At 48.0% G+C, this 107,733-nt stretch overlaps 5 protein-coding genes across 5 annotated transcripts; all 5 read right to left on the reverse strand.

Moving 5' to 3' along the window:
- Positions 1-288: 288 nt before the first annotated feature.
- EPHB2 (EPH receptor B2) lies at positions 289-20,722 on the reverse strand. Its single transcript, XM_083375431.1, has 15 exons — positions 20,663-20,722; positions 17,937-18,621; positions 11,729-11,884; positions 11,137-11,472; positions 8,027-8,151; positions 6,569-6,731; positions 5,862-5,970; positions 5,281-5,348; positions 4,810-4,932; positions 4,176-4,423; positions 3,771-3,986; positions 2,744-2,893; positions 2,056-2,249; positions 1,391-1,546; positions 289-814 (listed from the first exon to the last, which is right to left on the reverse strand). Exons 1-15 carry the CDS (start codon positions 20,717-20,719, stop codon positions 706-708), a joined length of 2,895 nt encoding a protein of 964 aa, XP_083231557.1. The 5' UTR covers positions 20,720-20,722; the 3' UTR covers positions 289-705.
- A 10,859-nt stretch (positions 20,723-31,581) lies between these two features.
- Positions 31,582-34,201, reverse strand: C1QB (complement C1q B chain). The gene is made up of 3 exons (XM_083375445.1): positions 34,033-34,201; positions 33,202-33,374; positions 31,582-32,384 (listed from the first exon to the last, which is right to left on the reverse strand). Exons 2-3 carry the CDS (start codon positions 33,371-33,373, stop codon positions 31,591-31,593), a joined length of 966 nt encoding a protein of 321 aa, XP_083231571.1. The 5' UTR covers position 33,374; positions 34,033-34,201; the 3' UTR covers positions 31,582-31,590.
- A 1,474-nt stretch (positions 34,202-35,675) lies between these two features.
- C1QC (complement C1q C chain) lies at positions 35,676-37,981 on the reverse strand. Its single transcript, XM_083375450.1, has 3 exons — positions 37,804-37,981; positions 37,038-37,216; positions 35,676-36,377 (listed from the first exon to the last, which is right to left on the reverse strand). Exons 2-3 carry the CDS (start codon positions 37,213-37,215, stop codon positions 35,821-35,823), a joined length of 735 nt encoding a protein of 244 aa, XP_083231576.1. The 5' UTR covers position 37,216; positions 37,804-37,981; the 3' UTR covers positions 35,676-35,820.
- A 2,173-nt stretch (positions 37,982-40,154) lies between these two features.
- C1QA (complement C1q A chain) lies at positions 40,155-42,240 on the reverse strand. Its single transcript, XM_083375449.1, has 3 exons — positions 42,101-42,240; positions 41,392-41,561; positions 40,155-40,866 (listed from the first exon to the last, which is right to left on the reverse strand). Exons 2-3 carry the CDS (start codon positions 41,552-41,554, stop codon positions 40,295-40,297), a joined length of 735 nt encoding a protein of 244 aa, XP_083231575.1. The 5' UTR covers positions 41,555-41,561; positions 42,101-42,240; the 3' UTR covers positions 40,155-40,294.
- Positions 42,241-56,696: 14,456 nt separating this feature from the next.
- EPHA8 (EPH receptor A8) lies at positions 56,697-70,797 on the reverse strand (the record flags this gene model as incomplete). The annotated part of the gene is made up of 15 exons (XM_083375432.1): positions 70,137-70,797; positions 67,388-67,543; positions 66,321-66,656; positions 63,429-63,553; positions 62,519-62,681; positions 61,986-62,082; positions 61,592-61,659; positions 60,954-61,079; positions 60,603-60,788; positions 60,030-60,091; positions 59,275-59,484; positions 58,840-58,989; positions 58,350-58,540; positions 57,946-58,101; positions 56,697-56,811 (listed from the first exon to the last, which is right to left on the reverse strand). Exons 1-15 carry the CDS (start codon positions 70,780-70,782, stop codon positions 56,697-56,699), a joined length of 2,787 nt encoding a protein of 928 aa, XP_083231558.1. The 5' UTR covers positions 70,783-70,797.
- Positions 70,798-107,733: the final 36,936 nt, after the last annotated feature.

The raw sequence follows: 107,733 nt of genomic DNA on the forward strand, positions 1-107,733 counted from the left end.
ACAACACACGACAAGGGAGGAAGGCCTTGTGAACATCTTGAGTGTGTGTCGGAGCTGCAGCTCGGGGTGCAAAGAGGAGCCGTTGCAGGTTGTGCCAATCCCAATTGTCAAGCTCCCACCTGAACCGTAGGAAGCTCCTTTGGACCTGGGGATAAAGGTTGGAGAAGACATCAAATTTTTTTTTTAAAAAAACGCTTCTGTCCTTCAAAAGGGAAGTGGGTTTCAAAAGACCCGTCCATGAGTAACGTCTCTCGTTGTTGAGAACAACAACCTCCTGTCTCTCGCCCTTCTTCAGTCCAGCCCAAAGATCACCGTCCACCAAAACCTGGATGAGATGAAGCCTCCACAGCTGCGCTCTGAGATGTTCGGAGACTTCCGGTGTGGATATCGATGCTGGAACGTCTTGTTTGAAGAATGGACGAGGTCGGGATGGGTGGGGTGTGGGTGAGGAGGCCGAGAAGGGCCGCTTGCCATCCCTTCCCCGACTTTAGCCCTTGAGGAGAAGGTTCACGCCGACGACGTGGGGTTTGGACGTGTCCTCCTAAATAAGAAATCCAGGGTTGCGCTGGTCTGCTCAGAGTCCGTGGCCACGTGGCGCTCCATGTCTGTCGCGTTTGAGGAGCCCAAGGCCCCCTCGGGGAAGCCTGGACACACACTAGGACCACACGGGAGCGGGACCCTGTGGCCGTGTACAAGAAGCATGTCTCAAACTTCCACGGACTGGATCTGGCTCATCTGCGTGCGCATCACCTGGACGCTGTTCAGGATCTTTTTTTGGTGACCGGCCAGTGTCACTCCGACTCGCAAGATGTCTCTGAGGCCGGGAAGAGAGCAGAGGGAGGAAGATTAGGGAGAGATTGTATTGTGTTGTATATGTTGTATTGCATATTGTATATTTTCTATTGTATTGTATTGTATTCGTGTATTGTATTGTATTCTATTCGTGTATTGTATTGTGTTCCTGTATTGTGTTGTGTTCTTGTATTCTATTGTATTCTATTCTATTCTTGTATTGTCTTGTATTCTGTTCTATGCTATGCTATTCTATTGTATGATTGTATTGTATTATATTTTACTGTACTATTTATTTTGTTTTTTTTATTTATTTTATTTTACAGGTAGTCTTTGACTTACCAGCACACCTAAGCCAAAAATTTCCGTCGCTAAGTGAGACATGGATTAGGTGAGTTTTACCCCATTTTTACAACCTCCCTTGCCACAGTCATTAAGCTAATTTGTTCTTAACATTAGTCAGCTGGCTGTCAAGTGACTCCGGCCTCCTCCGTTGAAATTTGCTCATCAAATTCTTGCAAGTCGAGGACTACCTGTATTTTATTTTTATACTCGTAAAATATAACCGATTTCCCAATTTCATGTTTCGCGCCCTTACTCCATTGTCATCTGGGAAACTAAGTCGAAGCTGGAGAAGCCGTTGCTGGCAAAATTCTCTTTGTACTGGCCCATCTTAATGGCCTCCAGCCACTCGTCCACTGTGTTGAAACTGGAATAATCTGGAATTGTCCGGTCCAGCAAGGGCAGATTAATCCTGCAAGATCAATGAAATTAAATTCATGTCAATTTCAGTTTACCACCAGCCTGTCGGATACAGGTTGCCTTCGACATAATGACCACAAATGAGCCCAAAATTTCCGTTGCTAAGCGAGGCACTAGCTAAGTGCGTTCCGCCCCGTTTGGCTACCTTTCCTGCCGCAGTTATTAAGCGAATCCGTGTGGTTGTAAAGTCAGCCGCCTGGTTATTACGCGAACCTGGCTTTCCCCATGGACTTGGCTTTGTTGGGAGGTCGCGAAAAGGGATCGCGTGATGCTGCGAGCATCATAACTATGAAACCAGTTTGCCAAGTGGCCGAATTTGGATCGCGTGACCAGGGGGATGCTGCGATGGTTATCAGCGTGAAAAACGGTCCCTTTTTTTCAGCCCACTTGTAACTTTGAACGCTCACTAAATGAACAGTTGTAAGTCGAGGACTACCTCCAATGAATGAAGACGACCCAAAGTCTTCTTCCGGGTCAAAGTTCAAGACTTTGCTTTCTTACCCTGAGGAAAGGGGTGCCATGGCTTTCAGGCTGTTGGGGTTTCGGATCATCTTGTCTAGGGTGTTGACAATCTGTCCAAACTTCGGCCGGTGGTTGCGGTCCTTCTGCCAGCAGTCCAGCATGAGCTGATGGAGAGCGCTGGGACAATCCATGGGCGGTGGTAATCGGTAATCTTGCTCAATGGCATTGATTACCTGCAAATGAACGTTCCATCAGAGCAGAGTTCCCCTCTCAGGGTTGGCAGCCTGGAGCAGGGGGAGGGGGGAAAGACGGGATGGTTTGGGGGGGGTGAATGCATGCATGCACATGAACACTCGTTGCTCACGCAAGTGTGGCTACGAACGCCTGCGACGCTCATGCGAGTGGGACCGCAAACACAGCCTTCACTTGAGGAGTGCAGTGGATCGCTTAACGACCGCCGCAGAAAAGATTGTAAAATCAGCTTGTAAAATCCATGACCATTATAACCTGTGGGCTGGGCCCTTTACAGTCATAGGTCAAGGAATATCAGTATTTCCAAAAGACAAGGAGCTCACAAGGGTTCCTTCTCCCCTATTCCATAAGCATCCCATAATTTCTGGAAAAAACCCTCATTGTCTTCTCCCCATGTTACAGGCGTTGACATCACCAGAGGTCCTACCCATCTATCCCCAAAGGCTTCCTCAGATGTTTCAAAGCTGTGACTTACGTCCTGGTTGGTCATATCCCAATAAGGTCTCTCCCCATAGGACGTTACTTCCCACATGACGATCCCATAACTCCACACATCGCTGGCAGAAGTGAATTTTCGATACTGGATGGCTTCGGGCGCCGTCCAACGGATTGGGATCTTACCACCCTGTGAAGAGAAGAAGAATTGGGTGCGAGAAGGATTGGGTGTACCACAGGAGACATCTCCAACACTTGTCTTCAGTTACAGTTAGATGATGCTGGGGGGGAGGAACGTGCATGAGAGTTTATATAGACACAACAGTACTGAACCTAGTGTGAGAACCAAGGTTATTGAAATAAGAGATGATAAGAAATCACTGGCTGGAGAGTTGGAAGGGAAGCCCACCTTCCAGCTGATTGGGGAATGTGATTTACGACTGTTAATTGGAGGATTGTGCTTTGATACTATGTGCTCAGGGGAGGGGAATTCAGATTTTGGCTTCGACTATGTAAGTGCCGATGCTCTGCTACCCAAATAAAGACTCTTTAAGGTAAACAATGCCTGGAAGTTCTTTGAAGAGTTCCATCTGTCAGAACCATTTCAATCCATCCATCCATCCATCCATCCATCAATGAGAATAGAGTTTGAAGGTCTTCCAGTCCAACCTGCTCAAGCAGAAGGCCCTAGGCCATTTTAATCAATCAATCAATCAATCAATCAATCAATCAATTAGAACAGAGCTGGAAGGGACCTTGGAGGCCTTCCAGTCTGCCCCCTTCCTTCAGGCAAGTAGGAGCTTCTTCCATCAGTGGAGGCCTCCTTCCATAACCTGGTCCATTTCACTCCTCCTGGACTACAATTCCCATTGTGGTCTGGAAATGGCCATTCAGTTCACCTAGAGAGGACCAGATCAATAGAAGTGGCCAGTCTGCACCCTGAGGACCTCGTGTCAGCTCCTCGGAAGAGGCAGAAAATGTTAGGTAGCAAATCCTGGCTTGTCCCTTGACTTATCTCAATAACCTTTCGAAGCCTTGGCCAGCCAGCCCTCCTTCCACCCTCTTACCAGAGCACTGGTGTAAGTGGGGTCCGAGGTGTCATCTTCCAAGAATCGGGAGAGGCCAAAGTCCGAAACTTTGCAGACCAGGTTGCTGTTGACCAAAATGTTACGGGCTGCCAAGTCACGGTGGACGTAGTTCATGTCAGCAAGATACTTCATGCCAGCCGCGATGCCCCGGAGCATGCCCACCAGCTGGATGACCGTAAACTGCCCATCGTTTTGCTGAAGGGAAGAACAGGAGGGGAGGAAAGGTGTGTGAGATCCAGGGCAGGTGAGGGAATAGAGCTGGAAGGGGCCTTGGAGGTCCTCTAGTCCAACCCCCTGCTCAAGCAGGAGACCCGGGACCTAAGGGGGCGGGGGTCCTGTGAGGGAGGAAGAAACTGCTGCTCCTCACTTGGGGGGGTGTCTTACCCGAAGGAAGGAATCCAATGACCCGTTCTCCATGAATTCGGTGACTATCATGACCGGGGGGCTCTTTGTCACCACCCCCTCCAGGTGGATCACGTTGGGGTGGTCAAACTGACCCATAATGCTGGCTTCGCTCAGGAAATCCCGTCGCTGTTTCTCGGTGTACCCCGATTTCAGGGTCTTGATGGCTACGAAGCTCTCCCGTTTGCCCTGCAGCTTCAGGTGGCCACTGCAGACCTCGCCAAATTCTCCTGGTGGAGGAGGGGCAGTGAAAATCAAGAGCAGAAAAAGACATTTATTCGTGCACGCCCCCCCCCTGCCCAAAATCTCACATTTCTACCTTTCAGGGTTGAAATGTGGGGCTCGTGGTGGTGATCTCTGACTTTGGGGGTTTTCTTGGAAATGTTTCATGGCCCAAACTAGGTAACATCATCGTTGCTAGCACTGATGATGTTCCCTAGTTGGGTCATGAAACGTCTGAAAGAAAACCACCAGGCTCAGACAGCATCAAGGACCCCACAGTCCTCCTCCTCCTCCTCCTCCTCCTCCAACTCCTCCAACTCCTCCTCCTCGCCAAACTCAGTGCCAAACACACAAATCGTAAGAAGCGCCCAAGAGTCTCTGGGGTTGGTCTCACCTGCCCCGATCACCTGTTCGATTTTCACGCAGGAGATGTCAATCTCCTTGGCAAACTCCCTCACGGCCTCGTTGGGGTCCTCGTAGGTGAAGGGGTCGATGTAGATTTTCATCCCCGGAGTAACTGCTCAAAGGAGAAGAAGCGGACATCTGTCGTTTGCTCTCCCCCCCCACCATGATAAGCCCTAGTTTAAGGAGGGGGGAGTTGTTTCGCTTCCCCAGCAACCCACCCTGCGAGGTAGGCTAGGATAAGCGTCAGTCAACGGAGCTTAACCGTCTCTCGTCATCCCATTGTAAAATGGTCACTAAACAAATCGTTGTTAAGTTGAGGACTACGTCTCAGGACTTCTCTGGGACATATTGGTGTTTTGTCAGTGGCTGTGCAGGTTATTGCCCCAATGGCACATTTTGGGGGTGCATGCTGCTCTTCCCTCCTGCCCCCCCCAACCTTGCCCCCCCCATTCATACATACTGTGGCCGCTGGTGTAGTGTTGCAGCTTGTCAGTGTATTCCGAATCGTTGCGCTCAAATCCACGTCTTCTGGAAGGAGAGCACCGTGCTGAACGGTAGGCAGATGGACTAGGGGGGCAAGGGTGGGCTTCAGCCATGTGTCCCCCCCACCCGCCCAGCCTTTATTCTCCTCCTCCTCCCACAACCAAGACCCCTCCCTTTAAGCCCCTCCTCGCCCTGCGGAAGCCAAACTCGCCCCTGTATAAATCAGGCATGGAGTTGCCCGTAAAGCAAAGGCGAGGTATGCGCAGAGGTACATAGAAAGTGGCAGGTACATAGAATCCGAGGGCTGGAAGGGACCTCGGAGGTCATCTAGTCCAACCCCCTGCTCAAGCAGGAGACCCTATTCCATTTCCAGCAAACGGTTGTCCAATCTCTTCTTAAAAACTCTTGTAGAAAGGGGAAAATCCAACCCACAAACGGAACTCAGGAAATGTGGGATATTCTAACCATATCCTGAGATGAGGCAGAAAAACGGAAGCCTCTTTGAAACATTTCTTTCTGCTTTCTTCAGCAAATCCCTTGTTCTATATTCCTGCCTACCTGTTGCAAACCAGGATGATGACCACCAGGGCGATGAGGAAGACCAGTCCTGCCGCCGAGGAACCGATAATCAAAGGCAGCTTCTCCTGGATGCTGGTTTGGTACTCGGCTGGAGAGACATGAAAAAAAAGGGAAAACAAACTAAGCAAAGCATCAGCAGAGAGGATCACAGAAAGGGAAGATCAGGAGGGATCCGAGAGGTCATTCAGTCCAACCCTGTGCTCGGTGCAGTATTTTTAAATAAGATCACGAAATCCTTGAGGGAAAGGGTCAGGGAGGTCATCCAGTCCAACCCCGTGCTCGGTGCATGATTTTTAAGTGAGATCATGAAATCAGCAGTGGAAAGATTGGAAGGGACCTCAGAGGTCATCCAGTCCAGCCCTCTGCCCGGTGCAGAAACCCACAGGTACAGCATTCTGACGGCCATCCAACCTTGGTTTAAACAGGTCCAGCGAAACAAGCATGGAACACTTCCTTCCCTTAGCAAAAGCCTCCCTGGTGTCCGACCAAAACTGATGTCTTTTCATTTCAAAGAAGCATGAAAGGGACTCTCAAGGTCATCTAGTCCAGCCCCCGGGCAGCAGAGAAACCCACCATTATTGCTCCCCAACAATCCAGAAAACTGATATATAGGTTGTCCTTGACTTACGGACACAATTGAGCTCTGTCCATTGATTGGGGAGGGGGCAGGACCCCCTGCCACTCACCTTCCGTCATCGTCTGGAAGTACATTTTCCCACTGTAGCGTCCGTAACCGGCCACTGTGCGAGCTCGCACCTGGAAGACGTAAATCGTCCCAGCCTTGAGGTTTGGGACGGTCACTGTATTGGTGAGGCTCTTGACCGCCGTGGCATTAAACTCGCTCAGATCCTATGAATAACAACCACGGTTATTCCAGTTAAAAAGGAGAAGAACAGAGAAGGGGTCATTGTTACGGCCAAAAAATGTCCGCTGGGTTTGCCTAGCTTTCCCCCCAGATGGATGATGCAGCATTGGGCAGAAAAACCAAACCTTGGAGTCAGGAGGGGTCCCGTGAGGTCATCCAGCCCAACCCCACAGAAACTCCAAGAATCGGCCACGACTGAACAGAAGAGGAGAAGTAGCATGACCAAGACATGTGTTCTGTTTTTCTAAAATTTATAAATATTTAGGTTCTGAAAAGAAATGGTTTCACGAAAGCGCGAGATCAGTGCCAAAGACGTTTTGCAACTGCACCACAATCCCTAGCAATCTTCCAGCCAATATTTTTAAAATGACGGGCTTGCTAAGAGGATGAACACAGCCTGGGTGCGTGTTTGTGAGTATTTGCAAAAAGAAAAAAAAAATAGAAAAGCAGCGGAAAAGAGGAAGCATTTGTCCCTTTGCCAGGGGGAAAGCCGAACAGGGGAGAAGAGATCCGCTGATTTCTGCAAAACAGCGGGATAAATTATGCAGCATCAGCTGCCCCCCAAAACCCCTCCTCGCATTGGTTTCCTCCTGGCAATTGAAAATAGGTCACCGAGCGAATTATGCAGCTTTTGTAATCTCAAACGGGGAGGGTGCGCGGTGCCTCCATTTAAACACGATTTTAATTAGCCTTTTTTAAAAAAAACACGTACTCGTGTCCAAAATATCCACTTTTTTCTTGCAATGGAGTAATCTTCCTTACCCACCCCCCGGAAAAACATATTTGTGTTTCAATCCATCCATACTGAAGGAAAAGCTGTCTCAAAAAAGTGTACGGATGCCCTCCAAGCATTAAAAAAGGGGGCCTGGCATTGATGACGCAGTAACCATGTTAAAAACAAACGGCGGGCAAGACTTTACAGTCCGTGCGTGATTATCTCAAGAGAAAAGCTATGTCCGTACGTCCCAACGGTGCTTTTCCCCCAAAAGACACTGGACATTCTTGCGGGTTTCCCCCCCCCCTCGAAAACATTTCACTTCTCATCCAAAAAACTTCTTCGGTTCTGAAGAATTTCTGAAGAAGCTTCTTGGAGGAGAAGTGAAATGTTTTCGAGGGGGGGGAAAAAAAACACACAACCCAAACCAGGAAAGTTCTTTTTTGCGAAAAGCGTCTTTGGGACGAGCACGGCCTGGATTAGGGGTCTTCAAACCTGGCCCTTTTATGACTGGCTGAGGAATTCTGGGAGTTGAAGTCCACAGCCCAACCTTCTCCTTGATACCTTCTCATAGTACTGGAGCTCATAATCCAGGATGACCCCGTTGGGCTGGTCCGGTTGAGACCAAGAGAGAGTGATGCTGTCCACCATCCGGCTAACTTGATGCATGATGGATATCGCCGAAGGAGCTGCAAGAGAGACAAAGAGAGAGAGAGAGAGAGAGAGAGAGAGAAAGAGAGAGAAAGAGAAAGAGAGAGAAAGAGAAAGAGAAAGAGAGAAAGAGAGAGAGAGAAAGAGAGAGAAAGAAAGAGAGAGAAAGAGAAAGAGAGAAAGAGAGAGAAAGAGAGAAAGAGAGAGAAAGAGAAAGAGAGAAAGAGAGAGAAAGAGAAAGAGAGAGAGAAAGAGAGAGAGAGAGAAAGAGAGAGAAAGAGAAAGAAAGAGAGAAAGAGAGAGAAAGAAAGAGAGAGAAAGAGAGAGGAGAGAGAGAGAGAGATGATGATGATGATGATGCTTAGATTAGACTGTCCTCTCTCTTACGTCACTTTTTTTCCAGTGCTTTTAGGAGAGTCTCCTGCTTGAGCAGGGGGTTGGACTAGAGGACCTCCGAGGCCCCTTCCAACTCGGTTATTCTGCATTCTGACGGGACTGACCCTCTCGTATCCACAAAGAATAAAGTGTTTTCCTGCCCTTTCCGGCTGCTGGTTCCTTTTTTTTTCCCCTTGCAAACCCAGATTTATTTATTTTTTTTCCCTTTCCTTCCGTTTGCTCTGCACAGTTTCTGTTTTCACCGCCTTAATGAGGAGCATCAAGGCTGCCGAGCTGGGGAGGGAATCGCCTGGGGATGATGCGGCCCCTCTAATTATGGGAGAATTAGCAAAGCCGACAGTTACTGTTTAGGACTAATGAATAGATACATCACACCCAGGATAAGAGTTTGCAACTCCGAGGATAATAAAGCTGGCCAGGCTAGGAGCACGTGGGAAAAATGACAAACTGCGAGCAGAGATTTTTTTTATTTTTTTTCACAGCTTGCGCCTCCCCCCCCATGCACAAAAGCGCACACTTCCCCCTCCTTCTCCCTGCAAAGGCGACAATGTTCACAGCTGCTACAATAAACGCACAACCGTTGGGATTAATTGCAACAGGCAAGATGGGTGCAAGGAGGAGCCAGTCGGTGAGCCAAGTGCCCCCCACCCAGGCCAGGCAGCCCCCACCCCCACCCCTAGCAGTCTGGGGTCCCTTGGAAAGACACACACAGGTACAAAACATACATACAATAATAGGATTCGGAGGGACCTCGGAGGTCTTCTAGTCCAACCCCCTGATCAGGCAGGAGACCCTGGACCATTCCAATCAGTCAATCAGACTGGAGCCGAAAGGGACCTTGGAGGTCTTCTAGTCCAGCCCCCTCCTCAAGCGAGAAGCCTTATCCCACTCCAGACAAAGAGTAGTCCAATTTCTTCTTCAAGTTGAAACCCACAATTTCTGGAGGCAAAGCCGTTCCATGGATTAACTAATTGATCTGGGATGACAGAATTACCAAATAACAGACGTCTCACTTAACGACTGCAGCGAAAAAGGTTACAAAATCGGGCCCAGCCACGCGAGACCTTCCTTAACCACCGCACTGCTTAACGGGACGTTTCCTCTTCCCGATGGCGGTCGTAAGTGGGGGGGACTTTCTGCAATGCCACTGGACCTTACCCAGGATCGCCATGTGCACCCCAGTTCTACAGTCCAGTCCCAAGTTCAAACAAGAAACTCCCAGGCTGCCTGCCCCCTCCCTTCCCACACCCCCGGGCAACACCCCCCACCCACCCCCATTTTTCCCACGCCAGCGTCCTTCCCAAGCTCCCCCTCCCCTTTCCACATTGCTATCCTGACCTCCGATCTCGGCGCTTCTGCTGGACGCTAATTGAAAAATAGCAAAATTCCCCACTCAGCGGAGGCCAGGGGTAACCTGACGCTGGAGGAAGAGAACTTCTGAATGGAGGCTGGAAGCGGGGGGGGGGGAGACCCCTTCCCCAAAACACAGCTGCCCTCCCCCCCCTGGCTTCCTTCATCTCATTCCTAACCCTTCCCCTGGGACCCCCTTGTTTGGGTGCCGACCCCAGTGGGGAGGATTAAGGGGATCCAAGAAGCCTCAGCTCCTTTGATGAATCCACAGGGGCTTTTGGGGGGGGCGCAGAGGGGGAGACTGGCTGTGCAGAATTGGCAGCTGACACCAGACGGGCGAGGAGGAGGGGCTGGTCTGGATGGATTGAACTTGGCAGGCTTTCAAGAAACTGGAGATGCTGGCGGTAAGGGGGGGGGCTAGCTGGCAATGAGTCCGGGGGTCATCCTCCTCCTCCTCCTCCTCGCCCCATAACCGTCCAGCCCACCTCCCCTCCTCATTTCTCACTCCCCCCCAAAAAAAGACAGGCAGAAAGAGAGAAAGTGGGGTCTTTTTCAGAGCTGAAGGCTGCAGCTGTGAGGAAGAGCGATAACAATTAATCCAAATTTGTTCTGCGGATCAAAAGAGCTCCGTTTTTTTGCAAAGGGGCTTTTTGGGGAGGGGGCTTCTCCCCTGGATCTTTCCTTCCTCAGACCTCCCCTGCCCCTCTCCATAAGCCCCTTTTCTCACCCCACCCTACCCCCAGCACTGATGTCAATCACAGGTTGTTTTACTAGCAAGGGAAGGCGGGGATGGGTTTGAAAAATCCAGGCGTTCAGAGTTGCGTTAAATTTCTCATCCTTTGATGGCAAAGAGACTGACAATAGCAGAGGCTCTTGCCCTTAACAAGCCAAGGATAAGCCATGTTCTGACCTCTTTGGCAAAACAGGGCTGCTCTACAGTGGGGGATCGTACAAAAGATCAGACAGCCCTTTGTCCTGCTTTGGACAAGGGGTTGGACTAGAAGACCTCCAAGGTCCCTTCCCACTCTGTAATTCTATGATCCTAAGGTCCAACTCTCAGGATCCCGCTGTTTGCACCATTCACTCAAGCTATTGACAGGAAGCCGTTAAGAACGAGGCAGAAAAATGGAAGCCCTTAAGAACGAGGCAGAAAAACAGAAGCCCATAAGAATGAGGCAGAAAAACAGAAGCCCTTAGGAACGAGGCAGAAAACCGGAAGATCAGAAAGAAAAAAAACCTTTTAGAAACCGCAGGGAAGAGAGCGTTAAAATTCTTACCTGCTTGGTTCGTGGTGATGTTGACGGAGGCAAACTGTGGCGAGAACGGGCTCTGATCCGTCACCCCGTTCACCGCCTGGACCTCGAAGGTGTATTGCGTGTGCGCCAAGAGATCGCTGATGTACACCCGTGGCTCGGTCAGGCCCAGCTGGCGCGGCGTGAACTGGACGTTGTCCCCGCAGCGGGTGCAGGCTCTGCGCCCCGAGCCGCAGCTTTTGCAGATGATGTTGTAAACCACATCCTCGCGGCCCCCCGAATCCCGAGGAGGGGTCCATTCCAGCATCAGGGAGGTTTCGTTCACGCTGGAAATGACGGCCTGGGGGGCTGAAGGAATGGCTGCCAGGTAAATAAAAAGGAAAGAGGAAGGCAGAAGTGAAATTACGTGACGGTTACGGCTTGCTGGCCTCAGGGCAGCAATCTGGAGATGGAGAGGGTTGGGCTAGATGACCTCTGAGTTCCCATCCAACTCAGTGAGGAAATGACTGTCTGGGGGGTTTGAAGGAAGGGCTGCCAGGTCATAAAAAGGAAAGAGGAAGGAAGAAGAACTTTCCGTTCACCCCCTCCTCTCTGCCTCCTTGTCGGGCGGACGTACTGGTGCACGGCATCTCCAGCGGGTCAGAATCGGCCCGGTAATAGCTGTTCCGGCAGACGCAGTTGGTGGCTCCTTCGGACGTGGTCCGGCTGTTGATTGGACAGTGGATGCAGCTCTCATCCCCCTGGTTGGCTTTGAACGTCCCGGAAGGGCAGCCTGGATAGGAAAGAGAGAGAAAATGGGTGGGTGGGTGATTGTAAAAAGAGGGGAGGGGGCAGATTCAGGGCGCCAGCTCCTCTGCCCAATTCATCTAACTGCGTTTCTCAACCTTGGATTAATTCAACATTTCTGTAAAGAATACCGGTAGCCATCATCTTGGGGAATTCTGGGAGCTGGAGTCCCTGGATGCTGGCTGGGGAATTCTGGGGGTTGGAGTCCACACGTCTTAACGTTGCCAAGGCTGAGGAAGAGCCTTGTGGGAGGGTGGCCGTATTTAGTTCCTTCCAGGCGCTCCCCATCGCCAGGCGCCTGATCTTTTGCAAAAGGGTCTGGGGTCCTCCTACCGCAATTCCAGGATGTTTGGCTGTTGGGGTCCTGCAAAAAGCCCCTTCTCTTCCCTCCCTCTGCGTTGCAGACCCCTGCCCCCACCCCTCTACTCACCAGGAGGAAGTCTAGCCGCTCCTTGACCCCCCCTCCCTTTCCTCATCCCACCCCCACCCCAAAAACCTCTCCCCAGCCTGGTGACTCGTATCGGGAGACATTGCAAAAACCTCCAAAGGGAGACATCAAAGCAGGGCTATTGTGGAAAAATGGCATCTCTCCAAGTTACTCAGAGAAGCTCTGGTGGCTGCGAGGTCGAAACCCAGATAATCTTATCTGCGGCCTTAAAAAAGAACAAAAGGAAGACAGCGGACCGGATAGCCGCCTCTTTCATCCCGTTGCAAAGGTAGAAAGTCCAGATTCAGGAAGGGGGAAGAAGGCTAAGAGAGTTTTCTCGGTCTGCTGCGGTTTCTTTCTCCTCCTTCTCCTCTCTGCAACCCCCTCCCCACCTCCCTTCTTGCCCTGATGAGGTTCCCTAGTTGGGTCATGAAACGTCTGCAAGGAAACAGCCAAGATCAGAGAGCAGCGGGGATGCCTTTTGCCCCACATTACAACCTTTCTCCCCACCGCTGTCAAGTGAATCACTGCAGTTGTTAAGCCGGGAACACGGTCGTTAAGTGAATCCGGCTTCCTCCATTGAGACTTTGCGTGTCGGAAGCTGGCGAAAGGGGAATCACGTAAGCCCTCGGGACGCTGCGAAAGGTCATCGACGTCAGTCAGCTGTCAAGCATCTGAATGCAAATCACGTGACTGCGGAGATGCCGCCCTGGTCGTTAAGTGTGAAAACTGGTCCTGCGCCCATTTTTTCCGTGCCGTTGTAACTTCGGAAGGTCAGTAAATGAACTGTCTTAAGTGGAGGACCAGCTCTAAATTAGATTTGTGTTCCGATTCTGTTGTGGTTGTTGAGTGGTGGGCCAGCGAGGAAGCCTGAGTCAAGGCAGCCTGGATTTCCCCCCCCCCAAGAAAAAATTGAGACGGCGGCACGTCGCTAAAAGGGACGGGAACATGCGAAAAGCTCCGGGAGAAGGGAGAGTTTGCCGAGGGACCCCTTGACCTCCCTTCCCGGCCTGCCCGAACTGCGGTTGGCATTTTGATCCAGAAATTAAATTAAAACCGTGACGGAGGCCGTTGATTAAAAGAGAACGCGAGACTAATTAGAGGCTCTGCCACCGGGCTTGTCAAAAATCGGCTGCGCTAATTAGCTGCTTGTTAATGTCACTTCCCGGCGCTTTGTGGAAATAGGAGCCACTTTTGTTGGGAAAATTAACCCGGGAGGGGTGGGGGGAGGGGGGGGAGAAGGGGGGCGGGGGCGGTTGGAAAAGAGGCTTTGATTTTTTATATGGGTGCAAGCCCCCCAGACCCACCTCTTTTTGAAGCAAGTTTTATAGGTGGTCCTCCACTTACGACCGTCATTGAACTAGGAATTTCAGTCACTAAGCAAGACAGTTAAGCGAGCCTTTCCTGATTTCCTCAAGAAGACTCTTGAGAAGGCAAGATTGACTGAACAGAAGCTGTGAATGCTCCAACACTGGGGGTTTTTAAGAAGAGAATGGACAGCCATTTGTCTGAAATGGTCTAGGGTTTCCTGCCTGAGCGGGGGGTTGGACTAGATGACCTCCAAGGTCCCTTCCAACTCTGTTATTATTATTATCATTATTATTATTATTATTACCATGTGACTAAATTATCCAACGCGGGGATTCACTTAACAACCGTGGCAAGGAAGGTCGTCCAACGGCTCAAAAGTCTCTTAAACAACCGTCTTGCTTAACGACCAGAATGTTGGGCTCCATTGGGCTCGTACGTCGAGGATTACCTGTACCGTCAACTTGGCAAGTCTTTAGGGGGAGGGGGGAAGGCCAATCCCTTCTCAGCTAGCTTTCTACCAGCAGGGAGAAGGCGCCTCTCTTTTTTTCCCCCCCAGGCTTGCTAGAACTCCCGACGCCTGGCGCTTTCGACATGTAATGAAAAAGCAGAATTAGATTCGGGGGAGAAATCCTCTCTGTCTCGCTTAATGCAGCCCAGCTTGCCAATTTAAAATTTATTTTATGTTATTTCCTTTTGGATCTGTCTTAATCCTCGCGAGGGGAGGGGGCCGAGGACCCCCGCTGAAACTGAACACCGGGGGGGGGGATTTGGATGGCTCCAGAAATCCCTGCCCTTCTCCAGCCCAGCTGCTCAGCTGGGGAGGGCAGGTTTCCAGAGCCAGAGTTGGGATGGGGCTCAGCATCAACCGGTCTAGAGAAAAGAGGGATGATAGGGGACAGGGTAGCAGTCTTCCAGTATCTGAGGGGCTGCCCCAAAGAAGAGGGGGTCCCCCTATTCTCCAAAGCACCTGAAGGCAGGACAAGAAGCAACGGATGGAGACTAACCAAGGAGAGAAGCAACCTGGAATTAAGGAGAAACTTCCTGACACCGAGAACAATCAACCAGTGGAACAGCTGGCCACCAGAAGTTGTGGGTGCTCCATCATTGGAGGCTTTAAAGAAGAGACTGGGCAATCACTTGTCTGAAATGGTCTACGGCTTCCTGCTTGAGCAGGGGGTTGGACTAGAAGACCTCCGAGGTCCCTTCCATCGATGGATTGAGTGAATGATTGATTGAAATGGTCTAGAGAGTCTCCTGCTCCAAGACTTCCGAGGTCTCTTCCCAGCTCTTCTTCTGATTGATTGATCGATCGATCGATCCTTGGCCACGGGAACTGCAGCCAGCCAGCCAGCCAGCCAGCCTGCCACGCCAGCCGGGCACGGCTTCCAGCTGCCGAAAGCGGTTTCCATGGCAACGGGCTCGGAGCCCAACTGGGGCTTTGCAAGGAAAGCCACCGGCGCTGCATGGTTGCAAAAAAAAAAAAAAAATCCAGACAAAAGCCAAAATCTCGCCATCAGCCAGGAGCTTTGCAAAGCTTTTCATCTCCCCTCCCCCACACAGGGGAGGAGGGGAGGGGGGGGGTCCTCTCTGGGACCATGGGAGCAACCTGCTCATCCCTGGCCTAGCCAATCAGGGTTGAGGGTCTGGCTTTGGAGGCCCATAAACGCCGATTGCTTTGTGTGCGCCGGGCGGATGGGATGCATGCAGGACTCTGGGGCCACGTCGCTAAAATTCGGGGAGCGTGCAACGGTTACCGAAGTCTCCAGCACCCGTTTTTTTGACCTTCACTTGGTGGAAAGGAAACCCTATACCCGTATATCCTAGGACAGACTTCCGAAAAAACGAGATAGCAACAAACATCACCCCCAAAACAGTGGGGAAAAGAGGGATGTAGTTTGAGCCCCTCGAAAGGAGAAACGTAGCTTGACGCCCCGAGGAAGAAAAACTTGAAGTCCTTGGAGAAGATACCCAGATGTCGGGATGTGTCCACATCTCCAAAGATCAGAACTGGACAAGTCACGGTCTTCCCTGAGACCCTCAAACGTTGGGCTTTGGAGGAGCAGGAGAGGAACATCGATGGCTTTGGAGTTCTCCAACTTTGGGTCTTGGAGAAAACTCTTTCTTTCTTTCTTTCTTTCTTTCTTTCTTTCTTTCTTTCTTTCTTTCTTTCTTTCTTTTCTTTTCTTTTCTTTTTCTTCTTTCTTTCCATTCCCCCTCCCCTCTCTTCCCTAACTCCAGTTCTCGGAATATTTATTTATCAGTTGTGAGTCATTCCTTGGATTTACTTTGTGGATTTTTGTGGTTGCCGTAACCGCCTTCCAACGACTGCCTGGCTGATGCCTCACCTTCTTGTCATTTTTTCACTGGCTTTGGAGATTAAAGCTGGGAGGAGACAACCCACTAACCCCTTTTTCGGCTCCGCAGAATACCCTGAACTCAGAACTAACCCAAATACAGGGAGTCCCCCAACTTACAACAGTTCGTTTACTGGAAAAGTTACACCACCAGTGAAAATAGCGACCTAGGACCATTTTTCCACACTTACGACGGTCGCAGTAGCCCCCGGGGTCAAGCAATCCCCTTTTGAAACCTTCTGACCAGCCAGGCCGATAGGGGAAAGTCATCACCATGTGACTAATTTAACGGTAGCGATTCACTTAACAACGGTGGCAAGAAAAATTGTAAAAAAAATATATATCTCTCTCTGTACTTTGCATTTCAATCTTGGTCTTCCTCTTTTTCTCTTTCTCTCTCTCTCTCTCATTCTCTCCCCCTTTTTCTCTCTTTCTCCCTCCCTCCCTCTCTCTCTCCCTTTCTCTACCTCACGTTTTCTTTCTCTCTTTCTCCCTCCCTCCCTCCCTCCCTCCCTCTCTCTCTCTCTCTCTCCCCCTTTCTCTCTCTTCCTCCCTCCCTCTCTCTTCGAGCAGGCAACCTGGTTCCCTCGTGGTTCCTTCGGAAAGGGGGTGCGGCATCCCCCTCCCACACTTTGTGCCAACAAAGGGGTGGGTGGGAAAAGGGCGGAATTATCTTTTGCAAAAGAAGGTGCCGGACCTCGCAGCCAGCTGCCCATCCCACGCCTTCCCTCTTGCAGATTGGCACCCTGGCCGGCTGCTTCCAGGAGGGTGCCGGTAACAGAAGCCGATCTGTGCCGCTTGGCAAGAAGGGCGAGGGAGGGGGCCGTTGTGCCAAGGACACAAAAGCCCCCACAGCTGTCTGTTTGCAAACAAGGCTGCTCAGCCAAAAAGAGGCGTCTGAAAGCAATAATTGTCTTTAATTAAAGGAGCTGGATCGCAACCGTCAGGGACCGCAAGGCGCCTGCGCCAGCATCACATTCAGCCGCCTGGTGGGGGGGGGTTGGCAGAAGGAGGGAGGGAGGGAGGGTGGCATCCTTCACACCACGCGTGTGCACACACAGAGACACACACACAGAGACACACACAGAGGGAACGCCTCCTCTCCCTTGGGATTTGCAAGCAGCGTTGCGTACAAATTCCGTCTCACTTCAGCTTCCGTCTTCATCTTGGGGCTAAAACTCTGACCGCTGCACCCCGCTGCCTCTTCTGGCTTCTGATCCAGAGAAGCGATGGACAGTGTGGTGTAGTGGCCAGAGTTTGGCAAACAGATTAGGAAGGTCCTGGTTCAGCTCCATCAGACTCAATTGATTTTGGCTCTATCTATCATCTATCTATCTATCTATCTATTTACCTACCTACATATACCATATATATATAAAATCTATCTACAAATATAATCTCTATCACTATCAACTAATTACCTACCTATCCATCTACCTATGTACTTACTTATCTATCATCTTTCTCTCTCATCTCTCTCTCCTACCTATATCTATCTATCTATCTATCTGTCTATCTATCTATCTATCTATCTATCCATCCATCCATCCATCCATCCATCCATCTGTCTATCTCTGGACAGCAAGCCTCAGGGTTGTTATAGGGGGGGAAAATGAGTGCTTGCCCTGAATTGCTACACTTCAACCTTCAACCTACTGTATATATTTATATACAGCAGTTCAATGCTAGCCCTGCCCTGCTTTTTTCCTCTGCCCTCCCCGTCTGCCTTTCCTTGCGTGCCGTGCCATCCAAGACGACAAAGCCGAGAGCAAGAATGGGCGAGCTTGCCGTGTCTTCCAGGAGCGAGGTACGAGAAGAGAGACCCAAAGCCCGTGTAAACGATACACGGAAAAGTGTGACACCCAATTTCAGCATAGCACAAATTGTAGAAAACAGGCATTAAAAAGAAACGTTCGGAGAATCTTTCCTGGGAAAGATTCACGTACCCCTGCAGACGGTGCCATTCTCCACCGATTCGTAGCCAGATTTGCACATGCAGCGCCCAATGGGCACCAGCCACTCGCCGTCCCCGTTGCAGTACAGCTTGATCGGCACGTCCACCTCTTCGGCATTGGGGATGCAGGTGCCTCTGGCCGCCACCAGAGACGTACTCTCTGCTCCGGACAGCGTCTCTTGGAAGATGGCGCCGTTCTGGATGATGCGCAGGCACTTGCGGTAAAAGACGCGCACGGCGATGAGGGACATGCAACCGCCGTAATCTTGGAAGGCCAAATAAAATCCGTTTTTGGAGACGGGTCCGAAGCTGCGGACCTCGGTGTTGATCTTCATCACCCGCCCGCCCAGGTCCACCTGCGAGAAGCTCTCGTCGGCCGCGATGGTGTCCACCTTGGTCCAGGGGTTTTCCATCCAGGTGGGGAAGCTCTTGGTGGCAGCGTCAAAGTCCGACTCGTAATAATAGAGGTTGAAGGTCTCCTTGCAAGATCCCGGCACGTTGGGGATGCTGCTACAGTCTCGGACGGAGAACTTCATCTCCACGTGGATCCGATGGGCGCCCCTTCGTCGGATGTATTTGGTCCGTAGCCAGTTGTTCTGGCTGGATTCGAAGACGTTGCACACTTGGTACGTCCGGATGGTGTTCATGTTCTCGTCGTAGCCGCTCACTTCTTCCCACTGCAGAGGAGAGAGAGAAGACACCCCTGGGAGATCTCCGGCAAGACTACAAAGCACATGCACCCCTCCCTGGCACAAGCCCAAGTCTATTTCTATCTGTCTCATTTATCATCCATCCATCTATCTACTGTATCTATCTATTGAAGACGTTTTGCATAAAAACAATCCCTTCTTTTTCCCAGCGCTATTTTCACTTCAAATGTTCACTAAATGAAGTGTCGTAAGTCGAGGACTACCTGTAAACCTGTTCCATTTTTGTTTCCTTCCCTAGATAAAAAAAAATGTCCAAAAAAATTCAGGGGAAAAACTAAAAGCCTCCCCAGAAGCAACCCGGAACTAAGGAGGAATTTCCTCACAGTGAGGACAATTAAACGGTGGAACGGCTTGCCACCAGAAGTTGTGGGTGCTCCATCCCTGGAGGCCTTTAAGAAGAGACTGGGCAGCCATTTGCCTGGAATGGTATAGGGTTTCCTGACTGAGCAGGGGGTTGGACTAGAAGACCTCCCGAGGCCCCTTCCAAGTCTACTATTCTGTTATTTTGTTATTGTGTATGAAAGTGTCTCCAGCTTGAGCAGGGGGCTGGACTAGAAGACCTCCAAGGCCCCTCCCAACTCTGTTCTTCTGTTATTCAATTTCCATTTGATATCGCCAGCGTTTTAAAACCATTCGGGGGGGGGGGTTATTCTGATCCTGCTGCTTGCATTGCGCCTGGCCTTGTGTTCAAAATAGTGGAATCCAGAGTATTTTATTCATAGGGATTAAACTGCTGGGAAGAGATTCTCCCTGATCCGGTGGGTCATCTCGGGGACAAAGAAATTGGTAGAAAATCACCCTGGAGTCATAAACAGGGATTAATGATCCCTCCGCTTCAAAGAAGCCAGCAGCTTTCTGCAGAGAGCAAACCTTGTCCTAAATTCACACCGCTGTGTTTTTCTGTGCTAATATCCCAAACCGTCAGGAATAAAAAAAAGTGATTTTTTCCCCCTCACCCTGATTTCCCTTGCACCCTTCTCTCGCAGAGACCCCCGCCTCCGTTAAGCGCCGTATTTTAAAAAAATCTGCTGCGAAGTTAATTAATCAACTAATTGCATTCATTAGCGCTGTCAGCCTTATCGGAATTATTCCAGGAGTTTATGGTGTTCCAAGAGAAAATTGCCAAGAGGTGTTTTTTTTTTTCCGTGATGCAATTTAAAAAACGAGCAGGGAACGGTGATTGCTGTCTTTTTCTCTCCCCCCCTCCCCCCCCCCCGGTATATTTTCGGGGAGGGCTCTGAAATTGGTTTGGGGAGAGGGTTGTTTAAGGCACACAAAATTACATGGATTCGTATGCGGTGTGTTTCTCCTCTGTCTGTCGGTTGCCTGCTGCTTGATGGCACAGCCCAGGTGTGCAGAGATCCCAGGTTGAGTGCGGAGGGAAGGAGAGAGGGAGAAAAAGAAGGAGGGAGGGAGGGAGGGAGGGAGGAAGAACAGAGGGAGGGGAAGAGGAAGGGAGGGGAAGGACTGGACAAGAGGGAACGAGGGAGGGAGAAAAGGGAAGGGAGGGAGGGAGGGAAAGGGGAAGGATTGGATGGGAGGGAAGGAAAGGGAGGAAAGAGAAAGAAAGAAAGAAAGAAAGAAAGAAAGAAAGAAAGAAAGAAAGAAAAAGAAAGAAAGAAAGAAAGAAAGAAAGAAAGAAAGAAAGAAAGTAAGAAAGAAAGAAAGAAAAAGAAAGAAAGAGAAAGAAAGAAAAAAGTAAGTAAGAAAGAAAGAAAGAAAGAAAGAAAGAAGGAAGGAAGGAAGGAAGGAAGGAAGGAAGGAAGGAAGGAAGGAAGGAAGGAAGGAGAATAGAATTTACCACTCAAATCAATTGTTGAACATCTCTGCTGTTTTGCTTGGCCGTCTCCCAAACCTGCATATCTGGAAAGCGAACCCACAAACGGAGGGGTCCCGAAACGTTTCTCCTCCCAACAACCTGGAGAGAGACCCCCACGCCAACCCCCAAGGCCCCTCCCTTAGGTGCTGCTGGCTTTCGAGCCCCCGTGTCACCCAAACCCAAACTCACCCCTGAAACCGGGTGCACCGTCCAGCCGAGCTCGGCCGTGGCCGTGGTAGAGTCCATCAAGGTTTCTGCAGGCGAAGAGAAGGCAAACAAACCTGGTTAATCCCATCGTTTCCCCCCCACACTTTCGCTCTTTAGCTAAAACGCTCCTGCTTTGCAAATTTCTGAAACGGGGAGAAAAATATTGCAAGCTCTCAAAGTCAGCAGACAGGCGGTCCTTGGGGTATGACTACAAGACCCGTGTCGCTATGTGAGGAGATTTGCTAAACCAGCTTTGCCCTGTTTTTTTTTTTTTTACAACTTTCCTTGCCCCATCGCTGCAGTTCGTCACATGGACTCTGCTTGCCAGGAGGTCGCAAAAGGGGACGCTGCGGCTGTCGTAAAGACGAGTCAGTTGCCCACGGTCTGAATTTTGATCACCTGACCACGGGGGGGGGGGGAAGGAGGGGAGATGCTGCAACGGTCGTAAGTTTGGAACAATGATCAATAAGTCACTCTCTGCAGTTCACCAAACGAACTCTTGTGCCAGCACCGAAACAGCTCACACGCACACTTTCCAAGTTTCCAGTTAAGGAGATGCTTTTCAAATCCACATTTGACCTACATTTTTTGCCGGTCTCTTTCATTTCTTTTTTCTTAAATTTTTAAAAAAAACCTAAATATAATTCCAAGCAGGTATGTAACCCGACATCTATCCAAAATGCTATTTTCTGCCATCTCTGCTTGCAAAGGTTCCCCCCCTCCCGCCAGATCGCCAGGAGCAAGTGGGTTTCCAATGTGCAAGGAGATTTTTTTTTTCTTTAAATAAACAAATCCGCAAATCGGAACGGCTCATTCCAGCTCATCGCTCCCAAAGTGAAACCTGTTCTGGCATCTTTCGCACCAGGGGCAGCTCTCCCAAGGGGGAAGCGGGATTGGTGTTAACAACTAACTTCACAACCGCAGCTCAGTTGTGGCCATACCTTGAGGACTAGCGGTACTCATCCTTCTGTAAAAATATGAGTTTATCAACAGACAAATATAGAGTAGAATAGAGTTGGAAGGGACCTTGGAGGTCGTCTAGTCCAACCCCCTGTTCAAGCAGAAGAATGTAGACTATCTCAGACAAGCAGCTGTCCTTCTGGAAAAAGATGACTTTATCAAACAGACTTTCTCAGTAATCAGGGTCTCGGCTCCGGGGTGGGACCGTGGAGGGGGGGGTGTCTGTCCCAATCTGACACTTGCTTTGGCAACTGGATCATATTCCTGGGTGGCTGGATTTTTAATTTTTTAGGGTGGGGGGTAGTTTGGGAAGAATGTTCTGCATTATGGTATATAGAAGCATCCTCCATTGATAGGCGCTTTGTATCTGATCGGATGTCTTTGAAGATGAATTTAGTCACTTCTCTTTTTTTAAAAAAAATGTAAATAAAATAAAAAATAAAATAAAATAACTAATGGGGTCTCCAGCAAATGGAAGAGCTGGCAAACGTTCAGGGGAGAAAATTGCCATTGTCTCCCGTGGCTTGGATGACTTTCTTTTTTCTCAAGTTTTGGCAGATAAATACTCTTCTCTGCTGATGTGTTTTTAAATATTTTTGGATGGAGGCAGACCTGCCTCCAGGCGCCTCGCTTTTTTCGATTCTCTGTAGCTCCAGATCTATCTGCTTCCCCCCCCCCAAAAAAAACTCTTTCCTAGAGCTGATAAAAAGATATTTGGCTGCCAGACAGATCTTCCACCAGCCCTAAAATACAAGTGCTCAGAGATCCTTCACGTTTCTTCCACCGGTTTGGACAACTAAGAAATTTGCTGAGGAACCCAGAATACCCCACCATTGTCAAATCTGGCCTTCTTATAAACTGTACAGGTAGTTCTTGACTTACGACAATTCATTTAGCGACCGTCCAAAGTCGCAACGGCAGTGAAAAATGTGACTTAGGACTGTTTTTCACAGTTACGACCTTTGCAGCATCCCCCTGATCAGGTGATCAAAATTCAGGCATCCGATTCGTATTTACGACGGCCGCAGTGTCTCCCGGGGATCACGGGATCCGCTTTTGCGACCTTCTGACCGGCAAAGTCAATGGGGATTCACTTAACGATCGTGGGAAGAAAGGTTGTTAAATGGGGCAAAGCTCCCACTTAAATGTTTTGCTTGGCAACAGAAGTGACGGACTCAATTGCAGTCGTAAGTCAAGGACTACCTATCAGAATGATTTTCCTGTAACCAGACTTTTAATTATTGTTAATATTATCGTGCGGCGATTTACACACACACACAGACACACACCACACAGACCTGTTTTCGTCCACAAGTTTTCGTCCGTGGGAACGTTCTGGATAACTAGAAATCTCAGATAATCTCAGCATCCAAGTCTTGCAGCCCACGGAAATATATCTGTGGCGAAACATCTTTGAGATTCTTAGAAAGAAATAAACAAACTTCTATTCAGGAGAAGCTGCTGGAGATATTTCCGTTTGTTTGCAAACAAAAGTTGCCGGCTGCTTATTTTATTTTTAGACTCTAACAGGGTTTCCCCCCCCCCACTCTTTTTAAGATTGCAGGTGGTCCAGATTCAATCCTCACCATCTGCAAGCAGGGCTGTGAAAACTTATACGGGAAAAACCTTGATTTATTAATTGAGCTATTTGTTATGGCGGCTTGTGTGCAGCTCCCATCTGGGCCTTCCTGTGTAAGCTCAGTTCCAGAGCTGTAACCGGAGCGAAAAACCCCCCTCATAACCACAACTACTTAATCGTAATTCATTCCATCGCGCTGAGGAAACGTAGGAGAAGCACTCGTAACTCCGAGTTGATGTAGCTTTCAGGAAATCTTCAAGGCTAATCCCATGTAGAGCTATTGCAGTAGCCCAGCTGAGTGGTGACCCCAGCAGGGTCTGCAAATTCAATATTTCCCCCCACCCACCGAACTCGGTAGTCTGGAAAAGGGTTGCAAGAACGGAAAACCGAATGAGCTATCAAGTGGTCATCTGCACGCTGCCCATAACGCTCCAGTTTGTTTGTAATCTCACGTTAGCGCAGATGGGGTGTTATGCCAAAACAAGGTTTGAATCAAGGTTAGCTAAAATCGCTCCATAAAAGAATGCATAAAAAAAATCCAGGACACATGACTCCTGTAGAATTGAAGTTCCTGCATTGTTCATAAATTATCTGCAAAGTTGTGGCTGTCGCAGTGTCCCCGCGCGGATCCTGGTTTCCGATGCTCCCTGCTGCTTCCCCAGAAGGAACGTCAATGGAGAAGACAGCAGGAAGCCAGCTGTGTTGCCCGCCAATGGTGATTCTGTTTAGCTGTCTAGGTGACTAAATATTGAGTTATTGTTGAAGCTCATTTGCCACTAAAATTATTTTTCAATTTAAGATGATGATAGATAGATAATAGAGATATAATAGGATAATAGATGATAAATATAGATAAATGATAGATTAGATAGATAGATAGATAGATAGATAGATAGATAGATAGATAGATAGACAGACAGACAGATGGAGATAGATAGATAGATAGATAGATAGATAGATAGATAGATAGATAGATAGATAGATAGATAGATGATAGACAGACACATATAGATATAGATAGATATATGATATAGACAGATATAGATAAGATAGATTAGACAGACACATAGACATAGATAGATGATAGATTAGAGATAGACAGATAGACAGATAGACAGATAGAGACAGATAGATAGATAGATAGATAGATAGATAGATAGATAGATAGATCCCGGAAAGATCTTCTTGATGAACCTCAACTGCGTCAGAAATCTCAGCTATCGGACGTCGCCCAGGACAAAACGGTGACCACTGTTCCATTTGCTGCTTCTTGGGGCAAATTCTGACTGGCGTATTTAATGATTGCTTTTCCGAATTCTCCCCTGGCATCCAATGAGTGGGTTCTGCTAAGCCACCAGAATCTAACCAGGTTTAATGTGCTGTGCAAATTGCAGCCAGGAGAGCTTTACTCGACGGAACGGAAAACTTGGCAGCGTGGAAAACAAAAGGTTTTGAGGAAGGATTTGTTCCAAGGAAAGCGTTCTCCCTGATGCAATTTCCTACCGTCTATCTGATCGCAGGATCCGAAAAGCATTTGTTTTTTGAAGTCGTAAGAAGACCCCCTCGGAAGGCCCTAGAGACAGCCAAGAGAACAATGGATCATTGAATAAACCTGCAAAGGGTTCACCCTTGAGACACAAAGGACCAGGCTCAAAATATTTTAGACACGTGACTTGAAGACCTATCTCCTGATGATGGTGATGGTGGAGAAGAAGACAATAGCCAGAAGATTGAAGCAACTCTAAGGGGAGATAGAGGCACCATTGGAAGACCTGAAGGACCAAGTTAAGAACAGATCATCTGGAGAAGGTCCATCTTATGGGGTCACTTGGAGTCCGAAATAATTGGATGGCATTTTATCAACCAATCACCCCAAATATATTTCTCCAAGGCTACTTCCCACGGGGCTTGCTTTAGAGAGGACTTCTGCAGGATTGGACAGTCCAGGTTTTCCTACTTGGATACAGAAGAATTTAAAGATTAAGATTCAATAGGAGCTAGAACTTTTATTTTCCGGACTAATGAATAAACAGAAAGAAATATCTCCCCGATTATTTGCTTTACCCTATGGAGGAATGGTGGATGAAAAATTGGCAGATTTTTGAGATGGATAAATTAACTTCTTCGATTACATGTCTTCTTGGTAACTGGACTTAGGGACTTTTTGTGTAAAAATGGGGGTGGGGGAAAAATGAACCTACAAGACAGCGACCAGCGTCAAACAAAACAAATGCCAACATAAAATTTGTAAATATAATTTAAAGGGTTTATAGACAGCGTCAACGTTCCGCAGAAGACAAAATTGGGAGGCGCCAAAAATTCGAATACCGCCAATTATTTCCGTTTTGCTAAAAGCTGCCGTCATCCAGTGGTGAGACGGGAGAATAAATGTAATTTTAGTAAAAATTAACGCCCCGCTCAGCCTTGTGGCATTCGGAGGCAAATCCAGAGACTTTCAAAACGAAACGAAACGAAGAAACAAAAAGCTGGACGGTGAAATACATGAAATGAATATTTGGGGTAGAATATTTTCTAGGAAAATGACTTTGGTTTGTATAATTAATCGGTCATTCGCTAGTGCAAAATAAAGGCAGAACTGATTGCAAAGACCAGAGAGTCTGCACTTTTAGGCCAGGTGGGCAGCCTTTAAATTTAATAGATAGATAAAGGGATGGATGGATGAATAACATATGGAGAGACAGACAGATAAACAGATAATAAATATAGAGAGAGATGGAGAGATGGAGAGATAATAGATATAGAGAGAGACAGAGACAGACAGACAGACAGACAGATAGATAGATAGATAGATAGATAGATAGATAGATAGATAGATAGATAGATAGATGGATGGATGGATGGATGGATGGATGGATGGATGGATGGATAGATAGATAGATAGATAGATAGATAGATAGATAGATATATAGATAGATAGATAGATAGATAGATAGATAGATAGATAGATAGATAGAGACAGATAGACAGGCCAACTGCCCCAAAGGGGAAATCAATTTGGGGACGGAATTGATTTTTGTACCCCACAAACCCGTCCATCCGCTCGAGCACATTTTTCCCCCACGCCCCACTCGAGGCACTTAGAATGTTCCAGAAGCGACTCCCCCAATGTGAAGGAAGGTGAGGCCAGATTTAAGGAAGAATCTTGAGAAAAGAACCAGGTAGGTGGGAGGTGATTGAAAACAGGTATGCTGGTGTTTTTGAACCTCATGCCGGATCAAATTTAATTTTGAATTCAGCAGCGCATTAAAATGTTCAAATTCCATAAACCACTCTCGGTGATTCCCACAATTCAAACAACAGCAACAATCCGAGAACCGCCGAACCCCATTTCAGCTTAATGGGACTCAGAATTCACCTGCCAAGCGGGATCAAAATGAGGCCACTTTTTGCAAATTTTGCCAATTTCCCCGCTTTTTACAATGGAAAATGTTCCCTAAAGGGAACAAAAAAAAAATGGGGGTGTGTGTGTGTGTGTGTGAAGCAGGAATCCCACCCATCTCCTGTGAAAAGGGAATTTCGGAGGAGGAATTTGGAGAAAGATGAGAGCCGGAAAGGAATTCCAACCCATTTTCCCCACCACAATTATTAAAATAATAAAATAAAATAAATAATAAAATAAGTAATGAAATAAAATAATGAAATAAAATAAAACAAGGTGTCCTTCAAACGCCAGGCCCCCATCATTAGAGGCCTGGGGGGGTCAGTTTTGTGGGGGCCCTCGTCCCAACGTTGCAGCTTCAAGTCCAGCGCCTGTGAAAGCCACAATGACGACACATTGTGATGCCCTGGGTCCCTGTGATGACATCCTTCATGTGCCGCCATAACCAACTCGCTTCCCACATCCCTCTTCAAGACAGACCAACCTTTCTCTTCCTAGGAAAGCCCGTCTTGCGCCAAAGGAGGCTGGCGAGAATTTGGGGGCTGAGGGGGGGGGATTAAAGGCACTCTGAAAAGTCTAACCTGCCCCCCCTCCCCAAACCCCACATGGCATCCCCCCATTTTTTCCTCTCCCCCTTTTCTTCCTCCTTTCTTCTCCTCTGCCTCCAAAGCCCGGGGGCTTAAGCGCACCATCCGTATGTAAAACACTGCAGAACCCCCCAAATTGCAAGGGAACCCGGCGATCTTCTACGCGCGCGCACACTCACGCACACACACACACACCCAGAGGAAAGCAGAGGGTGTTCCCCCGACAAGGGCCGGGGTGGGGGCACCCCCAAAGGCCAGGGCTCCGGCCGGCCAAAGCCGGGGAGGCGGAGGCACGGAAGCCAGCTTCCCAGCCATCTGCAACCTCCGCCGGCCAGCCGGAGCCTCTTTTCTCCTGCCCACGCGAGACAGCCGAGACCCCCTTCTCGGTGGGGCTGAGCCTTCTGGGAGAGGTGGGGGGTCTTCTCCGCCGCAGCCGCATCCTGGGCTGGGTGGGAAGAGGGGGAAGCCCAGACCGCCCCCCACGGCCCGGGATCCCCCCACCCGGGGCCGCCCGCCGGAGCCGGGAGGGCGGTCCCGGGTTGGCCAGCGCGGCGGCCATGGCGGCCCTTCCCCGCCCAGCGGCGGGGGTCTCCGGACGAGCCCCGAGCATCCTCCGCCGACTCACCTTCCACGGCGGCGCCCGGCCGCGGCAGCAGCAGCAGGAGCAGGAGCCGGAGCGCGCCCGGGCCGGGCGAGGGGCTGGGCGGGGGCGGCGGCGGCGGGGGCGGCGGCGGGGGTCCCATGGCCAGGCGCTCTCGCCGGCTCTACGCGGCCATGGAGCTCGGCTGGCTGGCTGGCTGGGAGGGAGGGAGGGAGAGGGAGGGTCGCGGGGGGCGGGGGCTCTGCCCGATCGGGCTCCGAGAGGCGTCGGGGGCGGCGGCGGGGGGCGAGGCGGGGGTCTCCGCCGAGCTCGCCCGGGCGCTGCTGATGCTGCCTCCGCCGCCCAGCGCGGGGAGGAGACTGGCGCGAGAGGCGGGGAGGGGGCGGCCAGCGCGGGGGAGGCTCTCCGCCCCTCCCCTCCCCTCCCCTCCCCTCCCCTCGCCCGGCCGGAGAGGGGGGCGCGCGGTGGGACCCCCGCGGGCGGGCGCAGTCTATCGGAGGGGAGGAGGAGGAGGAGAAACAGGAGAGGAGCCGGAGGGGCTGCCTGGGATTTCCCCCCCCCCCGGGGAAAAGGCGCTCTCGAGGGTCCTGAAATGGGCCGGGGCCGGCAAAGGCAGATCTATCTATCTATCTATCTATCTATCTATCTATCTATCTATCTATCTATCTATCTATCTATCTATCTATCTATCTATCATCTATCTTAGAACATGTTGGAACAATTACTCAGTCAAACAGCTTCCCTCCAGAAGTTGTGAATGCTCCAACACTGGAAGTTTTTGCTTTCCTGCCTGAGTAGGGGGTTGGACTAGAAGACCTCCAAGGTCCCTTCCAATTCTTTCTATTCTCTCCCTGTGTCTCTCCCCACTCATCTATTTATCATCTCTCTCTATCTCTATCTATCATTTATTTACTGAATTTATTTCAAATGACTGGGTGGCTGACAGCACAATAAAATTAGAAACATTACAAATCCTCAAATATCAAATGACGAACCACTGACTTAACGACATATAGCCCTGAACACAGCCCTGGAACTAACCCATCTCAAAGGAAGCTTCTGATTTACCAAATTCCTCCTCAAAAACTAACAGCTCCCCACCCCACCCCACCCCACTAAGCAAAGAGACCAGCTAGAAACACACACACACACAAACACACGCGCACACACACACACACCCACACCCACCCAGAGAGATAAGAAATCTTGACCAAAACTTCAGTTATCGGGCCCACCTTCCCCTTTTAACAGGGGATTTAGGTGTAAAATCCTTCCACCATAAACTTTATGGAGACGCTTTATCACAGTCCATAAATTTCCACTTCAACCGAGACTGGAAAGGGGTTTATTTAAGGGGAGGGGGCAGTTTCTGCCAATTCCCTTCTTGGGGAGGGGGCAATGAAACGTCAGAAGTCAATGGCCCACTGCAAGAAAAGTTTTCTGAAATGCAGAATTGGCTTTAAGCCAGTTCCAAGTTGGGCAACCTAGGGGGAGGAGCTTATTCTCACGGGGGGGGGGGGTTGAGATGGGACCAATTCTGGTTATAAGCCAAGGACTATCTGTATTGGGGGGGGGTCTCTGTCCCCTTTCATTGCATCTTCCAGGATATCAAGAAAAAAAAATCACAATTACAGCTACTTGGCAATTGGGACACCACCCCCCACAAAATACAAGGAACCCGCAAGTTACGACCACAGTTGACCCCCAAATTTACGTCACTATGCATGAGACAGTTAAGTGATTTTTGCCCCGTGTTACGAATTTTCTCGCCACCGTTGTTAAGAGACTCTGTATTATGAAACAGGCCATATTATGAAACATGCATTATCTAAAAACTATGACCTAGAAGATGCTGCAATTTTAGCATCTTTAGGATATGCTACGCTGACAATTGAATTTGATAGGTTATTGAAAACAGGAAATGAATGATAGATTATAGAGAGAGAGGGAGAGGGGAAAAGGAGAGGGTGTGTGAGAGAGAGAAAAAGAGAGATGGAGAGAGAGAGAGAGAGAAGGAAGGAAAGAGTTAGGGGGAGAGAGAGAAAGAGAAAGAGAGAGAGAAAGAGAGGGAGGCATTTTCTCCAGCTTGGTTTTCTCTGGGGGGTGAAAGTTGGGAGGGGGGAAAATGGGGGCCAGTATATATTCCTTTTTTTCCCCCTCTGCTGGCTATTCCTCCCCCCCCCCGCTCTTTTCATTCCTTGAAAGCTCTGGGTTTTGGAGACAATACAGGTAGTCCTCCACTTATGACGAACAAAACAGAGTCCAAATTTTTCGTTGCTAAGCGAGACTTTTGCTAAGCGCATTTTGCCCCGTTTTGACAACCTTTCTGGCCATTAAGTTAGGAACATGGTCGTTAAGCGAATCCGGCTTTCTCCATGGCCGGAAGGTCGCAAAAGGGGGAAAAATCGTGCCAGCCTGGGATGCTGTCCTGTCCTAAGTCTGAGTTGGGTCGAAACTGCAAGGTGTAGAGGGGCCGGGGCTCCCCTGGCGAAGGAAAAGGGGGTTCGGTTCCCGTTCCGGATCGTTAAAAGGGGACGGAGCGCTGGGAGGGGCTTTCGAGGTCCTCTAGTCTAGCCCGACCTCCGTGCCTTCTTCGCTCCGTCCCAGGTGCGCGCCGAGGAGGATGGGTTTCCTGGCTGCAAAAGGAGTGGAAGCGGTGGGTTGGTGGGTGGGTGGGGGGAGGCAGCAGGGTATGCTGGGAAGTGTGTGTGTGGGGGGGGGGATGCCCCGAGTGGACCCCCGGCCGGCTGTACGCGCTCCTCTCCGGCCGTCCCCATGGAAACCTCCAGCCCGCCCCAGGCCCCCCAGCAGGTTTCTGGGTCACGGAAGACTCGCGCGTCGCCCCCGGCCTGGAGGAGACAAGAATGCGGGGGAGGGGGGGCGCTGGAAGAGGAGGGGGCGGCTGACGAGGGGAGCCCCCCCAGGCCTTCCCCTCGGCCCCTTGGGAAGTGGGGGTGCAGCTGCAAGTTGTCCCCTTCCTTCCTCCCTTACACTCCCTCTTCCTCCCTCCTTCCTTTTCCATCCATCCATCCATCCTTCTCTCTCTCCTTCCTTCCTTCCTTCCTTCCTTCCTTCCTTCCTTCCTTCCTTCCTTCCTTCCTTCCTTCCTTCCTTCCTTCCTCCTTCCCTTTCATCTAACTCAATCTTCTTTGCTTGCTTTCTTTGCAAAGTCCCCCGGGAAGGTCTGGATGCTAATCCTTGAGCGTCTAGCGCCCTCTGCTGGCTGCATCCAGGTCACCTGAATGCTGGACAGAAGAGACAGGCGATCCTCTACTTACAACAACTTGTTTAGTGGCTGTTACAACGGCACTGGGAAAATTGACCTACGGCCGTCTTTCACACTTATGTCCGTCGCAGCATTCCCCTGCGGTCACGGGATCAAGATTCAGACGCTTGGCAACTGACTAGTATTTATGACGGTCACAGCATCCCGGGGTCACTTGATCCCCCTTTGGCGACCGTCTGACCAGCCAAGTCAACGGGGGAAGCCGGATTCGCTGAACAACTTCCTCCCTAAGTTAAAACCGCAGGGATTCACTTAACATCCGCCGCAAGAAAAGCCGGGTAAGCCAGACACAGCTAGCAGAGGGCGCTAGATGCTCAAGGATAACCTCAAGCGGACACTGAACCGACCGTTGTAAGCTGTGGACTCCCTGTAAAGACCCACAAAGCCTTTCTCACACCCTCCAGATCGTAAACTCCTCCCCCCCCCGCTCTTCCCGAGGGGACTCACCGTCCTGAAACCCCTGTTCGAATCACCCAGGAAATCTGGAAAACCTTTCGTCAATGGTCATTTATTAGATTTGTTTGCAAAGGCGGCAGAGAACTCAAGTTTGGTGGGTTCCCTTGAAAACAAAAAATAGAGGGCAGGGGAGAAAAGCAGGGAGGGGGCCAAGCAGAAGGAGGGAGACCGGCGGGGGGAAGAGGGTTGCAACTCGTCCATCCCCCTTCGGGGTGCACGAGAGATGGATGCCGCCCCCCCGAGGTAACACATTCAGACATTTGCATCAGGAAGAGCAGGAACCCGGAGAATATGCTATCCGACCCTTCTATGCCCCCCAGCAGTGAGTTCTTCTCCGTCGGCTCCAGCCACACCATCTCGCCCTGGGCCACGCGGAGGACCAGCCCGCCAGTGGTCACCTGAAAGGTGTTCAGGGCGTAGTCGCAGAAGGTGACCACGATCTCGCTGCTGGCGCTGCCTCGCCCCTTCTTCAGCTGCAGACACAGGTTGCCCCGAGAGGTGGCATGGTAGGAGAAGTAGTAGATGCCCGGGATCTGGCAGGTGAACTGACCGTAGCGATTGTTGTAGTGGTTACCCACGTTGGTGATGACCCGGTCAAAGCGGACCGGTCGAGCTCGGCTCGGGATAAAAGTGGTACCCCGCGTGGCCGAGAAAGCGGACTGGTGAGAGGCTTTGGCGACCCCGGATTCCCCCTTGGGGCCCCGGGGCCCGGGGGGCCCAGGGGGACCTTTGGCCCCGGTGGGCCCCCGGGGTCCAAATTTCCCAGGGAAACCTGCAGTTCCCGGTTCCCCTACTTCTCCAGCGTCCCGGAAGTCTTCGACTCTTCCAGGTGGGCCTAGAAAAGAGACAAAAAACAAAAAAAGACAGAGCGGTGGATGGGGAAGCTCCACTGTGGGTCCTACTGGGCATTGAGCTCCCTCCCCCCAGCCTACCTTGTAGGGTTGTTGCTGTGGGTGCAGACTAAGGGGGTGGGTGGGGAAGAAGAACCGGGATTGTAATGGGCTGTGAGAATCCGCTTGACGGACAGGAGGAAGAGCAGTGGACGGATAAGAGGAGTCTGAGTCCTCGCAAGAAATGTACTTGGAGAAAGCATCTCAGAGAAGATTCCCCCCCCTTGTTCTTCTCTGGAAGGGAGGGAGGGAGGGAAGGAGGGAGGGAGTGAGGGAAGGAGGGAGGGAGGGAGGGAGAATTTTTCTTCTCCTCCTTTCCCATCTCCTTCTCCTCCTTCATCCTCTTCTCCCTCTCCCTCTTCTTATCCTTCTCCTTTTCCACCTCCATCTTTCCTTTCTCTGTCTTCTCCTCGTTTGGGACCGCCGCCAGCAATCTGCCAGCAATCGCAGCGACTGCATGGCCCCGAATGCTAATTATGCCCGTGCTAAGGCAGCTCCTGCAGAACTGATTCCCCCCCCCACCATCCTCGAAAACCCATCAAACTTTCTGACAAGCGGTTTGGGCTAAGGGAGGGCAAAGCTTTGCGAAGCTCCTGAGCCGGAGACTTTGTTCGCCCCTGGGGGGGCGCTGTTGCAGTACACCTCCTCCCAGGCAGGGGGCTGGACTAGATGACCCAAGCTCCCTCCCGGCCTTTTCCTTCCCCTGCCTTGGAAGGGAAGGTCTCTGCCATCTTAAGAGGGTCCTTTAACGGACGGGCTTACCTCGCTCTCCTTTGCTCCCGTCAACTCCATCCTGGCCGTCGGACCCCGGAGCTCCTGGCATACCAGGGGTCCCTGGGATAAGTGGGGGTCCTTGACAGCTGCTGGCCTGGGCCAGCCACGCCGCAGGCAGGCAGAGCATCAGCACCCCGACCGCCACCTTGGCGCTGAGCATCCTGGACGGACACAAAACGGAGACGAAAGAAGAAGAAAACGTTTCCCTTCTCACCCAAGAACTGAAGAAGCTTCTCGGATGAGAAATGAAATGTTTTCCGAGAAAAAACAACCACAGCAGCATGTGGAGATTCTCTGTCATCCGGGTGCCGCTTGTCCCGAAGGTGCTTTTTCCAGCAGGCAACTGGACTTCCCTGTTTCTCTTTGAAGATGTTTCTCTTCTTGTCCGAGAAGCTTCTTCAGCTCTGACTGGACGGCGGGGAGAGGAAGGATTTTGTGAAGCGCTTGTTTGGTTTCCCCAAGGGACAGATCTGCACATGGCTCACTGCACGGGACTGTCTGCAAGGAGGATAAATCCTGCCGTTCCCCACCATCCGAAGAAGCCGAAGAAGCTTCTTGGACGAGAAGCGAAACCTCTTCAAACGAAAGCAAGAAAGCCCAGTTGCTTCTCGGAGAAAAAAAAGCACCTTTGGGACAACCTGGTGGGTCCTTTTGTGAACCCCACCCCCCAAGAATCTGTGATTCACCACCGACATAAACACACACACACACACACACACACACACACACACACACACTTCTTGCAAAGGTGCTGAACTCCACGGCAAAAAATGTCCCCCCCACACACACACAACCCCCCAAAAAAGGTCATTTTCTTACCTGGCACTTCTTTCTATGCCCTCAAGCTAGCAAGTCTTAGCTGCCACCCGTTGTCGGTCCGCCCAGTGCTGTTGGAAAAGTCAAAAGCGTGTCTGTGCACACACACCTCTGGGCTTCAGGCTGCTGACCTCCCCCCCCTCCTTCGTCCAAGTTGTGTTTGCCACAACAAGGAAACTGGCCTAAGCTTCTCCTTTCTGCTGGGTGACACCCCCCCTCCCTGTACCCTCATCCGCCTTGCCAGCACTTTCACATCCATCCTTCTCACGGCTGGGGAGGGGGGAAGCAGGATGCGTCTGGCGCCTTTTCTGCGACCTCTGCAAAAAAAAAGAAAAAAAAGGAAGGGGAGTGCTGGTTTCCTGGTGGTTTTTGAGGCTTTGGGTCTTATTCCCTCTTTTCTCTGGCTCGGGGGTGGGGGTGGGGGGGAGCGTTTTGCAATCCGAAGCGTGTCTTTGACATCTCAGAGAACTTTAATTTTGCTTGGTGTGCAAAGGCCCAAGGTTCCCAGCCAGCCAAAGGGAGGCTGAGGAGAAAGAAAGAAAGAAAGAAAGAAAGAAAGAAAGAAAGAAAGAAAGAAAGAAAGAAAGAAAGAAAGAAAGAAAGAAAGAAAGAAAGAAAGAAAGAAAGAAAGAAAGAAAGAAAGAAAGAAAGAAGGAAGGAAGGAAGGAAGGAAGGAAGGAAGAAAGATGGATAGATAGATGGATGGATGGATAGATAGATAGATAGATAGATAGATAGATAGATAGATGGATGGATGGATGGATGGATGGATGATAGGGATGATCTTGATATATATATGTGTGTGTGTGTGTGTGTGTGTGTGTGTGTATGTGTATATGTATGTATGTATGTATGTATGTATGTGTCTGTGTGTAGATAATTTTTTTTAAATGTTTGTTTTAATTTTGTGCTATTTATGTTTCAGCTTTTAAAATTTTTGTATTCCAGTCTTCTTTTCCTGGTTTCTGACTGTAATAAATATTTGATTGCTTGATCGGCTGATTTGGGCGTCTGTGTTATTCAACTCTGAACCAAAATTAATAAACTTCAGAAACCGCCTGAACTCTAATGGGATGAGAAATTGCAACGCAGTCAGAGTTCTTCGTTGACCGGGGTGCAAAATCAGGCGCCTCTTCAGAGGGGCTGAACGCAGGAGAGAAAACTTGGGGCTCAGATTTTGAATGGTTCATCCTTAAACCATCCAGGTCACCCAAGTGAGTCATTTATTTCATTTATTCATACACTGTATATACTGTATATTTGCATAATGTAATGCCCTAAATTGCTGATTCTCAACCTTGGCAAGTTTAAGCGGGGTGGGCTTCAACTCCCAGAATCCCCCAGCCATTGTTTTAGCAACCTTTTAAGATGGATGAACCTCAACTCCCAGAATCCCCCAGCCATTCTTTTAGCAACCTTTTAAGATTGGTGGACTCCAATTCCCAGAATCCCCCGGGCATTATTTTGGCAACTTTCTAAAGATGGGTGGGCTTCAACTCCCAGAATCCCCCCCCAGCCAGCATAGCTTGGCAATTCTGGCAGTTGAAGTCCACCCATCTTAAACTGGACAATGTCGAGACGCATTCCCGCGGGAAGCGATGGCGGACAAGCAAATCAAAGACAACTTGACTGTTGTTGTTTTTGGGTTTTTTTTCAATCACAGTTACAAACTCTTTATTTTATCTTATTTTTCGCAAAGCGGAAGAGACCTGGAATGAGAGCAAAGCGAGGGGAAGATCCAGAAGGAGCCTCCTTGTCGGCTCGCGAGCCAAGGTGCCTACCCCGGGAAAGTTACTCGGGGAAAAGCAGGAAGCCGGAGAAGACGCTGTCGGCCCCCGCCACGCCAACCATGCCGTTGTAGTCGTTGACCGCCAGCCAGACCTGGTCTCCGGCTTGCAACTGGAGCAAGATCCCTCCAGAGCTGACTTGCTTGGGGTTGGAGAGATGGTCGCAGAAGCTGGCCTTCTTCTCCCGGTTCTGATACAGGTTGACGCAGAGGTTGGACGTCAAGGAGGTGTGGAAGACGAAGTAGTAGACGCCCGGGATACGGCAAGTGAATTTGCCCGTGGTGGTATCGTAATCGTGGTAGGTGTTGGTGATGTTGCCGTGGAAGACCACCGGGGCGTTCTTCACCGGATGCTGGTGGGTCTGGCGCTTGACCGAGAAGGCCGACTGGTACATGAGCTTGTGGCCACCAGGATCTCCGGCCTCACCTCGTTCACCTTTGGGACCGACGTCTCCCTGGCCACCGGGAGCCCCCCGAGGTCCGTTTTTCCCCGGCAGACCAGAAAGACCGGGAGGGCCTGGTTCTCCTTTGGGTCCGTGGCTTCCAGGGAGGGCTGGAGGACCTAGTGGTGGGAGACAAGGTGAGTTGGAAGCGGGGGGAACATCAGCCAGATAATCTGCAACTTACTACCATAACAGAGTTGGAAGGAGCTTGGAGGTCCTCTAGTCCACCCCACTGGTCAAGCAGACCATATACCCTTCCAGACAAACGGCTGTCCAGTCTCTTCTTGAAAGCCTCCACTCACAATTTCTGGTGGCAAGTAGTTCCACTGTTTAATTATTCTCACTGTCAGGAACTTTCTCCTTAGTTCCAGCTTGCTTCTCTCCTTGATTAGTTTCCATCTGTTGGTTGTTGTCCTGCCTTCAGGCGCTTTGGAGAATAGGTGGGAACCCCCCCCCCCTCTTCTCTGGGGCAGCCCCTGAGAGATTGGGTTTGGGGTTTATTTATCTGAAATTCACCTCTGTCCCTTGTTTTTCCCACCTATTTTCCCCTTATTTTCCTTTAAGCATAAATAGTCATCATAAATAGCCATGGCAATGAGGGTCCAGCCAGACTTGCAGAAAGATTGGCAGAGGCAACCTCGGCTCTTTTATGACTCATGGACTTCAACTCCCAGAATTCCTGAGCCGGCTGGCTCGTCCATGAGTCATAAAAGAGCCGAGGTTGCCTACCCCTGACCCAGATTGTTAAAATGAGGAGGGGGCAAACAGGAGCTACTAACCTGGTTCTCCTTTGGATCCCTTATAACCATCTCGGCCATCTTTCCCTGGAGGTCCCGGGACTCCGGGGAGACCCGGTGCCCCGTAGACATAACTTAGGGGATCTGCTGCCCAGCAGGGATCACCCAGGATCAAAAGGAAGAAGAGCCAGACCAGCATCCTCAACCGTGTCCTGTCCATCCTGCAGGGAGATAGGATCAAGCCATGGATGTTGTTTTTTGTTTTTTTTTGCAAACTTGGCCATTTAAAAATGTGTGGACTTCAACTGCCAGAATTCCCAAAATGTGGACCATGGAATTCTGGCAGTCGAAGTCCACACATCTGAAAATTGCTAAAGTTGAGAAATATTTAAAAGGGAAAGCTTTTACTGGGGTGAAACCAACAGAGTGTTGGTTAAGAACTTAATAATAAAGATAATAATAACAACAACAATAACAATGGAAAAAGAGGGAAGGGAAGGGAAGGGAAGGGAAGGAAAGTGAGAAAGAGAGAAGAAAAAGAAAAGAAAGGAAAGATTGGGGCAACCTGATTCTTCTTCCCCAAACCTCAATCCTTCTGCCTTACAGGGAATTATAAATGCTTTTGTCAAGAATAAATTAATTTCCCAGCTGATCTGCCAATCGCTTCCCCTCCCCCTCCGTTTCCAAATTCTGCTGGGCTCCTCCAGTTTTTCGAGAGGAACCAACTGCTGTGCCTTCCCTGGAGAGAAAGATTTATTTCCTGAACCTTTGAAAAAAGACAGAAAATTCTCTGGGGAGGGTCTCTTACCTCTTAGGGACTAGACGGGGTCCTAGCAGATCTGCAAGCAACAGGAATTAAACAGTGGCCGGCTAGTTCAGGGCAGAAGAATCGGCTTGCAGCATCATCAGACTTCATGAGGAAGTTGGTGGTCTCCAAAGAAAAAAAAAATAAGGAACTAGTCCACCACATTGTGTGTTTCTCTGTTGAATCTAAAACCTCAGCATCAACACTTTTGCTGCCTTGTAACCGGATAATTTCAATCTTCCCCTTCCCTGGAGATGAACAAGAGCAGGAGAGATTTAGCGGAAAATCTGAATTCAGCAATGAAAACTACTCACCAGGTGGCCTACCTCCTAGGATTGTTGTGAAGGTGTAGGCAGAGTGCCCTTGCTTGAACAAGGGGTTGGACTAGAAGACCTCCAAGGTCCCTCCCAGCACTAGGATTCTATGTTCAATCAAACGGTTGTCCGATCTTTTTTTTTTAACCTCCAGCGATTAAACACCCACAATTTCCGGTGGCCAGTCGTTCCGCTGATTAATTGTTCTAGCTGTCAGGAAATTTCCCCTTAGCTCTAGGTTGCTCCAAAAGGCAAGTCTTTGCATTAATTAAGGTAAAGGTGAAGGATTCCCCCGCACATGCGTGCTAGTCGTTTCCGACTCTAGGGGCCGGTGCTCATCTCCGTTTCAAAGCCAAAGAGCCAGCGCTTGTCCGAGGACGTCTCCGTGGTCATGTGGCCGGCATGACTAGACGCCAAAGGCGCACGGAACGCTGTTACCTTCCCACCGGAGTGGTCCCTATTTTTCTACTTGCATTTTTTACGTGCTTTCGAACTGCTAGGTTGGCAGAAGCTGGGACAAGTAACAGGTTCTCACTCTGTTACGTGGCACTCGGGATTCGATCCGCCAAACTACCGACCTTCTGATCGACAAGTTCAGCGTCCTAACCCACTGAGCCACCACATCCCTTTTTTTGCATTAATTACTCAGCGATAAATATAATTAAAGCAATCCATAGCGCATCAGTGCTTCCAGGTCAGAAGTGATTGTGAAGAAGCCAATAATTTAAATTATTTTAATATAAGCTTATTATGGAGAGATTGGTTATAGGCCCGACGGGTGAAATTCACAGGTCTTGTGGAGAGGGGTGAATTAACTTTTTCTGATTAGAGAAATTATCTTCACTAAACAGAATAATGGAATAACGGAACTGGAGGGGACCTTGGAGGTCATCTAGTCCAACCCCCCTGCTCAAGCAGGAGACACGTGGCTCTCCAATCTCTTCTTCAAAACTTCCATTGATGGAGTATTTATTGATGGCTGTGACAGACGTTTTCCGCAAAAGTCTGTAATTGATTGATTTCAGGCTGTGTTCTCCAGGAGAAAAAATTCTGAAAAATGGAATGTTAAAAATCCTCAAATGGAAGGGTTGGAAGGGAGCTTGAAGGTCACCTAGTCCATCCCCTCCCTGCCATTATTACAGCATCCCTGATGGGCAGCTGTCCAGCTGTCCTCCTTTAAAATAGCTTTTGCCACCAGGACCTTTGATCTGATCTCTCCTCCCCACCGAAAACTCCTCCTTTTATATCCATTTCATAGAATGAGCGTAAGGGACCTGGGTGGTCATCCAGTCTAACCCCAGGCAGGAATTCGAATTAGTTTATAAAATCTGGGATGGTAAGATTGGACGGGACATGGGGGGGAGGGGTGTCATCTAATCCAGTGCTCCCCAAACTTTTTCCTTTTTTATTCTTTCTCAGAACATTTTATCGACCTTCAAGAACCCATCGTACGCTCCTTTCTTCAGCATCGTCATAACTTTGAACCCACGGCCTGAACTCGAAAGTACAATATTAATTTCATTGTATTCATAATTTTATAGATCAGTGGCACCGTGTGCTGCTTTTAAAATAATTCACCGTTCTGGGGTTTTTATATTTTCACACACGTTATATGTTGTGTGTAAGAATTTTATGCAACAGCCTGCAATGTGTTAACGCTATACCAAAAAATAAATAAACTTATGTCTAGGTGTATTTAACCATGTAGTATTCTGTTCTGTTCTAAATAACAAACAATTGCAGTTCTCTCCTTCCTCCCTCCCTCCCTCCTTTTTCCTTCCTCCCTCCTTCTTTCTTTCTTTCTTTCTTTCTTTCTTTCTTTCTTTCTTTCTTTCTTTCTTTCTTTCTTTCTTCCTTCCTTCCTTCCTTCCTTCCTTCTTTCTTTCTTTCTTTCTTTCTTTCTCTTTCTTCTTTCTTTCTTTCTTTCTTTCTTTCTTTCTTTCTTTCTTTCTTTCTTTCTTTCTTTCTTTCTTTCTCCCCCCCCTTAAGCCCCTCTCCCACACGGCGCAAGGTCCACCACCATGAATTTATCAGCAGACGTTTGACCTTGAGAAGATTTTTATTTGGCAGCAGCTAGGAGGGGAACCTGCCTCTCAATCTGTTGGTCAGGCCCAGGCCTCCCTCGCGGGGGCAGCGTTGCCAAGCGAAGCATTGCGTTCAGCCAAAGGGGGCGTCCTGGGTCAAGCCTTGGTGGGGAACAAGAGGAAGCCACTGAAGACGCTGTCGGCGTCCGAGCCCTTGTAGATGCTGGACCCCCCCGGGGGGTCGCTGTCCAGCCACACGTGGTCCCCTTGGGCCAGCTGCAGGACGCTGCCCCCCGAGTTGACCTGCAACAGCCCCTGGCTCTGGTCGCAGAAGGTGGCCACCGCGCTGTCCCGCTGCATCAGCTGCAGGCAGAGGCTGCCCTTGGAGACTACCTGGAAGGTGAAGTAGTAGTAGCCGGGCACCCGGCAGGTGAATTTCCCCGTCTGGGTGCTGTAGGCGTTGTCCTGGTTGGTGATGCTGTGGTCAAAGACCACGGTTTTGGGGGACAGCCCAGGGGTGGGGTCCTTGCGAGAAGCCGAGAAGGCCGTCTTGGGCTGGTCCTGAATGTTGCCCACTTGGCCCTTGGGGCCCCGATCCCCCACTGGCCCAGGGGGTCCCATGGGCCCGTCCAGGCCTCGGAAACCTTGGTTGCCTGGCTGCCCCGGAAGACCGGGATCTCCCGGCTCGCCTTTCGGGCCCCGGATTCCGCTGCTCCGGGTCCCCATCCCTGCAAGGAAAGAAGAGAGGAAAAATCAGGGGGGGAAGGGTCCTCGGGAGGTCTTCTAGCCCAACCCCCCGCTCGAGCTTGGTCAAGGGGCATCAGAATTGATTGTGAGGAAGCCAACATTTGGAATTATTTTCATGTAAGATTATTATGGATATTAGGCACGAATTCCAGGATGGAGATGGGGTTTGGGACTCCAGCCTCCTCCCCCCGCCGTTGAAAGAAAGGGGCCGTGTCCCCCAATAGTAGCAACGGCCAGTCGGAAACAATGCCGTGAAACGGCATGCAGGTAGCCCTCAGTGACTTTGGCCCCATTTTACAACCTTTCTTGCCACGGTTGTTAAGAGAATCACTGTAGTGTTAAGTTAGTCACACGGTCATTAAGCAGATACAGCTCCCCCGCCCATTTTTTGCTTTTTTTGCATTTTTGCTTCCCTGTTTATGCTTTGCTTTGCTCTATTCTTGGTTACCTGCTGGCTATTATTGTTTATTATTATCATTATCATCATTATTATTATTATTATTTACCTGGTGCACCCATGTCTCCTTTTTGGCCTGGCCTTCCACTCCTCCCTGGGGCTCCTGGGTGCCCGTCTCTGCCCTTGGGTGCCTGGCAGACGTTCTGCTGAGGGGCCACAATATCCAGGGTCACGATCAACGCAGCGAGGGCCAACCACGAGCGGCCTGCCATCTTGACTCTGTGGCAGAGAAGAGGGTGAGAGACCCTCGTCCCCCCCCCTTTTTCTCCTTCTTGGGGAGGGGGAAGGAAGTGCCCACCGCCCAGAAGTTTCTCACACTCTGCCAGCCATGGAACCATTTTCAAGGCTTCCATTCGCAAAGCCAGGCTGTCTATTTTCTGACAAGCCGCTTTGAGCTACAACTGTTGGGAACAAGGCTAGAAATGAAACCCCATTTTGTCCTGAATTGTCCAGTAGGGGGTTGGGCTGGATGGCCTCTGAGGTCCCTTCCAAACTCTGTCATTCTCTCCGTTATTCTGTCATTCTCTCATTCTGGGAGTTGAAGCCCACCCATCTTAAAGGCTGAGGAACCCCTTTCCTGGACCTTGCTGGGCATAAAATCCAGGAGAACCTCAACAGATTTCCTACAGATGGACCTCCACCTTCCCTTCCAACCATCTGGTGAACAAGAAGGATTGTCCATCAGGGGCAAAGTTGGGGAATAAAGTTGAAATCAAATTGAAGTCCCTTCCGGAAGGAGACTCCAAAATGCCACTTACCTGCCTGGAAAAAAAAGACGATCCAGACCAGATTTCTGGAGACAAATGTCTCCTTTTGCTGAGTGCAGGAACGGACAACCGGATGGAGGAGGTTGGCTGAGTAAGGCAACACAAAGTTTCCCTTCCTCCTTTCCCGTTTCAATCGCTTCCTCTTCCTCGCAGCCCCCACCGGCCCCCAGCAAATTGGCTGCATCGCCTCCTCCTTCCACGGAGAAGGGGAACTCACGAAACCTGCAGACACAGAAACGGGCTACTGACTTATGGACTGGCATCGCTGTTATTCCTACAAAATACGGCGGAGATGTTTCTACCTGATTTTGTATACATCAATAGTGTTAAGAATTGTAATTGTTTAATGAGAGGGAAAGGGGGGGGGAAAATAGGGGGAAGAAAGGAAGATCAAGGGAAAAATACTGGATGGTGCAGTACTGAATAGATTCACACTGAAGAAGTTAACGTTAAGTGCGTTGAACCCAGACCACATGTTGTTTACTAAGCTTTAAAGATTGTAATTTTAAAAAAAATTAGTAAAACCTATATATCTATATCTATCTATATCTATATCTATCATCTATCAATCTATCTATCTATCTCTATATCTATCTCTCTATCTCTCTATATCTATCTATCTATCTCTATATCTATCTATCTATCTATCTATCTATCTATCTATCTATCTATCTATCTATCTATCTATCTCTATATCTATCTATCTATCTATCTATCTATCTATCTATCTATCTATCTATCTCTATATCTATCTATCTATCTATCTATCTATCTATCTATCTATCTATCTAGTTTCTAGAAGGAGTGCAGAGAAGAGCAACAAAGATGATTAGGGGGCTGGAGGCTACAACGTATGAAGAACGGTTGCAGGAATTGGGGATGGCTAGTTTAATGAAAAGAAGGATTAAGGGGAACATGATAGCAGTCTTCCAATATTTGAGGGGCTGCCACAAAGAAGAGGGGGGGGGTTTCCCACCTTTATCTCCAAAGCACCTGAAGGCAGGACAAGAAACAATGGATGGAAATTAAATCAAGGAGAAAAGCAACCTGGAACTAAGGAGAAACTTCCTGACAGTGAGGACAATTAACCAGTGGAACTGCTTGTCTCCAGAAGTTGTAAGTGCTCCATCACTGGAGGTTTTTAAGAAGAGACTGGACAACCATTTGTCTGAAATGGTATAGGGTCTCCTACCTGAGCAGGGGGTCAGACTAGAAGACCTCCAAGGTCCCTTCCATCCTTATGGTTCTATGTTCTTACAATAAAGTAGAATTAACTTATCTGCTCGTGTTTCCTGTCCAGCGTATCAGATATGGCTGCTATGTTGTAAGTCTAGAGATACAATTATCCCCCTCGTCCTTTATAACCTAATAAACGAGGGTCTCTTCCGAGCCCATTGTTTAGCTGAGGGCTACACAGTCTCTTATCTTGTAAAACTACATTATCAGAATCTTGCAAGTCTTATTTTGATCGCTTAATGACCTGGCAAGATATAAAGTCCGGCGCGCGTATGAACTGTGGCAAGGCCAAACAAGGTGGAAAACATCTGGCTGAACAAAGCTGATTTTAATCCTCATTGTTATTATTTATTTACTGTCTCCTGACCAGTTTTGATGAAGCAACAGCGAAAGGAACAGAGGCGCTTCTGCTTTTCGGCTGGAAAACAAATTCCTTCCTTTTTTTCTGACCCAGCCGATTTTCATCACTCTGCAATTTTTCGATCTCGTGCAATGCAACCAGAGATAAACGAAAGCACCCAACAGATTGGGGGAATTTTTTTTAAAAAAGGAAGAGGACACTTTGGCAGGGGGGGGGAAGAGTGCCCTGCATCTGCCCTTCCAGTTTTGGGGGGTGTGTGTGGGGGGGATCAAACCTCTAGGCTGCATTGGCGAAATCGGCTTTGGTGGCGTTGTGTAAAGAGGGAAACCAGCGCGGATCATGTGCAGATTGCAAAGTCCCAAACGCTGACCGTTCAAATCAGGGAGCAAATACTATTCTGCTCCCAATAAAAACTATCAGGTATTTTTTTAAAAAAAATTAGGCCCTTTTCTATTTTAAATTTTATTAAAAATAGGTTGGGAAGGGGACCACCCATAAAAAGGAAAATGTCAAATCTAAGAAGACAAAATCAAACCTACTGCAAGAAGAAAAGTCAACTGCGGCATCTTAACTTTCTGTACAATCATAGAATGAAGACTTGGAAGGATCCTTAAGATCATCTAGTCTGGTGTTCCTCAATTTTTTTCCCCTCTTTTTGCATTTTTGCTTCATGCGCTGGCATTTCTTCTGTCCAGCAGGGGGCGCTCTTTCTCTAACCTACAAATGGTGAGATCTATCTATCTGTCTATCCATCTCAGGAGTCCCGCATGGAAAATCCGCTAGATTCAGAATTAAAATATCCTGAAAGAGGAAGATTTTGCCCTGCAGAAAAGATGGCCTGCGCCCCGCCTTGCGAGTTGTGTTCCAGCTTTGTGATCAGCCGCCTTCCCATCCCACACAAATAGAAAATCACACAATAAAAACACACAAATAGAAAATCTTTCTTTCCAAGAAAGGAAACTCAATTGATGCTTGTATGTCCCTTCTTCAGCACAGATCTGAATTCTATTCCTTACAGGGTTCAAAGATATAACGGGGTTGGACTAGATGACCTCCAAGGTCACTTCCAACTCTGCTATTTTGCTATTTTCTGTTATTCCGAGCGGAGATTCTCAAAAAAAACACAAAAAAACTCTTGACATGTTCAGTCTCCGGTACATCTTCACTGATGCCAGTCAAGGCTGGCAAAATTGGGCTAAATCTTGAGCTGGCCCCGAGGGAAGCCAAGGGACTGAGGCTGTAAAACCCTCATTCAAGGCAAGGAAGGGTCAGTCTGGGTTCATCCAGCCCAGCAATCATGATTAAAATTGCTACCCGGGGATTCACGGTGAACTTTTGAATCCAGCGCAGAGGGACGGGTTGGCACCGGCCTCATTTCCATTCGCGGTGCTCTGAAGAATTCCCTCCGGGTTGATTCCCCCCCCCCCCCGCTCTCATTTACTGGCACATTTGCAATTTGCTAGTTTGGTAATTAATTCCATGGCTTGCTAGGATCTGATGCCGGAATGGGGAGGGTGGGTGGAGGTGGCTAAGAAGAAAGGAAGGTGGAAAGAGAGGGATAGAAAGATACGCTCACCTGGCCTGGCCTGGTCTCTCTTCTCTTCTCTTCTCTTCTCTTCTCTTCTCTTCTCTTCTCTTCTCTTCTCTTCTCTTCTCTTCTGCATTTTTTGCATTCTATTCTATTCTATTCTATTCTATTCTATTCTATTCTATTCTATTCTATTCTATTCTATTCTATTCTATTCTATTCTATTCTTATATTGCCTTCTGGTCCTTCTGCGGTGGTCGTAAGTGTGAAAAACGATCCCTTTTTAAAGTGCCGTTGTAACTTTGAACAGTCACTAAAAAACTGCCGTTAAGTCGAGGACGTCCTGTAGATTCATACGATGTTAGCCAGAGAAAAATAGCTTCAGTTTGGGGCAATTGACTCAGGTTTGCGTAGGGGGTAAGCATCCTTCAGGCAGCCAAGGCCCCCATGCCCAGTTGAGGGGCTGAGCTTGACCTCCTGAGGTGGACCCGGAAGGCCAGCCCTGGACCCCCCTCTGGAGCCACGTGCAGAGAGGTATTTGGGGAGCGTTTTTGGGAGGGCCCCCCCCCGTCCCTTCTCCCCGACACGCAGCTAATGGAGCCACCACCCCGCTGTGGTTCTGTGCCAGTGGCTAATTTAGTGGAAAGGCCTCCTGTGAAGCGACAAGGGTGCCTCCTCCATAAAAGCCTTCTTCTCCAGGCAGAGCGGGAAAGTCACTGGCGGAAGGCGGGTCTGGCCTGAGCGGACTTTGCCCTGAGCTGGGGCACCGCTGCCCCACCGATGGCTGCAGGGCAAGGGGACGCTCGGGGGGGGGGGCCCTGGAGGAAGAGGAGGAGGAGGAGGAAGAGGCTACCCAGTGCTCCTGATTTAGGACAGGTGAGTCCCGGCATCTAATTCCAGATAGGTGAGTCACACTAGGAGGAAGGAAGGAAGGAAGGAAGGAAGGAAGGAAGGAAGGAAGGAAGGAAGGAAGGAAGGAAGGAAGGAAGGGAGGGAGGGAGGGAGGGAGGGAGGGAGAGAGAGAGACAAAGAGAAAGAAAGAAAGAAAGAAAGAAAGAAAGAAAGAAAGAAAGAAAGAAAGAAGGAAGAAAGAGAGAGAGAAAGGAAGGAAGGAAGGAAGGAAGGGAGAGAGAGAGAAAGAAAGAGACAAAGAAAGAAAGAAAGAAAGAAAGAAAGAAAGAGAGAGAGAAAGGAAGGAAGGAAGGAAGGAAGGAAGGAAGGGAGGGAGGGAGGGAGGGAGGGAGGGAGAGAGAGAGACAAAGAGAAAGAAAGAAAGAAAGAAAGAAAGAAAGAAAGAAAGAAAGAAAGAAAGAAAGAGAGAGAGAAAGGGAGGAAGGAAGGAAGGAAGGAAGGAAGGAAGGAAGGAAGGAAGGAAGGAAGGAAGGAAGGAAAGAAGGAAATCCTGAAACCGTTCTCCATTGTGTTTCAGTCTCCAGGCCTTTAATCATCCTAGTTGCTCTTCTTGAAAAGGCTCCGCGCAGGGTGTCAGCTGTTCCGAGACAGGCTGCCTTCCGCAATTGACCGATGGGGATTTTCTCAATGCTGAGAGTGTTTAAGGGGTGCTCCGTTTGTCTGAAATGGCCTAGGCTAGGGTCTCCCGCTTGAGCGGGGGGTTGGACTAGAAGACCTCCGAGGTCCCTTCCAACTCTGACTAAATGCACAGAGCATGTATTTGGCTGCAAACGGGCCCGCTAAACCTAAAAGGCAGGGGGGGGGCTTTCTCCGCTCAGCCAAGGCAAGAATCGGGGAAAGGCTGAGAGCAGCTGGGATTAAGGAGGTGTTTGACAACTATTCTGCTCTAAGCTGATCAGAGGGAGATCCCTCTGCATACCGATCAAATCTCCAGATACAAGGCCGTGATTTTCAATTGCCTCTGCTAGGTTCCTCGCCGACTTCTCAAAGCCTTTGAGGATTTGTTGAAGGAGACTCGCAAAAAATATCAAACAAACAAACAAACAAAAAAACACAGCAATTTGGGAAGCCCAACAACAAGCAACGTCTTCTAGCCTTTAAAAACGGACAGAAATCTTTTTTTGGGAGGGGGGATGTCCGGTTTTGAAAAAAAATGGGAGGGTGGTGGAATTTTTGCAAGTGTGTGTGTGTGTGTGTGTGTATCTCTCTGTGTGTATTTGTGTGATTTTCCTGCCTCGAAATATTTCGTCTGCAGCGTTCCTGATTTCCCTTCCTTCCCTTAAATATATTGATTGATTTTTAACCAGCCAGAGGGCGGCAATTAAAACCATCAAAATGAGAAATGGCTCGGATTGCAAAGAGCGAATTCTAATTTGCAGACAAAAACAACATCGGATGGCAGAGATCCGAGCAGCAGAGACGCAAATGGCAAAGGAAAAAAAAAATCGGAGAAGGAACTCTGCTCATGTTCAGAGGAGACAGAGCCAGGCAGGCCGTGGAAGAATGGAAAGACAACGTCAGGGAAACTTTGTGGTGGGTGCTCTAACACTGGAGGTTTTTAAGAAGAGATTGGACAACTATTTGTCCGAAAAAGTCTAGGGTCCCCTGCTTGAGCAGGGGGTTGGACTAGATGACCTCCGAGGTCCCTTCCAACTCTGTTATTCTGTCTTTATGTCTCAAGGCTCACGGAAAAGGAGATCCTCCTTTTCTCGGGGCTCACGGAAAAAGGGGGGGGGTCTCTCTGTCCTTTCAGCTTCCTTCCCTCCCACCCGTGAGGATGTGACAGCCCTTGTCTTAGCCATGATGGATCATGATTATAATTCTTGGCGTGTGCCGGCTTTTCTGCCACTTCAGCAGCAGGGTTTCAAACCCTTGTGATGTGTCCCTTTGAGAAAACACCGCTCTTCTTTCTTTCTTTCTTTCTTTCTTTCTTTCTTTCTTTCTTTCTTTCTTTCTTTCTCTTTGGGTGGAAAGTTCCAGTTGGTGTTGTAGATCTGAAAAGGAAAGGAAAGGAAAAGTAGGGGGGGGAAGAGAAGAGAAGAAAGGAAAGGAAAAGGAAAGAAAAGAACAAAGCCACACCATGACACAGTGGCACAAGGGAGGAGGTTTTATACCCAAAGGGCTGCCAGGCTTCTTCCCTGAGCATGGGGGAAGAGCAGGAACGGGCAGCGTGCCGGCCTTTAGAACTGCCCATCAAATCTCTCTTAGGATCCCCCCGGGGGTCTCTTTTCCGTGCCACTGGTCTTGAGAAATGTCTTGGCCTTCCTGGGATTTGCTTCGGGACCTGAGTGCGAGGTTCACATCTCGCTTTGCGCACCCCTCCGTCCCCCAGTTTGCCGCTCGCCTCGATTCTTGCCTTGGCTTTGTCCTAGAACTAGAATAGAGCAGAAAATAGGAAGAGAAGAGAAGAGAAGAGAAGAGAAGAGAAGAGAAGAGAAGAGAAGAGAAGAGAAGAGAAGAGAAGAGAAGAGAAGAGAAGAGAAGAGAAGAAGAAAATTTTAACATAGTAGGGTAAAAAAGTGTGCATTAAATCAAATCTTTCTCGAGTAACTAACTTCCCAGCCTGGCTGAGCGAAAAAACCTGTTTTTGTTTTTTTCCTCTGTGTCGACTCACAGAGAGGAAAATAAAATTTATTTGTTCATTTTTTTTCAGGGAAAGAGATTCCGTTCTCAGCCCCTCAAGTTGTTGGGCAAAGCGAACACAACACAACTGTTTTTCCGGAACACAAATTAGAATACAGAATACAATTGTCCCGCAGCTTTTTCAACCCAAAACAACATGTTTTTGAAAGGGACATCAAAGGTGCAGGGTGGAAAAAATTGTATAAAAATGCATATGGATGTGAGGTCAGCCAGTTTTGTGTTGAGAAGGACACACAAAATGAAACGAAAACAGCCCGTTCTTGGATTTTAAAAAAAGATCAGAAAGAGTCTATCCACGGAATAAGTTACCCAAAGTCGGAGAAACAGCCTGCTTGCAAATCTGAGTCCTTTACATATTTACATATTATATTCAATGTTGAATATTTAATACCTGTTGATGTATGGTAACCATTAACCCCAGATCTGGGGGGGGGAGTCTGTGGATTTTTATGCAATTCCCAAAGCTAACGAGGGTGCGAATGAGGCATAACTCAAACAAATATAATGCTGCTACAGACCAGAAGTAATTAAAAGTAATTTCAGACCTGTCCTTTCCCCCTTTTCTGATTTTATTCATGATTTTTCACTTGTCTTCTTATTGGTGAGGTCAGCTGCAGGGCCTCAAACCTGGCCAATATTTACCCTGCCCAAAAAACAAAACCTCCCCATCTATCTTTCATCTATCTATTATGTCTCTCCCTCTCTCTTCTATCATCTCTCTCTCTCTCTCATCTATCCTATCTCTCTTTCCTCTATCTATCTATCATCTGTCTATCCTATGTCTATCTATCCATCTCTCTCTCTATCATCTATCTATCTATCTATCTATCTATCTATCTATCTATCTATCTATCTATCTATCTATCTATCTCTATCATCTGTCATTTATGATCTATTGGTCTAATAGTAGTTAGCTATCTACCTACTTATTTCAATCCCAATAGTGTTCAAATACTGCTCTGCTGTTCGGGAATAATAATAATAATAATAATAATAATAATAATAAATAATAATAATAATAATAATAATAATAATAATAATAATAATAATAATAATAATAATAATAATAATCCCAGCTATTACATGGGCATAGCAGGGAGAGTCTGTGGAGACCCCCTTGGGGGACAGGACGAGGGGCTGGGCAGATAAGAGGCAGCTGAGCCTTCAAAAGGAAAAGGGGGTGGGGGGGACCCTCCCTCGTTCCTTCGAGTGTGGAAACACGGAGGAAGAACACACTTTCAGACTTGCCAAACACTCTCAAGGTCACCTTACCGTAAAAGTAGCATTAGCGCTCACGTGCTGTGCTTTTGGCTGGACCGCCTCACAGGGTTCGCCCGTCGGCGCCTGCTCAGCTGCCGAGCAGTCTCCAAGGGCAGCCCCGGAAGGGTGCGCAGGGCGGTAGTCCAACCCGCAAGGTGAACAAAGCCACGGCGACGGCAGCCTTACCGCTTGCTTTCTCTCCAGCTCGCCGGCTTTCATTCCCGCCGCAAATCGCCCGGCAGGCTGCGAAGGGAGCCGGGGAAAACTTGAAAAGCCGAGCAACGTATGTTTTTATGCTTTTTAAGATGTCGAGCCGAGTAGAAAAGTTCAACTTTAATCGGCCACGGCTTAGAGCTGCAGTTTGACACAGATAAGGAGATGAGGAGGCTTTGAAGTGGCTTCTGATTTTTTTTTTCTTCCCCCCGTGCAGTCAGAAAAAAAGTTTCCTATTTATGCAGTGTCTGGGGGACGATCCCAGGATGCTCGGCTCTTTTTTTCCCATTATAATATATATTTTCCATCCACCTTGCAGAAACGGGCCCTGAATCTCAGCGCTGGCTCTGCGCCGGATGCTTGCAAGGCAGCTTTTCCTGCTTTGCGTCCCCTTCTCTCCCTCTCCGCTTCCCGTTCCTTGCTCCAACGGCAGTTGGGTGGCCTGCCAGGAAGGCCTGAGTCAGTCCTCAATGTACAACCGTGGCGGAGCCCCAAATTTAGGTCGCTAAGCGAGACACGTGTTAAATGAGCTTGGCCCCGTTGTACGACTTCCCTTCCTACGGTGGCGAAATCCATAAGGGCAGTTGATTAGTTAGGAACATGGTCGTTAAGTGGACCGGGCTTCCCTCCCCCCATTGACCTGGCTGGTCAGAAGGTCGCAAAAGAGGATCACGTGACCCCCCCGGGGACGCTGCGACCGTCGTAAATGCGAGTCAGTTGACCAGTTGCATTAGGAGCCCTGTTAATCGGGCTAGATTGGGTCTGATGGCAGCATATTAGCTGCAGCTGTCAGAATTCACACACACAGACACACACACACACACACACCCTAAGCTCTTTGCTTGCCTGGAGTTAGGAAATTAATATCAAATTATATTACTAATCAGGATCGTGCTGGCTCAGCAGCTGAGAAGGGCGGTGGAAACGAGGGGGGGGATGGATGAGTTGGTACCATTCTGCAGGCCCCCCCAAAATATAGGGAGGTGCTGGTGTTTTAGAGGCCAGGTGGTCCTTGAGGCCACAATTTCCTTCCCTCCCTCCCTCCTCTCTCCTTCCTTTCTTCCTTCCTCTGTTCTATTTCCTTCCTTCCTTCTCTTTCTCCTCCCTTCCTGAGTTAGATGTTGAAGGAAAATCTCCAGGCGGCAAAATCGGTTGGCCTGCCCTGAACGGGGGTAGCCCCTTTTTCTCCAGAAAGTTTGGAGAAATTTGAGGTGTCCTTGATGACTCTTTAAACTTTCTTGCAGACTGGACTCCATGAAGCCCGAGTTGCAACATAGGAAGTTCAAAAAACAGCCACTGGGAGATGGACCTTGGAGTCCCAGTGGACGATGGCTTAAATGTGAGCCAGCTGTGTGCGGCGGCAGCCAAAAAAAGCCAACACAATCCTGGGTTGTGTAAACAGAGGCATAGAATCAAGATCACGAGAAGTCTTAGTACCGCTTTATAAGGCCACACCTGGAATCCTGCACCCAATTTTGGTCCCGTTACGAAAAAGATGAGCAACTAAGATGATTAAAGACTTGGAGACTAAAACCCACGAAGAAGGGCTGCAGGATTTGGGTTTGGCTAGTCGGTGTAAACCCTGGTCAGGCAGGAGACCCTCTCACATTTCAGACAAAACATTGTCTAATTTCTTCTTGGAAACTTCCAGTGTTGGAGCATCCGCAGATTCTGGAGGAAAGGAGTTCCACTGGTTAATTGTTCTAAGTGTCAGGAAATTTCTCCTTAGTTCCAGGTTGCTTCTCTCGTTGGTTAGTTTCCATCCGTGGCTTCTTGTCCTGCCTTTCAGGCGCTTTGGAGAATAGCTCGACTCCCTCTTCTTCGGGGCAGCCCCTGAGATACTGGAACACTGCTGTCACATCACCTTAAGGACTAGAAACCTGAGAATGCACAGCCTCGCTGCTTGTTTCTTATGCTCTGGCGTGCCCGGAAGGTATAATAAAAAACGACGAACCTCTAAAGAGCCAAAGTGGAAGAAAAAGACATTTATTTCCCTTTTTTTTTTGCTTTAAAAAGAAAAAAAACCTTTCCTTGCGCTCCTGCCAGCATCAAGAGGGGAAATTAACTCCAGGCCGTGCCAACCCTTGTCGGGCAGAGTAGAGCCGTGTTGTGACAGCCGTAGCGTGTAAGGAAGTCTCTGTGCAAGGAGCGTGTCAAAGGGTCCCGGGAGAGAAGCAGGGACCGTTGCTTAGCTGTGACTTCTCACACCCACTCTCTCTCTCTCTCTCTCTCTCTCTCTCTCACACACACACACACACACACACACACCCCTTTCCCAGCAGGCTCTGGAGGGGGAAAAGCTGGCGATTTAAGGTAGCCCAAAGGTTGCGATGCAAAACAAGCCACTTGAGTTCAGCTCCGGTTTGACAGCCTGGAGACCCCTTCGCTCTCTTCTCGTAGACTTCCCAGCTGCCAATCCTTCCTTGCACCCTGGATGGCCGAGCATCCCGCCGGCAGGACTTGGGCTAACTCGGCTAATGTGACCTGCCCACTTTTCATCTAGGACACAGCTGGCAGGGACCTCCGAGGTCTTCTAGTCCAACCCCCTGCTAAAGGGAGGAGTCCTTATACCATCGATCGCTTCTCAAACAGCCTCCAGTGATGGGAGCGCCCACAACCTCTGGGGGCAAGTTGTTCCACTGATGAACAGATCTGGGATTATAGAATTAGAGGACAGCCGATTTGAAAGGGACCTTTGAGGTCTTCTAGTCCAGCTCCCTGCTCCAGACCATTCCAGGCAAAGGATTGTCCAATCTTTTCTTAGTTTTCTTAGAGTTTATGACCATACTCCGAGGTTATAGGAATTGCAGGCTCCTGCAGACAGGAGACAGAGTTGTAGGTAGCATCATCAGTGCTAGAAGGAGGAGGAGGAGGAGGAGGAGGAGGAGGAGGAGGAGGAGGAGGAGGAGGAGGAGGAGGACTGAGGGGTCCTTCCTGCTTGGCTGTTTTCTTGCAGACGTTTCATGACCCAACCAGGGAACATCATCAGTGCTGGAAGGGAGTGGGGGTTGTGGAGGAGGAAGAAGAGAAAGCGGACTGTGGGGTCTTTGGTGCCGAGTTTGGGAGTTTTCTTGCAGACGTTGCATGACCCAAACCAGGTAACCTCATCACCCCACAGTCCTCCTCCTCCTCCCCCCTTCTAGCCCTGATGATGTTCCCCGGTTGGGTCATGAAACGTCTGCAAGGAAACCACCCAGCTCAGCGAGCACCAAGCAGCCACCATCTCAACCCCACAGCTACCAAGCTTCCCTTTTACGGAGGCTTCCACGCCGAGCATCCCAGAGCCCCAACCTTGAGCTACGGATAAATCTCTCCATCCAGGCCCCCATTTGCCAGAAGGGTGCCATTTATGGTGCCTCGCCAGGCCCAGCACCGGGCAAGGCCCTTGGCATCTTCCCGGAAGCATCTGCTCGGCCGCTGACCTCTCCTGCCGAGGCCAGAGAGGAAAGCAATGTCTGCACGGCAGCGGGGGCACCGAGGCCCAGCGCAGCAGGAGGCATCGATCTGTTTGCATGTTTCCGTGCGAAGGTTTTCGTGCCTGCTGTTGCGTCGTCGATGGATCCATTCCCTTCTTGTCACCTCGCTTCAAGCTCAGGCAGCAGCACTTGCGTGCAGAAAGGCTTCTGCGGGCCGGCGGCAGACCGGAGAACAGCGGGGGGCTCAGGAGAAAAGTAGATTTGGGAGGCCCCGAGGCGCCCTGGCACCCCCCCACACACAGCAATTAAAGAGACTTTCGCCCCCTCTCTCTTTCCACACACACACACAGAGCACCGTCCTTGCATCTGGTGGGGAAACTTCAAGGAAGTCCCCTCTTTAAAAAGTTTTTTCTGTTTTTGATTTTTAATTGAAGGAACAGTATTTGGTGAGAAGGTTAAAGAAAAACCAACAGCAACTAATCAAAAGGAGAAGCAGGAAGGAAGGAAGGAAGGAAGGAAGGAAGGAAGGAAGGAAGGAAGGAAGGAAGGAAGGAAGGAAGGAAGGAAGGAAGGAAGGAAGGAAAGGAAGGATGGATGCGAGGAGGAAGGAAAGAGAGAAGACAAGAAAGGGAAAGAAAAGAGAAGGGGTGAGCATCCAAAGCGATTCTGGCGTCTCTCTCTCACACACACACACACACACACACCGTCTCCATGGGAAATGGGCAGCGTGTGTGTGTGTGTGTGTGTCTTTGTTAGTGCAGCTGGACAGCCGGTGATAAATAAAAGATGGGCACAGGTGTCTCCCCTCATTTAAGCACCAGGCAGTGAAACTTTGGGGGTGCAGCCCATCGAGCCTCAACTTCAAAGAGGCAGGAGCCCAGCCTGGCCCTTTGAAGTGGCTGCCGTCTGTCCCCATCGTGGCAAGAGAGGGCAAGTGGGCCTGAGCAGCCGTGGGGAAGGGGGGAGCCCCAGTGGGGCGAGACGGCCAGGCAGGGTCTGACATACCGGGAGGGGGCCAAACGAGGCTGGGCCGGAAGCCCTGAGCCTCGTCAGACCAGGCAGCCCCCTCCTCACCTTTCTTGCTCTTCTCTGCAGCCTTTCTTCCTTCCGCAAATAAGACACAAGGCGGCCGGTTACGAAGAGCAGAGTTTTATTCTCCAGCAAGTCGATGGAATGCCAAAATACAGACAGCGTCACAGGTCAACCAGGAGGGACCCTCTCCACCCCCCTCCCCTCCTTCCGGCGGCCTAGCAAAGCAGCATCCCATCCTCAAGGGGGTCTAGGACAACTCGCCCCAGCCAAGTCGGCACGGCCAAATCACCCCAGCCAACTCACCGGGACCAATTTGCCATCGCCACAGGAAAACTCGCTGTAGGGTGAAGAGTTACCCTGATGTCGAAGAAAAAAACAACAACAGTCGAATGAAATCACTAAACAAAGGATGCCGAAGGAAGGGTAACGTTGAAATAATAAATAATTTTTTCACTGTCTTAAATAATCAAGCCGAACGGCTGAGTTGTCCCACGGCGAGTTTTCCCACGGTGAATTGGCCACGGTGAATTGACCGTGGTGAGTTGTCCTGGCTGATTTGTCCCATTCCGTCCTCACGAGCCCCACTCCCACCCCCCACCGCATTAGGCAGACCAGGGGTGGGCTCTGGAGAACGATCCGTCCTGCAGTGTCCCGGCTTCCCCTTCGACGTGGCATCAGATCGCTCGGGCCGGTTCTCCCGGCTACGACGGACCGTATTGCCTTGGTTCGAAAACGAAAGAACGAACGACCTTCCATAGGAAGAATACTCGCCACTGGACAGCCCTGGGCTAGACCTGAGGTGGCGGGGTCACCCTGTTAGAAGTGGGGAGGGGTTTGTTTTTTTTGTTATTGCATGTTACAAGAGCTCGCGGGGCGGGGTGTCAATCGGACACTCTCGGGGATCCTCAAACCAGGATTGTTGACCCTGGAAGTCCTGAGACGGTCTTGCGGAAGGCGTCCTTCTCGAGGCGATGTCCATTTGTACGAGCTTTGTTGATCAGCTGTGTGGGGAGACAGATGTATTTCTGACACCTCCCGTGGTGGACTTTGAGGGCTTTCAAGTTGACCAGGGTCCTCCGAGAAGTAAACAGAGAACGATCTTGACTGGAAGGATGAAGAAGAGAGCAACGAGGTTGTTGAGTTGTCCTTTGTGTGTTTGTCTGTGTGACCGGTTCAGCGTCCCACCCCTGAGCGATAATGGAATATACCCTGTAAGTCGATAATCGACGACAGCACCGAGGGCGATCAGAAAATTATCCGGATTGAAGGAACGTGGAACGGAAGACTGTCTGTCCCTGGGTGACACGGCCACAGGGACGTAGCTCGACCGGGAGAAGCGAAGAGGCGGAGGTGGGTGAGAATCTTGCTTCCCTCAGCAAGAGAGGGACGGAGGGAGACTCGTCGGAGCTGGGAAAGAGTACCGAAGGTGGGCCAGGGGAGAGCGGTCTTAGAGGGGGCTTGAGTTTGTGGGCTCCGGATACCCTGGAAGAAATGTCGAGGTCTCCAGAGCAATCCCTGGTTCAGCTCCAGCTCTGCCGCACATTGTCGTAGGGGTGGGTGGGTGGGTGGGTGGGTGGGAGCAGAGACAGGTCTCTTCTGAACCCCCCAGGGGAAGGTGCCGTTGAGGGTGCAGATCAAGAGTTATTGCAATCAGTGGCTTAAAAAAAAAGTACAAGTCTGTACGAATCTACAGTGGCCAACTCTGGCTAGTTACAAAGATCGTCTTTTTCGGGAGACCCCCCACTCCCTACCCAATCATGGCTCTCCACTAAGTAAGAGGCCAGGTTCTGGAGAAGTTCAGTCTGAAGGAGTCCACCCTAGGGATGAATGGTGCAGTACAGGACCCAGCCTGCTTCTGAAGCCCCTTCAACTTCCTCCTCTTGAGCAGCGAAGGGGTATCCCACTTCTGACACCACAAGCGAGGGTCCCGCTAACTCCTCGGTAGGGTTCCCCGCGCGAAACCATCTCAACAGCAAATGACAGCTATCAGAGGGGTCTTCTGCAACCCATGGTGTTGAGAAGCTGGGCCCTCATGATCTGGATGCTGGTCAGAATCTTCCTTTGATGGCCTGTCAGATTGATTCCCAGGTTTTGCACGTCCCTGGATGAGGAATAAGAGGGAAAGAAAGAAAGAAAGGAAAGAAAGGAAAGAAAGAAAGAGAGAGAAAGAAAGAAAGAAAGAAAGAAAGAAAGAAAGAGAGAGAGAGAGAGAGAGAGAGAGAGAGAGAGAGAGAGAGAGAGAGAGAGAGAGAGAGAGAAGCAGAACAAGCTAGAATGATTTGAGGCTGAAAAGCAAAAGAGACCTAATTATTTCTCCCGACGTTGCGTTCTCCTGATTCAGGTTTTAATATTTTATGGACGTGGAAAGAATTGCCGGGTGCTTGGGGTTTTCTGATGTTTTTCTAGCTTAAAAGGGCCAGGAGATTAAAGATTGCTGGCTGGCTTCTGCTGGTTTGCAGGAGGAAGGGTGGAAGATGAGATATTAGAGCTACATCACCATCGTTCTAGCTTCAAAAGCTTTGTAGTCCTTGATCCATCTGGGGTCTACCCAATTCGAGGACCAAGGGATAACATCCGACTGTCGAAATTAACTCCAGTTGAAACAGCGCTAGCCGTGTCTTAGCAGGGGAGAGGGCAGCTCGTCTTAACGTCTGCAAGAACATCTCTCCAAGGCAGATTAGAGACAAACCAGCATCTGACCTTCAATGAAGGTCTGCGTTGATTGACTTGGATTTGAACCCTGCCAAACGTCATGTAGATTCATGATGGTGCAAGGCAGAAATTCATCTGGAACGACCTGGTGAGGGGGGGGGGGAATCTTCATGGAAGGACCAAAATATCCCCCTTTTGAAAAGCATCCCCCCCACAAGATTTGGGGCAGGGGGAAAGGGGTCTTCAAGAAGCAGAGATGCCCCCGGGACAAACTATGGGCCAGTTGATTGATCTTCAAGAGGTTCTCCGGCCTGGAGAGTCCCCAGCCTCTGGCATATTTGGGAGTTGGACTAGATGATCTCTCAGGTGCCCTGCTTACCGCAAAGGCCCTTCCCTGCCTGGGCCGGTTTTCAGATTGGCTCAAATCTAGAGGAAATGTTGAGTTTTATCGGGGAGGGGAGGGGAAGGGTCCTCTCCCTTCCATGGGGTGCAGAGATAAGGCCCAACAGCTGAAAACCAGACACTGGCATTGTGTGTTTGTGTTGCTGTGTGTGTGTGTGATGGCTTCCTTGTGTGCACTTACTCAATATTCATGTGCATCACCATGCCGAGAGACGAATAGCCAGCCAGGGCGAAATTTTCCTGGTACCTTCCTAGCCGAATCGAGTCCAGCCACTCTTCCACGGAGCCACAGTGGGTGAAGTCAATGTGGCTTCGTTCGGACAGCGTTTGTGTGAACCTGCAGGCAAAAAACGGGGGGGCGGGGGGTAGTAAGGGGAGGGGGGTGTTGACTGAAACGCTCTTTGGGGAAGGGCGGGAGGCGAGGCCTGGCTACCGACGGACGGTCCTTCCTTTACCTTTGCTGGTAGACTGCCCCTCCCCAGAGAAGCTCCACTGAGTTGGCCGGGATGAAATTGTCCAGGACGAGTTGGCCACAACGAATTATCCTAGACCTGGCCTGCTACGGCCCCATTTGCCGCCGCTCACCTGTTGACCGTGGCTGTGCACTTTAAGTTTTGTGGGTTGCGAATCAGCTTGTCCAGGACGCCGAGAATGTGGGAGAAACGCGGCCTCTCGTCCGGCTCTTTCTGCCAGCAGTTCAGCATCAGCTGGTGAAGAGCCACGGGGCAGCCCATGGGAGCGGGCAGCCGGTAGCCTTCCTCCACCGACTGAATGACCTGCAAGGAAGAGCTGCCCGCTTAACCTTGAACCCGAGTTCTCTCCGCTCTAAAAGGGACTGCGATCTGGGCTCTCCGGGCGCGCCTCAGAAGACGGCTCGAACGAGAAGCGTGCAAATTGGCCCGGACTTACAACTTCAAACGAGCCCAACCTTTCTGGTTGTTAAGTCACTTTTTTTTCAGTGCTGCTGTAACTTGAGCGGTCCCTAAATGCAACTGTTGTAAGTCGAGGAGCTTCAAATCCAGCTCTCCCCCACCCACCACCCACCCCTTAAGGTTGCAGACCCTTCTCCGCTTACATCCTGATTGGTCATGTTCCAATAGGGCCGCTCTCCGTAGGCCAGCACTTCCCAGGTGACGATGCCGTAGCTCCAGACGTCACTGGCCGACGAGAACTTCCGGAAGGTAATGGCTTCGGGAGCCGTCCACCGAACGGGGATCTTCCCTCCCTGGAATGCAAAGCGGGTCCGACTAGATGACCTCTAGGGCTCCCCTCCGAAAATCTTACATTCTACCCTTAGCCCTGACGGGGTGGCTAAGAAGGGGTGGTGCGGATCACGCGTGGTTTGACAGAAACTCATCGCAGCTCACAAGCAACTCCATTCAAGGTGAGCCAGCCTTGTTTGGCAGCCGCCCAAAAGGCCAAGGTGATCCCGGGTTGCATTAACGGAGAGCTAGAATCAAGGTCACGTGAAGCATTGGTGCTTATTTGTTTCACAACGGAGGAGACTTACTGTGGTTGTGTAAGCAGCATCCGGGTTGTCGTCCAGGACGCGAGAGAGGCCGAAGTCCGAGACTTTGCAAACCAGGTTGCCGTTGATGAGGATGTTACGAGCCGCCAGGTCCCGGTGGACGTAACCCAGATCGGAGAGGTAGCGCATGCCGGCGCTGATGCCCCTGAGCATGACCACCAGCTGGAGGACCGTGAATTGCCCGTCGTGTTTCTGGAGAGGGGAGGAAAAAAAACCCAAGCAGTGTGGTTTTTCTGCTGCGTGGGCACCTGGTTGGAAAACCCTCGTCTCTGGCCACCCTCCCTGCCCTTGAACTCGGCTCTTTTGAGGAGCTGGACACCGCAGGAGCTGAGAAAATAACTACAGACCCATCCCATCCCGGGATGGACGCTGTAGGGCACTGCATGCCAGAACAGTTAGAGACAAAGATGTTTCGGACTCGTGCTGGGAACGTCTCTCTGGAACGGTCACTGAATGAGCTGCCGTGCGTTGAGGGCCACCCGTATTGCGGGCTAACTCACTGCTCACTGCCAGGATTTCGATTCTCAACCGGCTCAAGGTGGACTGAGGCTTGCGTCCTTCTGAGGTCGCTAAAATGAGGAGCCAGATTATTGGGGGCCGTTTCCTGACTCTGTAAACTGCTCAGAGAGGGCTGTGAAGCGCTGTTAAGCGGCATATAAGTCTATTGCTATTGCTCTCTCTCCCAGGTTACACCTCTGTTTCCAACTTGGAGCACCATGGCACTGCAGGCCTCTTACTCGGAGGAAAGAGTCCAGTGATCCATTCTCCATGTACTCGGTCACAATCATCATGAGTTTGCCTGTAAACAAGGTTAAACAAGGTTAAACAAGAGAGCTGGTTTGGCCTAAGCCCAAGATCTAAACCAGGAGTCCTCAACCCCCTAGCGTCCATCTGGCCATCCATCCGCCCCGATTCCAGGGACAAGAGGACAGCTCATGTGGGCGCAAAAATTCCACAAAACATCTGACTTTCTCCCGCAAAGGAGGTGTGCTCTCCTAAAAATGGGCGGAGTTGGCTGGACCCAGGGCAGGGGGCGGTGCTTAATGAGAGCGGAGGCCAGCTAGAACCGCTAGAACCTCCTGACCGGGAGCCTCAACCTCGGGAAGCCCTTAGGTTTGATCTAGAACGCATTCCGGAGATCAAACAAAGATATTTGGTGTTGGCCTCGGTGTCTCCATCTGTAAAATGGACGCAATGGCCCAGATGAACTTTGCAAAATCCGAAGGGGCAGAATAGGGATGCACGGCTAGTTTGGGCCGATCTAACAACTCCCAGGAACCCTGATTAGATCCATTGCCGGAGATGCCTACTTTTGGTGACCACCCCTTCCAGATGGATGACGTTGGGGTGATCAAAGCGGGCCATGATGCTGGCTTCGCTGAGGAAGTCCCGCCTCTGCTTTTCCGTGTAACCAGGTTTCAGGGCCTTGACCGCGACGGGCACCTCTCTTTTCCCAGGAATCTTCAGACGGCCGTAACAAACTTCTCCGGATTCGCCTGACCGACCAGAAAAAAAGGACATGTTTTTCTCAACCCTGGGAAGGGAGGAAGAGAGGGGGAAGAAGAGGAAGAGGAAGAGGAAGAGGAAGAAGAAGAAGAAGAAGAAGAAGAAGAAGAAGAAGAAGAAGAAGAAGAAGAAGAAGAAGAAGAAGAAGAACTCACCCGAGCCGATAACTCTCTCAATTTTAATCCGAGATGCATCGATTTCCCGCATGACCTCGTGGGCTGCCTGGCAGGGGTCTTCGTAGGTGTGAGATTCCAGGTAAAATTTAGACTCGGGGAATTTCACTGTCGGGACAGGTGGGAAAACGCAGAAGCAGAAGATGCTTGATTTCGTTTAAATCAGCACGCTCGTTTCAGGCGCTCGTCCCGTCAAGTTGGAAAGGGCCGCAGAGGTCAGCTAGTCCAGCCCTCCGCGACAGGCAGGAAAGCCAACCTAACCATCTAAAAGGGCTCTTAAAAGACCTGGACTTACGACTCACCCAGGTGTTTACGACCGTCGCAGCATCCCCGTGGTCGCGTGATCCAAATTCAGACGCTTTTGCAAATGGACTCACATTTATCGCGTGACACACACACACACACACACACGCACAGCCCCGGAACACTGTGGCTGTCGTATGGGCCAGGTGCCGAGCCTTTGAATTTTGACCACCTGACCACGGGGATGCTGCGATGGCCGTTAAGTGTGAAAAACAGTCAATAAGTCCCTTCTTCCAGTGCCGTTGTAACGGTGAAGGGTCACTAAACAATCCGTTGTAAGTTGAGGACTATCTGTACCAGGCTGCTCTGGAACTTACCTTGTCCGTTCTGGTAGTGCATCTTCTCTTCATCTGGGTCTTGGAAAGCCTTGCTGTAGCCGCAGTGCCTGTCGAGAGCGGAAGGAAGGAAGGAAGGAAGGAAGGAAGGAAGGAAGGAAGGAGGGAGGGAGGGAGGAGGGAGGGAGGGAGGGAGGGAGGGAGGGAGGGAGGAAGGAAGGAAGGAAGGAAGGAAGGAAGGAAGGAAGGAAGGAAGGAAGGAAGGAAGGAAGGAAAGAAAGGGGTTTAGGGAGGAATAGTGGGGATGTTGTATTCTGTATTGTAAGATCCTTTGCTGGAGAGGTAAGGTATATGGGAATGGGGGCACATTCTTGCCCTGATGTGCACATCTGGACGAGTCCAGGGATACCCAGCTGCTCCAAGGGGAACGCCCTACCTCTTCTTGCAAATCAGGAGCAGAAGCAGGGCTACCAAGCCGCTGATGAGCGTCAGGCAGACCCACACCACCGTCATGGTGTCGTATTGGGGAACTACTGGACAAAGAAAAAGAAAACGGGGGATTTTAGCCATGTCAGCAGGAGGAGGAGGAGGAGGAGGAGGAGGAGGAAGCATACAAAGAAAGCATCGCCTTGGGGAAGAATCCTTGCCAAAACAAAGGGGAAAGTAAGAACAAAGTCTCCACTTGCGACGCATGCAAAAAAAATGAGGGGTTTTTTTTCCTCATGGCCAGGGAGCACAAGCCGGGGTGGGGGGTGGGGGTGGGGGGAGAAGAAGCCTCTCTCTCCAAAATCAGGATCTCTTCCTGGTTTCGGATCTGCTTTCCAAGACAGGAAAGCGGTTTCTCCTCAACATGCAGTTGCTTCCCTCCCCCTCCCGTAAAAATCTCCTCGGGGAATCTCGCCACTGGACACACACAGCCCCCCCCACCCCCGTCCAGCTCTTCCTACTGTCCTCCCTGTTTTATCTCACTTGCTTTGGCTGTTTCGACTTCGAGGGCCTGGCTGAACTTGCCGCAGCCGGCGGACGTCCGGGCCCGGACCTGGAAGATGTAGCGGGTGGCCGGCTTCAAGCCCAAGACGGTGGTCCGATTGATCTTGGATTTCAGGGTGGAGTAGCTCTGCATCTCCTTGTCCTGGGGAAAGAGGAGAGGGTGGTGTGGGCTGGGGGGACCGAGACCCCCAAGACTTCCAGTCTGGAGAGAGTCCCTTGAGTTGAGAAAGAGGGGAGAGGCGGAGAGAGGCATCTTCCTTCCTTCTCCTCTTCTCTCCTCTCCTCTCCTTCCTTCCTTCCTTCCTCCCTCCCTTCTTCCATCCATCCATCCGTGGCGCCCTGTGCTTGAGTTAGATATGCCCATCTTGATATTCCCCAAAGCCCCAGAAGGCAGGAGAAGAAGCAACAGGTGGAAACTCAACCAGGAGAGAAGCAACCTGGAACTCAGGAGGAATTTCCTGACAGTGAGGACGATTAACCCGTGGAACGGCTTGCCACCAGAAGTGGTGAGTGCTCCATCACTGGAGGTCTTTAAGAAGAGACAGCCACTTGACTGGAATGGTCTAGGGCAGGGCTAGGCAACCTCGGCTCTTTTATGACTCGTGGACTTCGACTCCCAGAATTCCTGAGTCAGCTATGCTGACTCAGGAATTCTGGGAGTCGAAGTCCACGAGTCATAAAAGAGCCGAGGTTGCCTACCCCTGGTCTAGGGTCTCCTGTTTGAGTAGGGGGTTGGACTAGAAGACCTCCCAGCTCCCTTCCAAGGCTGTTGTACTGTTACTCACAGCTTCCCTATGCTGCGGCCTTTAAAAGCCCCCCCCCTTCGCCCCCAGTGCTGCGATGGGAGAAAGGCAAATCGACACGGAGGAAAAGAAACTCCGAGGCTCACCTTCTCGTAATATTTAATTTCGTATTCCAGAATGATGCCGTTGGGATGCTCGGGCTGAGCCCACAGGAGGGTGACGCTGTTCTGACCCACGTTCTGCTGCTCGATTGCCGTCACTTGGGAAGGCGCTGGGGGGGAGGGAGGGAGAGGGAGAGAGAGAAAAAAACCAAGCAGGTCAGGGGAGAAGGCACAAGCCCCGCCCACCGGCCCTCCCTCACAGGTGGGATGCAAATGAAGGGGTGGAGCCACAACTACCCGACAGGTAAGTTTCCTGGGATCCTTGAGTGTGACTGGAAGGGCCATAGGATTCCCCCCACCTTTGGATGTCCTCCCAAGAATCAAGGTGTTGGAAGAGTCCTCAGAGGTCATCTAGTCCAACCCCTGCTCAAGGCCATGCTGGTCGCCGGAGCTGACATCCTATTCCTATTGTGAGAATTATAAAAGTAATCTCTCCCTCTCCCTCTCCCTCGCTTTCTCCCTCCCTCTCTCTCTCTCTCTCTCTCTCTCTCTCTCTTCTTTTTCTCCCCCTATTTGTTCTCTCTCTCCCACCCCTTTTTCCCTTCTTCCCCTCCCTCTCTTTCTCTCACCGTGTTTTTCTCTCTCCTTCCCCTCCCTCCTTCTCTCTCCCTCTCTCTCTTTCCTCCCTCCCTCCCTCTCTCTCTCCCCCTCTCTCTCTCTCTCTCTCTCTCTGAAATACCTTTTCAAATCAACGTCTCCCCTTGGCTTAAATGGCAATTAATTCGGAGCGTTTTGCTGCACGGCACAAATTTGGGCTTTTTTAAAATAATAATAATAATAATAATAATAATAATAATAATAATAATAATAATAATATTTTTAAAAAAAATGAATCTGTTTCTTGGATGGTTTCCCTCCCAGCTGGGAATCTGAGAAGCCCGCTCGACGGAGGGAGATAGCGAGTGCGAGAGACGGGGGAAGATGGCTGAGCGAGGCGGAGGGGCTGGACGTGTTTCCCATTTAATGCAACAAAGAGGCAAGGTGACCTTGCTGCATCGGCCTCGTTCCTCCACCCTCCTGGTCCCCTTTTTTGTTTGTTTGTTGTAAAAAAAATCAGTTTTACTAATTAAGCAAAATAAACAAGCGGGGGGGGGAAGAAAAGATGGGAGAGGCTATACCTCGACATACATAAAATGAATTTTTCACTGTAGGGATGGGTGAAATGAAAATAAAAAGTTTTTGTGTGTGTTTTTTTTTTGTTAAAAAAAGGCCAGGCATCAAAATGATATTTTTAATGTATTTTTTTAAAAAAGGGTTTTCTTTCTTTCTTTCTTTCTTTCTTTCTTTCTTTCTTTCTTTCCTTCCTCTTTCCTTTCTTTCTCTGTTTCTTTCCTCTCTCCCTCTCTTCTTTCTTCCTTTCTCTCTCTCTTCCCTTCCTTCCTCCCTCCCTCCTTCTTTCTCTTTCTTTCTTTCTTTCTTTCTTTCTTTCTTTCTTTCTTTCTCTCTCTCTCTCTCTCTCTCTCTCTTCCCTTCCTTCCTCCCTCCTTCTCTTTTTCTTTCTTTCTTTCTTTCTTTCTTTCTTTTTCTTTTCTCTTTTCTTTCTTTCTTTCTTTCTTTCATTCTCTCTCTCTTTCCTTCCTTTTTTTCCTCCCACCTCCCTCTTTCTTGCTTTCTTACTTTCTTTCCTGCCCTAATTTTTATATCTTGGACATCCACAATTGAACGTTTAAATTATCAGACAGCAAAGCAGATAAGAGAAGAGAGATCATTTCAATTTTTATTTCATTTTTTTTAAAGAAAAGATCAATTTTTTTCCCCAAAGGTAGGTAGGCGACCTCAGTCCTGGGCCTCTCACTTTTCCAAATTTAAATAGAAACTAAAAATTTAAAGCGTGTTAGCAAATTAAAACATTTTACAACAGAGAACGGAGAAACCCTTAAAGACAGGAGGGGGAAATTAATCTGATTAATTAAATTAATTAATTTTTTTAGGACGTGGAGATGGAAACAAAACACATCTGTTTATCTGCTTTTAATGGTTTCTCTCTTTTGTCCTCTGGAATCCAGATTGGCCGTTCTTGCAAAATCTTGTAATATGTTTTTACACACCGCGCAACCTCACACTTGGGTTGGCGGATCCAGTGTGTATATTTTAAACGGAAAGAACAGAGAAAAGAGAAAAAAAACAACACTCTTAAATTGAAGAACAGCTTGGGATCGCCAGAGAAATGTAAAAAATGGCTTAATAAGACTCCCGCCGTGAAAATTGCCAATCCACCATTAAGAATTATTGAGAAAGCGATTGCACATAAAATAGGAAATAACATTAAAAAAAAAAGAAAGGTTCAGCGAAGCACAGATCCATTTGCATCCAGGTTTCCGTTTTCCCGGCCATTAATAATAACAATTAGGGTAAAACGATTCCCGTCGGACCAGCTAACACTGTAAATGATTTGCCATTAATAGCTACAATTAAGGCTGCAATCTTATAACCGGGGACTGATTTGATTTGCGAGACGTGAAGTAATTCCTTGCAAAATCTGGGCCCCACTTTCCATTCGAGCTGCTGTTTCCCAGGCCGAGACTGGCAGGGCCTTCTCAGCACCAGAAACGTTAATTCTCAACCAACCGCCTTTCTTGAAAGTAGTCGGAGAACATGGAACGGTAGGGTTGGGTGGGACCTGTGAGGTCCTCTAGTCCAACCCCCTGGGCAAGGGAGGAGATCCTGGCCTGGCTTTTGCCATGAGATGTTTTGCTTTAGGAGCTGAGCAAGGCTGCATCCTGGCTTTCGTTTTTGTCTTCTCGCGACTTCGCACAATTTCAGCCGCAACAGATGCAAGAAGAAGAAGGGAGGGAGGGAGGGGAGGGAGGGAGGGGAAGAAGGAGGAGGAGGAGGAGGAGGAAGGGTGAGGGGTGGGGTGGGGACACCTTCTCCTACCTGCCTGGTTCGTGGTGATGTTGACGGCCACAAATCGCGGGGACTCGTAGCTGAGGTCGGAGACCCCGTTGACGGCCTCCACCGAGAAGGAGTAGTTGGTGTGAGCCAGAAGGTTGGAGACGGACAGGGACCCTTGAGCCAAATTCATCTGCTGGGGGAGGAAGCGGATGCCGGACCCGCAGGATTCGCAGTGGCCCCCGCCCCAGGTGCAGCGATGGCAGATGACGTTGTAGGTGACGTCTCGCCGTCCTCCCTGGTCGAGCGGGGGGGCCCAGTCGAGGGTCACCGTCGTGCCGTTCACGCTGGAGAGCAGGCTGGTGGGAGCCGAAGGGGGACCTGGAGAGGTTCAGAAAGAGCCAAGAGTCCGTTGGCAAGCCAACGTGAAGGGCAGCGTGTGAGAAAGACCTCGGGAGACGGAGGAAGGGATGCTGACTGGGAATGGTCGGATAAGAGAGGACCTAGACCACAAATGCAGAACGGGGAAGGGAAGAATAGTCAGGAAGGACCTTTTCTAACTTATTTCTATGCAGAGTCTCCCCGAGGTGCCTTTTTTTCCAGGAGGCCGCTGGACTTCCTTGCTTTCCTTTGAAGAGGTTTCTCTTCCCACCCAAGAAGCTTCTTCAGCTTCTTGGAGAACGGAAGGATTTACGCTCCTTTGCAGTCATCTGGTCCTTTGCATTCTTTTAGAGAATCGTTGAGGCCATTTGGACACCGGGGCCTCGACGGCTCTCTAGAAGGAGGCAAATGACCGGCTTGTCTGCAAAGGAGTATAATAAATCCTTCCGTTCCCCACCATCCAGTCAGCGCCGAGGAAGCTTCTTGGAGGAGAAGGGAAATGTCTTCCAAGGGAAACAAGAAGATCCAGCCGAAGGAAAAAAAGGCAACTGGCAAAAAAGATCAAATCAGGGAAACTGCAACTGGAAAAGAAACGCAATTTGCAAGACATAAAATCGGGGAAATTGCAAATTATGAGGAAAGTGCATCTGATGCATTGAAGCTGGCAAATTTGGAATGAGAAGGGAAACTTCCCGACGGGTGAGGCGGAGGAGCAAAGAGGTAGTACGCACGTGTGCAGGCGGCCGAAGGCGGGTCCTGGGCAGCCCGGAAAAAGGTGTTTTCGCAGCGACACACCTGCGCGGCCAAGGTGTCGGAATAGCTGTTTGGGGGACACCTGGCACAGAGCTGGTCTCCGGGGGAAGACTTATAAAAGCCCACTGGGCAGGCTGGAAGAGAAGGAGCAAAGAAAGAAAGAAAAAGAGGTCAGATCTGGCAGGGCAGTTTATTGTTATTGTTATTATTATTTAAGATTTAATCTTCAGTTTGATTCAAAGTCTGCGACAGGTAAAAAATTAGCAGTTTATTATTGTTGTTGTCGTCTGAGGCCCCAGCTCCTATTCTATTCTATTCTATTCTATTCTATTCTATTCTATTCTATTCTATTCTATTCTATTCTATTATTCCATATTTATTCTGATTCTGTTCTATTCTATTCTATTCTATTCTACTCTACTCTACTCTACTCTATTCTATTCTATTCTATTCTATTCTTTCATAATTCTATTCTATTCTATTCTATTCTATTCTATTCTATTCTATTCTATTATTCCATATTTATTCTGATTCTGTTCTATTCTATTCTATTCTATTCTATTCTACTCTACTCTACTCTACTCTACTCTATTCTATTCTATTCTATTCTATTCTATTCTTTCATAATTCTATTCTATTCTATTCTATTCTATTCTATTCTATTCTATTCTATTCTATTCTATTCTAATTCCCTATTCTATTCTATTCTATTCTATTTCCCTATTCTATTCTATTCTATTCTATTCTATTCTATTCTATTCTATTATTCCATATTTATTCTGATTCTGTTCTATTCTATTCTATTCTATTCTACTCTACTCTACTCTACTCTATTCTATTCTATTCTATTCTATTCTTTCATAATTCTATTCTATTCTATTCTATTCTATTCTATTCTATTCTATTCTATTCTATTCTATTCTATTCTATTCTATTATTCCATATTTATTCTGATTCTGTTCTATTCTATTCTATTCTATTCTATTCTATTCTATTCTATTCTATTCTATTCTATTCTATTCTATTCTACTCTACTCTACTCTATTCTATTCTATTCTATTCTATTATTCCATATTTATTCTGATTCTATTCTATTCTATTCTATTCTATTCTATTCTACTCTACTCTACTCTACTCTACTCTACTCTATTCTATTCTATTCTGCTCTACTCTACTCTACTCTACTCTACTCTACTCTATTCTACTCTACTCTACTCTACTCTACTCTACTCTACTCTATTCTATTCTATTCTATTCTATTCTATTCTATTCTATTCTATTCTATTCTATTCTATATGTCGAAAAATAACTTTATTGTCACTTTAAATGTAGACTAATCGGTATACATTAAAACAGACATGTCAAACACAAGGCCCGGGGGCCGGATGCGGCCCGCGAAGTGGTTTCATGTGGCCCGCAAAGCCATCCTGGAAACAGTGAGGGAATGGCCCCCCACTGCCTTCGCCCTGGCCCAGAGACCCTCCTTCTGCCAGAGACCCTCAGATCTGTCCCACTCCTGCCCAGGCCCCCATAGGCACCCTTGATGCCAACGATGTAGAGCTGGCCACGCCCACCCAGTAGGCCATATTCACTCTAGCCACGCCCACCCAGTAGGCCACGCCCACCCAGGCCATACCCACCCGGCCCCCTGAGGGCAACCGCAATGCTGATGCGGCCCTCAATGAAATTGAGTTTGACACCCCTGCATTAAAATGAGGTTTTTCTCTGTGAGTCGCGGAGCAGCAGCAAAAGGCAGGGAGGCCCAAAACGTTTTCAGAGTATCTTTCATCTTTTTTTCAAATGCCACCCATGTCCTGCAGAAACTTATTTTCATTCCCCTCCTAATTGTATTATTCCAAGTTCTAAAAATAAAATGATCTAATAGAGTAAGGACTTGGCATGAATAAATAACTCGGATTTTTTTTCCCCCTGCGAATCTCGAAGGGTGTTTATTTATAGCCGTTCCTTTCTCCTGTCTATCTGAAAAGTGGGGGGGGGGGTTTGCCAGTGGGGTCTTCTTTAAGCGATCCCAAATCAAACTGTTTTCCTCCCTTGCTCCTTCTCTCCCTCCCTCTATCGATTTCAAAGCAAATGCATCTCGATCCAGGCGCCCTTGATTTATGACGCAGGAATGAGACACGTCATTCGAGCGGCAAACGGGAAAGACGGGGGTCCACTTAACCACTGTTTCGTTTAGCAAGAGGAATTTTGGGGCTCAGCCGTGATGGTTAGCGGAAGGCTGAGCATATTTCCAAACTCCAGGCGGAGCAGAAGGGATTTCATCTTGCTAGGATTAATTGCTGTTGATGTTTCATCCAAATATTTGCCTTTCTTCCAGAAGAGTCTGATTAAGATCTGTCTTTCCTTCACTCCCCAAACTGCAAACTAGGTTACCTTGAAGCATGATGGCTGTGCAACAACACAATTCACAAAGTCACTTAAACACCCATCTTGGCCAGTTGAAGGTGGGTGGGATTCAACTCCCTCCCCATCCTTTCATCCTGTGAAAACCCTTGGAGGGACCTCGGAGGTCTTCTAGTCCAACCCTCTGCTCAAACAGGAGACCCTGGACCATATCAATCCATCAATCAATCAATAAATCATTCAATCATTCAATCAATCAGAATGGAGCTGGAAGGGGAGCTTCCTGAATTCCCCCCCACACTCTGTTCTTCTTGCCCCCAGATCGGTACCCCCAAAACCATCCTCCCCGAAACCGGGCCTTACCCGAACACGAGTCCTTCCGCTCTTCGTAGCCGGCGCTGCAGACGCACTTCCCGATGGGCACCAGCCACTCCCCCTCGGCGCTGCAGTACATTTTGGGGGTGTCCCTCTCCTCCGAGTGCGAAACGCACTCTCCCCGCACCTCCACCAGGGAGGAGGAATCCGCGCCCGTCACCGCCTCGGAGAAGGCGGCCAGGTTCCTGACCATGGCCGGGCACTTCTTGTAATAGACCCGGACGGAGACGATGGCGATGCAGGCTCCGATGTCCTGGAAGGCCAGGTAGAAGCCCCTCTTGGTCAGGGGCCCGACCCCCCGGACCTCGGTGTTGAGCTTGAGCCTGCGGACCCCCAGGTCCACGTTGGTGAAGCTCTCGTCGGCCGCGATGGTGTCGATCTTGACGAACTGGCTCTCCCGGGGGCTGCTGCCCAGATCCCGGTCGGACTGGAGGTAGTAAAGGTTAAAGGTCTCCTTGCAGGTGCCCAGCACGCCGGGCATGCTGTTGCAATCCCGCAGGGTGAACCGGATCTGGGCGTAAACCCGGTGGGCGCCGTGCCGCTGGATCCAGCTGGTCCTGAGCCAGTTGTTCTGGCTGGCCGTCATGACGTTGCACACCTGGTAGGTGTGGATGGGCTGGAAGGCCTCGTCCATCTCGTTGATGGAGTCCCACTGGGGGAAGGAAGAGAGCGGGAGGATTTGAATCCAAGTCTCCTTCGAATCAAGGAGAGGCTTCCTGGCGGTGAGAAGAGTGAACCGGTGGAAACGACTTTGCCTCCAGAGGTTGTGGGGGATCCGTCCCTGGAGTTTTTTTTTTTTTTTAAGAAGAAGAAGAGAGCGGACAGCCCTTTGTCTGAATTGGTAACGGGGTTTCCTGCCTGAGCAGGACTAGAAGACCTCCAAGGCCTGTGATTCTATGATTAGGGGAAGACGGCAAGTACTTGTTGGAAACAGGGGGTAGAAGTCATAATTTTATGTTTTTCCTCTTTCTTCCCTTCCCTTCTTCTCTCTCTTCCTCTCCTCCCCTTTCTTCTTTCTTTCTTCCTTCCTCACTTCCTCCCTCCATCTCTCTCTCTCTTTCTTTTTCTTTCCCAACAGGGAAAGCCAACTGGGTGGCTGTGGATCAGCCACCTTTCTCTCTTACAGCCAGGCCCACCTCACAAGGTTGTTGTGGTGCTGGGGCAGACGGGAGGAGAAAAGAACCATTTGCCCCAGGTTCACCGTGTTGCATTATTTATAAAAATAATAAAGGCGGGATTGAAAACCAAAATATCTAACAAATACGTATAACTGCCAGGCCGGTCCACAGAGGGCCAGTGCGACCCAAGACGGCTTTTTCCTCCTTTGCGATCGCAGTCTCAACGCCGCTGGCTCTGCGCTGGAGGCAACCTCCATCCTGGCTAGCCTTGATTAAGATTTGCCTGTCTCTCTTGGCATCTAGAGGGGTGTGTGTGTGTGTCTGTGTGTCTGTGTGTATGTCCTGGATGCCAGCCAAAGGCTGAAAGCCGATGCCAGCAGATGCATTTCAGGCTGGCAGAGAAGTCACGGCTTCTTGCCTTCACGTGGCTCGGGGTTCACCGCCAATACCCAGGGGGGCTTGCCACCCCCTCTGGGGAGAAACCCCAGCTGGCAGATGGCGAGGCTGCCAGCTTCCGCAGGGCCGTCACGTCTGGCAAGGCTGGGAACGTTAAGTGGCGCTTGCTGCAAAGTTGGCTGTGCCAACAAGCTTTCCCACCCGGATTGAAAAAGAGAAGAACAAAGACGAAAGGGACCTTGGAGGTCTTCTAGTCCCACCCCCTCTTCAGGCAGGAGACGATTCGGCTTTTTTGGGGGGGGAAAGGAATGGAGAGTCTTGTACTCTTTGCAAGAGGTTTGGGGCCAATTATCACAGCTGGGGGGGGGTCAGGTTAGAGGAAGGTTTTTCAACCTTGTTGGCTTGAAGAGGGGTGGGCTTCCACTGCCAGAATCCCCCAGCCAGCTTGCTTTAAGAGGGGAAGACTTCGACTCCCAGAATCCCCCAGGCAACTGGCAGGTAGTTCTGACAGTTAACTATCCCAGTTTCCTGTGATCACCGTTTGCAACCTTCCCAGCCGGAAGCCAACAGGAGAAGCTGGATTCAGTTCACAACTGTGTGTGTCCCTTAACGACCAAAGTGATTCGCTTAATGACCGTGGCGATAAAACCGGGGCCCGGTTCACTTAACGACCAGCCTCCAATCATAGCCGTAAGTCGAGGACTACTTGTCGTTGAATTTTGTTAAATTTGTTGAATTTTGCACGGTTTGGGGAAGGCCGTGCCGAGTGTATTTGTAATAACATGCCAACCGCGTGCGTTTTCCCAACCCGCCAGAGATGAACTGATCAAAAGCATTAAGCCTGATTAATGGCCGCTCCCCGATGATCTGGAGGCCTGAAAAACCAGATTTTGCTGAAATAAAGAGACAGGCTTTTTTTTGATGACAAGCCGCCTCTCCCTAAGAAGAAGGGGGAAAAAAAATCCCTTCGCCGGACACAAAGTGTGGATGTCGTCGTTAATGTGCCAAGACAGGGCTCTTGATTGCATCTCTATTCGGGAATTTATCTAATAGTTTAAATGGAAGTTAATGCTAGATTAAGGGGGTAAAAAAAATCAGATTATAAAGGATAAAGAGGCTGGAAAGAGAAACGATGTCAAACGAGCTTAAAATTGAGCCGACGGAGGCAACAATGACTTTTAAAACGTGGAATCGTACAGCTGGTAGGGACCTCAGAGGTCTTCCAGCCTGACCCTCCCCCCCCCCCGCCGAAGCAGGAGGTCTTACACAATGCCGGTCAAACGGTTGTCCAGTCGCTTCTTGAAAGCCTCCAGCGATGGAGCCACCGGTTCAACCATTGGGAAAATTGGGGAATCAAACCAACTCCATTCGGGGGTTTGATTGAGGGCAAGGAGGTTGCACAGTTTGCATAGTGTGATTGTGATTGTGACGATTATGATGGATTTTGATTGGGATTGGGATTGATTTTGATTGTGGTTGTGACTGTGATTGATTGGGATTGGGATTATGATTGATTGGGATTGTGATTTTGATTGTGATTGATTTTGATTTTGATTGGGATTGTGACTGTGATTGATTGGGATTGGGATTGTGGTTGATTTTGTGATTGTGATCCTAGTCACGGTTACGAGTACGCTTGTTGTTGTTGTTGTTATTAATTACTTACCCCATGGGAAGGATAAATGAGCCAGCCCCAGTCACCAATAATCTTGGAGGTATCCAGCAAATTCACTGCAAAAGCAAGAGAAAAATCTGTTTTCAGATGATCCGAAGCCAGGAATCCTGCAACTTTGGGCATCACCTTTCATCTGAACCCAAGAGTTTGGTTTTTCCTGCGTTTTCACAAACAGACTGGATAAATACAGCGAGTCCCCGACTTACAACGGTGCGTTTACTGACCGTTCAAAGTTACAATGGCACTGGAAAAAAAGGGACTTAGGACCGTTTTTTCACACTTACGACCGTCACAGCCCCCCCCCCCAGGGTCACGTGTTCAAAAATTCAGACGCTTGGGAACTGACTCATATTTATGACGGTCGCAGAGCCTGGACCCGCTTTTGCAATCTTCGGACCGGTAAAGTCTCTGGGGAAGCCAGATCCACTTAGCGACCGTGCTATTCAGTTAACAACTGCAGCGATTCACGCGAGAGACGTTGTCAAATGGAGCAAGAACGCCCTTGACAAGCGTCTCAGAATTTGGGGCTCAATCCCGGTCGTAAGCCAAGGGCGACGTATCATTGGACCCGCGTGGGATAAGGTCTCCTACCTTGGGCAGGGGGTTGGACTAGAGGACCTCTGAGGTGCCCTTCCAGCCCTTTGGTTTCACGTTTCTCTATATTCTGTGGATAGAGGAGTCTGTGGGGGTTGTGTGAAGCCACACACACACACACACACACACGCACACACACAGAGAAAGCTGCACCATCAGAGACTGCGAGCGGTGTTTGTTTTCCGAGCATGTTATCAAGATGTTTAAAATGCTCTCAAACCCCTGATCAAAACGGTGTGGAACTGCAGATCACGATAAGTCTTTGGCAGAGGTGGATAGAATATCAATTCCTAAGACGTTAACTCTCTGCAAAACATTTACAGGAGGGGCTTTTTAATTGCAGTATACAATTCCTCTTCACTTATTTTTATTTTTTATTTTTTCCCCCCTACCCAAAGTTGTGTACTCTCTTCTTCCCCCTTTTTCCATTGCTACGGGGGGGGGGGAGAGAGGAGAGGGGAGAATTCTATTTTTTTTATTTTTTTAAAACCCATTTTCAAATCCGCAACGGCAATCAGCCAGACTTGGATTCCTCTGCTCACCCCAGGGGAGAAGATGGCGAGAAGGAAAGGCAAAAGAAAAAAGAAAAATTAAATCAAAGTCCCATCTCTAAAGTTGCCGATCGGCAGGAAATTGGGATTAATTATAATGGGGACATTATAAGAGAACGGCGGGAAGTCTGAGGCTGGGTGTGTGTGTGTGTGGGGGGGGGGGAAACCCAGCTTTGAATTTGTGGGTGTTGTTTTTCTCTTTTATCCAAGCCAGGATTTGGTGTGTGTGTGTGTGTGTGGGGAGGGAAATTATAAATTTATAATTATAATTTTATAATAAAAAATTATAAAATTGTAAATTATAACTGTTTTCTGCACCAGATTTTTTTTTGGGGGGGAAACACCATAAAATTGTGTGTGGGGGGGGGTTGTTTATCATAATTTAACTCTGGGATTAAATCTGATAGTTCTCCAGATCAAGCTGGCTAAGCGTCACGCAATGTTGCAAGCGCTTAAATAATGCAGCTATTAAAGCTTGTTTTAACATAAAGCCATCTGCGTAGCTGGAGGCCAGGTTTAATAATTCCCTCTGAGAAATAAATCTGCCCTTCTGGGTCAAAATAGCTAATCATATTTTACTTTATGGAGAGCATTTTTCAGAAGACGAGGCATAGTCTGATGGCTGACATGCGACTCAATGTATTGAATGACACAATGTCATTTTTCTTTTGGCTTCATTTTGTTCATTTTTTTAAATTATCCTGGGTTTTACCTATCCCCAATTTGCTTCTTTCCTTCCTTCCTTCCTTCCTTCCTTCCTTCTTTCCATCCTCTTCTTCTCTTCTCTTCTCCTCTTCCCCATGGACTTTGCTGGTCACAAAAGGGGGATCACATGATCCCCCCAGGATGCTGCGACCGTCATAAATGTGAGTCAGTCGCCACATGTCTGGATTTGGATGCACCGTGGGGATGCTGCGATGGTGATAAGGGTGAAAAACGGTCATCAGTCTTTCCAGCGCCGTTGTAAATTGGAATGGTCACTAAGCGAAGACTGTAAGTTGAGGACTATCTGTATAACCCAAAGAGGAAGAAAAAAAGCAAGGCTAATTGGGCCAAAAAAATAGAGAAAGCTTTTTGGAGACGATACCCTGATTGCAAAAAAAATAAATAAAAAAAATCCGCCTTCTTATCTTTGGAGGGAGACAAAGATTTCCTTTTGGAAAATAACGACTTTTTCAAACGGTGTCCAATTACGGGCCGTTTAGGATGCTCTCCGCAGGCTCTCGGGATTGATGTCTCTTTAATCTGGAGGCTTGTGGCATCACAAGAGTTGTGAATCTTTGGCGCTAAATTGCCTGGTTCTAAGGAAAGGACCGCAGCGTCCAACTGCCCAGAATAGCTGAGTGGACATTAAAGGTGGACAAATTGTGTCAAATCTGCGCCAGCCCCCCCCCACCTCCCGCCAGCCGAGTAGATCAGCTCAGGAAAAAAAATAAAGTTGTGGGTTGTTTCGTAGGAGTCCCAAGGGGGGAGGAGGGGAAAGAGGGTTAAGTTCAGGCTTGCAAGATGTAAAAAAGATCTGGAGACTCTAGAAAAAAGAGTGCAGAGAAGAGCAACAAAGATGATCAGGGGACTGGAGGCGAAAACATACGAAGAACGGTCGCTGGAACTGGGTATCTCCAGTTTAATGAAAAGGAGGATTAAGGGGGACATGATAGTGGTCTTCCAATATTTGAAGGGCTGCCACAAAGAAGAGGAGGGGGTCAAGCTCTTCCCAAGAGCCCCGGAAGGCAGGACAAGAAGCAATGGATGGATGGAAACTCATCAAGGAGAGAAGCAACCAGGAAGTGAGGAGAAACTTCCGAACAGCAGGAACAATCAACCAGTGGAACAGCTGGCCACCAGAAGTTGTGGCTGCTCCATCACTGGAGGTTTTTAAGAAGAGACTGGACAACCATTGGTCTGAAATGGTAGAGGGTCTCCTGCCTGAGCAGGGGGCTGGACTAGAAGACCTCCAAGGTCCCTTCCAACTCTGTTTATTCTATTCTATTCTATTCTATTCTATTCTATTCTATTCTATTCTATTCTATTCTATTCTATTCTATTCTTTCTCCTATTTTCTATTCTATTCTATTCTATTCTATTCTATTCTATTCTATTCTATTCTATTCTATTCTATTCTATTCTATTCTATTCTATTCTATTCTATTCTATTCTATAGAACTTTGCTTAGCCTGGTTAACTTCACAGCGAGTGATTTGATTCTGGTCCAAAATCTAAAGAATACCCCAATTTTTCTCCAGCCCAATCTATGTCAAAAGCAGATTTTTTAAATATATATATATATATATATATATATATATTTTGCAAGCATTCTAAGGAAGGGAGCACATTTTAATTCCCTCCAGAAACGTGCAAAAGGAAATAGAAACAATCTGGACAGTTTTATCCTCTCTCTGGATTGCAGCCCCCCCGACGTCTCCCCCCCCCCAGCCAAATCCCCCAGAATATCAACTTTTCCGAAGAAAGAAATTGTTGAACGTTTCCCTGCAATGGAGCAGCAGCAAATGGTCTGCAAAGCTGCAGAAACCTCCTCCTTCAGTAACTCCGAACAGTGTGATGGCAATTTTGTGCCTCTTTTCCTCCCCGTCGAGAGCTTCAAAAATAAAATAAAATAAAAATATCATCTTAGTGTCTCTGGGCAGAGCAAAAACAGTTGTTATTTGGCTGGGCTGTTTTTTTGCCAGTCCTTTGCAGTCCATTAAAAGCGCCTCTTGCTGCAAAGCGCCCAGTTAATTTATCTTTTGTGTAGAGGATGAGCAGAGAGGGCTTTGTGTGTGTGTGTGTTGTGGTGGATACACAGCTTCTGATCTTGTGCTGCTCTTTGACACTGCAAGCTTTTAGTGAGACTTCTCTTGCCGCTTAATTGACTCCCTCCCAATAAGTGAAGGCACAGCTGGCTCGGCCCTCTGCAACCGGGCCTCCTTGCCAAAGGTTGAGAAAGAAGGACCTCCCAGAACTGGGATTCACACGACAATGTTGACCCGGGTCAGCAAGAAACCCAGAAGCTGCCTGGCAGCCTTAAGGGCACCACGTTCAGCTGGAAAGCCCTTTTCCATTATCTCTATCTATCTGTCTGTCTGTCTGTCTGTCTGTCTGTCTGTCTGTCTGTCTATCTATCTATCTATCTATCTATCTATCTATCTATCTATCTATCTATCATCTCTCTCTCCATCATCCCTCTATCTAGCCATCTATCTGTCTGTCTATCCATCATTCAAGGTTGACTCAGCCTTCCATCCTTCCGAGGTAGGTAAAATGAGGACCCAGATTGTTGGGGGCAATTAAGCTGACTTTGTAATAATGCCGCTTGGGGTGTGTGTGAAAGCCCTAATAAGCAGGCATATACATAGAATGAAGGCTATTGCTAAGCACATTCTGCTTTAGATTGTAAGCCGCCCTGAGTCTTCGGAGAAGGGCGGGATATAAATGGGATTAAAATTAAAAAAAAATCATATCTCTCTAGATAGAAAGCCATCATCTTTATCTATCTATCTATCTATCTATCTGTCTATCTATCTATCTATCTATCTATCTATCTATCTATCTATCTATCTATCTATCTATCTACCTACCTACCTACCTACCTACCTACCTATGAGAAAAGTTACTTTCCACACTTGCAACCATCACAGTGTCCCCTGTGGTCACGTGATGAAAACTCAGACGCTTGACTACTGACTCTTACTTATGACCGTCGCAGGGTCCCGGGGTCACGTGATCCCCTTTTGCGACCTTCGGACAAGCGAAATCCATGGGGGAATATTCGCTAAATAATCCTCATAAAAGGGGGTTAAAAGTGGTCATAACAACTGTCTGGCTGAGCCACCGAGGTTTTGGGTTCAATTGTGGCCGTACGTTGAGCACCACATGCCCTTCCTGCGTCTGGACTACCTTGCAAGGCTGGCAGCTGCAGAGGAAGGAAAAAAGGGGTCCCTGCGCAAGCCCATAAGACCCATTTTGGAGTTTGTTCTGGTTGAAATGCCCTCAACCAGCCTTCAGGCCAAACATCTGGGATGCCTTCTTTTCTTTGGGGGGGGGTCTCAAATAAAAGAGTTTTTTTTTTCATTTCGCGCACACCTGTCCGAGGCGGTGGATGAGACCCACCCTTTAGACAAGCGAATAATTCAGTGTAAAATTGGTTTTTTTTAAAAAAAGCAACCCAATCAGGATAGTTTCATGGGACAAATAAAGGACATTTTAAGCTTGGTGGGCATGTAAAAAAGCCCCCCCCCCCCAAAAAAAAAGGGATTGCAAAAAACCACACAATCGTGCCGAAGATTTTAAGGGATAAAGTACAACTGGAAAGAGGCTTTTCTTATCAGGCTAATGGATAAGCAACTAGGAAAAATAATAATAATTGAACTATGTTTTTAGATATCAGAATGGCAGCGGGATTATTGTAGGTTCCGCGGTGGAAAGATTTCACGCGGTGGGAAGAACGGGTGGCTGAAGATGATGGAGCTTGCAGAGATGGCTAAATTAGCTTCTTTGATTAGAGGGGGAGGGAAAAAAAACACAACATCCGCATTTATGGATGACTGGAAATCCCTTTTGACTTCTTGCGTGAAACGGGGAAAAAAGGCACTTATGATTTGTGGTTTTTATGATAAGACAAAAAACAAAAAGAGACTGCATAATAGAAAAGAGTGGGCCTGTCTCTCTAATCGGAAAGGAAGAGATAATTTTGCAATTGTGCTTATATTTTCCACTCCATTCCTTTCCTCTTTTTCTTTCTTTCTTTCTTTCTTTCTTTCTTTCTTTCTTTCTTTCTTTCTTTCTTTCTTTCTTTCTTTCTTTCTTTCTTCTTTCTTTCTTTCCACTAACCCTTCTTTCCTCCTTCCTCCCTCGTCTTTCGTTCCTTCCTTCCTTCTACTCTTTTATTAGTTTGCATTAGTTTTTTCTCTTTGTAAATGTTTTAACAAAACGTACACTTAAAAAAAAATAAGGATGGTGCGTGTGTGTGTGTGTGTGTGTGACCAAATTCTCTCCACTCTGTCCATTGATTGATGGATCAATCCAACCAATCAAATCCGACTCCCTACCCATTGAGGTCCCAGTTGGGGGTGGGGGGGCAATGATCAAAGCAACAGAGCTTCTCCAGCCCGAGGCTGGGAGGAGACACGGGGGCTTCTGGGAGGAAAAAATCGGACCTTGTCTAACCTGCCTACCTCACCAATTGGGCAATTGAACGCTGACCTCTATGGAGAGTCCATTCTCTTGGTAAAAGTCCAGGCGGTCCTTGATTTATAACCATTCGTTTAGTGACCGCGGCTAAGGGATTAGACTAGATGACTTCTAAGGTCCCTTCCAACTTTATTATTATTATTATTATTATTATTATTATTATTATTATTATTATTATTATTATTATTAATTATTATACTGTTCACGTAGTGACCATTTGACATTGCAATGGCTCTGAAAAAAGTGACTTATGACCGTTTTTCACAGGTACGAGCGTTGTAGCATCCCCCACGGTCATGGGATCAAAATTCAGACATTTGGCCAGTGACTCACATCATGACGGTCTGAGCATCCCGAAGCCTCTTTTAAAGACTGCAGGGGAAAAAATAATGTGAAGCTGGAAATATGCCAGCCGGCCAGAAGGCAAAATTCAAGATGAAGCAGGGCCCTCACACGTTTTGACAGCCGGCGAAACGCAACCACATTCACTTCCGCCTCGGAACAAGCAAGAAGGGCAAAAATATCTTTTTCCTGGCACTGGATGAGAAAAGCAGGAGAGCGTTTTCTCCCCTCCTGAGTTAGAAAGCCAGCAGAGCCCTTTTCTCAGCCCTCGTCCAGCCGGGCCAAAAGGCTCTGAGCCCCGACTCCACTTTCCGTCTCCTCGGCAGCTCGGAAACTGTGTGTGAAAACCAGGGTGCTTGAGGAAAAACCTCACCAGCGGCAATAAAACACCCGCCTTGGGCAAAAGTGTGGTTTGTGTGAAGGAGGAATAAGAGAAAGAAAGAAAGAAAGAAAGAAAGAAAGAAAGAAAGAAAGAAAGAAAGAAAGAAAGAAAGAAAGAAAGAAAGAAAGAAAGAAAGAAAGAAAAGAAAGAGGGAGGGAGGAAGGAAGGAAGGAAGGAAGGAAGGAAGGAAGGAAGGAAGGAAGGAAGGAGATTCTGATTTGGCCATTGCAAAGAATTACTGGGGGGTGGGGTTGGGCTAGATGATCTTCACATCCCTTCCAACAGTTGCAGCCTTTATATTTTAACCGCTTCAGGGGCTGCTCTTCAAGACTGCAGCAAGCCCATCTTTTGAAACAGGTCAAGACAGCCCTGGGAAAGGATGCTAAAACTTGCTTCGGGTGAATCCTGGCCTGTTGACATCCTGGCTTAGCCTTTGGAGCAAAACGCGGCCCGGTTTGGTTGAGTACAGATCCCAGAAAGAACTATTAGACCCAGAGGGCAACTGGGGATATTAATGGGTGGGAAGAAAAATAAATAAATGTATAGCTAGCTAAGCTGAGGATAAATGTACGGCTAGAGAAGATAAGCTTTACAGCTAAGGAAGATCCCTCTGGATCCCTTCTCTTGATTGCCAGGTCTAACCGCCGCCAAATTCTGGGAGATCTCGCCAGATGGAACTCCGATCAGGACCCCAACCGAAATTAACCAGATGGGCCCCCACCGAGGCTTTCCTTGATTTGTTCAGGCTGCTAAAAAGCAAATTTTAAAAAACACACACATACACACACACCCCTGCCACTCTTCAGTTCACGCTGGGAGAACAGCTGCCTGGAAATGCAATTGCGGCTAGATGAAAGGACGAAAAACCAGCAGATCCCAGATCAGACAGCCTGGGAGATCCCAGAACAGACCGTCATCTAATTAGGATCACGGAGAGAGGGGGGGGGGAAGAGTGAGGTTGACAATTGGGGGGGGGCTAATTGCAGAATCAAAGTCCATGCAAGACGTCGCCGCCGGCCTCCCCCTCCATCCGGCAGCAGGACGAACAAACCAAGATTGCTGGTTACTGGGAGGCGAGGAAGTTGGCCCAGGTTGGAGCATACCGGAGGAACCTCAAGGTGGGATGGCTCTTGAGGTGCAGGGTTAAGCTGCGTTGCCTGGATGCTTCCGCCCCAGATGACGGTTCGAAAGGAACCGTGTTGAGGGAGGCTTAAACTAGGCCACGATGAGAGAGAGAGAGAGAGAGAGAGAGAGAGAGAGAGAGAGAGAGAGAGAGAGAGAGGGGGAGGAGGCAGAATCAGGGTGCAGCCTTGTTTACGAGCACCTGGAGAAAGGCAGAAGATCAAGCCTTTAAAGATGAAACGCTTTCTCTATAAAGCCTTAGTAAGGCCACACCTGGAATACTCCATCCAGTTTTGGTCGCCACGATGTAAAAAAAAAGATGTTGAGATTTTGGAAAAAGTGCAGAGAAGAGCAAATGAGATGATTAAAGGCCAGCAGGCTAAAACATACGAAGGACGGTTGCAGGAACTGGGAATGTCTAGTTTAATGAAAAGGAGGACTAAGGGTGGTGACAGGATAGCAACCTGGAATTAAGGATAAATTTCCCGACAGTGAGGACAATTAATCAGTAGAACAGAAGCGGTGAATGGCTCCAACACCGGGGAGATTTTAAAGAAGAGACTGGACAGCCAACTTGTCTGAAACGGTCCAGGGTCTGCTGCTTGAGCAGGGGGTTGGGCTAGATGACCTCCGAGGTCCCTTCCAACTTTGTTATTCTGCTAAGCCAGGTTGATGGCTTCCTACAACAGCCCCGGTTCGTGGGATGTGCCGCACCTAAATAAACTTGGTTTGGGCGAGATGTGGGTGTCTCAAACCCGTTAAGATTCAGGCCAGGCAGGTGGCTTCCGTCTTCCAAGAAGCTGCTCAGAATTGGGGGGGGGGGTCCTCTGAGGACTTCAGACCAGCTTGTTCTCTCTCTCTCTCTCTCTCTTGACTCAGTGTGACTTCTTCTCCGCGCTATTTGGGACAGAAAATGGAACGCCAGGATGCCACCCCTGGGAGAAAAGTTAGCGGGGTATGATGGAAGGGAGGTGAGGAGGTTGGAGATGGACAGGAACGGTCTGGAGGAGAAGAGAGTGGACGGTGCCAAAGAGAGAATAAAAGGACACGTTGCAACGGCAGAAGGGGGGAGCAGAGAGAGAAAGAGAAAGAAAGAGAGAAAGAAAGAAAACAAGAAAGAAAATAAAGAAAGAAAGGAGAGAGGAGGGAAGGAAGGAAGGAAGGAAGGAAGGAAGGAAGGAAGGAAGGAAGGAAGGAAGGGAAGAAGAGAAAGGAAGAGAGAGAAGGGAAGGGAAGAAGAAAGAAAAATATAAAATTATGAGGGAGGGAGAGACAGAGAGAGAAAGAGACAAACTGACCCACAAACGAATGTGGGCAAATTAGGGGCATTGCCTGAAGAGGGCAAAGGGTTGCACCATGACCCCGACGGGTCCTGGGGGGGGCACACAGGGGCAGAGGTCACGGCAAAGCAAGGGCAGCCTGGAATTCAGAGACAGAAGGAAAGTCCATTTGGGGGACGGAGAAGAGATCAGGGGGTCCCGAGTCCAAAAACGACCAGGAGTCTGAGCAACACAATCCTACGGGGCACAATGCTACGGATCTAACACACACACCCCGCCAACTGCCATTTGCTGGGGCAGGGGGTTGGACTAGAAGACCTCCGAGGTCCCCTCCAGCCCTCCCATGCTGCTGTGCTTTGTTACGAGAAAGTCGAGCTGACCAACGGAGGGTCCAGCATCAGAGAGACCGAGGGGGGGGGATGGACAAAAGGATCTATCCCGGGACGTCTCCCCCTTAGCCGGGGGGGGGTGCCCCCAAATTCAGGTTGCCAAGGGAACCGAGCCAGCTTGGATGCTGGAGTCAGCTGGAGAGGACGCTGCGCCAGATTGCCAGGCATCCCACACCCTCCTCCCCGCGCCCCCCCTCCCCGGGCTCCTACCTTCGCTGGTGGTGGCCGAGAGGCAGGTGGCCAGCGCGGCCAAGAGGACAGCCGGGGTGGCGGAGGCGACTTCCCCGGGGGACCCGGTCATCCTGCGTGGGAAGCAGCCGGCCAGCTGGAGCCGGCCAACGTCCTGCTGCTTTGCGCCAGGTCGGCTTAATGGACTTTTCTCCACATTGGATCGCATCCCTCCCCACCACCCCACAGCCGGTGGGAGGGAGGGAGGGAGGGAAGGCAAAGGAGGGGGGGAGGGGGGCAGCTGCCTGTCACGCTGCCCGAGCCAATTGGAGGCACCCCTTCGGCCCAGGACCCCTCCCCTCTGCCTTTGTCGGGGAGCCTTTCCTGACATGCAAGCCAGAGAAAAGTGGGAGGGGGCGCGCTTTGTGCCAAGGGCTGTGTGTGTGTGTGTGTGTGTGTGTGTGTGTGTGCGTGCGCGCACACAGAGACAGACACACACAACGGCACCCGAGGCACCCCGGAGGAGGCACATCAGATTGTTTCCCCGTTGCTAGGAAACCCAAACTTTCAAGCAGGGCACCCACCCACCCCCCAGCTGGGATGGGGAGGGAGGATGGGGAGAAACCTAGCCGGGCAGAGGGGGAGGTCCTGGGGGTGGGGTGGGGGGTCTCTCCAAAGCTCAGAGCTGTCCTGCCTGGGTTGGAAGCAAAGGAGAGGGGCTAAATTTCAACTGCACATCAAAACAAAAATGAGGGGAAAAAATCCACATTTTAAGAGGCTGGCATCTTTGGGGAGTTTCTGTTTTTTTTAAAATCCCCCAAAGTCTTCTCCACCTGTCTTTCAAAGAAAATTGCCCTTTTGCAGTTCTGATGAGTTTTTTGGGGTTTTTTTTTTTTAGATCTGATTTCTCGTTCAACGGGTATTTTTTTTTTTTTTTAGCTTTGGTGGAAAAATCAAGGCGAGCCCTGCTTTTTCCTATGCTCTGCTCTGCATTCTATTGGATGGGTTTAATATTTAAATACAGTGATAAAATATGAGCATATTTAATACAGGCTGGGTTTTATTTCTAACCCCTGTTCTTCCCCCCCCCCCCGCCCCCGCCGCCACACTCCTGGCCGGAATAAGATCTGCTGGGAGACAGATGCCGTTCCCCAGGTTGAAAACACAAAAGATTTAGGGGTAAAAGAGAAATCTCAGAGTGGACGGTTGTCAATTTGCATCTCTGCAGGCGAGAAAGATGGAGACCTACTCAGAGCATCAAAACCTGAAAATCTATGTTGCAAAATGGGGGAGAGGGGAAGAGAGACACCAAAAGGTAAAAAAAAACCAAAAAAAAAACGGCCGCAGCTCACTTGATGACCGCTTAGTGACAGAACTAAGCTGGTCGTAAGCTGAGGACTACCTGGAAAGAGTCACACCTGTTTACAGATACAATTCCCGAGATCCTTTAGGAGTAAGTGCCCGTAATGGTGATATTTTGCCATCCTCTGCTTCTGTGATTTTCATACCTTTCCGGGCCAGCCTGCAGGTTTCGACTTTCCAGGTGGTCTCCCCTCCTTGTGTCAATCAGGATCAATTCATGAAGGTTAATGTGGAGAAAAGCAAGGCTTGACACCTGGGCAGGAAAACATACCAAAGGTACAAGTCAAGATTAGGCAAAACCTGGTTGTAAAACAGTCACCGTGAGAGGGGACCTCGGAGTCCCAGTGGATGATCCCTTAAACGTGAGCCAGCCGTGTGCGGCAGCAGCCAAAAAAGCTAACACAATCCTCGGTTGTATAAACAGAGGCGTAGAATCAAGATCACGAGAAGTGTTAGTGCCGCTTTATAAAGCCTTAGTAAGGGCACACCTAGAATACTGCACCCACTTTTGGTCACCACGTTACAAAAAAAGATGTTGAAAGTTTGGAAAAAATTGGAGAGAAGAGCAACTAAGGTGATCCAAGGCCTGGAGACTAAAAACATATGAAGAACGGCTGCAGGGTTTGGGGATGTCTAGTTTAATGGGGGTAAAAGGATAGCCATCTTCCAGGATTCGAGGGGCTGCCAAAAAGACGGGAGGGGGGTCAACCTATTCTCCAGAGCCCCTGAAGGCAGGACAAGAAGCGACGGATGGAAACTCATCAAGGAGAGAAGCAACCTGGAACTAAGGAGAAACTTCCTGACATTGAGGACAATTAACCAGTGGAACGGCTTGCCACTAGAAGTTGTGGTTGCTCCATCACTGGCGGTTTTTAAGAAGAAAATAAATGGTTTTGCCAAATGTGGCATTTACTTCCAATTTTCGGCCAGATCGATCATTCATTCTCTTAACAACCCCCCCCCCCAAAAAAAAGTAATAAAATCCAGTCCGACCGGTTTCACGGCCATCCTATGTTATTACCGCGATGGACAAGCTCCCTTACCGTCGTAACTTGAGGACTACTGATTATGTGAATGTCTGCCCGGTGTGATTTTTTTTTTTTGAATTGTTGCATCTAAGGAACCGTTTTTCTTCAGACTGACCTCAAAGGCCTTTTTCCCCCTCTTTTAGAGAGAGGATTTTGTCACTTTTTACTTCTCTCACCGTCTCAACCCGGATTGCTTCAAAGGGTTTTTCTATTTTTCACTTGCCTCTCCACACCTCCTACACACCACCCTGTTCCTTATTTGCCGAAAACGCTTTCAAGCTGCTGACAATTGTGGCCTCTTTCCCGTACAATCTCTCGGTAGCCTTTCCCCCCCCCCACACACACACCATATTTTTATTCACCTTGAACCCGCAATGCCTGGTGGGCTTCTCCTGTCCGGCTGCCAGGACCTCACAGCTGTGTGTTGCCTCCACGGAAGCTCCCTTGTGCAACTTTGGCCTGCAAAAATATGCCACAGTGCATGCAGTGCTGCAGGTTTGCGATTTTCCATGGTGGCAGACAATGCCAGCGTTTGATAATGCCCATCTCTGTGGATCCATTATTAATATATCCTGAATGACCACATGAATGGAGAGACATAAATATATATATATATATATATATCCCTGGATTAAAAGGATCTTGAAATTTAAAAACAGGCAGAGAGGACACAATATCCTGAAGGAACAACGGAGCTGGAAGGACTGAAATTTACGTTAGGATTGAACCAAAAAGAGAATTTTTAATAAAATGATTGACAGCTCGTACAAGAGCCTAGAACAATGAATGGAGAAAAGGGACGTCAAGTCTGCGTAGGTAATGTGGATAGAAGATTAAAAGGGTCGTTTTTGCCTGGTGGACCTGTAAAAAAAAATCCAGAAGATTCTGGATTTAAATATATAGAGTAATGGAAAGAATTTTTAGAGACCAATATTCAATTTTTTCCCCCTGCTAACGGACAAGGAACTAGAAAAGATTTTTGGATGCAGAGAGATGCTTATTTGATGGAAGGACTCTAAAATATCCAGCACAGAGGAACGCCTGGGGAAGTTGACAGAATTAGCCGAGATGGCAAAATTGGCTTGTTTAATTAGAGAAAAGACAATAACTACATTTGTTAGTGACTGGAAAGTCCCTTTAGGGACTTTCTGCTGAGAAGAGGGGGGTGAAAACCTAGTTGTGATATATGAGTTTGAGGATTAGAAAAAAGGTAGATTAGGGAGAGAAGGCAAATATGATGTAATCTTAAAGAGAGAGAAGGTAAAATATAATGTATTTATGGCTAAAAGAAGATCAGAAGCCAGACCTTTATATATTTATTTTTCTTGCATATTCTTTTTCGGTCTCCCCCCCCGCCCTTTGATTTCTTTCTGATTTACCCCTTTTCTTTCTTTCTCTTTCTTTTTCTTTCTTTCATCTCTTTTCTTTTTACTTTCTCTCTTTCATCTGTTTTCCTTTCTTTGCTGGTCAGAAGGTCGCAAAATGGGATCACCTGACCCTCCGGGAATGCTGCGACCATCATAAATACGAGTCAGTTGCCAAGCGTCTGAATTTCGATCACATGACCACGAGGGATGCTGCGACGGTCGTAAGTGTGAGAAACAGTCCTAAGTCCCTTCTTCCAGCGCTCTTGTCCCTGTCGTAAGTCAAGGAACAGCTGTATACAACATTCCCTATAGTGTTGTCCATTTGTTTGGAAGCTTCCTGTGCAATTGTGTTTTTGTTGTTCTGGATTTCCCGTTGAGCGTGGCTTGCAGGGGATTTCACAGGCTCTGCTCCAGTGCATCCTTGCCAGTTTTCCAATTTCCCTCATTTTATTGGAAACATCTGCCCGGAAGCGCAGAGAACAGCTGGCGAAGGTGTCACTTCGCACCGAAAGCGAAGCTACAAAGTCTTAACTAATTTGGCTTGCGGGCTTGGCCAAGCCGGCCATCCCAGTCTCTGCAAACCAGAATTTATGCCCTGAACCAAGCCCAGTCTGGTTTCTCCAATAAATAATGATTATGCAAACTGATTAACATGAGGTTTAAACCAAGCCTTTCTCACCCGAGCTTGAACCACAAACTGGGCCCTATCAAAGACTCAAACATGCTGGCTCTCAATTTAATTTAATTTTTCTTGCATCGGGTTGGCCTCCCCATAACGGTTTTATGGGACGGTCACCCAAGACCGGGACACCAGCGTGACTCTTCCCAAAGGCTTGAGGAAAGAGCGTGGAATTGAATCCTGCCGGGCACGGTAGCCTTTCTCCGCAAAACGCTGGTGCTTTTTTGTATTCTTCCTTATTTTTTTTCCCCCCGTAGAGTGCATTGGTTACAAGTGGCTGAGAGCTTTTACCAGGCTGGCAGAAAAGCGATTCTTAAATAGGCAGATTATCTGGTGAAACGGAGGGCAAGCTCGTTTATGAGACTGGAAATAATAGCCTTGCAGTGACAGCTTTATTAGGAGAAGGGGCTTTGTCAGCTAGATTTCATTGTGAGCTGCTGATAGCCGAGGACTTGGGCTTTTCGCTGCTGAAAAGCCATGGACACCATCAGTATGGGATTAGGAGGAGACCGTGGCCTCTAGACACAGGACAGATTGTCTACATCCTGGTCAGGACCGCTGGCAGATCCCAGGTCTCTACCGAGAGAGAGTGAAGGTCCTCGCTCGGTCATCCTTCCCGCATCTTGGCGAGATGAGGCACCCTGAGCAGATTTGCATCCAATCCTAAAACCCAACTGCAGCCCTTCTGCTCCAGACTTTCCCAACATTTCCAGCTTTGAGGACCACTGGAGGCGGGAGGGGATGGCGGCGTGTGCAGCAGCCGCCAAAAAAGCCAACACAATCCTTGGTTGTATAAACAGAGGCATAGAATCAAAATCACTTGCAGTGTTACTTCCGCTTTATAAAGCCTTAGTAAGGCCACACCTGGAATCCTGCATCCAGATTTGGTCCCCACAAGTTGAGACTTTGGGAAAAGCAGAGAGAAGAGGAACTAGGATGATTAAAGGCCTGGAGACTAAAATATACAAAGAACGGTTGCAGGATTTGGGCATGGCCACCCTAGAGAAAAGAAGGACCAGGGGTGACATAGTAGCAGTCTTCCACTATCTCAGGGGCTGCCACAAAGAGGAGGGGGTCAAGCTATTCTCCAAAGCACCTGAAAGCAGGACAAGGAACAATGGATGGAAACTAATCAAGGAGAGAAGCAAACTGGAATTAAGAGAAACTTTCTGACAGTGAGGACAATTAAACAGTGGAACAGAAGTTGTGGATGCTCCATCACTGGAAGTTTTTAAGAAGAGACTGGACAGTCATTTGTCTGAAATTGTCTTCTGCTTGAGCAGGGGGTTGGACTAGAAGACCTCCAAGGTCCCTTCCAGCTGTATTCTGATTGATTGATGTCCTGCCCTCGGGCGCTATGGAGAATAACTCGACCCCTTCTCCGTGAGGGCCCTTCAAGGATCGGAAAAGGGCTAACAAGTCTCTCCTAATCAAAAATGCTCCTCTGAACGTGTCTCTTGGCCCAGAGCTGTCCGTGGTGCTGAAAAACCCAACCGGTGCTCCTCTTTTATCCATTCTCCCCGGACTCTCCTCTTCCTCTCCTCCTCCTTCTTCTGCCAAGGAGGCCATGTCAGAAGAGAACGGATTTATATATATATACATACATACACACACATGTATACACACACATGTATACACACACATGTATACACACACATGTATATGTATATGTATACGTATACGTATATGTATAAATAAAATTGGACTTCTTTGTCAATCTCTCTGTCACTATGGCGGCCTCCTCGGACCCCCCAGGGTACCCGCGGCTGGGATCTCTGGCCTACTTCTCATTCCGCTCAGCACACTCGAGAGGTAGAGAAGATTCCAGGGACTCTCTGTGCAGATGTCTGGTTTTATTTACTTATTTTTCATTTTTGTGGCAAGGTTTGGGAAGCTGTGTGTGTTGAGTGGGGGGGGGGAGGCCGTGTCAAGGCGTTCCTGAGCGGTGGATCCCAGGGTCGGTTTTTGCTAACGAGCGGCCTCCGTCTCCTTTGTCCTTCGAAGCACTCGGGCAGCTGGGATGAGAAGCTGTCAACGGCCGACGAGTTAAAGATGTACAGGAAGGCGTGAAATTGTCGGTGACAGCGGTGCGAGGCGTTAAATGCAACATGGCCACTGCACGTCAGCGGTTTCACTCCGAAAGCTAGATTGTCCCCAAAGCTGCAGAGACTGGCATCCCTAATAGAGTGTGGAGGGGAGTTCTTTCTTGGACCCCTGGGGTCTGGGGGGGGGTGGTCTCAGATATTCCCCGGCTGCCCCCCCGAGCTGCCCCTCTCTTTCCAAAGAGGGTTTTCTCCCCACATCCCTTCAAGTCATTCCGTTCACGTAGACTGACCAGGATTGAAAGGAAGTCCTCGACGTACGGCTGGAATTTTCACCACTGAGCAAAGCAGCTGAGCGAGCCAGCCTGACCCCTTTTTGTAAGCGAATTGCCCCGGTTGTTAAGTGAACCGCAGGGTCGTTAAGCGAATCTGTTGGCTTTCCTCGTCGGAAAGCTGGCGAACGCTGGTCACGTGAACGCAGGAGGCCGCAGCCGTCTTTAACTAGTTCCAGAGTTAACGTGAATTTTGATCATTTTGCTGCGATGGCCGTCAAGGCGAGTGCCGGTTGTCAGTCACTAATTTTTCAGTACTGTCGTAACTTGGGACGGTCGCTAAATGAATGCCGGGAAGTCGAGGACTGCCTTGCGCTAGGCATTTAATTCCTCTGCCTCCTGAGCAGGTGAATTTTGCCTGCTTTCAGCAGTTTGATATTTAGAAAAGAATTCAGGTTTGCAGTGGGGGAAAAACGCCACATTTCCAACTAGCTAGGAGAATATCCTTAATTCACAAAGATTGACCTGCAGTTATCTCGGCCCTTCTGCCTGACTTAGCGGGGGTCCCCGAGGCACCAGGGCTGCCAACGTTAACCAGGTACCCACAATTATTGTCGTGCAAAACCAGCTACTGGCGGGATAATGTGCAAACTCAGCCAACCAGGATGGCTGGACTCAGCCCGGCCTTGTGAAGCGTGCCGTTCAGGGCTCCTATACATTGTAGGGATCACCCGATCCCAGTTCCCTTGACACGGGACCCGCGGCCAGGCAAAACAACCCCCGCTGGGGCTTAATGGGGATGGTCTAGTGTAGTTTGATGTTGAAATTCAACATCAAGGGAACCCAGCAGAAATTTGGCAGGTCGGGGTTTAAACGCACATGCGAACCCGGATAGTAATTCTGCAACAAGGAACAAGGTGTCGCGACCGCTTGTGGCTTTCTTGCTGCTCGAAGGGGCATGCTGGAGAAGGGAGACACGAGTGTAAAACTCGGGCGACTTTAAACAGAATTCAAGCGAAGTGGAGGCTAACCAGAGAATAGCCATGGATGCTGGTTAATTTTCTGAAGGCCTGTTGAGGAAGTGGCAACCGTGCCACAGGATTAGAGAGCGACACCCTCTCAAGGGTTTTAATTTCCCAAAGTTTTAATGCTAAATAAACAGAACCTAGAAGCCTGGGGCTGGAAGGGACCTCTGAGGTCTTCTAGTCCAGCCCCTGTTCAAGACAAGAGACCTTATCGCCTAAAATGGTGAGGAATAGAGGCCCTCCACACTTTGGACAATCAAACTGTCAATCTGAAATCACGGATACCAACTAACAAGTTACTCTCCGAGTAGGTAAGGCAGGCTTCCTCAACCTTGGCAAACTTTAGGACGGGAGGACTTCGACTCCCAGAATCCCCCTGCCTTTCTCTCTCGTCTCTCTCTCTCTCTTTCTCTCTCTTTCTCCTTCTTTCTCTCTCTTTTCTTTCTCTTTCTTTCCCCCCTCTATTTCTCCTTGTCTCTCTCTCTTTTTTTCTTTCCCTTTCTCTCTTTCTCTCTCTCTCCTTCTCTCTTTTTCTTCCTCTCTTTCTTCCCCCCCCTCTCTGTAATGCTCCTGGACAAACTTGATTGCAACCTGGGCTTGAAACGCGCACGCACGCACGCGCGCACACGCGCACACACTTGTTGCAAACTGACTTTTCAATGAAAAGCAGAGATATGGATGAACAGCCCCTTCCCCTGAAGAAGTTCCAGATTTGATAGCGAGGCTTTGGGTGATGTTCGCTGTGACCTCTATTTCACACGGAGAGGCAGATACCCCCCCTCCTCTGACTTATTTGCACACTCCATCCTTTCTTAAAGTGGTTCTCGTGTCCTCACAATTTAGAGGTCTCCTTTCTACACACACCCTCTTCTTTTCCGCTGTAGTAAATCTGTAGCACGCAGCAAGCGGGGGGGGGGGGGAAAGAAACCCCAGTTTTACCGGCAGATAAAGCTCGGCCTATCACTCCTCTTGAATGTCACCAGGAAAATTGCAGAGAAACACTCTGAAATTCAAATGAGAGATTGCTAGAAAATGCTAAAACTCATCAAATGCTTTTTGCTTTGAAGTCTGCTGGGAGACTGGCCATTTCTTTCAAATTAGTCCCTGTTGAAAATGAAAACCCAGGGAACTGGAACATTAGCATACCAGAGGGTTTGAGATGGGGAAAATGTCCCCCACCCCACTTTTTTTTAGAGAGAGGGAGGGAGGGAGGGAAGGAAGGAAGGAAGGAAAAAAAAGAAAGAGAGAGAGAGAAGCAACCTGGAATTAAGGAGAAAATTCCTGACAGTGAGGACAATTAGCCAGGGGAACAGCCGGCCACCAGAAGCTACGGGTACTTCATCACTGGAGGTGTTTAAGAAGAAATTGGACAGCCCCTTGCCTGAGGTGGTACAGGGTCTCCTGCCTGAGCAGGGGGCTGGACTAGAGGACCTCCAAGGTCCCTTCCAGCCTTGTTCTGACTGACTGATTGATTGATTGATTGAAATGGTCTAGGGTCTCCTGCCTGAGCAGGGGGGTGGACTAGAGGACCTCCAAGGTCCCTTCCAGCCTTGTTCTGACTGACTGATTGATTGATTGATTGAAATGGTCTAGGGTCTCCTGCCTGAGCAGGGGGGTGGACTAGAGGACCTCCAAGGTCCCTTCCAGCCTTGTTCTGACTGACTGACTGATTGATTGATTGATTGATTGATTGATTGATTGAAATGGTCTAGGGTCTCCTGCCTGAGCAGGGGGCTGGACTAGAAGACCTCCAAGGTCCCTTCCAGCCTTGTTCTGACTGACTGATTGATTGATTGATTGAAATGGTCTAGGGTCTCCTGCCTGAGCAGGGGGGTGGACTAGAAGACCTCCAAGGGCCCTCCAGAACTCTATGCTATTTGGAATCGGTCACTGGCAGAATGAATGTGTCATGCAGCCATCATAATTGAACCAGCAATGGGTTTAGAACAGGGTGTGTTTTAATCACCCAGTCAGAGGTCTAGGGTTGGAAGAGAGGGTTAATTGATCCCCCCAGGATCCAATCTTAATTAAGATCCTAATCTTTGTCGAACAAAGCAGGGAACCCGTAGGAAGAAATAACCTGAACTCTACCTGACTTCCCGCTTCGGCGCTAAGCAAAGATCACGGTTAACCTCCCTCCATCTTGTATTTTATTAATGTAAATATTCCAAAGGTTACGTGCTCAGAAGCCCCAGTTATTAAATACTCCAGCCGTACAGCATGGAACTAAATTAATAACATATTCGGCTGGAATCGATTGGCCAAATTGTATTTAATTTTTTTCCCCTCTTCTGTATGGCCAGTGGTGTGGCCGACTCTTTGCAGCTGAGCACTCCCTTCCCTGACTCCCATTTGCCGGAGAACCACATTCACACGGGAGCGCAAGCGAAGTGAAGTCAGAACCACTTAGCCAAAGGACATCAAGGGCTGCAGCAAAAGCGCTGAGCAAACTGGAATCCCGGCCATTCGGCATAAACAATTATTGACAGCTACAAGGGAGAGACCACTTTACCCCATTATTCTCCGGGAGAGCCGAGCAATTTTGTATTTAGAGAGAATAAAACCCCGTCAGGAAATGAAGTCGAAGATGACAAAACGTGAACATTTTTGGGGGGAAGGGGGGTGCAAAGGCCATGTTCACACCAGAATGTAAAATCACAACTGGTTCTCCCAAATTGCAAACCTCTTTTGGATGCATTTCGAATAGATAGATAGATAGATAGATAGATAGATAGATAGATAGATAGACAGACAGACAGACAGTCTACCCTAGCCCTCCCCCCCCAATCCGAGGCTCTCATCTTCATTATGAATATTGATTTTAAATATCTAATTTTTTTTCATTAGCTTCTTTGAGGGACTTTCTTTTGCTTTGTTTTTCCAAAGCAACAGAAAAACAGGATCAAAATCTTTTCAACGTGTGCTTTGGAAAAAAAGCAGCGTTGTCTGTGTGTATTTTTTTATAATTTGCCCCAAATCGCTTTCTGTGATGCTCTAGAAATGGATGTGGCTCCATTTGGGATCCGCAGAGAGGGAAGGATTCTGGGTGAAAATCAGCTGTCTAGGAAATGCATGCTTTGCATTTTGCACGGGGGGGGGGGGGTGGGGGGGAGAGAGGTTGCAAAGGATTTCTTCCCTAGCCTGGAAGTCAGAGAGCAGATCGCCTCAAACAGGCCCCCAAGCCAAAAGAGAGAGAGAGAGAGAGAGAGAGAGAGAGAGAGAGAGAGAGAGAGAGAGAGAGAGAGAGAGAGAGAGAGAGAGAGAGAGAGAGAGAGAGAATGGAAGCCAAAGGGGGGGAAAAAAGCAGATTTTGCAGCAAGTGGCATTCATTGAGCTAATGTGGGGGACACGGAGGAAAACCACCAAAGGAGCTGTCAACGGCAGGCAGATTAAGCTGTGAAGCACTGAGTTTGTAGCTGGAATATTAATTTGGGAAGGAGGAGGAGGAGGAGGAGGAGGAGGAGGAGGAGGAGGAGGAGGAGGAGGAGGAGGAAGAGGCGAAGAGGGATCGCTTCATTTTGTGGGGAGAAAGAAAGAAAGGAAAAAAAAGCATATTCTAGGGGGACTTTTCTCTAACCAACCGGTCTCCGATCTGAGGAGGATTTGTTTTGAGGGTCGATTCTTTTGGAAAATTTTACAGCCGGAAAAACCCGAGACGTCACGATGGGAGGAATTCCAGAAAAACGAGGTCCCTGGCTTTGCAGAGAAGGTTTGGTTCCTCTCGCTTTCTCTGGTTGTGGGGATGGTTAGATTCGAATTCGGTGTGTGTGTGTGTGTGTGTGTGTGTGTGTGTGTGTGTGTGTGTGTGTGGCGCTTCTATTTCCCTCGGAGGAACGAACAGTGGAACAGCTTGCCACCAGAAGTTGTGGGTGCTCCATCTTGGAGGCAGTCACTTGTCTGAAATGGTATAAGGTCCCCTGCCTGAGCAAGGGGGTTGGACTAGAAGACCTCCAAGGTCCCTTCCAGCTTCTGTTCTGATTGATCTACTGTACTGATGGATCTGTGGAGGTGGGAAGCAGCGAGGGCTGCCTGTTTCCTCCTGCATTTGTGCACAACTCAGCATGACACGTTGCTCAAGGCATACAAGCCTTGCACACCTCCTGCCAAGCCAGGGAGCATCTGAAACCGGACTGGTGTCGGAGCAAATCACCAAATTGATCGGTCAAAGGAAAGAGAGGTTGTTGGTTTCCCCCCCTCGTTCTTTCCATCTGACCCCCCCACCCACCCAAAATGCTCAGCCAAAATGTTTAGAATCAGAGGCTCAGCCTTAGGGGGGCTTGTAATGATAGATCAATGTCCCATCCAGCTGTGGCAAAAGAGCCATGTCGAACGGGGGAGAAAAAACGAGAATAGCTCTTTCGAAGGGACAGGCTTTTGATTTGGGGCTCCGTGGTAAACATCTAGCTTTGCTTCGGAGAGGAAACCAAGGCTGGATGGCCAGCGGGAAGGATGGTGTGCTATGCCAGGCTGGGGTTGAGCTAAATGACCTCTGAGGTCCCTCTCAAGCCTTCATATTCTGGGCTCAGCCCCACCTTTGGAGCAAATAAATGCTCCTAACCCATGATAAATGTTTTAATTTATGATTTATTCGATTTATTGGCCCCCTGGCGGTGAGAGGGCAGCCAATGAATTGAATGAAACATAAATAAACGAAAATGAATCTATTTATGCGTTGGTTTGATTTCTGTAGCGGCCCCTCTCAGCAAAAAAACAAGTCTAAATGATCTTAAAGCAGGCCGACTGGTGGATTCTGGGAGCTGACGTCCTCCCCTCTGAAAGTTGCTAAAATTGAGAAGCACTCGTCACATTTCAAAATGCATTTTCCAAGCTGACGCCTCCCCAAAGATCCTTTAAAAGTTTTTTTAAAAAATTCCAGGATCTAAATATACAAATATGTTGTTGTTGTTTTTTAAAAAAATACCCAGATTCCATGCTAAAGGATAACAGCCCCCCAACACACACACACACACACACACACACACACACACACACACACACACAGAGTCTGGGACTGTGTCTCCCTGATCCGTGTAAATGGCCTATTAGACCAAATTACCTTTAAACAGGAGGGTTGCTGCGAAAGTGCCTCCCGCTGCCTTTCCAGTTGGGCTAGATGAGTTGAGCCCTTCTTGCTCGTAACTCATCAGGGATAATCCTAAAATAATTGGTTCGAAGGCTCGGGCTTTGGCAGTGTGTAAAAATCAATTCCCTTCTCCCCCCCCCCTGCCTTTTTTTTGCAATCATGCCGGTCTGGAGCGATTCTGCCCAAGAAGGACGGGAGGAATTGCAAGGTAAGGCCGGTCAAGCTGAAGGAACCGGCCGTTGACGGACAAAAGAACAGCCATTGAAGCCTCGGGAAGGAGAGAGGGTTGACTTTGACCTTAGTCCAAGTGTTAAATTGGGGGGAGGGAATTTTGGGGGAGAGGGTGCCCCAAATTTGGAAGGAAGCCACGGATCTGCAAAGAGAAGGCAGGGTGTCCAGATGTTGAGCCCGCTGGTGGAGCAGATCAAGCCTCGTGCAAGAATTTTTTCTGCACCGGCCTAAGGTCCAAATGCTAATAATAATAATAATAATAATAATAATAATAATAATAATAATAATAATAATAATAATAATAATAATAATAATAATGTTTTTCTGTCCCATTTCTGTGGGAATAGAGGGATTGAATGCCTTCTCTGACCTCTGACCTCTGCCTGGGATCAAGCCAACTTAGTTTGCAAAGCCGGAACGGGATCTCTGGTTGAAAAGACGGCTATTATTTTATCTTTTACATTATTATTATTTTTTTCCTCCGTTGGTCATTTATTATTTTTTTTTTATTTTTTTTGTTTCAATCATTCATTTTTCTTTTTATTCGCTCGTTCATTTTTTATTTCAACCCTGCCTTGAATTTTAACAGTCGGCTTCCCTTTCGTTCGTTCGTTTAATTTTTCATTCATTCACCCATCCATCCATTCCTTTTTATCTTATGTGTTTGTTCATTTCTTTTTATTTGTATCTTTTTTACTTGTATTTATCTTTTATTTCTTGAAATTAATTTCACAAAGAGGGGCTCTGACTGGTTTTATTCATTCGTTCATTCATTTGCTCGTTCTTTCATTTTTATGTTATTCATCCGTTGATTATGTTTTGCATTTCTTAAAATTAATTTCACAAAGACTGGCTGTGGGAGGCTTTATTCTTCCGTTTGTTTTCAGGTTATTCATTCGTTGATTTTTATTTCTTTGTTTTTATTCATTTTTATTTTCTTCGTTGATTTTTATGCTACCGTTTTTTTATTTTCTTCGTTGATTTTTATTGTATTAATCCGTTTGCTTATTTTTTTTTGTTCAACCGCTTACTCTTATTCATCCATTCACTCGTGTTTAATTTATTAATTCATCTTTATTCGATTCGTTTATTTATTTTGGTGTAATTGATATCCTACCTTCGTCTGCCCGATGCTTTTCTCCTCTCAGTTGCACAATCCAGATTTTTATTTCGAAATGGCTTATCCTTAGGCAGCCGAATCTGCAAAATAATAACATTGGGCAAATCTTGTTAGAAAAATAAGGAATTTTTTTTTTTTGGCCTTTTAGTGCATGCTGAATGCGATTGGGGAGAACACCCACAGAAAGGAATATTTGCAACTAATAAAAACACCCATAGAACGGAATATTTGCAACTTTTTTTTAAAAAAATGAAACCCAAAACGGAACTTTTTGACCTCCGTGCAAATTCCTAGCACAATCCCACAAATTTAGGATGACTTCCTTGTACGACCGTTTAAATTTCAGAAGGATCTGTGAATTGATACATTTCTTTTTTTTTGTAAAGAAAAAAATAATCACAACTTTATTCTCACTGACCTCAAACCGAAACGGCTTGTGGCGGTATTGATGCCATGGCTAAATAAAGAAGCTGGGGAAATTACTTGATTACAGATGTGTTATCTTTTTTTTAATCTCTTGATAACCGCCGCTGAGCCCGAATCGCTTTCCCTTGCAAGAGAATCTATATTTATGGATTTGATTATCCTTTAAACGTTGCGAAGGCTTATTTCATAAAGAGTTGTCATTGCGGTGGCTTTTCTGGGATGCATTTAAACATATTTTTCCCAGAAGGGGATCTGTTCAGTTTCCTCCCCCCCCCCCGATTCTTAAAGGGATCCAGGTCACACAGGTCCCCGATTCGTAGAAATATAGAATCATAGCATTGGAAGGGACCTTGGAGGTCTTCTAGTCCAACCCCCTGTGCCAGGGGTCTCCAAATCTGTCAACTTGAAGACTTGTGGACTTCAACTCCCAGAATTCCCCAGGCAGACGTTTGGGAGTTGAAGCCCACAAGTCATAAAAGGGCCAAGTTTGAAGACCCCTGCTCTATACTATTCAAATGGACTCAAATTCTGCCTGCAAATAATGTCAATTTCTTTCTCTTTTCAGCTATTATTACCATTATTACTATTACTGTTGTTGTTGTTATTTCTGTTTCTCCTGAATCTCAGCCTGTTTCCTGACCTTGATTGCCAGCAGCTCAAAGCATAAACCAAGTTTAGTTCCTAAGTTGCTACAGATAACCCCCCCTCCCCAAGAAATAAGAAATTAATTGTCCAGAACAGCTTCCTGGCTAATTTGGGAACATTTGAGCTTTTAGACTTATTTTTAGCTGCTTGTAGGAAGAGAAGTTTATAAATACTATAAATGGTACACCTTCCTTTTTATCCCTTTAATTTTACAGGCTTCTGGTCGGAGAATTAACCCTTATTGCTCCCTCAGCAGCCTTGTGGCCACTGAAAAAGGCATTAATCTGTGCTGCCCCGATCACAACCAGAAATTATGAATTCATCGCTGCACAAAACCTTCTTCCAGAGGGCAGGACAAGAAACGATGGGTGGAAACTCATCAAGGAGAGAAGCAACCTGGAATTAAGGAGAAACTTCCTGACATTGAGGACAATTAACCAGTGGAACCACCTGCCTCCAGAAGTGGTGAATCCTCCATCACTGGAGATCTTTTGGAAGAGACTGGACAGCCCTTTGTCTGGAATGGTCTAGGGCCTCCTGCTTGGGCAGGGGGTTGGACTAGAAGACCTCCAAGGTCCCTTCTAACTCTGTTATTCTGTAATCCCAGATGGATTAACCAGTGGAACAGCTTGCCACCAGAAATCGTGGGTGCTCCGTCAATGGAGGTTTTTAAGGAGAGACTGGACAGCCATTTCTCTGGAATGGTGTAGGGTCTCCTGCCTGAGCCAGGGAGGGTTGGACTAGATGACCTTCAAGGTCCCTTCCATCTCATCTCTTCTCTCCTCATCTCTTCTCTTTGCAACCAAGTCATTCTAATCCTTGATCTTCTCTTCTCTTCTCTTTTCTCCTCTTGCAAGTTTGACCCCTGCCGAGTTTGCTGCACGCTAAACGCCGCTGCCCTCGCGTCATTCCCTTCTCTCTAATTACGGCAGTAATTTCCTTTATTTTAATTTTCTTTTTCTTTTCTTTTTTTGCCATCTTACGCCAACCCGCGAAACCCATCAACCCAAATTGCAGCGTGACCACAACTCCTCAAGCTACGCTGGGCCGCTAACGCATCATTTGGCATCCCTCTTTATTTTCCAGAGCTTGATTTGCCGGGAACAAACAAACATCCGTATATATATATATATATATATATATATATATATATATATATATATATATATTCCCTCCCCCTGCCCCCCCCAAACAATGAGAAACGAATTGGTGTTGAAAATGGATTCTTTGCTTGGAAGCAGAGCGAACGCCAGCCAATGGAGGCAATTTTGAGGAGGAGGCCGATGGTGGTTTGCTGTCGTGCACGGAAACAAGCCGCTCTTCCCGAGGTTGTGGCCGGCTCCTGCTGGGAAAATAGGAGCGGGGCCATCGAAGCATCCTCTGTAAATAGGGCAACTTTCTCCCCGTATCATCCAAGACTTGGCCAGAGATTAGGAATGTAATTGAGCGGAAGAGAGGAAAAAAGCTTCAAACTGCACAACCGGCAATTCTTCCTATGCTGGTTATTTTGGAGAGGGTGGCGTGTTTCGTGCATGTGTGCGTGGACGCCTCTCTGCTCCCAAAAATAAAATGCAAAAATACAAAATAAACCCAGGGATCAGAGCACCGGGGAGGGGGGGGGAGGTGGTAAAGAAACGAGCCAGCTTTGAACCCAAAAAGCTAATCGCAGGCCACAATTAGGAGCCCCAGATTTTTGTGCTGCTAAGCATTTGCAACAGGAAGGAAGGAAGGAAGGAAGGAAGGAAGGAAGGAAGGAAGGAAGGAAGGAAGGAAGGAAGGAAGGAAGGAAGATATTCTTGATAGAAAGGGAGGGAAAAAGAGAGGGAGGGAGGAAGGAAGGAAAAAAGATATTCTAGAAAGAGAGAAGGGAGGGAGGGAGGGAGGGAGGGAGGGAAGGAAGGAAGGAAGGAAGGAAGGAAGGAAGGAAGGAAAAACTATTCTAGATAGAAAGGGAGGGAGGGAGAAAGAGAGGAAGGGAGGGAGGAAGGAAAAAAGATATTCTAGAAAGATAGAAGTGAGGGAAGGAGGGAGGGAGGAACGAAAGAAGGAAGGAAGGAAGGAATTTTGTCCCCAAGAGGCTGAGGGAGGTGTGTTTTTGTGTGTCTGTGTCTCTTGTTCCCCTCCTCCTTTGAAATTGGCCTCCATTTATCCATGAGACGTTCATTAAGCCACCCCTGAGACTTCCTTCCCTTCTTCTAAAGCTCTTCTGTGTCCTTGCTCTGCAGGGGGGGAGGGGGGGAGGCAGCTAAAGAGGGTCTCTCTTTCCCCCCCCACCCCAGCCAGAAAAAAAGGAGAAAGGGAATTCTTTTTGATTATTATTATTATTATTATTATTATTATTATTATTATTATTATTATTATTATTATTATTACTATTGTTTTCCTTCTCATCAATCAGCCTCCCTGTCCTTGGCCCGCCTAACCCTAACCCAGGGCTTTCTCTTTCATGCTTTAAAGAGAATTGCAAAGCAGGGTTGCGTCCCCTGAATCCGAAGCTGGCTTGATGTTGGCTTAGATCTCACCCTGAGATGGTTCTGACTGCCAGGGGAACAAAGGCTGGCAACGCCGTGGTGGCCCCCTTGAAGTATTTCTCTGCCCGGTTTTTTTCTGTTATTTTCGCTGTTTTCGGCGTTTGGCAATGACCCAGATGGATGGTCTCCAGGAGGAGCGGTGCCCAAGCTGGTCACCTCCACTTTCTTCTGGCAATTTGGACTGATGGTTGACGTGCCACAAAGTCTATGCCGGCTTTTCATCATCACATAAATTGGATGGTCCACCTCAGGGGTTCTTCAAACTTGGCCCTTTGATGACTTGTGGACTTCAACTGCCAGACTTCTGGGAGTTGAAGTCCACAAGTCATCAAAGGGCCAAGTTTGAAGACCCCCCGGTCTACCCCTAAAGGCTGGCCTTTCAGATCTTTCGATGGTTCTTCCACTTTTGGGTGGTCCTCTTCTTCTCGTTCCTTCCACCTTTCCCAACCTTCTCCAGATCTTCAGGGGTCCAAAATAGGATTCCTTTGAAGCCCGGTCTTGTGTGAACTCCGGTTTACATTGATTTATTCAAGGATTTAGGCTTTCTTGGCCGTCCGTGGTCTTCTCAAGACTCTGCTCCAACAGCCACCTTCCAAGGCATCGATGTTCTGCCTCTTCTGCTCCTTCAAGGTTCACCTTTTGCGGGCCGCAGGGAAGACCATGGCTTGCCCAACTGTGATCTTTGCAGGTGTAGGCACCTCACAACATCTGAGCATCTTCTCCAAGGGCTTCTGGATCACCAGGAGACGGTGAGTTCTAGTTCTGTCTTAGCCACGAAAGCTGGCTGAGTGCCTTTGGGTCAATCACCAGGAGGAGGTGAGTTCTAGTTCTGATACAGAATCCGGGGGAAAAGGGAGGGGGGGAAAAAAGCTGGAAGGGAAAACACGAAGACTTTGGCTCCCCCTGCCGACAAAACTTCGCAAATCGCTTTTGCAGGCCAAGAGGTCAAAAGCTTGTCAAGCTTTTTTTTGTGTGTGTGTGTGTGATCCCTCTTGCAAATGACGCAACCCACAAAGTTTGGGGGGGGGAGAGGAAGGAACGAACATGGAGGACCACAGCAGTGGAAGGGTGAAATGTCCTATCATAAATGGGCCGTTTTGTTTGCAGGTGGAGATGGAGGGGGAGAAAGCAGAATGCAGAGGCAAAGTCAGTATACTCCTTTCACCACCAGGGGGCAGCACAATACCAGTGAATTTTACAATGGGAAAAAAATTGCTCAGAAGTTTAAATTCTGGTGAAAACACCCACCTTGCTCTAAAATAGTCAAGAATTCAAAATTCAGAGGGTGCAAATCTCTGTTACACAACTTTTAGGGGATACAGACCATATCAGTTAAGGGGAAAGAAGCGAAAAGCGGTTCAAAAACTGAGAACGCATTCCTATCCCTGTGCTCTAACCGCTACACCACACTGCTTTTCCTAAAATCCAGGGGTACAGTTTGCAGCCGGCCCTTTGCTCCTCATACCCCATCATCCTCGTTGCTGTTATTACTATTATTACTCTTGCAGGATCACAGTGTTGGGGCAGGAATCCTAATTAAAAGTCTAAATTAGAGCAGTTTGGGGATGAAAACACGCCTTGAAGCCCCCCCCCCTGTCTTGCAGTTGTTATTATTATTTATTATTGATAATTATTAAGATGTTCTTAAAATACAGTGGGCCGAGGTATAAAAATGGGTAACCGCTAAAACAGCAGGCAGCCTAGATAAGGGAGAAAGGTGAAATATTTTTCCTGTTTTTCCAACATTTAATACAATCCCAAGACAGACAATTAAATAAAGATGAAATGAAACGAAAATTCAATTAACTACAGCTAACTGGGAGGTCCGTAATCATGGCTTTTCTCCCCAACGATCTCAGGAGATAATTAGCCAAGAATGTTCTACTATTCACAGTGATAAGAGATTAAGGGGGGAGGGAATAAGAGCTACTGTACATCCTGGGAGATAGATTGATCCGAGATTGTAGACCAGAATTGGTACCTCCTTAAGCAGGAGCAGTCTACCCATCATAAAGTGGCCGAGTTTGAGAAACCCTGCGTGTCTTATGCAAGTTCGGAACAAGTTAAGGCGCCTGAAGACAAAAACCAGAACATGATTTTTTTAATTTTTTTTTTAAAAAAGCAAGCTGTAGAGATGGGTGCTAATTTAACCAAGATGTCCAGGAAAGCCATCTCAGCTCATTTAAACCAGCCAGGAATTGTTGTAACTTCCCAGCAAAGCTGGCTAGAGAATGGAAAAGTTGGCCAACAAAGAGCCATTCGCAGGTCCACCCAGTCCCTGCGGACCCCCCCCCCGTAGTCTTCCCCTAAACCAGGTTGGGGATCCTTCCCGTCACTTCCCACAGGGAGGGTCTTTATAAGATGTTAAAATATCTATCTATCTATCTATCTATCTATCTATCTATCTATCTATCTATCTATCTATGATATAAATTTAAAAAGCAGTTCACAAGGCCCAATGGTTATCATGGGGTTCTGCCCATTTTAATCACAGCCTCCCCTCCTTTTTGGGGAGGGGTATCGCTGCATTGTGGGGCACCCCCTTGCCGTAACCCTAGATCTGAAAAAAAAGGTGATCTTCTTTTGCAACCAAAGTCAACGGGGGAAACCAGATTCATTTAACGACCATGTGACTGGCTTAACAACCGTAACATCTCAGATTGGCTTAATGAGCACATGGCTCATTGGGTAGCTGTAGCGATCCACTTAGCGACCAGGGTAAAATCAGGCACAACTCACCTTGCTTAGCCACGGAAATTCTGCTCCCAATTGTGGCTCGTGAGCCGAGGACTGCCTGCGTCCCAAAATCGAAGGTTCGTGTTCAGAAAGAGAAAAATCCTACACTACAAGGACCTGATTTGGATTTTGAAAAAAAAACTTTTTTTTCTTGTTTCTGGCCTGCTTCAAAATAAAAACAACATTGATTTAGCCAGTTCAGGGTTAAAATTCCTTCCGAGGTGATGGTTATTCATAGGTTGTCGCTGTGCTTCGAATTCTTCACGGTTGTTTATTCTGCGGTTGCATTCCGAGGGAGTGAACTCACAAAACACAAAGCTGAAAAAGAAAAAAGAAAAAAAAATCACGCTCAGTTGCAATGACTAATTTATATTCTGTTAATTTCGGTTGGATTTCGTCCGGAGCACCATCCGCAAACATCTGGAAACGGCCCAAGAAACCTCACTAGCTGCAAAGATGCTTTAGAATGGGGCTTGTTTGAAAACGTTTACAGTGGGGGGGGGGGGAGGAGAAAGGGCGGTTTGAGATTGGAGGTTGTTTCTCAATCTTGGCCATTTGAAGTTGGGTGGACTACAATACCCAGAATTCCCCATTCAGACTCCTCCTATTCCTATCTATGATAGAAAAGCCGGAATCGAGAAAGTTGCTCTGTAGCGAGAATAGAATAGAATAGAATAGAATAGAATAGAATAGAATAGAATAGAATAGAATAGAATAGAATAGAATAGAACAGAACAGAATAGAATAGAATACAATACAATACAATAGAATACAATAGAATAGAATAATAGAACAGAATAAATAAGAATGGAATAGAATAGAATAGAATAGAATAGAATAGAATAGAATAGAATAGAATAGAATAGAATAGAATAGAATAGATAAGAATGGAATAGAATAGAATAGAATAGAATAGAATAGAATAGAATAGAATAGAATAGAATAGAATAGAATAGAATAGAAAAGAATAGAATAGAATAGAATAAATAAGAATGGAATAGAATAGAATAGAATAGAATAGAATAGAATAGAATAGAATAGAACAGAACAGAGTAGAATAGAATAGAATAGAATAGAATAGAATAGAATAGAATAGAATAGAGTAGAGTAGAATAGAATAGAATAGAATAGAATAGAATAGAATAGAATAGAATAGAATAGAATAGAATAGAAAATATGGAATGGAATGGAATAGAATAGAATAGAATAGAATAGAATAGAATAGAATAGAATAGAATAGAATAGAATAGAATTTAGAATAGAATAGAATAGAATAGAATATAGAATAGAATAGAATAGAATAGGGAATTAGAATAGAGTAGAATAGAATAGAATAGAATAGAATAGAATAGAATAGAATAGAATAGAATAGAATAGAATAGAATAGAATAGAATAGAATAGAATAGAATAGAAAATATGGAATGGAATGGAATAGAATAGAATAGAATAGAATAGAATAGAATAGAATAGAATAGAATAGAATAGAATTTAGAATAGAATAGAATATAGAATAGAATAGAATAGAATAGAATAGAATAGAATAGAATAGAATAGGGAATTAGAATAGAATAGAATAGAATTTAGAATAGAATAGAATAGAGAATAGAATAGAATAGAATAGAATAGAATAGGTGTATATGGTGTGCAGAAAAATAATAATGAAATTTTCATGTTTTAAACACTCACAAAGTAGGGCCTTGCAAGCGGCTTCGGTTCATTTAAACTGCGGTGGAATTTTTGTGCCCCGGGGCAAAAATCTAATGTTCAAAAATGTAAAATATGGAGGCTCCTTTCTCAGGTAGAAACACCTGTAAGAATGTTGTTGAGTTTTTTTCCTCCAATTTATTACTTTCGTTCTTTTCTTTCTTTTTTTTTAATAGAAGAGAATAAAGCCAGTTCTTTTAAACTCCCCAAATTTTCTCACATATACACACATATACACATGTGACACACACACACATAGATAGATAGATAGATAGATAGATAGATAGATAGATAGATAGATAGATAGATAGATAGATGATGGATGGATGGATGGAGAAAGGAAGGGAGGGAGGGAGGGGGAGAGGGAGGGAGGGACGAAGGAAGAAAAAAGCTGCAACCCCCCCTCCCATCCTGTTACACAACTGATTTGTCTGCCTGGTGTGTTGCTTCTCCTGTCCCCTGCCTAACCGCTATAATCCCACCACAGCTCTACAGCAAAGATATATAAACTCTGTCGCTGGGACGGGACCCTAAAGGCATAAATCACGGAATATTTAGGAAAACGATCTACATTTATTGCACTTAATACTCTATTTAGAGCCTCCACCAACCCAATAAATCAGGGATGTTGCCGTGTTTAGTGGGGGGGGGGGGTTTGCATCCCCCTGCCCAGTCTTCCTTCTTGCAGCCTGTGGGAGACCAGAGCGGTGACCTTGTCGTTTCCTTCCATAAAATGGGCATTTCCGGGCAGAAAATATCTTTTTTTCTTATCCTGATTCAACAAGTATTTCAATTAGTCCTCGACTTAACATCAATGGGAAGTAGGATTCATTTAACGACCATGTGACTAAACAACAGCAAGGGAATCAGTTAACAAATGTGGTAAGGAAAGTCATAAAATGGGTCGAAATCCGCTTAGCATGTGTCTCACTTAGCAACATAGATACACATGTACACACACACACACACACACACACAGAGGAATCTTGAAAACAGAACGCATCCTGACGTAATAAGATGACCTTTATAAATACAATTGAAATATAAGCTGATTTTAAAAAGCTGCTATGCATTGGTGTTACTGTTAGTTGTACACATACTAGAAAAATGTTTATACTCAAGTCTTGTAACGTATCGAAAATATTAAGAGTTATATTTGTTAAATGCAGACAAAAGGAGACTACTACAGGAAGAAGAGAAGATCAAGGAAATATAGCATGGACTAACATATTGATTAATTCTAGAAATTAATTATTATTGCTAGCTTTTAAATGAACCCAGACAACACACTCTTTCCTAAGCACTAGGGATTGTTAATGTAAAAAAAAATCAATAAAATATAATAAAAAGGTATATTTAATAAAAAAGATATATTTAATAAAAACTGATTAACTATATATCTATATCCATATCTATATGTCTATATCTATCTGTCTACCTACCATCTATTCATCTATCTATCATCTATCTATCTATCTATCTATCTATCTATCTATCTATCTATCTATCTATCTATCTATCTACCTACCTACCTACCTATCTATCTATCTATCTATCTATCTATCTATCTATCTATCTATCTATCTACCTATCTATCTATCTTCCCCCCAAATTGAACTCAAAGCATCTGCAGAAAAGCCAGAGAGCCTGACAGTGTGCCGAGGGCTATGCATGAACAAAATAATTCCTTTTATTATTATTATTATTATTTAAAAGAAAGGGAAAAAACTCAAGTTAAGACAAGTCGCTTCAGAAAGCGCATCCAGGGTGCAATGTGCAGAAAAAATGCAGAGAGTAAAAAAATGAGGGCTGGTGTTTTTTTTAATTTTTTATTTCCTTTCCTGCCTTTTGCAGGTAGCATACCTGAGCCGAACATTTCTGTTGCTGAGACATTTGCTAAGCAAGCCTTGCTCCCATTTTACGACTTGTCTGGCCACAGGGGATCGCTGCAGTTTGTTAACTTCAATTCCCATAATTCCCCAGCCAGCTTCCCCCACACACACGCAAGCATGCTAACTGAGGGATTCTGGGAGTTGAAGTCCGCGTTGATCCAAGGAGAGAAGCAACCTGGAACTAAGGAGGAATTTCCTAACGCTGAGAACAACGAATCAGTGGAAAAAGCCGGCCAC

This window comes from Vipera ursinii, assembly GCF_947247035.1.
Source record: "Vipera ursinii genome assembly, chromosome: 17".
NCBI classification, from domain to species: Eukaryota; Metazoa; Chordata; class Lepidosauria; order Squamata; family Viperidae; genus Vipera; species Vipera ursinii.

Bases quoted from the DNA above. Each gene is read 5' to 3' on its own strand.
- EPHB2 (XM_083375431.1), bottom strand. From the start codon at position 20,719: ATGGACTCTACCACGGCCACGGCCGAGCTCGGCTGGACGGTGCACCCG. The intron at 18,622-20,662 runs GTGAGTTTGGGT...TCTCCTCTGCAG, and splicing joins CGGTGCACCCGGTTTCAGGG to TGGGAAGAAGTGAGCGGCTA. The intron at 2,894-3,770 runs GTAAGAGGGTGG...TTCTCTTCACAG, and splicing joins CCACTTACACCAGTGCTCTG to GGTGGTAAGATCCCAATCCG.
- C1QA (XM_083375449.1), bottom strand. From the start codon at position 41,554: ATGGCAGGCCGCTCGTGGTTGGCCCTCGCTGCGTTGATCGTGACCCTG. The intron at 40,867-41,391 runs GTAAATAATAAT...CTTTCCTTGCAG, and splicing joins AGGAGACATGGGTGCACCAG to GGATGGGGACCCGGAGCAGC.
- C1QB (XM_083375445.1), bottom strand. From the start codon at position 33,373: ATGCTCAGCGCCAAGGTGGCGGTCGGGGTGCTGATGCTCTGCCTGCCT. The intron at 32,385-33,201 runs GTAAGCCCGTCC...TCTCTTTTCTAG, and splicing joins CGGGAGCAAAGGAGAGCGAG to GCCCACCTGGAAGAGTCGAA.
- C1QC (XM_083375450.1), bottom strand. From the start codon at position 37,215: ATGGACAGGACACGGTTGAGGATGCTGGTCTGGCTCTTCTTCCTTTTG. The intron at 36,378-37,037 runs GTTAGTAGCTCC...TCCCACCACTAG, and splicing joins GGGATCCAAAGGAGAACCAG to GTCCTCCAGCCCTCCCTGGA.